The sequence below is a fragment of the Stegostoma tigrinum genome, chromosome 13 (assembly GCF_030684315.1).
Source record: "Stegostoma tigrinum isolate sSteTig4 chromosome 13, sSteTig4.hap1, whole genome shotgun sequence".
NCBI lineage: Eukaryota > Metazoa > Chordata > Chondrichthyes > Orectolobiformes > Stegostomatidae > Stegostoma > Stegostoma tigrinum.
In genome coordinates, this window is record NC_081366.1 from 23,134,603 (window position 1) to 23,259,124 (window position 124,522).

At 40.8% G+C, this 124,522-nt stretch overlaps 2 protein-coding genes across 5 annotated transcripts; one reads left to right on the plus strand and one right to left on the minus strand.

Annotated features, from left to right (window-relative positions):
• Window positions 1-2,653: 2,653 nt before the first annotated feature.
• aff4 (AF4/FMR2 family, member 4) lies at window positions 2,654-102,765 on the plus strand. Of its 4 annotated transcripts, none has more exons than XM_048543178.2 (23): window positions 2,654-3,035; window positions 25,373-25,493; window positions 48,529-48,658; window positions 49,757-50,578; window positions 56,198-56,242; window positions 58,063-58,149; window positions 59,167-59,203; window positions 62,388-62,439; window positions 64,287-64,313; window positions 67,631-67,685; window positions 68,610-68,647; window positions 69,350-69,509; window positions 74,502-75,431; window positions 77,562-77,650; window positions 78,415-78,670; window positions 81,203-81,306; window positions 89,499-89,562; window positions 94,010-94,146; window positions 94,265-94,336; window positions 95,510-95,603; window positions 95,709-95,752; window positions 97,162-97,385; window positions 98,594-102,765. In XM_048543178.2, the coding sequence occupies exons 2-23, from the start codon at window positions 25,477-25,479 to the stop codon at window positions 98,719-98,721; spliced, it is 3,612 nt and encodes a 1,203-aa protein (XP_048399135.1). In that variant the 5' UTR covers window positions 2,654-3,035; window positions 25,373-25,476; the 3' UTR covers window positions 98,722-102,765. The 4 variants fall into 4 exon arrangements, with proteins under 4 accessions (XP_048399135.1, XP_048399137.1, XP_048399136.1 ...); XM_048543179.2 differs by having other exon boundaries at window positions 2,655-3,035; window positions 69,353-69,509; XM_048543180.2 differs by lacking the exons at window positions 59,167-59,203; window positions 62,388-62,439; window positions 64,287-64,313; window positions 67,631-67,685.
• Window positions 102,766-115,468: 12,703 nt separating this feature from the next.
• Window positions 115,469-117,251, minus strand: LOC125458539 (liver-expressed antimicrobial peptide 2-like). The gene is made up of 3 exons (XM_048543907.1): window positions 117,124-117,251; window positions 116,331-116,470; window positions 115,469-115,784 (listed from the first exon to the last, which is right to left on the minus strand). The coding sequence occupies exons 1-3, from the start codon at window positions 117,187-117,189 to the stop codon at window positions 115,748-115,750; spliced, it is 243 nt and encodes an 80-aa protein (XP_048399864.1). The 5' UTR covers window positions 117,190-117,251; the 3' UTR covers window positions 115,469-115,747.
• Window positions 117,252-124,522: the final 7,271 nt, after the last annotated feature.

Here is a 124,522-nt window from a genome sequence, read left to right on the forward strand (position 1 = left end):
AGTGATTAATTTTGCTTCAGAAAGAAAATCTAACAAAAAAAATCTGATTAAAGAACTGACTTCTCACAAACATGCACAATCACTGTTTATTAGATGATTGTTGATACAGCTGCAGTTACTATGGAATCATTAATTTTCCAAATGTCACTGACTAGCTCTTCCTACACAACTAATGCTCAAAGGCAAGAATACAAAACCATGAGTATGAATTTTTCATATCATTCTTTTAACATGACATATGCAGTTTGCATTTATTGTACTGTCGGTTTGAAAATGGTATCTTCAAGGATCAGTCAAAAAGTATTATCTGTGAAGGAATTGCAAACATCTTCAGAAATTCCTCCCATCCATTGTTGTCAACAACAACATTTCACCCTTGTGTGATTACAAACCTTAATATCCTTGTTTTGATAAAGGCAGAACCAACAACTTTGGTTGAATGAAAGGAAGATCCTTCAGCATTACCAATCCTGAGGACTTGTTCTCTCCCTGAACCTGGTGCCAATTCCTACCTTATTAACTTTCATTTCTTTGGAACACAGGCTGAGAGGAGATATGTTTGAGGTGTATGAAATTGTAAAGGGCTTGGACAGAGTAGATGGGAAGGAGAATGGAAGGGATTGGTAGAAGAATTAGAGGGGAGATGAGTTTTTTTTGAGAGTGGCAGGAGTCTGGAAATCACTGCCTAAAAGTATGGTAAAAGCATAAAGTCCTAACTGATTTAATAATTGTCGAATAATGCACATAAATTTCTATAACCACCAAGGAAACAGACAACGTTGGAAAACGTGATCAATTGCTATTTTTTTGGTCAGCACAGACAGGATGGACAGAGTGGCCTATCCTGTTCTCATCCTTTTTCTAGATGCTTTAAATATCTGAAGAAGTCAGACTACAGTTGGAATAGTGGGACCATCTATCTAGAGAAATATGTACTGGCTCTTAGAAGCAATCCAAAGAAAGTGAATGCAGGGTATGGAGAAACTATCATACAAGGAGAGGTTGGCTCTGTACTCAATAAAATTCAGAAAAATAAAGCGGGATTCTTAGGGGACTTAGCAGGGTAATTGTGGAAAAGTAGAAAGATGGGATAGTGAAGAAGGCATTTGGTATGTTTGCCTTTATTGGTCAGTGCATTCAGTATAGGAGTTGGGAGATCATGTTGCAGCTGTACAGGACATTAGTTCTGCCACTTTTGGAGTACTGTGTGCAATTCTGGTCTCCCTCCTGTAGGAAGCATGTTGTGAAACTAGAGAGGGTTCTGAAAAGATTTATGAGGATGTTGCCAGGGTTGGAGGGTTTGAGTGATAGGGAGAGATTGAATAGACTGGGATTATTTTCAGAGGCTGAGGAGCGACTTGTATTGAGGTTTATAAAATCATGAGGTCTTTTCCCTGGGACAGGGGAGTCCAAAACTAGAGGGCATTGTTTTAAGGGGACAGGGGGAAGATATAAAGGGACCTGAAGGGCAACTTTTTCATGCAGAGTGTCATGCATTTATGGAATGAGCTGCCAAAGGAAGTAATGGAGGCTGGTAAAATTAGAACATTTAAAAGGCATCTGGATGGGTATATGAATAGGAAGGATTTGGAGGGATATGAGGCAAATAGGACGAGGTTTATATAGGATATCTGGTTGACATGGACGTATTGGCACAAAGGTGTAGAGCTGGGTGAACACAGCAGGCCAAGCAGCATCAGAGGAGCAGGAAAGCTCTTCAGAAAATTTTATGAAGGGTCTCGGCCCGAAATGTCAGCTTTCCTGCTCCTCTGATACTGCTTGGCCTAGTGGGTTCATCCAGCTCTACATCTTGTTGTCTCAGATTCTCCAGCATCGGCAGTTCCGACTATCTCTTTGTCACAAAGGGTCAGTTTCCAAACTGTATATCGCTATGACTATGACTGGGTCAAATACCTTCAATCTTGTGGTAATGATTCAATGATTCTACCAATGATCATCCAACAAAAACCCTAATTCATCACCTTTGCAAAACAGGTAAGAAGAATGCTTACATGGATGGGGAAGGGTCAGAAGATTAGTGTAAAAATAGAATGAGTTAAAGGCAGGCATTGCTGGGAAACAGCTGATGGGACAGTGTGCATTTGCGAGGAGAGAAGCAGAACCTAATCATGGTAATAAAGTGTGAAGCTGGATGAACACAGCAGGCCAAGCAGCATCTCAGGAGCACAAAAGCTGACGTTTCAGGCCCAGACCCTTCATCAGAGGCATTGCTTCATTGGTAACAAACTTAAGGGGGAAAAAAGTCTGCACAAGTGATCAATGAGACATACCAGGCCGACTCATCTTGTAAAGTTCAAAATGTAGGAGCAGCATGTTCATTTCTGAGAGTTACTAGGTTTGTACTGTTATTTTCCCCCTTAAGTTCTGTCCTGAGGATATCCAAAAGCCATTTAGGTTTATACTTTAAAATGTAACAGGTCAATGAGCGGTGTTAAAGTGTATCCAGGACGTAAACGCTTGATTCTTGCTGGACCACCCTGAAACAGGGCAGGGGACTTGACGCTTAAGATCTCTTTGGAAACGGCTTCTCAGGTTTGGAATGAGTTTACACCTGGGGGCAAGTGGGCGGTGCCAGATTGTTTCCGGTCACGTGCAGTCAGTATTCCCGCGATGCTCTGGGGTAACAGGTAAGCCCCGCCCGGGGCTGCGAAGGTCACGTGATGCTCTTCCCCGGTTACCAGCTGTTCTTGCTCAGGGCCGGTACCTAAAATGGCGGCTTCGTGATTTCATATTTTTAAAATCTTTTATTTATTTTATATGTATATATGTCTATTTCTCGGAGCAGCGACGACAGCATTGCGATGAACAGGAAGGGATTCTACAGGCGGCTGTCGGTCGGGAAGGGAGGTGTTGTCTGCTTCAAGAGTGCGATCGGGAGGCGATAGGGGCGGCCCGGCCGGTTCCCGTTGGTACCTCTCCCTATCCCACCGGGGTCAATCCTGATCTCCCCCTCCTTCTTCTCCCCGCGTGTATCGTTGTGCGAGAATGGCTCAGGACCCCGGACAGGACTGAAGGTAACAAAGCCGGCGCTGCGGTGTTTTTTCAGTGGGCCCGAGGAGTCTGTAAAAACTCCAAATTCCTTCCCTCCCTCCCCTCCTCCCGCCCTGTCTAGCTGCTGGGGAAGGAGGTGGTCATCCAACTGATTATAATCAGTTTAACAAATATCCTCTTCTCCTTCACCAACACTACACCCCCCAAAAAAAAATTAGTAGTAGTACGGCAGGGGTGTTCAATTTTTCAGATTTTTTTTCGAAACCTGTTTTCATTAATTTTCTACACCATTGTCTCGTTCTCCTTACCCCCCCAAAAAAAACTGCCGTCCTCCGGGATGTTGGGGAATTGAGGTGTGCAAGATTGAATTTTGCCTCCTCCTTCTCCAAAAACAGTTTTAGTCAGTGCGACGTCACTACGGCCGAACCCTTTTGTTCAAACGGGGTCTGCAGGAGGTGAGGCTGCGTAGCGGCAACACTGCATCCCGGGAGTAGTTGTCCTTCCTGACCAATAAGCTCCCTTCCAAGGTAATTGCTGCGCTCAATAAGAACTACAAACCCCAGGATTGTTGGCAGCAATAGGATTAAACATGCAGTTTCTCGGAAAAGAAACGGAAGAACGTACGAAAGAGACTCCTGCTTCTGCTCCCCCCCCCCCCCCATACTCTCTGCGGTCGTTAATCTTTTGCCAGTATTTTTTAATACTGAACGTACTTACGTTCTGCTGAGAAAGTACAAACTTAAGAATGTTTTGTCTCGACCAGCTCCTGGGGGCTGTTAGCCTGAATTGCGTCAGTGATGGCTATCGCAAATATCTATTCAGTTGCCTTGGACCAGCAAGTTTTGTGATGTGCCCCACTTACAAAATTTAATTATTCTTGATTTTATCTTAGATTTGTAATGAATATTTGACTTTATCATTTGAAAACGTGACTTGTATTTGACAAAAGAATATTATGTTGATGGTTTATCTGTTTTGCCCATCTTCAAATTGACTGTACCAAATTTAATGGATGGTTTGATTTCTGAATAAATTTGTTACTGATATGCAATGTTGGTAGTGAAGATATTTTTGTGATATCACAATGGTGGTGAGCCGGTCTGCAGCTTAAACACACAATTGAAAAGCAGGTTAAGGGACACAGCAAAAGGAGCCTTGTGGACAAGGTTTCTAAACAGTGGAATTGTTCCAAATAATTCTGCAATATTTACATAGGATTACCTCATTTCCTTGCATTTGACTGTTGAATTTGTTCTTAAACTGTCCTGACATGTTGAACATTAATTCATTTCGAATGGTCTGTTCAATGTATGGGCCAGATGTGCATCATGCTGTTTGTTCTCTTGTTAGACTTGAGCTTGGCAGTTCATGCAGTTAGTAGAATCACAGCATTACAACATTGTTAGTCAACTTTTCCTTTTGTGTTCGTTACTTATTGATTTTTTTTTGTTTTTAAATCCTGTTCACTGAAAGTCATTAAATAGTAAAACAAAATAATGTCTGCAGTCTGGTTTGGCAGTGAAAGTCTGGGATGAATTCTGAGAACCAACACGTTACACTTTCAAATTTATTTATTACCTAAATTTTTTGAATTAATTTTTGGCATTTTGTCTTCACCAAACACACTTTTTATTTACATCTGTAAAATGAACTTGGATTTATGCAAATCCACTCATAATTGTTGACAATCCATAACAATTTACAATCAGTGAAGCACTTTTTGGTAGCTTGAACTGTGGAGAGTGTATCAACCAATGTGAGTATGCAAGCCAGGTAAATGAGAATGGCAGAGTCTATTTTGGTGCTGTTGGTTGAAGCACAGATACAGGGCTGGATCATGCGGCCATCTATATTTCTCTTCATAATAGTGCCAAGGAGTTTTCTTACGTCACTTGAGAGGATAAATTAAGTCTCGATAATACTTCAGAAAGGGCACTGACAGAATAGGAGTCCCTCTGCTGTTTGACCATTCACACCTGCAATCTTTTCAACACTTGATTAAATCGTGTCTGATCTTGACTTCATCTATAAGGTCCATGGCATTTTCACCTAAAACAAATCTATCCATCTCAGTCTTGTGGTGACAGTTCCAGATTATTTTCTTTACTTCACACAATGAAATGAGCAATTAGAAAATAGTGTTAGAATCAGGTACAGTCAGCATGAATTTCCAAGAGTAAAATTATGTTTGAAAACCTTGACTTTCAGAAGGCTTTTGACAGTACCACATATGAGTTAATGTGTAAAATTCACATATTGGTTTGTAGATTGGAAACAGTAGAAATTAACTTTTTTTCTAAATAGCAGGCAGTAACTGGTGGGGTACTGCTGGGATTGGTACTGGGACTCAATATGTTCATGTTTCAGGTGAGGGAACTAAATTTTATATCTCAGAATTTGCAGACGATACAAAGTTGTTTGAGGTGTGAGGAGAATGTAATGATTTTGCTGTGTGATTTGGACAAGCTGAATGGAAAAATTCATGACAGATTTCATTCAGTGTGGAAAGATGTGAAGCTAGTCACTTTGCTAGCAAAAATAGGAAGGGAGATGATCATTTAGATGTAAATTGAGGGAATGTTCAACTACGCATGGGTGTCCTTGGGCAAAGTTTCTGAAAGTAAATGTGTGGGTGCAGCAGACAGTTATGAAGGTGCATTATGTGTCACCCGTCATAGCAAGAGGATTCAAGTACAGGAACAAGGAGGTCTTTCTTTGAATATTTAGGGTATTGGCGTGGTTGTAACTGCAATAGTGTGTGCAGTCTTGGTCTCCTTACCTGAGGAATGATATTCTTGTTATAAAGGGAGTGCAGTGAAGATTAACCAAATTGATTCTATTCTAATGAAGAATTATTCGTCTCAACATTAACTCTGTAGGAAGAAAGTAGATGCTGCCAGACCACCTGAGTTTCACTAGCGATTTCTGTTTTCGTTTACCAAGTTGATTTCCTGGAATGGACGACTGATGTACGAGGAAAGATTGAATTGGTTAGGATTGTAATGCCTGGGGTTATTCGAAATACATGGGGTATCTCATTGAAACCTATAAAATTTGAACAGAACTAGACAGGTTAGCTGCAGGAAGATATCCCCAATAATGGAGGAGTTGAGAAACGAAGGTCATAGTTTAAGAAATAAGGGGTAAACCTTTTAGGACTGAGACGGGAAATTTCTTCACCAAGAGTGGTGAGACTGTAGAATTCACTCAAAGTAGTTGAGGCTAAGACATTACATGTTTTCCACGAGAAGATTTTGTGGCTAAAGGGATCAAGGGAAAAGTGGGTGGGCAGGTGGTGGAGGGGGAAGATAGGATAAGGTTATGAATGGCAGAGCAGCTTGAGGGGTTGACTGGCCTGTTCATGCTCTTACCTTTGATGTTTCTCTACTCAGCAGATGTCCCTTATGGTGCTGTTGATGATAGAACGTTACAGCACAGTACAGGCCCTTCAGCCCTTGATGTTGTGCCGACCTGTGAAACCAATCTGAAGCCCATCTAGCCCTCGCTATTCCATTATCATCCATATGTTTATCCATTGACCATTTTAATGCCCTTGAATTTGGCGAATCTACTACTGTTGCAGGCAGGGCATTCCACACCCTTACTACTCAGAGTAAAGAACCTACCTCTGACTCCTGTCCTGTATCTATCACCCCTTAGTTTAAAGCTACGTCCCCTCGTGCTAGCCATCACCATCCAAGGAAAAAGGCTCTCACTGCCCACCCTATCTAATCATCCTGTATGTCTCTCTTAAGTCACCTCTTAACCTTCTCTCTAACGAAAACAGCCCCAAGTCCCTCAGCCTTTCCTCATAAGACCTTCTTGTTTTGCACTACTTTGCTGATGAAAGGTAGACATATTGGGCTTTAATTGACCAGGTTAGATGTATCCTGCTTTTTGCATATAGAACGCAACTAAGCAATTTTTCACATGCATAAGTATCAATGCTTTAGCTGTATCGGAACAACTTCTGGGAATGCAGCTAGTTCTGGACTATATTTCAGTACTATTCTTCTGGACTAGCTTCAGTACTATTGTCAGAGTATTATAGGAGACCATGGCCTTCTAAGCCCTTCCGCCATTTCTTGATATTACTTGGACTGGACTGGACTGAATTGAATTGGCTGAATAACTGGTGTCTGTAATGCAGGGCGTCTCTGGAGAAGGCTCAGGTAGATCATCCACTTAGCAGCATTCACTGCCGATTGTTGCACATGTTAGTATTATCTTTTACATTAATATACTGGCCTCACGTTTCATGAAGTTGTGATAATTGTTGAGATGACTGTTTTTCAAAGAGTTGTTTCATTGTCCACCATCATTCATGACTAGACGTGACAGGATTACAGAGCTAAGGATCTGATCTCTTGATTGTAGAATTGCTTAGGTTTGTCAATAGCTTGGTACTTATACTGTTGGCACACAAGTAATCTTGCATTTATTGCTTCATAGTATCAAGACCTAATTTTTAATTCTGTCTTGAGCTGCTCGTGGCACGCCTTCCTGAACTTCACTGAAAGAGAGTTGTTTCCTTAGCTTGATTGTACTGGTCGAGATGAGTATATGGCAGGCCCACGAGGTTCCAGATTGTGGTAGAGTAAAAGTAATAGTGCCACTGTCCTACCAGACCAAAAGCTGCACTCTCTCATTTGACAACTGGTGATAGTTTAACCTGAGGCTCACCCATGCCTCAAACGAGAGGAGAGGATGAGAAGGGGGGGTCCTTCACAGTAACTCAGATGGTTGAGTATTAAAATACATTTTTGCTAATGGCGGTTCACCGCATTTAAAGTATGCCTGCTAGATCCACTTACAGCTTGTCACATTTAGCATGGTAGCAGTGCCATTAAACATGATTGAGGTTTCCCCTATTGGGAAGACTGAACCTATTCCTCAAGGGCTGTATGGTGGTCACTGTCTTACTGATTTACTATCATGGAAAGAGGAGCATGAGGCCAATTATGTTTTTCCTCCTGATTAATTCTTTCACCACTCTTACAGGCCCAGTCTAGCAGCTGTGACCTTTAGGACTTCACTAGTTTGTTCAGTAATGATGATGAACCAAGAAGGTCTCCAGCAGAATGCATTCTGTGCCTTGCCACCCTCTGCTTCCTCCAACATGGTGAAGTTTTGTTCTCTGCGAGAAGAGGCTGTGTAGATGGTACCTGATAATCAACATCAAGTTTCCTTGTCCATGTTTGACCTGAGAGTGTTTTCACACAACAAACCTATTGATCTTAGAAGACAGGAGGAGATGTGGGCCATTCAGTCCATCAAGTCAATGAGATCATGAAAAAGTGTCATGCTGAAATGTTAACTGTTTCTGTTCACGTAGATGCTTCCAGACCTGCTGAGTTTCTCTAGTACTTAGTGTTCTTGTTTGCTTTCCACAATCTGCATTATTTTGTTTTAAACAAATCTATTAATCTTCAGTTTTAAAATTTTAAGTTTTCTCATGAGGTTAGATAGAAAACAGAAATTTCCCTATTTGTACTTATTTCCTTTTCACCCACTCTTTCCCTCCCTTCACAAGGAAGACTCACCGCAAGGATTAGGATAGATAAGTGGGTAAGAACCTTCAACTTCTTTTTAATTTTAAAATACCTCATTATAACTCACCCGTTAATCTTTAGTCCGGTGAACATAAACTCAATATGTACGAGCTTCCTGGAGAAGGTGACGTATAAATCAGTTTGAGTAGAGATGGAAAAATAAAGGTTAAAAAAGTGAGCGCCACTGTGAACTGGGAAATTAGATTAAGAGATAGATCAATAAAGATGTAGTGGAAGATATTTGAGGGGATATTTTGGAATAATCAGAAAAGATAGGTTGCAGTGAGAAAAAACTTAAAGGAAAGGACACCATCTGCGGTTGGCAAAAGAAGTTAAAAATTAATCAAATTGGGGTGAAAAAAGAACTAGAAATAAACTTGAAGAGTTTCTATGGGTTGAAAAGGAATAAAATAAACTGATCTAGGCCTGAAACATCAGCTTTCCTGCTTCTAAGATGCTGCTTGGCCTGCTGTGTTCATCCACCTCTACACCTTGTGATCTCTGAGTGCTAGTTGGCCCTCGTTCATGGGATCAATGTGGTACTGGCTTGGCCAGAATTTATTGCCCAATTGCAAATTGCCATAGAATCATAGACCCCTGTAGTGTGGAAAGAGCAGAGTCTGCAGCAACCCCCATTCCCATAAGCCAGCATTTATTAGGACTGGTCCACCTAGCATGCACATCAGGAACAAAAACAGAAGTTGCTGGAAAAGCTCAGCAGGTCTGCCAGCATCTGCGAAGAATAATCAGAGTTAATGTTTCAGGTCTGGTGTCCTTTCCTCAGAACTGATAGTAGCTGGGAAAATGTCAGCCTAAATGAAGAAGATAGTGTGAGGAGAGGGGGTAAAGAGTAAATGATGGGTGGGGATAGAGCCCAAAGAGAGAGAACAGTTGGACAGACAAAGGAGTTGATAATGATCTGGTTAAGAGTATGAATAGCTAATAGTAGGTAGCATGTAACCGCAGGCTATGCGATATCAAGGTTTTGTGTGTGAGGGTAGGGGGCTAGGACATTAGAAGAGTTCAGGCTGTAAAGTGATTGAACTCTGAACTCTGATTTCCAGTGGGCTGCAGAATCCCCATGCGATGAGGGCATCTTTGACAAGAGAGCCTCTGAAATGTCCACCTTCGTCAACCGAGGATTCCCCAACACTTGTCGAGATTGCCCTCGCCTGGGTCCAACCCATCTCCTGCACTATCCTAAGAACTAGGAGCAGTAATAGGCCATCTGGCCCCTCGAGCCTGTCCCCCCATTCAATAAGATTGTGCTGCCCTTTTTGAGATTTCTGCCCTCACCTCCTCTCTTCCCTCCTTCAACAGCAATAGGGCTCCCATTGTCCTTACCTACCCATCATCCCATGATCTACATTGGAATATTGTCACTGCCGTTTCCACCACCTCCAGTGAGATGCACCAGACACATTCCCCTTGCTTGTTTGCCTTCTTCAGGGATGCCCTAGTCCACTCTTCCCTCAATGCCCCCCAAAGTGACCTTCCCTGCGTCTGCTGAAGATGTAACGTCTGCCCGTGACCTCTTTTCTCCTCCCCCCTCCCCCCCCCACCCCGCCTCAGTATCCGAGGGCCCAAATATCCCTTCTGGGTGAAGCAGTACTTTACCTGCACTTTCCACAATCTAGTCCTCTGCGTTTGCTGCTCACGATGTGATCTCCTCTACATTGGGGAAATGAAACATAGACTGGGTGACCAGTCTGCAGAACATCTTTGTTCAGCCCACACAAAAAAGCCCTGAGCTTCCAAATGCCTGCCACTTTAACATACCATCCTGTTCCCTGGCCAACATCTGTCTCAGTTTTGCTGTGGCGTTCCATTGAAGCTCAGCACAAGCTGCAAGGGGAACACCTCATTTTCTGCTTTGGGACCTTGCAGCCCTCTAGTCTCAATATTGCATTCAATAATTTTAGGGCCTGATTGCTCCCATGTCCTAGCCCCTACCCCACATACCAGGTCTTGTTATCACATAGCCTGTCATTACCCACTACCTCTTGTTAGCCACTAACAGTTTCCATTAACAGCTATTCAACTTCCTAGCCAGGTCATTATCAACTACTTTGTACAAGTCCTGCCCTGGTTTGCCTTTCCAAAATGCAGTACCTCACATCTATCTGAATTAAATCCCATCTGCCACTTGTTGGCCCACTGGCCCATCTGATCAAGATTCTGTTCTACTCTGAGGTAACCTCCTTTGCTGTCCACTACATACCCAATTTTAGTGTTATCTGTGAACTTACAAACCGTACCTTACTAACCATATTCACATCTAAATCATTATATAATAATAAAAAGCAGTGGACCCAGCACCAATCCTTGCGACACACAGCTTGTTACAAGCCTGCAGCCTGAAAAGCAACCCTCCACCACCACCACCACCGCTTGTTTTCTACCTTCAAGTCAATTTTGTATCCAAATAGCTAGTGCTCCCTCTATTCCGTCTGGTTTAACCTTACTAACCAGTCGACCATGAGCAGCCTCACTGAAGTCCATGTAGATTATGCCCATTACGCTGCCTTCATCATCCTCTTGGTTACTACTTCAAAAACTCAATCGTTAGTGAGGCACGATTTCCCACACGCAAAGTCATGTTGACTATCCTTAATCAGTCTTTGCCTTTCCAAATAAATATTAAACTAGTCCCTCAGGATTCCCCCCAACAATTTGCTCACCACCGGTGTCAGGCTCACTGATCTGTAGTTCCCTGGCTTTTCCATACTTTCTTCAATAGTAGAACATAGAACATCACAGCACAGTACAGGCCCTTCGGCCCTCGATGTTGTGCCGACCTGTCATACTGATCTCAAGCCCGTCTAACCTACACTATTCCATGTACGTCCATATGCTTGTCCAATGACGACTTAAATGTACCTAAAGTTGGCGAATCTACTACCGTTGCAGGCAAAGCGTTCCATTCCCTTACTGCTCTCTGAGTAAAGAAACCACCTCTGACATCTGTCCTATATCTTTCGCCCCTCAATTTAAAGCTATGCCCCCTCATGCTCGCCGTCACCATCCTAGGAAAAAGGCTCTCCCTATCCACCCTATCTAACCCTCTGATTATTTTATATGTTTCAATTAAATCACCTCTCAACCTTCTTCTCTCTAATGAAAACAGCCTCAAGTCCCTCAGCCTTTCCTCGAAAGACCTTCCCTCCATACCAGGCAATAGCCTAGTAAATCTCCTCTGCACCCTTTCCAAAGCTTCCACATCCTTCTTATAAAGCGGTGACCAGAACTGTACACAATACTCCAAGCGCGGCCGCACCAGAGTTTTGTACAGCTTCGCCATACCCCTTGGTTCCGGAACTCGATCCCTCTATTAATAAAAGCTAAAACACTGTATGCCTTCTTAACAGCCCTGTCAACCTGGGTGGCAACTTTCAAGGATCTGTGTGCACGGACACCGAGATCTCTTTGCTCATCTACACTGCTAAGAATCTTACCATTAGCCTTGTACTTTGCCTTCCGGTTACTCCTACCAAAGTGCATCACCTCACACTTGTCTGCATTAAACTCTGTTTGCCACCTCTCGGCCCAGCTCTGCAGCTTATCTATGTCTCTCTGCAACCTACAGCATCCTTCATCACTATCCACAACTCCACCGACCTTAGTGTTGTCTGCAAATTTACTAACCCATCCTTCTACGCCCTCATCTGGGTCATTTATAAAAATGACAAACAGCAGTGGACCCAACACTGACCCTTGCGGTACACCACTAGTAACTGGTCTCCAGGATGAACATTTCCCATCAACTACCACCCTCTGTCTTCTTTCAGCAAGCCAATTTCTGATCCAAACTGCTATATCTCCCACAATTCCATTCCTCCGCATTTTGTACAATAGCCTATTGTGGGGAACCTTATCGAACGCCTTGCTGAAATCCATATACACCACATCAATCGGTTTACTCTCATCTACCTGTTTGGTCACCTTCTCAAAGAACTCAATAAGGTTTGTGAGGCACGACCTTCCCTTCACAAAACAGTGCTGACTATCCCTAATCAGTTTATTCTTTTCTAGATGATTATAAATCCTATCCCTTATTACCTTTTCCAACACTTTACCAACAACTGAGGTAAGGCTCACTGGTCTATAATTACCATGGTTGGCTCTACTCCCCTTCTTGAACAGGGGAACCACATTTGCTATCCTCCAATCATCTGGCACTATTGCTGTAGACAATGACGAGTTAAAGATCAATGCCAAAGGCTCGACAATCTCCTCCCTGGCTTCCCAGAGGATCAGAGGATAAATCCCATCCGGCCCAGGGGGCTTAACTATCTTCACCCTCTGAAGGATTTCTAATATCTCTTCCTTGTGAACCTCAATCCCACCTAGTCTAGTAGCCTGTATCTCAGTGTTCTCCTCGACAACATTGTCGATTTCTAGAGTGAATACTGTTGAAAAATATTCATTTAGCGCTTCCCCTATCTCATCTGACTGCACACGCAATTTACCACTACTAACCTTAATTGGGCCTAATCTTACTTTCGTCATGCTTTTATTCCTTAAATACCTATAGAAAGCCTTAGGGTTTACCCTGATCCTATCTGCCAACAACTTCTCATGTCTCCTCCTGGCTCTTCTGAGCTCTCTCTTTAGGTCTTTCCTGGCTACCTTGTAGCCCTCCAGTGCCCTAACTGAGACTTCATATCTCATCCTAACATAAGCCGCCTTCTTCCTCTTGACCAGAGATTCCACCTCCTTTGTAAACCACGGCTCCTGCACTCTACAGCTTACTCCCTGCCTGACAGGTACATATTTATCTAGGACACGCAGGAGCTTTTCCTTGAATACGCTCCACATTTCTAATGTGCCCATCCCCTGTAGTTTCCTTCCCCATCCTATGCTCCCTAAATCTTGCCTAATCTGATCGTAATTGCCTTTCCTCCAGCTATAACTCTTGCTCAGTGGTATACATAACAGAATTGTGATCGCTATCACCAAAGTGCTCACCTACTTCCAAATCTAACACCTGGCCGGGCTCATTACCCAGTACCAAATCTAATGTGGCTTCGCCCCTTGTTGGCCTATCTACATACTGTGTCAGGAAACCCTTCTGCACACACTGGACAAAAACTGACCCATCTATAGTGCTCAAACTATAGTGTTCCCAGTCAATATTTGGAAAGTTGAAGACCCCCATGACAACTACCCTGTCTCTCTCACTCCTATCGACAATCATCTTTGCTATCCTTTCCTCTACATCTCTGGAACTATTCAGAGGCCTATAGAAAACTCCCAACGGGGTGACCTCCTTTCCTGTTTCTCACCTCAGCCCATACTACCTCAGTTGACGAGTCCCCAAACATCCTTTCTGCAACTGTAATACTGTCCTTGACCAACAATGCCACACCTCCCCCTCTTTTACCATGTTCTCTGTTCTTACTGAAACATCTGAATCCTGGAACCTGCAACAACCATTCCTCTCCCTGCTCTATCCATGTCTCCGAAATGGCCACAACATCGAAGTCCCAGGTACTAACCCATGCTGCAAGTTCACCCACCTTATTCCGGACGCTCCTGGCATTGAAGTAGACACACTTCAATCCAACTTCTTGCTTGCCGTTGCCATCTTGCTTCCCTGAAACTTTATTTCAGACCACCGTACTCTCAACCTTTTCCCAACCTTTTCTATAGTCGAATAGTAGCACCAAGTTAGCCACGCCCCAGTCTCCGGCACCTCACCTGTGGCTATCGATGATACAAATATTTCAAGGAGCTCAGCAATCTCTTCTCTTCAGCTTCCCGCAAAGTTCTTGGGTGCACCTGGATCAGATCCTGAGGACTTATCCACCTTTTCTTATTTAAAGATGTCCAGAAACACCACCTCTTTAATATGGACATTTTCAAGATGTCGGTATTTATTTCCCCATGTTTTCTAGCTTCATATCTTTTTCCACAGTAAACAATAATGCAAAACACTCGTTAAGCATTGCCTGCGGTTCCATGCCTGGGTGGCCTTGCTGTTCTTTTAAGAAGGTGTATACTTACCCTTTTGCCCTGAATGTACTTGTAGAATCCTTTTGGATTCTCCTTAACCCTATTTGCCAAGACTTGACCTGTTTCTGTCCTTGAGGTACGAGGGTGTAGTGACCTGTGCAGTGCTATTAGACAGGTATTTCTAAGATATTGACCCTGTAACGTTAGAGAAATGGTGATACAGTTCCATCAGGGTGGTATGTGACTTGAAGGACGACTTGCAGACAGTGGTTACCCAAATTCTGCTCCCCTTGTTCTAGGTAGTGGAGATCACTTATTTGGAAGGTACTCCCATAGGAGCCGTGCTGACTCTCTGCATTTTGTAGATGGTATATAATGCTGCCGTAGTGTGATGGTGTAGAGAATGTTGAAGGTTGCTGGCATTCCAGTCAAGTGAACTGTTTTATTGTAAATGCCATCAAGCTGCTTTTGCGCGGTTGGAGTGGCACCCATTCATGTATGCTGTGAAATTTGCTGTTTCTGAACATGTTGTGAATATTCAGAAGAGCTTTGAATACTGAGGTCAGAATGTGAGGGTACTTATGGTGGCCAGCAGCAGAGACTTGGAGATCATACCTTGTGGTAAGTTTTGGGAGGTCTTCAGTACTTGTATCACCATTTCATATATCTAGTGCGGAGGAGAGCACATATGAGTAGTTGGTGTGATAGAATTGCATGAACTGGTTTAAAATTGTTTTAATTGGGATTTTCATTCTTTTGAATTCACTTAATTGTACAAAGGGAGCACCAGAATGGAGAGTGCAGCATACTACCGGTCTGGTGTTCTGCTAAATGGTAGCAAACAGGTATTGGTAGAAACTTTGTCAGGGTATGGATGCCTGCCATAATGTGGGAATGAATAACACTGCCAAAACTCTACTATTCCTGATGATGTCATCCAGAGCAGAACTTCGTGATTTTTTTTGAATCTACAAAAAATATCTGCTCTGAGACTGGCTCAATTCAGTTCTCATTTAATTGGGTCAATGAGAAACCATTGAGAGAACAAAGCAGTTTGGAATGGGGTCTTGAGGCACAAGAGGAGTGTCTATTTTTCAGGATTAGGAGATTCAGTCTCTTTATCCCATCTGTCCTGAAGGTACCTCGTAACAGGTATGAAAAAAGAATGATGAAGAATATTATTTTTAAAAGCTTAAGGAATGCTTTAGAAAAGTCATTACTTTAGAAAAGTCATTACTTCAGCACTAATAGTTCATCGTGAAATTTGATCTTGTATTTTAATTTGGAAGTTTACTTAACTAGTAAAGTAACAAGGGCCACTTGCGCATTATTTGGAATGTTGCACTAATTGTGTACCAAAATAGACAGAAAGTCAGCCCTGCTTTATTAGCCTTCAATTTTTCAAAAAGCAGGATATATAAATGAAAGGCAAATTCATGCTTTTGTATGATTTTGATAAAAGTATTCGATGAGATCATAAAATACTTACGATATCAGAATGGAATTAGAAGTCTGACTACAAAGTTAAAGTAGTATCTGGAAGTAGAGTTTGAGAATTAAAAGGAAATTGTGTAGACTGGGCAGATGTGATGGGTGGTGTTTCATAGAGGTATGTATTGATTGAAGGAGGCAACAAAGTTGAAATTTTTGGCATCAAATTGGGCTGTTCAGTTAATTATGATGAGGGTTTTGAAAAGACAGGGCACAGGAACTTTCAGACTGGATAATGGCTAGTGTGATTTTTAGGTATTAAAAACAAGCATTGTAATAAATTTGGTAAAGGAGTACAATTTAATTGGTTTGATGTCAAAGAAAGCAAAGATACAGACTCAAAGTGAGAAGCCTGTAGACAAGGCCATAAGCTGATGTATCATCAGTTTTGAATGATAGATTACAAAGATGAGGGAATATGTTGAACTTCGAGACTGCTTTATCGAAGCAATGAAATAATTATTGACTATGATTTCTTATGACCAAAGTAGTAAATAGCAATAGATTGTTTCACTGATTAGTGAGATGGTAATGATGAAATTATAGTGAATTGAAGTGGGTTGTTAAAGCCATTTCTTTGAACAAGGAATTTTTGGAATAAAAGATCTGTACCACTTTGTTCAAGAAATGTTTATGATTTTAAAATGGATTTTGACAGTTGTTTCTCAAATAACAGCGTTTCAAGGTTCAGTGAATGGCCAAAGCAGTAAGTTCGTAGCTCGGGGAGTATTACACTCACTGTTCATTGTTTTAAAAAATTATTCATAATACGTGGATGACACTAGCTAGGCCAGCATTTATTGTTGAACCCAAATTGCCAGAGAAGCTGATGGTGAGCTGATTTTTTTTTAAACTGCCATAGTCTGTGGTGTGGGGACACCTATAATGCTGTTGGGAAGGAATTCCTGGAATTCGATTCAGCAATGATGAAGGAATGGCAGTGTGGTTCCAAGTCAGGATGTTGTCAGCAATGATGAAGGAATGGCAGTGTGGTTCCAAGTCAGGATATTGTGTAACTTGGAGGGAAACGTCCAAGTGGTAGCGTTTCAAAGTATTCATTTCAGCTGTTCTAGGTGATGGCCATCATGGGTTTGGAAGGTGTTGTGGAAGGAATCTTGGCAAGTTGTTGTATTGCATCTTTGTAAATGGTACATAGTCAGTCACCATTTATACATCAGTGGCTAAGGGAATGAATGTTGAAAGTGGTGGATTGATTGCCAGTCAGGCAGGATTCCATGTCCTGGTAGATGTCTCGCTTTAGTCTTGTTGGAGCTGCACTCATCTTTGCAATAGGACAATATTCTATCAGTTCTGAGACTTGTACCTTGTACATAGTGGACAGACTTTGGAGAGACAGGAGGTGAGTTACTTGGCATAAAATGCCCAGACCTGCTGTTATAGCAACAATATTTGTATGACTGGTTCATTACAGTTTTCGACCAGTAGTAACCACAGGAAATTGCTCATAGGGAATTCAGTTGCAGTACTGATGTTGGATGTCAAAGGGTGATGGTTAAATGCACTCTCAGTGGAGATTTTTATTGCTTAGCACTTGGGTGACATGAATGTTACACAGCTCTTATCAACCCACTTCAGGTGTCAGCGAGCAGGCTTTTGCTGAGCAATTGCTGCATGATAACATTGTCAATAACCAGTTTTGGCTTTTTAGTAAGAGGTTGACTGAGAGCAATAATTGATCAGGTAGGTCTTGGCCTGATTTGTAAGGACGTGGAAGCTGGGCAGTTTTCTGCATTCAGTTGAGCAGCAGTGTTACAGGAATGTTGGAACAGCTTGGTTAGGGGCATGGCTAGTTTTGGAGCGCAAGTCAACATTACTATTGCTGGAATGTTGTCAGGATGATAGCCTTTCCAGTATAGAGTGCCTTCAGCCTTTTCCTGACCTCAATTGACGGGAGGCTGGCAGTTATGATGCAGACCTGGGGAGGAGGCTAAGATGGATTATCCACTTGACTGTTCTGGCAAGTGCTTCAAGCCTTGTCTGTTGCTTGATTTGTTGGATTTCACATTGAGGATGATAGTTTTTACAGAGTCTCCTCTTTTTAGTTATTTAATTGAACCACAACTTGATTCTAATTGTGGCAGGACTGCAGAGATTACGTTTTCTGATTGCTTCGTCCTGTTTGTATATGCTGCTTCTACAGTTTGGCATGCAAGCAGTTTTTTGTAACAAACCAGGTTGACACTAGGGTTGTAAATATTATTTTTAAAAGTACCTGGTTAAACAACTGAAATTATATTGGTTAACCTGATACATGTTAACAAGTGTATTCAGTGAAAACGAAATTTTGATTCATTTCTTTAAGCTTTTTAGTCTACATTTTCTTCACCAAAGAAGAAAAGGAACAATGGGTGAAACAAGAACGACAGTAAACAATATCCTGCGTGATATCCTGTAACCGTATGAAGGTTTTTCCAGGAAAAACTTGCTTGCAGCATTCTTTCTGATCTGGTTTTAAATGTTAACTGCAATACATTTAATGACCATTCCAAAACTTATTAGTTGTTTAACCATTTACTATTTTACATCCCTAGTTGATACCTCTCATTTTTGGGTATGCCATCCTACATTCTTCATTGTGGAGTGTGGCATGTTTTCTGTTCCTGGAGTATATCCATCTGTTTTATTCCAGACTTTTCCCTTTCTATAAATGTAATTTATAGATGTCCAATTCATTTTTGTAGTATTTTAAGAGATATAGATAAATGGGTGTTGGGAAGGGAGTTTACAAGGTGATATACATATTTGAAATTTTGATAACATTGTATTGAAGCAATTCCTAACTCCTGCAGTGGCAACAATTGCAGTAATAATGAGCTGCTGTGATCGCACCACTTGTAACGAAGGGTGGCGATATTGATAAAACAGATACTGTTCACAATGCACAAGTATAATTTCACAAAAGATCCACATGCCTATATTGACTGTACCTGATGCATACTTGCGTGAACCTTTTTATTGAATTTTTATTATTTAAATTCTTATAGCAACATCACTTGTGTAGTTGAGCTTAATCACCTTTAATTTGGTATCTTACCATTTGTGGTACTTCTGCGAGTATTTTGTAGGTTAGACAAGTATGTCATAGGTTCTGAATACTAAGAGAGGTGATCACTTCCTTTGTGAACTTGACTGAGGATTTTGTTGGAACAAAACAAAGGTGGGATGGGGCTTGGATAAAAGTATCCCAAAAGTCAGGTTGGTACCTTTTTTGATAACTGCTTAAATGTGTTAAACTGTACATAGTAGAAACAGTTCAGGCTTCATAACTGACTTTTGTGAAACAATCTCAGTCGAGACTTAGAGCATTAATACTTGAATACCTGTTTCTTGCTGGGAAGATTGGCTGCTAAAGTCTAGACAATACAGCCCCTGTGACAACTCTCATTGCAAATTAGTGAATAGGATTTGAATTCTTTTTTTTCTAATACTCACCCATATCCTGTGAATATCACCAGCTGGCCAGTATTGATTGCCCATCCCTTGTTGTCATTGAGAAAACGGTGGCCAGCTACCTTCTCAAACCACTTAAGTCCTTTTAGTGTATGTAGCCCCATAATGCTAAGTATCATGACTTAAACAGAGCAACACTGAAGGAAAGGCAATATATTTCCAAATCAGGGTGGTGAGTGGCCTGTAGAGGAATTTGCATATTGTCCACTTTATGTGCTGCCTTTATGCTTTCTAGTTGATAACAGGGTTTGGAAGGTGCTGCTGAAGGAGCCTTGGTAAATTTCTTCAGTGCATCATTGTAGATGTGTGCTGGTGGTGGCACAGGCTCACAATTCAGTGAAGAAATTCTTCCTCATCTCCATCCTGAATGGCTTACCTCTTATTCTTGGACTGTGACCCTCTAGTTCCGGACATCCCCAACAGTGGGAACATTCTTCCTGAATCTAGCCTATACAGTTCCAGATGGACATGTTATCTCAGATTCTCCAGCATCAGCAGTTCCTACTGTCTCTCTACAGTGCCATCAGGATTTTGTTTCTATGAGATTCCACCCTCCTCTTTCTGCACTCTCCCCACCTTCCTCCTCCCCCCCCCCCCCCCCCCCCCCCCCACACACACTTCTATATTCCAGTGAGTACAAGCCCAGTCAATCTAGTCTGTCTTCATATGCCAGTCGTGGCATCCCAAGAATCAGCCTGGTGAACCTTCACTGGGCTCCCTCAATTGCAAGAATGTCCTCCTTCAAACTAAGAGACGAAAATTGTACACAATGCTCAAGGTGTGCCCTCACCAAGGCCCTGCATAATTGCAGCAATACATCCCAACTCCTATTTGCCAGTTATCTTGCTGTGAAGGCCAGCATGCCATTAGCTTTCCTCACTGCCTGCTGTGCCTGAGTGCTAACCTTCAGCAACTGTCCCACTGTGACACCCAGGTCTTGCTGTACCTTACCTTTTCCTAAACTGCAACCATTCGGATAATCTGCCTTTCTGTTTTTGCCACCAAAGTAGATAACTTCAATTTATCCACATTCTATTACATCTGCCAAGTACTTGCCCAGTCAGTCAGCCTGTGTATGTTAGCCTGCAGCCTCTTAGCATCCTTTTCACAGCACACACTGCCACCCAGGTCAGTGTCTTCAGCAAATTTGGAGATATTGCATTCGGTTCCTTTATCTGAATTGTTAATGTGTATTGCATTCAGCTGACACCCCAGCTCTGAATCTTGCGATACTCCACTCATCACTGCCTGCCACTCTGAAAAGGACCCGTTTATTCCAACTCTCTGCGTCCAGTCTGCCAACCAGTTCTCTATCCATGTCGTATATTGTGCTCATAGTATTGAAGGGAATGTATAATGTATGACTCATGCCATTCAGTTTTTAGTCAATGGTAACAGCCAAGATGTTGATCGTGGAGGATTCAGCAGTGATAATCTTATTGAATGTCAAGTGTTGATGGTTAGATTCTCACCTGTTGGAGATGACCATTGCCTGGCACTTAAGAGGCACAATGTTGCTTCCTCCTTCACTCAGACCTGGATATTTTGCAGTCTTCCTGCTTTTGGATATTAGAGTGCTTTGGTATCTGCAGCTGGAACGGATTCTGAGCATTGTGCAACCATAATCATGTGCATCCCCACTTTTGATTTTTAATGATCTTGATCATGGCCAGGTAACTGAAGCAGCTGAAGATGGATGGGCATAGGCATTGCCCCGCAAAACTCCTAAAGAAGTTGTAAAGCTGAGGTGACTGACTTTCAAGAATCAAAACCATCGTTTGTGCTCGGTATAACTAAACTTGCGGAGAGATTTGCCCCTGAGTTTCATCGATTTTTGTTTTGAGAAGACTCCTTGATACCACACATGGTGAAATGCAGCTATGAAGTCAGGAAGTCGCACTCAGCTCACTTGTGGAAGTCAGCACTTTTTTTTAGTATTTTTGAACTGAGGCTATAATTAGGTCAGCAACTAACATGGCCTTGACATAACCCAACTGAGTGTCATTAAGAAGCTTATTGCTGAGCAAGCGCTGTCACAGTTGATCATCCCTAAGAAAACAGTTTGTTAAGCAAGCACATTTCTGGGGCTTTTTCCACATGGTTGAGTAAACGCCCACATCTGCAGTACTTTTGCTGGAATGTTGTCAAGGACTGTAGTCTTTGCAGTACTTAGTTCTTCCAACTATTTCTTGATATCATATGAATTTAATTGGCTGATAACTAACATCTGTGATGCTGGGGACCTTTACATCCTCCAGAGATGAATTATTCATTAGACGCATCTTGCTGAACATTTTTGCAAAGGCTTCAGCCTTATCTTTTGCTCTTGTGTGCTGTGCTCTTCCACTAAGAATGAGGATATCTCTGGAGCTGCCACCATCTCTAGGAAGTTATTTAATTATCTACAGTTGTTCATAAGTGGTCGTGGTGGGACTGCAGAAACTAGATCAGATCCATTTGGTGTGGAACTGCTGAGACCTGTCTGTCATTTGTTTATTGTGCTGTTGGCACACAAGTAATACTGACACCTTTTCTGTATATACACAATCGTTCTTCTGTATCTGCGTGTTCTGTTTGATTATGAAATTTAAAAATAGGCACATACATGATTTTTGCCCATGGATGTTGAGTTTTGTTACTTTATTTTGGCACAAATAGATGAATTTGTGATTTTTGTGTCTTCAAAGGCTTTACTGTACTTGATGCTACTCCTGGCACACCCACCTGCATTCTTCATTGAAGTAGCTAGCCCTGGCTTCATGCTAAGGATAGAGTAAAGAATACCCCAGGCCATGAAGTCATAGGTTGAATATAATTCTGCTGCAGAAGGCCATAGTGCCTCATGGATGCCAAATCTTGAGTTGCTAAATCTGTTGGGAGTGTATACAATTTTAGTACAATGATCATGCCACACAACAGGAGCATCCTTAATGTAAGGACAGGACTTCATCTCCACAACGAATGTGCAATGGTAACTCCTACCAGTACTACCATGGATAGGTACATCTGTGAAGGCAGATTGGTGAGGATGAATTGAGTTTGTTTTTCTCGCTTGCTAGTTTCTTTACTATATGCCACAAACCCTAGTCTGCCAATCCAGACTTGGTGATAGACATTGTTTCTCCCCCTCCCCAATCCGGTGTACATTCTGTGTGTCTGCTACCCTCAGTGCTTCCTTCAAGTGGTGCTTGATGTAGAGGAGTACTGATTTATCAATCGAGGAAGGCAGTTCATGGTAATCAGCAAGAGCTTTTCTTGCATGTGTTTGATCTAATGCCTTGAGACATTACGTATTTAGGAGTGATAATGGGAACTGCAGATGCTGGAGAATCCAAGATAATAAAATGTGAGGCTGGATGAACACAGCAGGCCCAGCAGCACCTCAGGAGCACCTCATCAAGGGTCTAGGCCCGAAACGTCAGCTTTTGTGCTCCTGAGATGCTGCTGGGCCTGCTGTGCTCATCCAGCCTCCCGTTTTATTATCCAGGTATTCGGGGGTCAGTGCTGAGGTCAGCAACCTCCTGGTATGCCACTGTGCTGCCACCTCTCTAGGGGTGTTGACACTAATGTTTCCACATAGGCTGTACTCTTGGAATTACAAATTACAAACAATGTTAGACTGTGGCTGAACTAGTCTAAGACCTTTTTCCCAATCTGATACTTCCCCCAAATGATGGTGAAAAGGACTTTGCTGGGTCAACATAGCTAAATTTGCTTTTGATAGTTGATGCCAGGTGGTCCATTCAGTTTAATTTTTGTATACTTTTTTAGCAGCTGATGCAGCTTTGTGCTCAGAGGACAGTTAAAAGCCAACAACATTGCTGTGGATCTAGAGTAAAATGGCAATTTTCTTTCCCCACTGTCCCTTAGTGAATCAGATAGATTTTACAATGATCAACAATGGTTTCACTGGTGTCATTTAGACTTCTGATTCGCCATGGTGGGATTTAAAGCTAGGCTTGCAGAACATTACTCAGGTCTTTAGATCATTAGTCCACTGACAGTGCTGGTATATTATCACTTGCCCTAAACTTAAAAGTTATGACTGTTCGTAAGTTGTCTAAGAGACCTTTTTTTTCCCCCCTCTTTTAGACTTCTTTTTGTTAAATGGGGAGTGTTAGCAACCTTATCCGTATTCCTTATTATCTATAGAACTTTTTGTGCTGTTTTGATTCAGCCATCGACCTGCAAATTGTGTGAAACAATGCTGTTTAAATTCATGTTTCTCCCTGATCAGGTGAGCAGGATTGCTTAATGTCAAAAGCCTTGACTAAAATGAAGATAAGATGGATCTCGTTCAGAATGCTGTTTTGTTGGAATTAATCCAAATGAGAAGATTGTTGTAGCTAATTAACTTTAAATGAAATAGTTGTTTAAAATGCTAATCACTGAAGTAATTATTGTAGCCCAAGTTAATTTATTAGCAAACACATTTGACTTTGATTTTCACATCTGACTTGTGGGTGAGACTGTACTGTATTAGCAGGCAGTTTAAGGATAAGGCTATCTATTTCAGAGAGATGAGAAGAATTTTACTTTTTATATGTAGTTAGCATTGTATTTGACATTCTCTTGTCCCTGGCAGCAGGAAGGCAACATTCTTTCCTGGTGTTTGCAACTGAAGGATCTGTTCCCCCTGTGATAGCATACCTTATTACTATTGCTTTCCTATTGTGGATTGGATGAAAGGCATGTAGAATTAACTCGCGCAAGAAGCAACAACCAACAGAATCAGGATTGATAAATATAAAGGATGCTGCTTTCAACCAAAGAAACTGGAAGGAAGTATTGTAGTTTTAAAACCAATTACTGCAACTCCTAAGTTGTAGTTGCACTGTTTTCTTGTTCAAGCAGTGAGGGAAGATTGCTGGACTCATCGGTACCGTGAATGTGCACTTCACAACAAATTGGAAGGTACTTGGTTATTCTCACTTACCATTTGCCTGTAAGCTGTTGTCTCTAACCAGTGACTGAGAAACTGAGCAGTTAGTGTGCCAACCACCCCATTCCCTAGGGAACAACTATGGGACTTGGCTCAAAAGTTGTCAGAAATCAGAAGGGATTCCGAATAAGCAGCAGGACAACTCATTGAATCATATGGTTCTATTCCCTTAATTTTTTTTACATCATGACATTTTTTTCATATACACATGGAGTCACACAAAGAATGTAGGGGTTTAATAAGGGATAGAGTTTAAGTGAGTTATAAGTTGATTTTTTTGCATCCAGTTAGAGTTGAATCATTTGTATTTTTATCGAGATTTGATTAAATCTTTAGCTTTGTAACATCCTGGGGTGTAGTGGGGCTTGCGTAGAGCCCGTTCTAAAAGTGGATCATCACAGTTGGCCTCGGAAGGGCCGAAGGGAGGAGAGTCAAGGTTTCACAGACAAGATAAGTATACTAAGGGAGATTTCTGCCATGAAATTAGGTGGAAAAATGAGACATAAAGTTGAAAATTTAAGAAGCAACAGCACATATTTGCATTTAGAAAGAGTTTTTTTTTAAAATTGATTGTTTTGAAGGTAGTTCTGAGGACAGAGTTTGTCATGGAGGGGAGGGGTTTCAGCTCTGCAGATTTTCTTGCAATAGAGTTCCTTGTAAGGAGAGGAAATGATGGCAGATAATCAGCATGCACAATCTGATGTGCCTGTGTGTGGCTGCTGTACTGGAGATAGATTTGGTTAATATGTGACATGGCTCTGAATTTGAGGGTGCCACAAGCAGCACAAGAAGTAGAGGAGCAGGGTGAATGCTTCATGTGGAGCCTTGCTTGCTTTAAATTTATTCTTTGTCAAGTAGTTCTATTTCCAGATATACAAAGTATAACAAACTCAGGTATGAGTCTTTCTCCATGTAACTGGGTTTCTTTTGTTTTTTTTCGAAACTGCAGAAATATTTATTTCCTAAGTGGTGAAAACAGATACAAGAAGAAATGTGAGCCGAGCGTGTGTCTCAGTTCACTGAAGCTTTTTACGTTGCTTCACGCACTTCTCTATGGCCTCACAGACTGGGTAAGTATCTTAAGCTTTTGTTATTGTGTACAAAAATATGTACACATTTTAGTAACTTCAGTGTTAAGTGTTCGAATGTGAATGATCTAGATATTAAATACATTTTTTATTGATAATTGGAGATGTTGAATAATTTTTGTTGCCCTTCATTCATGTCAACACCATTTAAAATTTTTAGAATCTATTTCAGGGTGTGTTTACACTGCAGTTACTTTGAGTGTTTGATACTTTTAAGATTTACCATGCAAAAGAACCCTGTTTACTTTACTTGGGCCCCTTCCTGGTTGGAATTTGTAGCTCCTTGTATACCTGAATAGGTACATGGTCAGAGTTGGCACACTGCTTTACAAAGTTGGCGAGAGGCTGTTTTCTGGTTTACCAGGCTTCTTAAGGTCACATTTTACAAATCAGATTTGATTGCATTACAAGATATAAAATTAATATGGTGGCATAGTAAAGCATTGTAAAACCCACTTCTCTGGTAAGTTTCATTCTGAATTTACTCAAAGTTAATGCAAGTGTGAGGAAATAATGTCATCTTCCAACCAGGACTAAATTTAGAGAGGTAAGCGCACATATGGAAATAGCTAAATTGTACTGTTTATTTGGTTTTTAAGCAAGATTTAAAAGAAAATTGTTAGGCCCCTCACTATGGTCAGGATGAAGTTGGTCATAGTTTTGAAGGCATTGGAGAGTGCAGAGAGAGCCATAGGCAATGTCTGCAAACTTTGGGTACTACAATGAACTTGTGACCTTTGAGCCACTCTATAATGATGTCAATTACGCTTTAAAGCTTTTTAATGAACCCACTATGGTTTCAGTTTTCCTGCATAATTTTTATAAACCTTGTTGACTGAAGAGTAAAATTCTTGACCTAGTCTTAGTGTCTCCAAAATGCCTCTGCTCAGTGACCCCCAATTTGGGTTCTGCCACGGCCAATCATCTCGTGACCACATTACAGCCTTAGGTCAAACATAGACAAAACAGTTGAATTCCAGACGCTGGTGTAACAGCCCTTGACATTGAGGCCTCATTCAACTGTGTGTGGCATCAAGGACCCCTAGCAAAAATGGGGGTCAGTGCATCAGGGACAAACTCTGCGAGTTGGAGTCATACCTGACGTATAGGAGACAGTTGTGATTGCTGGAGTTTGGTCATCTCTGCTCTAGTGTATCTCACTAAAGTGAGTTCCTTAGGGTGGTGTTCTGGCACAGTCATCTTCAGTTGCTTTATCAGTGACCTTCCCTTCATAAGCTGTTGGATGTTCACCAATGATTGCAGCATGTTCAGCTCCATTTGCAACTCTTCAGAAGCTGAGGCAGTCCATGTTCACATGCAACAAGATTGGAGAATGTCCAGGCTTGTGCTAACGAGTGGTGAGTAAAATTTATATCATTCAAATGCCAGTGAATGACCATTTACTGTAAGGAACAGTGTAATCACCACCCTTGACATTCATTGGTGTTATGATCACTCACTCCCCCACTATCAACACCCTTGGGGTTACCAGTGATCAGAAACTCAGCTGGACTCGCCACATAAACATAATGTCTGCAAGAGCAGCTCAGAGGCTAGGAATGCTGCAGCGAGTAACTTTCCTGTTGACTCCCTGAAGACTGTCTACCACCTACAAGGCACAGATCAGAAGTGTGATGGCATACTTCCCACTTGCCTGGGTGGATGCAGCTCCAACAACAGTCATGGAGCTTGACACCAACCAGTGCACAGCAACCTACTTGGTTGGCACCACATCTGCAAATATTCACTCCCTTCAGTAACAGTGTGCCTGATCTACAAGGTGTACTGCAGAGGTTCACTAAAGATCCTTAGACAGCACTTTTCAACTTGATGACCACTTCCATCTAGAAGTACAAGGGCTGCAGATACATGGAAAGACCACCACTTGCAAGTTGTCCTCCAAGTCACTTGCCATCCTGAATTGGAAATATACTACCATTCCTACATTGTCACTGGGTCAAAATCCTGGAATCCCTCCCTGAAAACATCAGCTACAGCTAGTGGATTGCAGTGGTTGAAGATGGCAGCTCACCACTATGACCTGAAGGACAGCTAGAGATCAATAATAAATATTCTCCAGCCAGCAACTTCTGTGATTGAGATTTTTTTAAAAATTCATCCTCACCTTTGATATGGGGCACACAAGTGCATTCCTTTTTCTTTGTCCTAGTTGGGAAATTGGCCCTAGGTTCTCAACTGTTGTCTAATGAAAGCTGCCATTCGTTGGTCAGCATATATCCTGCGATTCCTCCAGTTCCATGTGCTATAATGTTGGCCTTATTGGTAATCTTGTACGTAAATCTGAGTCATTTGTTCAATGTGTAAGCTCAATGTTGAAAGAGAGTACATCAGTAACATCCTGTGAGATAATTGCTACACTGATCAGATTTTTCATTGTATATTGCGCAAGCTCATGAAGAGGCCCAAGGCTGTCACTTTTGGTCCTGAAAAGTGTTTAGTCTACCGAAGAATGTCCTAAAAGGATAAGCTGTCTTGGGAATTGGAGCAATAGATAAATATAAATATAAAGCATAACCCGGACAGCATTCAGGCTTGCGTTGATAAGTGGCAAGTAATAACACAACAATTATCAGTTAATCAACATCTCCAACAAGAGAAAATTGAAGTGTCTCTCCATGATATACAGCGGCATTTTATGATTGTTGAATCCCAGCCATCAGGATTTCAATATGTAGCTGGACTGGGAAAATCATGTTGGTAGTGGATTGCAAGAAAAGAAGTTTGTGGAATGTCTGCGAGATGGTTTTTGGAGCAGCTTGTGCTGGTGCCCATAAGGGAACAGGCAATATTGGATTTGGTGTTGTGCAATGAGACAGACTTGATAAGGGAGCTTAAGGTAAAGGAACCCTAGGAAGGCAGTGATCATAGAATTTACTCTGTAATTTGAGAAGGAGAAGGTAGAAAGTGAGCTAACATTCTTACAGCTGAATAAAGGTGACTGCAGAGGTATAAGGGAGGACCTGGGCAGAATTGACTAGAAGAAGAGCCTAGCAGGAAAGACAGTGGAACAGCAATGGCAGGAGTTTCTGGAAGTAATTTGGGAGATGCAGCAAAAATTCATCCCGAGGAAAAAGAAGCATGCTACAGGGAGGATGAGACAATCATGGTTGACTAAGGAAGTCAGGGATAGCATAAAAGCAAAAGAGAGAGCATATAATGTGACAAAGGGTAGTGGGAAACCAGGGGACTAGGAAGCTTACAAAGACCAGCAGAGGGCAAAAAAAAATCGGGTGGGAGAAGATTAAGTTTGAGGGTAAGCTGACTAGTAATATATATGAAGACTGAAAGAAATTCTTTAGATATATAAAGGGCAAAAGAGAGGCAAAAATGGCCATTGAACCACCGGAAAATGATGGTGGAGAGATGGTAGTAGGGCAAAAGGAAATCACTGAGGAACTGAATAATTATTTTTGCATCAGTCTTCATGGTGGAGGACATGAGTAATATCCCAAAAATTCAAGAGTCGGGGGCAGAGCTGAGTATGGTGGCTGTCACCAAGGAAAAGGTACTAATAAAACTGATTGGCCTGAATGTGGACAAATCGCCTGGACCAAATGGACTGCATCCCAGAGATCTAGAGGAGATAGCTGAAGAGATAGTGGATGCGTTAGTGGTGATCTTTCAGGAATCACTAGAATCAGGGAGGGTCCCAGAGGACTGGAAAATCGCTAACGTGACACCCCTGTTTAAAAAGAGGGTAAGGCAAAAGACAGAAAAATACAGTCTGATTAGCCTAACCTCAGTGGTGGGTAAGATTTTAGAGTCCATTGTAAAGGATGAGATTGCTGAATATTTGGAAGTATATAGTAAAATAGAGCAAAGTCAGCATGGTTTCATCAAGGGGAGGTCATGCCTGATAAATCTGCTAGAATTCTTTGAGGAAGTAACGAGCAGGGTAGACCAAAGAGAGCCAATGGACATTATCTACCTGGACTTGAAAAAGGCCTTTAATAAGGTGCAACATAGGAGGCTGCTGCGTAAGACAAGGGCCCATGATTTTAGAATCAAGGGACTAGCATGGATAGAAGATTGGCTGTCTGGCAGACAGTAGGGATAAAGGGTTCTTTCTTGGGATGGCAGCGGTGACAAGTGGTGTTCCACCAGCGTCAGTGCTGGGACCACAACTTTTCACCTACACGAATGATCTAAATGAAGGAACTGTGGGCGTTCTGGCTAAGTTTGCAGATGATAGAAAGATAGGTGGCAGGACAGGTAGTATTGAGGAGGTAGGGAGGCTGCAGAAGGACTTGGACAGGTTAGGAGAGTAGGCAAGGAAGTGGCAGATGGAGCACAACATGGGAAAGTGTGAGATCATGCACTTTGTTAAGAAGAATAAAAGCATGAACTATTTTATAAATGGGGAGAAAATTGTGAAGTCTGAAGTGCAAAGAGACTTGGGAGTTGTAGTCCAGAATTCTCAAGGTAAACTTGCAGGTTGTGTCAGTCGGGAAGGTAAATGCAATGTTGGCATTTATTTTGACAGGACTTGAATAAAAGAGCAGGGGTGTACTCCTGAGCCTTTATAAGGATCTAGTCAGGCCCCATTTGGAGTATTGCATGCAGTTTTGGGCCCCATATCTCGGGAAGGATGTACTGTCACTGGAGCAGGTTCAGAGGAGTTTCACGAGAATGGCCCCAGGAATGGAAAGCTTAACATACAAGGAACACTTGAGGGCTCTGGGACTATACTCTGGATGAGGGAGGATCTAATTGAAGCTTTCAGAATTCTGAATGGCCTGGACAAAGTGGATGTTGGGAAGATGCTTCCAATGGTAGGTGAGTCTAGTACCTGCGAGCACAGCCTTAAGAGTAAAGGGAAGACCTGTCAGAACGGAGATAAGGAGAAACTTCTTCAGACAGAGAATGGTGAATGTCTGGAATTCACTGCCACAGAAGGCTGTGGAGGCCAGTCATTGAATACATTTAAGACAGAGATAGACAGGTTTTTGATTATCAAGGGGATCAAGGGTTATGGGGAGAAAGCAGGAGAGTGGGGTTGAGGAACTTATCAGCCCTGATTGAATGGTGGAGCAGACTCAGTGGGTGGAATGGCCTAATTTCTGCTGCTCTGTCTTATGGTCTTATCATTTTGGGGTTACCATGGAAACTGAACTGGAAAAGTTCTGTCACAACTGTGGCTATAAGATCTATCACAGACTGGGAATTTTGTGGTGAGTAAATAGCCTCCTCGTTTTATAAAGCCTGTCTATGATAGTGAAGGCAGAAGTTAGTAACACTCTTCACTTGTTTGATGCGCCTACAACAGCACTAAAGAAACTTGACCGTACCTGGAACAATGCAGCCTGCTCATTCATCACCTTCAACAGCCACTTTGCAAGGAGTGTCCTGCAGTCAGCATTGCAATGAAGCATCTGGGAACAATGTTTTGCAATTGGCATCATGGTAAAGCAGTTGGGTAGCATGCCTTGCAGGTAATTCTTGTTGAGAAAAGAAAACAAGTAGTGATATCACAAAGTCCACAAATTTATTGGCAGGAAAATGCTGCAGGTCACAGTTGACAGAGTGATGAAGAAGGCATTTAGCATGCTGGCCTTCATTGGTTGAGACGTTGAATATAGGAATTGGAATGTTGTGTTAAAGTTGTATGAATTGATGGTGAGGCCGCATTTGGAGTATTGTGTACAGTTTTTGTCACCCTCTTTTCTGAACGACAAAGTTAAACTGCAAAAGATTGCAAAGAAGATTTATGAGGATGTTGTTAGGACTAGTAAGGTTGAGTTACAGGGAGACGTTGACCAGGATAGGACTTTATTCCTTGAAACATAGGAGAATGAGTGTATAAAATCATAAGGGGCATAGATGGGATGAATGCATATAAGCTTTTTCCCAGGGATGGGGAACTAAAAACCAGAGGTCATCGGTTTGGGGTGAGAGGAGATAGATTTAAGAAGGACCTGAGGGGCAACGTCTTCATGCAGAGAGTGGTGCAGATGTGGAATGAGCTTCAGGAGGATGTGATTGAGGCAGGTACAGTAGCAACATTTAAACAACATTTTGAATAGGTCCATGGATGGGAAGGGCTTCGATGGATATGGACCAAATGTGGGCAGTTGGAATTAGCTAAGTGGGCAGCATCGACCAGTTTGGGCTGGAGGGCCTGTTTCTGTGCTGTATTACTCTATGACTACCTGTAAATCACTAAATTACAGAAGTGTATAAATAAGCATTAGAAATGTGAAAGTCGAGCAGTATAATTAAAGTAATATAAACAACCCAAAATTAAAAACAAAATTGTAGATGCTGGACACCTGGGACAAAAACAAAGTGCTGGACAATCTTCGACCTAGCAGCATCTTTTAATGGACCATGTCAGACTCTCAAAATATTTTGAAGTAGCCTGGATCCTAACTTTTTCTTCGAATAAAAGTAGGTGTGACGTGGGTGTCACATGTATAAGCAAAACACAAGTTATTTAAACGCTAAACCTTGCTTTTAAAGGTTCACCTGTCGCTGGGAGTAACACCTAATATTTTATCTCTGTCAACAAAGTTGCAAATTTTTTGATTTCTTGTCTGTTTCCTGTTTCATCCTATGCTGTGCTACTTTTAAATGCTGCGTTGCCAACTCTACACCCTAATTAATCCTTCCCTAAAACTTGACACACACTCCAATAGAAGACATAACAAGGTGTGGAGCTGGATGAACGCAGCAGGCCAAGCGGCATCTTAGGAGCAGGAAAGCTGACTTTTCGAATCTAGACCATTCTTCAGAAATGGGGGAGGGGAAGAGGGTTCTGAAATAAATAGGGAGAGGGGGGGAGGTGGATCGAAGATGGACAGAGGAGAAGGTAGGTGGAGAGGGGATAGACAGATCAAAGAGGCAGGGATGGAGCCAGCAAAGGTGAGTGTAGGTAGGGAGTTAGGGAAGGGATAGGTCAGTCATGGAGGACAGACAGGTCAAGGGGGTGAGATGAGGTTAGTAGGTAGGAAATGGGGGTGTGGCCTGAGGCGGGAGGAGGGGATAGGTGAGAGGAGGAACAGGTTAGGGAGGCGGGGATGAGCTGGGCTGGTTTTGAGATGCAGTATGGGGAGGGGAGATTTTGAAGCTTGTATAATCCACATTGATACCATTGGGCGGCAGGGTTCCCAAGCGGCATATGAATTGCTGTTCCTGCAACCTTCAGGTGGCATTGTTGTGGCACTGCAGGAGGCCCAGGATGAACATATGGTCTGAGGAATGGGAGGGGGAGTTGAAATGGTTCACGACTGGGAGGTGCAGTTGTTTATTGCGAACGAGCATAGGCGTTCTGCAAAGCAGTCCCCAAGCCTCTGCCTGGTTTTCCCAATGCTATCCCCTATTCCCAATTCCTTCACCTCTGCCACATCTGCTCCCAGGATGAGGCATTCTACTCCTGTACATCTGGACGACCCATTGTCTCAGCCTGTTCCTGCCCCACCGAACTCATCTCCACCTATCTGGACTCCATTTTCTCCCCTTTGGTCCAGGAACTCCCCACCTACACCCGAGACACCACCCACGCCCTCCACCTCCTCCAGGACTTCCGATTCCCTGGCCCCCAACACCTCATTTTCACCATGAACGTCCAGTCCCTGTACACCTGTATTCCGCATGCAGATGGCCTCCAGGCCCACCGCTTCTTCTTGTCCCGCAGGCCTGACCAGTCCCCCCTCCACTGACACCCTCATCAGCCTAGCCGAACTCGTCCTCACCCTCAACAACTTCTCTTTCGATTCCTCCCACTTCCTACAGACAAAGGGGGTGGCCGTTGGCACCCACATGGGCCCCAGCTATGCCTGTCTCTTTGTAGGTTATGTGGAACAGTCCCTCTTCCGCACCTACACAGGCCCCAAACCCCACCTCTTCCTCCGTTACATTGACGACTGATGACTCTATCGGCGCCGCCTCTTGCTCCCCAGAGGAGCTCGAACAGTTCATCCACTTCTCCAACACCTTCCACCCCAACCTTCAGTTCACCTGGGCCATCTCCAGCATATCCCTCACTTTACTGGACCTCTCAGTCTCCATCTCAGACAACCAGCTTGCAACTGATGTCCATTTCAAGCCCACCAACTCCCACAGCTACCTAGAATACACCTCCTCCCACCCACCCACCTGCAAAAATTCCATCCCCTATTCCCAATTCCTCCGCCTCCGCCGCATCTGCTCCCACGATGAGGCATTCCGCTCCCGCACATCCCAGATGTCCAGGTTCTTCAAGGGCCGCAACTTACCCCCCACAGTGGTCGAGAACGCCCTTGATGGCATCTCCCGCATTTCCCCCAACACATCCCTCACACCCCGCCCACGCCACAAACGCCCAAAGAGGATCCCCCTCGTTCTCACACACCACCCCACCAACCTCCGGATACAACGCATCATCCTCCGACACTCCCGCCATCTACAATCCGACCCCACCACCCAAGACATTTTTCCATCCCCACCCCTGTCTGCTTTCCGGAGAGACCACTCTCTCCGTGACTCCCTTGTTCGCTCCACACTGCCCTCCAACCCCACCACACCCGGCACCTTCCCCTGCAACCGCAGGAAATGCTACACTTGCCCCCACACCCCGATCCCAGGCCCCAAGATGACATTCCACATTAAGCAGAGGTTCACCTGCACATCTGCCAATGTGGTATACTGCATCCACTGTACCCGGTGTGGCTTCGTCTACATTGGGGAAACCAAGCGGAGGCTTGGGGACCGCTTTGCAGAACATCTCCGCTCAGTCCGCAACAAACAACTGCACCTCCCAGTCGCAAACCATTTCCACTCCCCCTCCCATTCTTTAGATGACATGTCCGTCATGGGCCTCCTGCAGTGCCACACTGATGCCACCCGAAGGTTGCAGGAACAGCAACTCATATTCCGCCTGGGAACCCTGCAGCCATATGGTATCAATGTGGACTTCACCAGTTTCAAAATCTCCCCTTCCCCCACCACATCCCTAAACCAGCCCAGTTCGTCCCCTTCCCCCACTGCACCACACAACCAGCCCAGTTCTTCCCCTCCACCCACTGCATCCCAAAACCAGCCCAACCTGTCTCTGCCTCCCTAACCTGTTCTTCCTCTCACCCGTCCCTTCCTCCCACCCCAAGCCGCACCCCCAGCTACCTACTAACCTCATCCCACCTCCTTGACCTGTCCGTCTTCCCTGGACTGACCTATCCCCTCCCTACCTCCCCACCTATATTCTCTCTACCTATCTTCTTTTCTCTCCATCTTCGGTCTGCCTCCCCCTCTCTCCCTATTTATTCCAGAACCCTCACCCCATCCCCCTCTCTGATGAAGGGTCTAGGCCCGAAATGTCAGCTTTTGCGCTCCTGAGATGCTGCTTGGCCTGCTGTGTTCATCCAGCCTCACATTTTATTATCTTGGATTCTCCAGCATCTGCAGTTCCCATTATCTCTCATGCACTTGAGATGGCTTTCTTTACCTCCGTGTACTCCCAAGACAGCACCTCTGATAGCAATGCAAAAACCTCACTAGCTCTACCTACCAATTTTGTTTGGATCAACAAAATGCGCATGGTCACAGGCCACTTCATTTGTTTAGCCACTTTCTCAAATTAAGTGATAAAGGCTTCTGCATCCTTCTTGTCAAATGTAGGCAATGCTTGGACCTATTTAAATAATGGGTTTGTTCGTCCTCACTAATCCTACATTCTGTCTTCACCTCTGTCCTTTTAAGATGGGGCACCAAAGTGGCAACCTCTGTGGAGCCAAAAGTCTTAGCTGAGATTTTAAATAAGGTTTTCTATTAACAAGAAAAGTGGGGTAAAAATCAGCAAGCAAGACTGAAATACTTGATCACGTTAGCATTGTGTGGGAGGAGATACAAAAGTGGGTCACATTCTGGACTGTGTGGAGGACTGTTCAAGGTTACAAAGGGACATTGATAGAATGCAGAGCTGGGCTGAGAAGTGGCAGGTGAAGTTTAACCCTGAAAAGTGTGAGGTGATCCATTTTGAAAGGACAAACTTGAAAGCAGAATACAGGGTGAACGGAAAGACTCTTGGCAGTGTGGAGGAGCAGAGGGATCTTGGAGTTCATGTTCACAGTTTCCTGAGAGCTGCCACCCAAGTGGATAGAGTTGTTAAGAAGGCGTATGGTATGTTAGCTCTCAATAATAGAGGGATTGAGTTCAAAATCCATGAAGTTATGCTCCAGCTGTACAAAACCCTGGTTTGGCCACATCTGGAGTACTGTGTCCAGTTCTGGTCGCCACATTACAGGAAAGATGTGGAAGTGTTAGAAAAGGTGTAGAGGAGATATACCAGGATGTTGCGAAAGGTCTTACGAGGAAAGGTCGAGAGAGCTCGGGCTTTTCTCTTTAGAACGGCGAAGCGGGAGCAGTGACTTGATAGAGGTGTACAAAATGATCAGAGGAATGGATAGAGTGACAGCCAGAGACTTTTTCCTGGGGTGGAGGTACCTTTGACGAGAGAACATAGCTTTAAAGTGAAAGGAAGTAGATATGGGGGAGACGTCAGAGATAGGTTCTTTACTCAGAATGGTCAGGGCATGGAATGCATTGCCGGAGAGGGTGGTGGAGTCTACCTCATTAGGGGCATTTAAGAATCTATTAGATAGGCATGAGGATGATAGTCTCAGATTGTGGTGATGGTGAGATAGATCTTAGGTTTAGTGTAAAAGTCCAGCACAACATCGTGGGCCTAAGGGCCTGTAATGTTCTATGGTTTTAGCACACTTGAAATTGGAGACACCCAGGTGAGATATATCCAAAACTATTAAAGGAGGCAAAAGAGGTGATTGCAGGGACTCTGATACTAATTTTCAAATCCCCTCTGGCCACAGGAGGGATGCCAGTGGGCTGGAGGTGAGTTAATGTCATTCAGTAAGTGTAGGAATAAACCTGGGAGCTACGGGCCAGTGAGTCTAACCTCTGTGGCAGAGAAATGTTTCGGGGAAAACGTTGAGGGGCAGAATTGATCTCCATGTGAAGAGACAAGAATAAGCTTATTAAGGGAGAGATCAAATCTAATAAATAGATTTGAATTTTGAGAAGATGTGACTTGATAGGTAAATGAGGATAGTGTAGTTGCTATAATCTATTTAGGATGCACTAAGGCATATGACAAGGTCTTTCTTGGCAGGCAAAGAACCCATTGGAGCCAGAGCAGTTTGGATCCAACATTGGCTTACAGGCCAGAAGCAAGAGGGTGATGGTTAAAAGGTGCTTGTGTGATTGAAATCCCATATCCAGTGGTGCATCACACGACCCACTCCTAGGTGTGGTAAAAAGCCGTAAACTACAACACAATACAGACGGATTGGTTAAGTGGCTCGAACAGTAGCTGTTGGAATTTTAGTTGTGAAAAGTGAGAGCTGATGCATTTTGGGAGGACTAACAAAGCAAGATGGTACACTTTGGTAGGACCCTAGGAAATACATAGGATTAGAGGGCCATGGTGTGCATGTTCATAGATCCTCAAGTGCCAGGACAGACAGAAGATGAAAGGACATGGGATACTTCTATTTGTCAAGGCATTGAGTACATGAGTAAGGAGGTTTTGATGGAGCTGTGTGTAATGTTAGATGACAGTGAGTGAGACTACTGGTCATCACATTACAGGAAGATAATTAGATTAGATAGCCTACAGCATGGGAACAGGCCCTTCGGCCAACATGTCCACACCCTTGAAGCATGCATCCCACCCAGACGCAAACCCCTATAACCCACTTACCCCTGAACACTACGGGCAATTTAGCATGGCTGATCCACCTAGCTTGCACATCTTTGGACTGTGGGAGGAAACCAGAGCACTCGGAGGAAACCCCCGCAAACACTGGGAGAGTGTGCAAACTCCACACACGCGGACGCCCGAGGCTGGAATCAAACCTGGGTCCGTGGCACTGCGAGGCTGCAGTGCTAACCACTGAGCCACCGTGCCGCTGGATGTGATTGCACTAGACAGGATGTGGAACAGATTCCTTGTGTTCTTGCTTGGCTTGAGTGATTGAGCAATGAAGAAAAGCTAGATTAGCTGGGATAATTTTCATTTTGAGCAGGGACGGCTGAGGTCAGGGGAAATCCGAGGTGGCCAGAGTCCCAAAGAGTGGCTAGGAAGAAGTTTCCCCTCTTTAGTAGAGGGGTCATTAACAAGGTGGCACAGTTTTAAGGTAAGAAGGCGATTCAGAAGGGGTTTGAGAACTCCTCCATCAGTGTCCCCACACAATGCAAACTGTACTGATTCAAAACCGCTTGTTTTCACCTCTCATCCATTTGTGGATGGATGATAAATATTGACCTGGCCAGCAATGCTCACATCCCATGAAAGAATTTTTCTAAAAATAAAGATGTGATTTTCAAGCTTTAAAATTTTTAAGGAAGTGTTCTTTCTTCTTTAATTTTCAACCAGAAACTGAAGCAGTGGTGGCACATTTGCAAGTCCGAGTAATATAAAAGGTCTTTCTAAAAATGTAACTGATCTTTAAGGCCATATTTATTCTACTTTATACTTCTGTATTAATTAAAATTAATTGAACAACTTTGAAGCGAAGTGTCTATTAACTTCCTCGAGAGAAGTGAAAGGTGTTTTGATTTAATTAACAGACCAAACTTTAGAAAAGGTAGATTTAGAGGAAATTTTGCCAAGGCACAATAAATTTCACATCAAAAGGGGTAAAGATGTACAACCTGGGGAAAAAGAACAATAGGGTCAGAAGATGTGGAGTCTGTGTGGGTGGAATTGAGGAACCACAAAGGCAAAAAAACTATAATGGGAGTTATGTACAGACCTCCTAACAGTGATCAGGACCAGGAGTGCAAGATGCACCGAGAAATACATAGGGCATGTCAGAAAGGCAAGGTCACGGTGATTGTGGGGGACTTCAATATGCAGGTGGATCCAAAGAAAGAGAATTCGTGGAATGTTTGCAGGATGGCTTTTTGGAACAGCTTATGATGGAGCCCACAAGGGAGCAGGCTATTCTGGACTTAGTGCTATGTAATGAGCCAGACTTTATAAAAGACCTTAAAGTAAGGGAACACTTAGGAGGCAGCGATCATAATATGGTAGAGTTCAGTCTGTAGTTTGAAAGAGAGAACGCAAAGTCGGATGTAATGATGTTACAGTTAAATAAAGGTAATTACAGGGGCTTGAGAGAGGAATTGACGAAAATTGACTGGAAGCAGAGCCTAGCGGGGAAGGCAGTAGGCCAACAATGCCAGGAGTTTCTGGGTGTAATTGAGGACACAGTACAGAGGTTCATCCCAAAAAAAAGAGATTATCCGCAGTGGGATTATACAGCCGTGGCTGACAAAGGAAGTCAGGAAGTAAAACAAAGAAAAAGTACCTATAAAGTGGCCAAGAGTATTTGGAAATCAGAAGATTGGGAACGCTACAAAAACAGACAGAGGATAACAAAGAGAGCAATAAGGATGGAGAAGATCAAATATGAAGGTAGGCTAGCTAGTAATGTTAGAAATGATAGTAAAAGCTTCTTTCGATACCTAAGAAACAAACAAGAGGCAAAAGTAGATATTGGGCCGCTCCAAATTGATGCTGGAAGGCTAGTGATGGGAGATAAGGAAATATCTGAAGAACTTAATAAGTACTTTGCGTCAGTCTTCACAGTGGAAGACATGAGTAGTATGCCAACAATCAGGGAGAGCCAGGGGGCAGAGTGGAGTACGGTAGGCATTACAAAAGAGAAAGTGTTAGAAAAGCTAAAGGGTCTAAAAATTGATAAATCTCCTAGCCCCGATGGCTACATCCTAGAGTTCTGAGGGAGGTGGCTGAGGAAATAGCGGAGGCTTTGGTCGTGATCTTTCAAAAGTCACTGGAGTCAGGCAAAGTCCCAGATGATTGGAAAATTGCTGTTGTAACTCCCTTGTTTAAGAAAGGATCAAGGCAAAAGATGGAAAATTATAGGCTGATTAGCCTAACCTCGGTAGTTGGTAAAATTCTAGAATCCGTTGTTAAGGGTGAGATTTCTAAATTCCTGGAAGTGCAGGATCAGATTAAAACAAGTCAGCATGGTTTTAGTAGGGGGAGGTCATGCCTGACAAACCTGTTAGAATTCTTTGAAGAGGTAACAAGTATGTTAGACCAGGGAAACCTAGTAGATGTTATCTATCTAGACTTCCAAAAGGCCTTTGATACAGTGCCTCACGGGAGGCTGCTGAGCAAAGTGAGGGCCCATGGTGTTCGAGGTGAGCTACTGGCTTGGATTGAGGATTGGCCGTCTGACAGAAGGCAGAGAGTTGGGATAAAAGGCTCTTTTTCGGAATGGCAACCAGTGATGAGTAGTGTCCCGCAGGGTTCAGTGTTGGGGCCACAGCTATTCACCTTATATATTAATGATCTGGATGAAGGGACTGGGGGCATTCTGGCGAAGTTTGCTGATGATACAAAGATAGGTGGACAGGCAGGTAGTACTGAGGAGGTGGGAAGCTGTAGAAAGATTTAGACAGTTTAGGAGAGTGGTCCAGGAAATGGCTGATGAAATTCACTGTGAGGTTTTGCACTTTGGAAAAAAGAATACAGGCATGGACTATCTTCTAAACGGTGAGAAAATTTGCAAAGCAGAAGTGCAAAGGGATCTGGGAGCGTTGGTCCAGGATTCTCTAAAGCTTAACTTGCAGGTAGAGTCCGTAATTAAGAAAGCGAATGTCATGTCGTTTATCTCAAGGGAGTTGGAATATAAAAGCAGCGATGTGCTTCTGAGGCTTTATAAGGCTCTAGTTAGGCCCCATTTAGAATACTGTGTCCAATGTTGGGCCCCACACCTCAGGAAGGACATACTGGTGCGGGAGGGTGTCCAGCGGAGATTCACACGCATGATCCCTGGACTGGTGGGTTTAAAGTATGATGAACGGCTAGGGATCCTGGGATTGTACTCATTAGGGTTTAGAAGGTTGAGGGGAGATCTTATAGAAAATTACAAGATAATGTATGGTTTAGTAGGGGTGGACGCTAGGAAGTTGTTTCCGTTGGGCAGGGAGACTAGGACCCGTGGGCACAGCCTTAAAATTAGAGGGGTTAAATTTAAAACTGAAATGAGACGACATTTCTTCAGCCAGAGAGTGGTGGGCTTGTGGAATTCATTGCCGCAGAGTGCAGTGGAGGCCGGGACATTGGATGCCTTCAAGGCAGAGATTGACAAATTCTTGATCTCAAAAGGAATCAAGGGCTGCGGGGAAGTGGTGTTGAAATGCCCATCAGCCATGATTTAAATGGCGGAGTGGACTTGATGGGCCGAATGGCCTTACTCCCACTCCTGTGTCTTATGGTCTTATAAAGCGTTACATATTCAGCATGTTTCCAATAAATGTTTAAAATGGGAAGATTTGCAAATTCAAGACAATTTTGAAGATATATTCAATACAAGAAATGGGAATCTGGGCAGTTGTGTGGGAAGCCGAATAGTTAGACCAGAAGGAACTGTGCCCTGGCTCAAAGTTGTATTTGGAAGAGCGATATTGTTCATAAGAATTTTCCACATAGACTGATAACCGTGGTTTTTATTCTGCTATATGATATGAACATCAGCAAGGTCTGCATTTGCTGTCTATCCTGAATTGCCTTCTAGAAGATTGTGGTGAGCTATCCTGAAGTGCTGTAGTCCTACTGATGCATGTATATCTATGGTGCAGTTAGGAAGTGAGTTTTGCCATTTCACCCTGACAATGAAGTGTAGAATGTTGCAAGGCAGAATGATATATAGCTTGAAGGGTAATGTGCAAGTAGGGGTGATCTTGTGCATTCACCTACATAAGAGAGTACCTACATTTCAAAAATAATACAATGGCTGCACGTTGTTTGAGATGCTCTGGGTATATGAAAAACAATACATATATACAATGAAGGGTCTAGGCCTGAAACGTCAGCTTTTGTGCTCCTGAGATGCTGCTGGGCCTGCTGTGTTCATCCAGCCTCATGTTTTATTATCTTGGATCCTCCAGCATCTGCAGTTCCCATTATCACTCTCATATATACAAATTTGTTTTTTGTTCCTGATTCAATTCTGGATTTAGCTAAATTTATTCTTTTGCTTCCCCCATCTCTGGTCAATCAAAGGAATGAATTTATTGCAACCTGCTTTTCACTCTTCATGGTTTAAGTCCACACAGTTCCATCAGATGGTAAGGATAAGGTTACACACAATTTTCTCATCTAATTTGACACAAAAGTTACTTTATTGCTCAATTTTTGTCATTTGCACATTTTTTTCTGCACCCTTCGTTCATTCCCTTCATCCATATCCCTAGATCTCATTATGTATAAGCTGAACCCAGCTCAGCCAATCCATTTTCAACTATTTACATTTCTTGTTCGTAGATATTAGGCTGTGTTCTGCTGAGAGAGATGTGCCTCACTCCCTAAAACTTGGCCAAAATCTATAAAGCACAAGAGACGAGTGTGATGGCGTACTCCCCACTTGCCAGGAGAATTACAACTCTTAACATCATTGGAAACTTGACTACCATCCGGTTTATATGTAATGCCATTCATTTTGGTTACACCATGAAGTAATGACCATGCAATATATGTGACTGCAGTTGTGCAGAACTTCTGCTGTGTGGAAACTGATGAGTATGTCACATTCTCCAGATATGACTCAAAACCGCTATGTTTTTGAACAAAACTAGTGTTTCAAAAGTTGCAAAAATGTTTGGTGGTTTGGCACTGTAAAGGGAAATGTTTCCATTCTCTGGTTTGCAGAGAATGGGGGTAATCCTGAGGTTTGTTGAACATCTTGTTTCTCATGATATTGTCAGATGTTCCTGGGTTAATGAAAGCTACTGTATTTGAGCAGATGGTGATCACTGATATGATCGTTCTCTGAATGAAAGCATGAAAGTATATTCGGGGTCGTCTGCCTCTACATTTTGGTTACGTGTTTTTACCCTTTTTACATGCACATGGCACCCTTCAGGACGTATTGGCCTGAGAAACTAATTTTGTCAATGAATAACAAGCTCAAGCTAAATGACTCTTTTCTCTGAGTTTATACTGTTTATCAGGAGCAATGCATTGCCACACAGCGAAGATTTTTTTTTGGTTTTGGACAAGTTTTACCACTGTTTGTGAGACAACTAAAGTTGCTGTGCCAGCAATTTGCTGGCATGTGAACAGTGAGCAGACTTTACAGGAATTGAACTTGGAAGTATAACAGTTACTGATGGCAATCTCAACTTCAGTAAGGTTGGACTCAAAAGTCCTAACAATGTTCAGTATCACAGAAGTCATACATGTTTGCTGGTTGTCTTGATCAAATCTAATATTGGTCAATTATTTTGTTTGTTTCTGAGTAAGTTCACCTAAAGATAATTGATTCGTACTTTTTGATTGATCATTGGATTCATTGAAGCATTTTGTGGAGTTGTAGGTTAAACATGCACAAGATGGAAATACATCTCAAATATTTTCTATTCCTCACTTCTGAAGGAGCTGTCTTCCTTTTTTGTCGTGACTTTTCATGAGCTTGCCATCAGCTATCATATCTTTTAAAATATCACAACCACTTTTTTGCCAATGCAAGAATGCAAATAATGGCTTGAAATTCACGTCATCACGTGCCAGGTGGGACACTGCATGTTAACCAAGATGGTCTGGTCAGTGTTCATGCATGGTCTAGGATCAAGATTGTATGACCTCCCTGTAATGATTCCAGTTTTTAATTTGACTGTGGTTTACTTTTGCAAGGTCAGTGCCTGTGATTGTCCTACTGCTGATCTCAAGCTGAAGAGCCTTTTTGTGTGCCAACAACATGCTAAACCCTTCATGTTGTCTAAATCTTCAGCTTAAAATGGTGTAGGAATTAAGCTATGACTTTCCAGAAGTTTGATACCTGAAAGCAATGTTTCCTATTTCTGGCCGTCTTTTTTGCTTTTATAAAGTTCTTAGTGGAGAAAGAAACACTCAGTTTTAGTAAGAAGCTCTCAGAATCCAATCTTCAGGTGTTAAAACGTGAATTCCTTTACTCTCCTTTCAGATTGCTTCTGCTGATATGGATGTGTAGTAACTTTGAGCGGACAAAATGCACAATGCAGTTTCAAGGAGGCAGTGGTATTATTGCTAGACTGTTACCCCAGAAACTTAGATAATGTTCTGGGGACCCGAGTTCAAATCCTGTCATGGCAAATGTTTGAATTTGAATTCGGTTTAAAAAATCTGGAATTAAGAATCTACTGGTGACCATGAAATCATTGTCAATTGTCCGAAAAACCTATTTAGCTCATTAATGACCTTACTGGCCTGGCCTACGTATGAGTCTAGACCTACGGTAATGTGGTTGATGCTCAGGTGTCCTCTGAAATTGCCTAGCAAGCCACTCGGATCAAGGCTTGCTAGGATGGGCAATAAATGCTGGCTAGCCAATGACGCCCACATCCCATGAGTGAAAACCGCCTTCAATTTCTGCTTCAAATCAGACCTGCCTTGGATGTGTTATCCTTGTTCCATCAGTGTTGGCTGGATCAGAGACCCTGGTTGTCCTTTCCTAACAATACTGTGCACGTGTGCTTAAATAAGATGGACTGAAGCAATTCAAGAAATAGGCTTACTGTTAGCTCCTCACACCAATCAGGGAAATACAACAAATGCTGATCTTTCTCTTGGCACCCACATTGCATGAAAGGAAAAAATTGGTGTTGCACAACATCCATCTTCCAGACAGACCACTCCACCACTCTTGTTGACTTCCCCAGTATTCTTGTGAAGTCTGAACATACTGAACTCTGTCCTGGGTTTGTACCCGAGTGCCTTGCTTCACAGTGTCCAGCACGCTTCACACCTTAAAAGTAGCACTGAGCAATTCAGAGACGGTTTAATGCCAAGAATGTGTAATTTGTTTTTTTACTTTCTCTTGCCTGCCTGCCTTCCTTTCCCTGAGATGTTATTGCATTATAACTGATTCATTTATATCTTTGTAAATTTCTTGACAAATTGAACAATTATCGTTTGCACACCTTTTTTGGCCTACACATTGGAATACATCTGCACCATTGTAAAATTACAAAATGTGATTTTTCTTAGAGATTATAGTCAAGATCTCATCATTGATAAAGTGAATATGTTTACCTATATCAGTAGTTCGATGTCTGTAGGAGCAGGAACCATAGGCAGTGATCAAAATTAGTAAAGCTCTATTATGCATAAGGTAAACAAGGTGTAGAGCTAGGTGAACACAACAGGCCAGCGAGTATCAGAGGAACAGGAAAGATGACATTTCGAGTCGGGACCCTCCTTCAGAAATCGGCGAGGGAAAGGTGGCCCTGAAATAAATAGAGAGCAAGGAGGCAATGATGGAAGGTGGATATAGGAGCACATAAGTGGAGAGAAGACGGACAGGTCAAGGAGGCGGGAATGAAGTGTAGGTAGCGAGTTGGGATGGGGGTTGGTCAGTGAAGAGGGAGAGGCAGTTAGGTGGGAGCGAAGACAGAGTTCAAGGAGCTGGGATGAAGCTAGTAGGTAAGAAGTAGGGGTGGGGGTTTGTCTGTGAAGAGTGGGTAGATGGGAGAAAAAACGGACAGGTCGAAAAGATGCGGATAAGATGGCCGGGTCTTGGGATGAGGTCGGGGTGGGGAGATTTTGAAGCTTATGAAGTCCACATTGAGACCATTAGGCTGCAGGGTTCCCAAGCAGAATATGAGGTGCTGTTCCTCCAGCCTTTGGGTGGCATTATTGTGGCACTGGAGGTGGCCCAGGATAGACATGTCGCCCAAGGAGTGGGAGCGGGAGGGGGAGTTGAAATGGTTTGCGACCTGGGGGGGGGGGTGGTAGTGGTGGTTGTCATGAGCCGAATATAGGCGCTCCACAAAGTGGTCTCCAAGCCCCTGCTTGGTTTCTCCGATATAGAGGAGGCCACATCGGGATCAGCGGATACAATAGACCACATTTGCGGATATGCAGGTGTACAATATGCCACATTAGCAGATGTGCAGGTGAGCATAAAGTTGATGATTGATTTTTATTAAACTGGTTCCGGTAACCTCTAATCTGTATCAGATGATTTGCCAGTGACATTATTCAATGTCTTTACAACAAGTTAGGTAAACTAGTATGCATACTGCTTTACACATCTAAAAATCTGGTTCAATCTGTATAAGCAAGAATTTACCGTGATAGACTATCGTATAATTTCAATGAAAACCTTCTTGACCATTTTATGCTTTACTCTCTTGGTATAATAATTTCATCATGCTTGCTTTCACAAATCAAACCTATCTGTTCTGTCAGGATACGACTTCTGTAATGGACCAAAATATTTTACTTTTCAATCCTGGCTAAAATGTTCTTTCTTCAAACTCGGTCTACCAGGTGAATTTTTCTAGATTAGGACTACCCAAAATGATGGCATGTGATTTTGGGCTTGCAGTTTTCTCCAGTTGGTCACCCCCATGATTGAAATCCCCAAAATGCCTAGTAAAATTCAAAGATGAATTAATGAATTAATCCCTGTGTATTTTGAGCACTGGTTGAATAGATCTGGCAGTGAATGACTAAATTGGTTGTCTGCTCTATTTGTTCAATTCTGTATTCTAATAACTTAAGGGAGATGAGGGCAGGAATGAGCGAAACTGCCAAGGTGAGTAACGTAGATGGACAATCTCTGATCTGAAGAAAAGTCATATTAGACTTGAAACATTGACTGAGCTTCTGTCACCACAAATGCTGCCAGACATGCTTAGGTTCTCCAACGGGGATATTGCTGTTGAATTAGCTTTCAGCATAAAATTCTTCCTTAAAAGATGGTTGATCAAAGTCCTTTGGTGGAAAGTCACTATTGAGCCTCTCTTAAAATGAGGCAATGGACCTAAAGTGGATATGGTCTAGTAGAACTGTCACTGGACTAACAATCCAGAACCCAAGACTTTGGGGTCGTGTGTTTGAATCATGGATGGTGATTTGATAATGAAATTTGAGCTCGACAAAAATCTGAAACTGAGCTAGCCAAATGGCTCTATTGTCAGTTGTTAAAAATGGGGGGAAAAAAGGCCTGATTCATTGACGTCCTTTAAACAGGCTTGTTCTCTTTCTCTGGTCTGTTCTACGTATGACGCCAGTCACAGCGATGTGGTTGATACTTAACTTCCTTCTAAATTGGCCCTCTCAAGCCATGAAATAAATACTGGTCCAACCAGTGATGTCCATATCTCATAAATTAATAATTTTTAAAATCCAGTATGTTGTCAGCCCACCATCTCTGCATCTAATGTAGTGGAGACTTACATGCCAAAATGTGTCATACTAGTTGACATTTAGGAGGTTCCAGACATGACCACCAGTTAATCATAGGTATATCAGAATACTCAGATGACACCATTTACCACCATTTACACCATCTACTGTCAACACAATATTGCATGTATGAGACAAGTGGCATGAATAATTAATATTGAAGTCAATGGCACAGATGTCATTTAAACCACATGAATGACATTTACTCTTTTAGCAATATGGGGTGGAAGCTTAATTCCTTTAGGTGATTAGTTTTTCTAACATTAGTCTGAATATGTCTGTGTCTGAAAAGAATCTCACTGAATCAGAGAAGGTGCCATATGGAATTTCACTTTTTGTTTCACTAATATTTTAGTGCCCAGTCACCTTAACATCAATATGCCCTCAAGTCGTGGAGACTGTACAATAAAATCAAGTGAAAATAGCAGGTCCAAGTGTTTAATTTGTGAAGTTTATTGTAGATGTCTGTGTCCCTTTGTCGTGACCTCCATCAGCCATCATTTTACTTCAAGTTTACATCTCTATTGCTTCAGTTCAAATGGAAGTGCTGATTACCTTTATTGTAGCGCATCCCAAATGTGTTTTTTACTGTAATTCAATTTGGAAACTTAAAATTTTTTGTGACTCCTAAGTGGAAGCAAAGTGGAGAGGAAGAGGGTCCTGTGAAAATGGAAGCCAGTCTATTAGGTTAAGAATTCAAGTATTACATCTATTAGGCCATTTGCAGGCTTAAGGATTACAGCCTAAATCAATTTACTATGTCATTATTAGTATTCAAACTTAGAACAGAACAGTACAGCACATACAAGCCCTTTGGCCCAGGATGTTGTGCCGAACGTTTACCCTAAACCTAAGTTCTATCTTACCTCCACCCCTACCTTATACTACCATCCATATGCCTATCTAATAGCCACTTAAATGCCCTTAATGAAGCCAACTCCACTACCCTCTCTGACAATGCATTCCACGCCCCTACCACTCTGAGTAAAGAACCTACCTCTGACGTCTCCCCATATCTACCTCCACGCACTTTAAAACTATGCCCCCTTATAATAGCTACCTCCACACTAGGAAAAGGTCTCTTGCTACCCACTCTATCTATACCTCTGATCATCTCGTACATCTCTATCAAGTCGAGTGCTAGTTTGGTTGAAAGAAAATCAAAAACATTAGTGATAAAACTAATATTAAACCATATTAAAAATGGCTGATCCATGTGTGCTTATTTCGTTTGCACATGTAAGTAACTTCCAAACAGTAATTGTTTGTTTTTCTGGTTATATCTAGCACACCTTTGAGTTATCAAAAAGGAAGTTGGATTTAATAGCATTTGTTACATAGAACATAGAACAGTACAGCACAGAACAGGCCCTTCAGCCCACAATGTTGTGCCGACCATTGATCCTCATGTATGCACCCTCAAATTTCTGTGACCATATACATGTCCAGCAGTCTCTTAAATGACCCCAATGACCTTGCTTCCACAACTGCTGCTGGCAACGCATTCCATGCTCTCACAACTCTCTGCGTAAAGAACCTGCCTCTGACATCCCCTCTATACTTTCCACCAACCAGCTTAAAACTATGACCCCTCGTGCTAGCCATTTCTGCCCTGGGAAATAGTCTCTGGCTATCAACTCTATCTATGCCTCTCATTATCTTGTATATCTGCATTGATGGTGCAACTTCCTCATTTTAACACACTTCCTGATGTAACACTTGAAATGCATGCAGACCTTGTCAAAAAATACAGGTGGTTTAAAAATATGTATGCATTTGATAACTCGGTGTTTTTTTTTCCAGAAACATGAACCGTGAAGATAGAAATGTGCTACGAATGAAAGAACGTGAACGAAGAAATCAAGGAATTCAACAAAATGAGGACACATTCACTGGAAGTTCCCCTCTATTTGCTGAGCCGTATAAAGTACAGGTACAGTAAATATGGGTGAGCAAAGTTAATAATTGTCCTCTACATGTAACGTACTTAGGGCAGAGAGTTATCAGTCCTTCCCTTTTCCCAAGTGATTCTAAAATGGGGCCGTTATGAGGATGACAAAAGCAGACTTGAAATGGAATTAAATCCTCCTTCGGTCAGAAATTCCGAAATATTGATGGGGCCTTGGCTTTTGAGGGATTCTCATTAGTTTGTCTGAAAAATAAGTCTTTTGAATACGTAAACTGCTTCCACCCCTAAAGATGCTTTGTATGTGGTGATTAATTTAGAAATGTGTTATCTTGTCAAATATGACAATAAATTTTGTGGATTTCACAAACAGTAAATAGAGAGTCTTGGTTTCACGTGTGTTTTGTGAAATTACTTTATTGGTTTAAGAAATCTTTATTTTTCTTTGCATAAATGTGTTTCAGGATAAAAAGTTAGATTTCTTCTAATTTGGGTAATTCACAGATACGATGTACCTTGCAATCAAGAGCCACACATCACCAAAAGACACAAGTTTTCTTTCACAACAAGTGTCACGTATACTTAGTTATCTGCATTGTGCTTGTAGCATTCATACTATTGTTTGTTCCCAATTTCTTGATAATTTTTAAGGATTGCAGACTTGAGTCTTTGAGTCTCTTCTTCATTGTTACAAATTGATGTAGCCTACCAAATATGTAATAATCATAGAGAAAAGCATGCAATTGGTATTAAAAATGCCATGTATTTTGTGTACACCAGTGCTCAACACAAGTTTTGGGCTATTTCTGACTGTGTCCTGGTTGTGTCTATGCTTGATACTTCAGTTTTGTTGGAGCTGCAGTTGAATATGTAATTCTGCATTCTTGTACATTTAGGGACCATGTTATGTGATGAAACAAATTCTATTGGCTGTCTTCCAAAAATATGACTGCATTATTTGAAATTGGTGTACTTGTTTGTACTTGGCCCTCCTGTTAGGATTGTCGTTTTGGGTTCCACTTTGTGCATTATAGGTGTCAGTTGTTGCTTTCATTATCAGTTGAACAATTTGATTTTCAAATTGAAGAATTTTCTATTTCTAATATGTATTTTTTTTTAAAAAAGGGACGGACGGAAGATAAACTTTCTAGCAGAATTCAGAGTATGTTGGGAAATTATGATGAAATGAACGACTTCATTGGAGATAAATCTCTTCAAAGGCTCATAGGCATACCCAAGGGGACAGTTCCATCAACTACAGATGAGAAACCTGACCAAGCTTTCTTTGGTGACCAACGACACAGCACATCTCACCAAAGTAGTAAGTGGACTCCAGTGGGTCCAGCAACTTCTGCTCCTAGTACTTCTTCACAGTCACAAAAGAGGTCAAGTTCAGGGTTGCAAAGCAGCCATGGCAGTAGCCAAAGACTTAGTGGTGGCAACAGCAATACTAGCAGTAGCAGTAGCCAGAGACATGATCGTGATTCATACAGCAGCCGTAAGAGAAGTGGCCAGCATGGCTCTGAACATTCAAAGCCCCATTCAGTCAGTCCAGCTAAACCACCTGCAGTTTCTTCATTAAGTTCTAGTCATTCTAGATCTCAAGGAAGTGACCACCACGGTAAGGAGCGGCATCGGTCAAAGTCTCCTCGAGACCTAGATGCTACCTGGGACTCTCCATCTCGTGTTCATACATTTCCCACCAGTGGACAGCATTCTTCACAGTCATTCACTCCTGCATTGATGTCCAAACCCAATTCAATGTTACAGAAACCTACTGCATATGTAAGGCCTATGGATGGACAGGATCAAGCCCCTAATGAGTCATTGGAACCGAAAATTCCTCCAGAGCATTATGGGAACCAGTCTCATAGCAGTCTGGCAGAAATGAAGTCCGGCAACAAAGTACATCTTTCAAAGCTAAAAATTCCATCTCAACAAGTGGAGGTAAGGGAATCTCGCAGCTTTTTTTTTCTCCTGCTAATTTGAAAACTGAATTGTAAAGCACTTTAGTGACATATCAATAAGTTACATAATCCTGTCAGAAATAAAGCTTACATTTTATTGATGCTGCATGTTCCAAGTTTTAAAACTTGGCAACCAATACAGAATTGCGTGTCATTCAAAACACTTCTCCAGAGGTGAAGTCATTAGCTGAGCTCAGCCCCACTCCGAACATACAAATTTACAAATTAGGAGTAGGGCCCCTCTAACCTCTCCACCATTTAATACAATTATGACTAATCTGATTGTAGCCTCAAATTCACATTTCTGCCTACCTCGAGAACCTTTGGCACCCATGTTAGACCATAAGACATAGGAGTGGAAGTAAGGCCATTTGGCCCATCAAGTCCACTCCGCCATTTAAATCATGGCTGATGAGCATTTCAAGTCCATTTCCCTGCACTCTCCCCGTAGCCCTTGATTCCTTCTGAGATCAAGAATTTGTCGATCTCTGCCTTGAAGGCATCCAACGTGCCAGCCTCCACTGCACTCTGTGGCAATGAATTCCACAAGTCCACCACTCTCTGGCTGAAGAAATGTCGTCTCATTTCAGTTTTAGACTTACCCCCTCTAATTTTAAGACTGTGCCCACGGGTCCTAGTCTCCCCGCCTAACGGAAACAATTTCCTAGCATCCACCCCTTCTAAACCATACATTATCTTGTAAGTTTCTATTAGATCTCCCCTCAACCTTCTCAACTCTAATGAGTACAATCCCAGGATACTTAGCCGTTCATCATACGTTAAACCTACCATTCCAGGGACCATCCGTGTGAATCTCCGCTGGACACACTCCAGGGCTAGTATGCCCTTCCTGAAGTGTGGGGTCCAAGAATCTATACCTATTTATGCCTTAAAAGTATTCCTTTATCCTGCTTCCATTGCTCTCTGAGGAAGAGTTACCAACAGTCCAAAACTAGAGGGCATAAGGTTAAGGTGAGAGGGGAAAGATTTAAAAGGGACCCAAAGAGCAACTTTTATTTCATGCATAGAGTGGTGCATGTATGGAATAAGCTGCCAGAGGAAATGGTGGAGGCTGGTACAATTGCAACATTTTAAAGTCATCTCGATGGGTGTATGAAATAACAAAGTGTTGTGCTGGATGAACACAGCAGGCCAAGCAGCATCTTAGGAGCACAAAAGCTGACGCTTTAGGCCTAGACCCTTCATTGGAAAAGAGGGATGGGGAGAGGGTTCTGAAATAAATAGGGAGAGAGGGGGAGGCTGATCAGTGGTGGATAGAGAAGATAGGTGGAGAGGAGACAGGCAAGTTAAAGGAGCGGGGATGGAGCCTAGAGGTGAGTACAGGTGGGGAGGTAGAGAGGGGGTAGGCGAGTCCGGGGTGGGGGGACGGACAGGTCAAGGGGGCGGTATGAGGTTAGGAGGTAGGAAATGGAGGTGCGGCTTGAGGTGGCAGGAGGGTATAGGTGAGAGAACAGGTTAGGGAGGCGGGGACGAGCTGGTCTGGTTTTGGGATGCAGTGGGGGGAGGGGAGATTTTGAAGCTTGTGAAATCCACGTTAATACCATTGGGCTGCAGGGTTCCCAAGCGGAATATGAGTTGTTGTTCCTGCAACCTGCAGGTGGCATCATTATGGCACTGCAGGAGGCCCAGGATGGACAGGGGTTGTTGAAATGGTTCGTGACTGGGGGTTGCAGTTGTTTGTTGCAAACCGAGCGTAGGTGTTCTGCAACGCAGTCCCCAAGCCTCCACTTGGTTTCTCCAATGTAGAGGAAGCCACAATGGGTACAGTGGATGCAGTATACCACAGTGGCAGATGTGCAGGTGAGCATCTGCTTGATGTGGAAAGTCATCTTGGGGCCTGGGATGTGGGTGAGGGAGGTGGTGTGGGGGCAAGTGTAGCAGTTCCTGTGGTTGCAGGGGAAAGTGCCGGGTGTGGTGGGGTTGGAGGGGAGTGTGGAGCGGACAGGAGAGTCCTGGAGAGAGTGGTCTCTCTGGAAGGCAGACAAGGGTGGGGATGGAAAATGTCTTTTGTGGGGTCGGATTGTAGATGGCAGAAGTGTCGGAGGACGATGCATTGTATCCGAAGGTTGGTAGCGTGGTATGTGAGGATGACGGGGATTCTCTTTTGGTGGTTATTGCAGGGACGGGTGTATGAACAGGAGAGTTTCAAGGGATATGGGCCCAAAGCTGGCAGATGGGCCTCGATTGCTTTAGGATCTCTTGTCAGCATGGGCACTTTGGACTAAAGGGCCTGTTTCGTGCTGTACAGCTCTGCGACTGTCTCGTGATCCTCTTTGAGGGGGAAAAGTAGCTTCATTTCGATCTTAAAGGGAAGACCCCTTTTTACATTGTATCCTCATTCTAGTTTCTCCCACAATGGGAATTATTCCTGCACTGTCCACCCTGTCAAGTCTTTACAGGACCTTATGTATTTCAAGATCACCTGAGACCCATCCAAACTCCAAAGGGCCCAGCCTGTCCAATCTTTCCTTGTAATATAACCTTCCTATCCCATGTATCTGTTGACTGAACATTCTCTGAACCACTTCTAATGCACTTGCATCCTTTTACAAATCAGGAGACCAAAACTGTGCACACTACTGCAGATGTGATCATCAATATTTTATGCAGTTGTTGTCTGTACTTTTAAATTTGACTTTCCTTGCAATAACTGGTGGCAATCTGTTTACCTTCATTATTGCTTGCGACACCTTCATAGTAACTTGTGATTTGTCTTCCCCCTACCTTGTGTTTTGCAATTTTTCAGACTTTAAATAATGTTGGTTTTATTCTTTCTGCCAAAGTAGGCAAGTTCACACTTATGCTCTGTCTGCCAAATAATTGTGTGCTCAACCTATCTCTCTCACTTCACAAGTTCCTTTTCCTCTTCACAACTTAACTTCCTAACTATCTTTGCAACAACAGAAAATTTAGCAATCATACATTGATCCTTCATTTAAGGCTTTTTTTTAATATAGTTTGTAATATTGCCCCAACATTGATCCTTGCAGCACACCACTCATTATGTCATATGAGCCTGATAGCTACCATTTTTGTTTTGTTTGCTCATCATGCCCACTTTCCTATTAGTAAACCAATCCTCTCATCGTGTATATTATCCGGGACACCATCAGCTCTTATTTCGCAAAGTAGCTTTTGGTATGGCACCTTATCAAATGTGTTTTAGAAGTCTAAATGTAGTACTTTCACTGGTTTCCCCTTATTTTACACTTTGTTTGTTTGTTACTTAGAGTCATAGTCACAGAGCACAGAAACAGACCCTTGAGTCCAACACACTCACGCCAGCCAGCCATGCTAATGCCAATCTGACCCAGAGCCATTTGTCAGAATTTGGCCCATATCTCTTTAAACCCTTCATATGCTCATCCAGATAATTTTTAAATGGTGTAATTGTACCTGCTTCTTCCACTTCCTGTGGCAGCTCGTTCCGTTAATACATGACCCTTTGCATGAAAAAGTTAACCAGTCAGATCCTTTTCTAATTCTTTCCCCTCCCACTTTAAACCTTTATAGCTAAGTTTTGGAATTCCCCCGCGCTAAGAAAAGGACCTTGCCTGTTCACCCCATCTGTGCCTCTCCTGATTTTATAAACCTTTATAAAGTTACCACTTGGCCTCCGACACTCCAGCGAAAAAAGCCCCAGCCTGATAAGCCTGTCCTTGTAACCCAAACCCTGCAGTCCCATCATTACCCCATAAGTCTTCTCTGAGCCCTCATGTTTATCAACATGCTTCCATGTGGAAGTATGACCAGAGTTGTATGCAGTATTCCAAAAGTGGCCTTGCCTGTATAACCACAATATGACGTCTCAACTCCTATACTTAATGTTTTGATCAATGAAAGCAAGCGTACAGATGCTAACTTCACCACCCTGTCTACCTGCAACCCCACTTTCAAGGAACTATGGACCTGCACCACTAGGTCACTTTGTTTGGCACCACTCCCCTGGGCCCTACCCTTAACTCTGAGTCCTGCTCTGATTTGCCTTTCCAAAATACAACACCTCTCATTCATTTATCTAAATTAAACTCCATCTGCCACTCCTCAGCACATCAGCGCATCTGATCAAAGTCCTGTTGTATTCTGAGATAATCTTCTTCACTGTCCACTATACCACCAATTTAGGTGTCATCTACAAAATTACTAACCATGCCTCCTATATTCACATCCAAATCATTTAATTAAATGTCAAGAAGTAGTGGGCCAAGCACTGATCCTTCCTCAAATAACTCCTAATACATTGGTCAAACATGGTTTCCCTTTTAAAAAAACACACAGACTCCGATTGCATTTAAGATTTTCTGAGCATTCTCCTTAATATTAATGGCAGGATTTTTCCTGTGACAGATGCTTGACTAACAGGCCCATACTTACCTATCTTCTGTGTCCTTTTAGAGTCAGTCATAAAGTTTCTTGAATATATTTGGAAAAGAATGGCCTTGTTAGGGATATTCTGCATTGTTTTTTTCCCTAGGGTGAAATGTCAAATTCTAGGTGGCATAGGTTTAAGGTGAGAGGGGGAACGTTTAAAGAGAAATGCAAGAGAAGTTTTGTTTATAGAGAAGATGGTAGATGCCTGAATCATCCTACTAGGGAACGTGGTAGAAGCAGATATGATAGCAACGTTTAAGAGTCATTTAGATAGATACCTGAACAGGCAGGGGATAAAGTAATGTGCATTGTGTGCAGTCAGATTAGTTTAGAATGACATTATGGTTGTTACATAGATGGCACAGACATGTTGGGTACATCTTTGGATTTACACTGTCCCTTCCTATCATGTTTTGATCATAGTTTTCCATATTGCTACCTTGCTGGCCTGCCTTACCATCTCTACCTAATTTTACAGAATTTTCCTAAGCTTGATCCCTTTCCTCCACACTCCCCAACACCATTTAGTTTAAAGACCTCTGCTGCCAAGTTTGACAGCTCCTCAGTGCAGTGATTCCAGCACAGTTCAGGGGAAGTCTAGCCCAACAGCACAGTTCCCAGTCTCCCCATTGGTGATAACAGTGGTCAGATCTTCCATTTGTCTCTCTAATTTTATTTATCCTGTGTTAAATAGCTTGGGAACAGAGGATATAGGATCAATTAGCTCAGTTGACTGGACAGTTCATTTGCAATGCAAAGTAACCCAAACAGTGTGCTTTTCAGTTCCTGCATCAGCTGAAGTTACAATGAAAGACTGTCCATCTCAAGCTCACCCCTCTCTCCACCCACCCCACCCAAAACATGCGTGAGAGATCGTGACCGTCATTAAGGAGGTGACTGCCGCGAGTCACTGTTTCCCTATGTGTGCGTGCGCTTCTCACGCTCTGTGTGTGCATGCCTCAGCTTCTCCCTCCATCCCTCTGTTTGTCTGCCTGCATGCCGTTGTGTCCCAGAGTTCTAGAACTGAGGGGGATCGTGCAAGCATTGGTGATCTTTGAGGAATTGATGGAATCAAGCAAAGTCCCAAGGGACTGAAAAATGGCTTACATATCATGTAATGTATAATATACAACAGACATGAAACCAGCAAATAAAATATCCTGTTTGTCAGGAGAAACTTACATTTATTTCATTTTGAAATTTACAGTCTTCTGTGTCTGGTGATGCCAGTTGCGTGGATGAGATTCTGAAGGTACTTCTGTTATGTTCATAAGTATTAGTACTTTGTCCATCTTTATTCTGGTTTTTTTCTTCTCTCCTCATTTGCCCTCATCTTCTTTAGATGCTGATAGACATTTTGCTGCCAGGATATAATATAGCCACTGGGAGCCATGTGGTTTTGTGGTCATTTTGTTTATTGAGCTTATTGAGTCAGTGTTGCCTGACAAATTTTGTTTTGTTTTTAAGTGGTAACCGAGTTTAATCTTGTGTTTATACAGTTACTTCAATGCAAGTGCTGGCTAGTGATAAGGAGCCATATTCCTAGCTGATATTTTCCCAGTCCTCAGCAGAAGGAGCAATTACAGTTTTCCCATGCTGCCTTATTTGGAACACGGCAGGGTTCATGTAGCTTAAAGTATAGCTACATTATAGCTGGCAATAGCTTAAAATGCAGACAGTCCATTTATCCACCTTAGTTGAATTCATGGGTGTCTGTATGATTTGATTTTACAAAATGGAGGTAAGATTATCCCCAAGGGCATAGCTGGTAACATTAGCTGCTTCCCTTTGCAAGTAGTTTGCATGTGTTTCACAGTGGCAATAAAGAATGGTAGGGATTTTTTCTGCCCCCATGTCACACAGCTGAACTTTCTGAATTAATTGAGGAATAGCAGTGACCAGTGGCAAAACAATGCAAAAAGCTAAACCAGGGACACCTTGAAAGTAAGCATTTATTATCTGTAGTATTATTATGCTTCTGTTATAAATGTAAGCTACCACAGAATTCATTAAATATAAATTGGAATTTATCGAAATGTGGACCTAAATATCCTTTAAAAGCTATTTGTTCATCCTCTGTAGGATGATGTATAGCTACCTTAAGGCACTGCTGCCTCACAGTGCCAGGGACCTGTGTTCGATTCCACCCTCAGGTGACTGTGTGTATTAAGTTTGCACTTACTCCTGGGTTTGCCTTGGTTTCCTCAAGGTGCTCCAGTGTCCTCCCACAGTCCAGAGATATACAGGTTAGGTGAATTGGCCAGAATAAATTGCCCACAGTGTTCAGGGATGTGCAGCTTAGGTAGGTTATGAGGATGGGTCTGGGTGGTATGCTCTGAGGGTCAGTGGGGCTGAAGGGCCTGTTTCCATACTGTAGGGATTCGATGATGTAAGTTAAAGACTAAACACAATGTGTTTCAGCCCCCACCTAAAAGTGAAAATAAGTGTGTAACTTTGCTTATCCATTGTAAGTTCTGCCTGCATTGAAATCCAAGTTAATGATGTATACTTGTAAAACTACATTTAGAACATGACATCAGGTTGTGGAAGATGGCACAGTGGTAATGTGAGCCAGGCCTCCAGTCACGTGTTCTGTTCACCATTGAAGATGGTGACATTTGAATGTAATAAAGAAAAATCTGGGATAAAAAGCAGGCGTAATAGTGAGAATGTAACCACCGTGCCATAAAATTCCATCTGATTCAGTAATGTCTGAACTAAGGAAATCTGCCATCCTTACCTGGTCTCACTGACATGTAACTCCAGACCAGCAGCAATGTGGTTTACTCTAACTGCTGTCTGGATAATAAATGCTGATAATGTAATGATTCCTGCATCCCATGAACAAATGAATTTTTTTTAAAGTCTCCATTAAAGTCTAAATGTAAAAACTTACAAAAAAATGCTTCAAAATGTCTATGTAAATGTATTTTTTTAACAGATAAAGTTTATATTGGGGAGTTTGAGTTGTTTAGGTTCCATTTGGGTAAAACGGGCATGAATCACCTGTTGTTTAGCATTGAGCCATCTGTCACAGAATACAGTTCTGACCTATTATACACTGTGCTTTAGGAAATGACTCACTCCTGGCCACCACCTCTGACGGCAATTCATACACCGTGCAAGGCTGAGCCATCAAAATTTCCATTTCCGGCGAAGGTAGGTATCTTTGTTAGGACCATAGAATTTTTAAAACTGGAGCCAAGAGAAGAGTAAATGGACAATGGAATTGGTGTGTTCGAGTAATTTAAATAATTTTAGCTGTGAATCAATGTGGCCAAAAAATAAGAGCTGTTCAGTATCAGAAAAAAGAAATATCGAAGGGCAGGCGCCCTGCACGTGTGTGAAGAAAGCAATGTAGAGGAATTTAAGGAAAGGATCTGGAGTACCATGTCTCCTTTTAGTGGAAAAATTGTACCACTTTAAACCTAACTAGAAATTGACACTGTTACCAGTTGATGCATTTTAATGCTGATAATTTTGACTGTGTCTGTGAACAAATGTAGATTGATCCATGCTTGAAATGAGAGATCCAAATACATCAGAAAACTGAATATTTCATTAACAAACCGCTAAGAGGATCTTGTGATGTACAGGTGTTAGTTTATATTAAAATGATATTCATTTTACAGAAAATGTAGAGGTACTCTTACTACTGGGTAACTTGAGGAAGATCTACTACTTTGCTGCATCTTTTGAAAATTGAAAATTGCTAAAGCTTGTGATTAACCTTGGTGTATTTCTTTCTCTTTTTCTTCTTTGCTTTCATGCTGCATCTGATTCTGTCATTCTGTAGCTGTTCTCTACCCCACTGATTAGGTTCTTGTCCACATCAAAGGTGTATTTTAATTCTTTTTAGAATTTTTTTTCTTCTTGTTGAATTAATCAATTTTGGTGAGTGGAAAGTTCATTGCAATGATTCCGATTGTGAATAAATTAAAGAAGCTACTTCCAGCACACTCTTACGGCACATTGTGACTAAAATCCTACAGAATATGTACGTGATCTTGCAGGTTAAAAAGTGCAAAGTTCCTGAATGCCAATGGATTTTAGAGGCCTGTATTAAAATTTGGATAGTCAGCGGATCATCTCTGGGTAAAGGAGCATTTCCAATCCTAAAGTGACCATTTCAGCTGCAGGACATTTCACATCTTTGTTATCTTCTATTTTTTTTAGGAATCTCAGCATGTTAACTACAGTGTACCAGGGCAGAGTAAGTATTTAAAGCTATTTAAAATAGGATGTTCTTAATGTGTCAAAATTATGTTAGTCAGACTCTATGACTTGATCTTTACAATGTGATGCTTCTTTTCAGAGGAACTGACATTGTCCAGTTTTCTGAGCGACACAGCAAGGAAGATCCTCTTTACCATAATCTAAAAAAAAATTGCATACTTCAGACACAGCACTCTCATTGCAAATTTCTGCCTCATCTTTGAGAAAAAGAATGGGGAGCATACACGCTTACTTGGAATATACAGACAAGCTACTGTAACAGAAAAGCCAGTAAAATACAGTCATAACTGACTTCTGTGTAAACATAACCAGTGTTTACTCATCAACTTGATGTTTTTAGCCTTTGAAATAACTGTATAAAATGCATTTGTTCAAGGTTTATGATTGTTTTAGAAAATGACTTGATGCAATGATTTGTAGCACTGAAATTCTAACATAGGTTTCTGATTATTTTGGGGGATAACTTCATTCAGAAAATGCCACCATTTCCATAATTAAAGCACTGCCTCCCAGCAGATATAAAATTTCTACCCACATCCTTCGGTCTGTACGACGCATACGTCCAGAGAGACCCACACGTATTTAGAACATATGTTTCCCATCTATCTAGAGGAGTTTAAATTTAAATTATTGTAATGGCTCACAGTTGTCCACATAGGTTTGCAACTTTCAGACTATTGTTAAGATTATAACAATTTGTCTTCAAAATCTGATAAACCTTTAATTCCAAGTCAGGTTGGCAGTTTAACTTCTGGTCAGGTACACATTTGGTTCTGGCACAATTGGGTGGTGAGAGGCAAGGGAAGCTCAGCATTCCTTCACAACTCCTAGGAAAGATTTACGGATGTATAATTATGGCACTGTTCTTAACATACCACCTAACCGATAACTGATTAAACAACATCACTTAGCACAGAACGGGGCCCTGGTTATAGTCAAGGTAACCCAAAGTGAATGAAACAAGCAAAAATGAATGTGAAACAAAGAAAGTTGCTTGGTAATATTTTTCATTGCTAGTTGTTAACATCTTACTGATTTTTCGAGTAAACCATGGTTACAAGGTGGTCTGCCCAATAATGTTTCTATTGAGTGCCAGGCGTTATTGAAATATCCAGTAACAACAGGATAATTAGGTTTAAATAACAAGCACTTAGTAATATAATGCTTTAGTCACCTGAAAATCAGACTGCTTAATATAGCTGAAATGCACTGTCATTATTTTAATCAACCTGCTAGGATATATTACAAAACGCATCTAGGGTAGTTGGGACTTTAACCTGTAAATTTCCTGTTGTATGGTGCCTTTAATTTTCTCAATGTAGTTAATATGCAAGCAATTAAATACATTCACTCATCATGGTTATAATGTAAATAAACATAGGCAATTTACATGCATGGTGCCAAAATATCAAAGATAAATGACTAGAAAACTAATTTACTGGTGTTGATTGCAGGAAAAACTTGGATCGTGACACTTGGATGTACTTCAGCTCTCTTGCGCATATTTTCTAGTCAACCTGTTTAGAAATGCTGTTCCGTGCTTCTAGACCAGGTGTGACCGGAGTCTGAGCTTCCTGGTTCAGTGAGGGACGCCATCACTGCACCACAAGGGACACTCCAACTGTCCTTAGCAGATATTTTCTAATTTGTTTATCTTCTAATCAATCATCCAGCAATATTACACGCTTTGGAGCAGTTGTGACTTGAGCCTGGGTCTCCTGCTTCAGAGGTAACCACAGTACTGCTGTGCCACAAGAGCCCCTAGAAATGTTATTAAAAGCTCTGGAGCAGACCAGATTTGAACCCAGGCCTCTCTAACTGGCATAACAGCTGAATGACTTACTCCTATTTTACAATGGTCTCTGAGATTAGGGTTGGAATCCTTAACCTAATTCAGAAAGTATGGTACCAATGATCTTGTATCTATAACAGTATCCTTTGTTCCCCCCTAAATATTTTCTCTTTTATCAACTATTAGATATCCTTTGCTTGTTTCTGCTGTTTTCAGTATAATACGCCAGTTCCTCCAAAAAGCTTTGGTAATGCAAATTGTAGTCTTTTTGCATCCCTGTCCCACATACTTCATTTCTAACTATTGGTCCTAGAAGAGGGTGGAGTTGATGCCTCAGACTAAATCAAACTGCACAACTCTGATATTACATTTCAGTTTAGAATGAAAAATATGTCCTCTGCCACGTATATGCTTTCACCTCCAGCTCTGTAACATCGCCCATCTCTATCTCATCCTTGATAATAAAATGTGAACAAAATGTGAGGTTGGATGAACACAGCAGGCCCAGCACATCCAGCCTCACATTTTATTATCTTGGATTCTCTAGCATCTGCAGTTCCCATTATCACTCTATCTCAGCCTTATTTGCCTCTGAACCTTCATCCAGAATTCTTACATTCTGATCTGACTATTCCAATGGCCCTCTGGCCAGCCTCCTCCTCTTTTCCCCTACGCAAACCTAAGCTTGTGCAAAATAGAAATACACATGTATGTTCTCTCCTCCCATTAACCTCTGTTCCCATTTTCTCATCCTTGTCAAATTCTTTCTTGGTGTTAGGTGACCTGCCACCCCTCACCTTTGCAGATTATCCCAGTCTACATTACTCAGCACTGTAGTCCAGCTCTAGCTTCCTGCACATCCTCCACTTCACCATTTGATTGCCGTGTCTTTAGTTGTCTTGGCCAAATGCTCAAGAATTTTTTCTCTCCACCCCATTTTCCTCAGATGTTACACCAAACCATGTACATCTCTCCTGTCTCTTGAATTGAATGACATCTTGCTGACTGGGTTTGCATGACAGATTGCTCAACGTGAGCACTAATGTCCAATTTGATTCCGTTTGCATCTAGTGGTTATGCCACAAGGGCTAGTGATAAACATTGAGAATGCCTCATGATTTTCATCTTCCACCTAGGTTATAACTGTAGTGCCTCCAGTATTACTTCAGTTCAGATTGGGGATAACAGAACACAGATCACTCATTGAACCCAAGAGCTCATCTACTCACTAGATATGTTTACTTGACGATTAAGGGAGCCTTTGTCCAGTATCTGTCAAGTCAGGTGCAATTTTATTGCACATAATAATAGAACACCTTAAACAATTCTTGCGAAGAGTTTTTTTTTAATAATGAGATTTTAATTGCAGAGAGATACAATGCAGCATCAAAATCGACCTCCAGCCATCACCAAGCAAAATGGTAAGTAACTTTCATTCCGTTTCATTTTAGAGCAGGGTTTTCTGTCCACGTTCTCTGCAACAGCTGTAAAATCCATTTTATTAAAATTGGGTGTATAATTCAGTACATCTAGAGCATAGCGAAACACTTCCCTTTACTTCTGGCAAATGTGTGAATGAGGAAGTGTGCAAACTGCAAATTTCATTTTTTGGTTATATGGTCGCCTAATGCCAAACTAGCTGATGTTTCAGCAGTATCAAAGGAAAAATATGTAAACAGTCTGTAGCAGTGGGGGAGTACAGTTGTCCTGGAGAGCTGCACATATAACGATTCCACAGCTGATCATATATGGCTGTTCCTACACTACGAACAGTGCAAGTTTTGAAACAATGAATGCTTATTTTAGATGTACGGAAATAATATGAAAGGTAATTTAACAAACATTAAATTTTGTAGATTTACAGATTTTTAATGAAAATTAATATTATATCCAGTATATTTACTTTGCATGCTTTTCACTTGTCTATAAGACAGACTTGTCAGTTTTCAAATTCATTTGTCATTTCTGATCAATGCCTTTATTTTCATTGCGCACTCCTGGATTATCAAATTTATTGCAAAACAGAACAATTTACATTGGAATAAACACATACTAATTAAAAACTGCTCCACTTAAAGAAATCCTCACCTTTTGCTTTTAAACTGTGAATTCCTCCTCCTCTTTCTTCGTTGTTAAGATGTAAGTTCCAAACAAAAATCACCTGTCATCATAAGTCTTGGTTTCGACTGCTCTTGTATGTCCCACATTACTCCATCTATGTTAATTATGGGCTTTGGACCATTAAAAATTGAAGTTATTCTTACTTGATATACTCATCAATGAAGAAAATGATCTTTAAGGCAGAACAACTGCTAACAGCTGGGGAAATGGAAACAGCATAATTTTGCCTATCAGTGATTTATTCTGCAAATGACTAAAGACAAAATAACTAAATCCAATGTATCGATGAGAGATCTGGAGAAACTTTTTAATGGCTGTTTGATGTGCAGTAGGATATTGAACTGTACAAAGGTGAGCCTCGATCTGAAGATGGCAGTGGAGATCGTGATGCCCTTCCTGACATTCAGGGCCAAATCAGTGATTCATTTATTGACCTCTGTTGTAGAATAAAATGGATAGGATTGCTGTACAGTGAGGCAGCATGGACTTGATAGGTCAAATGATATCCTCTGCCATAAAGACTGACTCAATTGAGCTACAGTTTTGAAGATGTTACAGAGTATCTTCAAGATAAGATGTCACTGTGATTGAATTGCTTTATCCTGGAGAGCTGCCAGTTGAATGTATTTATCTTCTAAAATACTGGTATACGTTAAACCCAATCGTTTATTTAAGTGCCATTCTCCTTCTCTTGAAACCATCAATTCCAGATGTTTCATCTGTACAGCCTATTGGATCTTATTGGATTAGGAAGACGCAGCTCTCACCTGTAACTCGAGTAGAAGTCATAATCATTTTATTTTCCCTATGTTTATAGTCCTAAAGTCCATTTTTGTTAAGTATTGATTACATTAATAGTAAAATAAATAACAAAGCCAAGGAATTTCAATACCATAATTGACACAATTTGATTTTCTTTAAGTACTGTAGTTCGGTGAGGTTGCCTGTGTTTGCAGGCTATGCAGAGGTCTCCCTTTGGAACTGAAGAGAACAGAATTGGAGAAAGGTGTTGTGTAGTGTTTTACTCTTCTTATAAAACAAATCTAGATGCCATGATATCAAAAAACAAATCATGAAATAGTGCTCAGAAGACAGTTGTAATAGTTTATAAACAGTGTGATTTAACACCTTCTTTCTTTTTAAATAGCTCTGAAACTGACCAGCTTGCTTCAAGGTAAGTCTACTTGCATTGGGTTTTAATTCTAACATAGAAAACGGTGGTGTGATAAGCAATGTGTTTATTGCAAGATTTTGTTTTGGTGCTTGAACTTGAGGTGCGAATCATGATGCGTATAGCAGATTCCATACTGCTTGCTGTTCACTCCATTGCTGAAAATCTTCTATTACTTGCCCAACTTCTGGAGTGAATCTTCCGTAACCTCCTGCAATCTTTGCCCACAGTAGGTTAGTGTAGATCATTTGATAATGGCAGAAATTTAAAGCTAATTGTTACAACTGTTTAGTCCGTCTCCTTTGAGAAGATAGCTTATTCTAGTTGGTGTATTTGCCGGATGAATGTTCCTCTGAGTGCCATTATGCCATAGTACTGCATTGGGCATCAAGCTGAGCAAATCATACTGCATTCTTGAACTGATGCAATGCGACAGTGTAGAACAGCCAACATGTTTCTCTCTTTGTCTCCGTCACCCCCCACCTACCTCCTCCCGCCCCCCCCCCCCCCCCCCCCCCAAGCCCCCTTGCCCCTGCTGCTGTATGGTAGGCAGTGTTATTGAAAATTACATGTTTGTACAGCCTGTTAAATAAAAGCATTATCTGTACAAGTTATAAGAAATTGGAAGTTTTTCTTCAAAAACGTACATCAGGTTCTCCTTGCTGTCATTCATTCTTTCAGAATACCATTTAAATAGATAAATATTATTTTGACTGTTTGGGAAAATTGTATTGCATGCACATCCTGAATTTGTAACGAAACAGCAGTGCAATGCCCAAAAGCAATTCTTGGCTATTAATGCTTTGAGACTTTGAGAATATGACAGATATGATATTATTTTTTCCCCCACTTCTGACCAGGCTAAAATGTGATTTTTGAAATAGAGTTTTTATCTGTTGTATCATTAACTTTATTGCTTAATTCACCTTAAGTTGTTAGTGAGTTGCCCTTCTGAACCATTGTAATGCACGTGGTTACAGATGCAATCAGAGTACTGTTAGGGAGGGATTTCTATATTTTGATCCAGTATCTCTTGAAAGATTTTCTGATTAACTTGAGGAAACCACTCCGTTGTAGTTGACAGAGCTTTAGGTCTCAGCGCTTTTCTTTAACGTGCAGAGAAGGAAAGAGTTAAAGATTCTGAGCTTTGGACTTCACCTTTTCAGCTTTTTACAGTGATATTTTGTTGTTCCTGTCTTCAACAAATATTTTTGTTCCTGTACTATTCCCTCCTAGCACATCTGTTTGTTTTCCATTTTTCCTCCTGTCCTCCCACCTGAATGCCTTTGCCTATCATTTAGGTCCAATCTAATAAGCAGAGCAAACATATTCCTTAAATCCCACTCAAGCCAAGCTTGAAAGAATAGTAAGAGAGGATACAGGCGGATTATTTTCCAAGAATGGAACAGAATACAACATACATTTAAGTCGGTTACAACTCCATGCTATATGACAAGCAGTCAGAAGTATGATGCTTGCCATGGAATCTTACTTCAAAAGTAGAAATGAGTGTTTTCAACATATATGTAGAAAGCAACCTTACATCTGTGGCCAATGAGAAATAAGAAGTGAATTCTCGGTGAAGCCGATGACATTTTTCGAATGTACTGTGACAAGTTGTATGGCAGTATGTCAGTATTACTAATTTGGTAGTCCAGATGTCTGTTTGTTAATCCAGAAAATATGTTCAAGTGCAATCTTGACGGTTGATAACTTGAACGTAAAAAGCAATCTGGAAATAAGATGGGATACATTTATTTTTAAAAAACAAACTGTGAGCATATGGCTGTCAAGACTTTTGTGAATTTTTTAATATCATCTGTAACCTCTGTCAGGGAAGGAAGCTAGCTCTCCTTACCTGGTCTGACTAATAAAATTCCAGCACCACACCAATACCATTAACTTTTTCTTGAACTTTGAAGTAGTTTAGCAACCCACAATTGAATCAAACCACTACAAAGAGAACAGGATGTGGCACTTCAAGGAGGTGGCTCATCATTCAGGTAGCAGAGGGATACAGATCCTTGGAAAATAGGCTCCGAGATAGTAGGAACTGCAGATGCTGGAGAACGAGATAGCAAGGTGTAGAGCTGGATGAACACAGCAGGCCAAGCAGCATCAGAGATGCAGGAAAGCTGACGTTTCGGGCCTGGACCAGGGGTGTTGCAGATGTTATCAGATTGCTGCTGACACTGTAGGCGAAGTCAAAATTCGACTGAAAGACTCAACAAAGAATGATGGGAAAGGTGAGCGCCGACCTTGATATGTTCAGTGATCTTCAAAGAAGCCAGATCTCAAATCCAAATGACAGAATTGACTCAGTCAAGGCAGTCTAAACTTGCTGAAGCTGATTACAAAAGTAAATTTTAGAAAAATTATCTGGATTTTGCTTTAGGAGAAACTTGAAATATTGCACAGTAAATCCAGGATGTTGTAAGAATGACTTCATTTGCAAAATAGATGCTTGTCGTGGGCAGGAGTGTGGGGCACAAAAGATTGAATACTCTGCCCATTAATTTTTGTATTTCACAAATTATTAGCCGATTAAGGCTAAAAGCCTAAAACAGTCTTTTCTGCAACTTTGCACAAAATTCTCTCAATTTACTAACAGGTGGAAATACAGATAGAATTCAGTTTGAACATTTGAAGGGTTGGATTTTGACTGCTTGAACCTGCAGATTGGGCACCTTTGTAATAGATAATTGCACGTGACCCTTTTTGCAGTGATGTATTTAATCCTGTCAACATTAAACACTAATACTAGTCCCATTAAACTGAAATGTCTTAAAACAGTATCACTTTACAGTAAGAGCTTGCTGTACATGCAGCATATTAATCATCCACTGGCCGTTGGTAATTTTAAAAAAAAATTAACTTCAAGGTTCAGGTGACTTAAATAGCAAGAGAGTAATTGATTCAATTGTTTGATATCCACCTACCAACAATCACTTGGAGCTTAGCAAATGTTTAATCATCTGATCCTTGGGCCTTGACACTCTAAGTTCATACTTGTTCATTTATAAAGTTTGATGGAGATGGATTTTTAAATAGAATAATTTTCAATGTAATGCAGCCCTAAGCCCAGCTTTAATTAAGGATTTTGAATGCTTGACTTACAAATTTTACCCCATTATTAAAATGTTACCATTACATCAATTTTGACTTCTCCTGTGCTTACTGTTAGATGTTTGGAAAGGGTTCCAGCATAAATGAAACTTGACTCAGTACAGCTGAACATTTCATTGTCTGTTGATGCAGATCTAATTCTAACAAAACCTGCTTCTCTCCGTGGTGATGTTGATTTTTTTCATTTTGCATAGAATGTTGGAAGATGACCTCAAACTTAGCAGCAGTGAAGACAGCGATGCTGACCAGGTTTGCCTTCACTCCAGCATTTGTTCTGTGTGTATGAAAAATGAATATATGTAATTAATGAAAGTAACTTGCATTTTGCATAAGACCATTAATGTGCTGGAGGAATATGCATAAGCTATTCAATTCTTCAGGAATAAAACAAGTTTGTTTCTTTTGTTAAACATCCCTACGTGATCTTTTCACTCACCAAAATCAGAGATATTTGATTGGCAACAAAGGTTTACATTTATCAATGGTGAATCAAGTTAATGGAACTAAGAACAAAGCCATCTGTAATGGATCACATGCAGCAGGTAGCAAAAGTGAAACAAAGAATGGAAATGGAAAAAGAAATGCTTTAGTACTATGGGATCCATAAGTTCACAGGTTGACTGACTTTGCAGCTTGCTAAAGCAAGAAAGAAACTGGTGTGTGTATATAAGTGGAATTTTTCATTCAGCATCCTCCTGTAAAATCAAATCAGATATCTGGGAACAATAATGGAGGGGGATAAAAAAGGTCCAAGGCTGCACTAATTCTAAACTTTTGCATTTTGATGTAAGCCTACAGAACTAGAAATGGATTTTTACTGCCATCAATCAAAATATTGCTTTCTCATTTAGGTTTTGCAATTTTGTCTATTTCAATACAGCAGCTACAATCAGCGTACTCATGGTTTGTTGCATTTAGTACTGCATTTAATATTTCACTGGTTGTATCATGCACACTGAAGATGCATGTTGTTTAGATGGAGAAGTTTAACTTTTGTTGGATTTGCATTCTAAACGTGCCAATTTTCTGACTACATGTAAAATGTACTTTTGTGAAGAGTTGGCATATTGCATCTTCCAAATTAACTTCCTGGAATATTTTGGAAAGAAATGGTATATCCTACTTTTAATTATTAACATGCCTTAATTTTATAAGTATCTTTTTTTTCTTTAGGATTTGGGGAAACCATCATCAAGGGGTAATCTTGATGGGTAGGTACCAGTTGTCACTAATTTGGAAATATCGTCAAAACATTTGTGTCCCTTCTTTTGTATCTTTATTTATGCCCCCATTATTGTTTTTTGATTGGTAAATATGTTGGTCATGTAATCATTGACTTAACACTTCGAGTGCAACAGGAACTTGAACATTGGCCAGCACCTAGTAAATTGTAGTCCTTGAGGTGTTCACCATAATCTGATTTATGCTGCAGTTAAGTTTGGCAACATATTAATAAATTACGTGACTGGTAGTTGTATAGAATTTCCCATTGAAAAATTTTATTTAATATGTGGCTGTAGAATACCATTAAAAAATGAATTGCTGTTTCATGAATAGTTTATTTTAAAAGCACGTAATTTGTTTGCTGGGACTTCATCTAGAAATATTAATAATAACTGGTCCTTTTAAAAGTTACAAGTTTCTTGAAACTCTTGCTTGTCATTTAGATTATAAAACAAAATCATGCGGTGCTTATATAAGTTGCTTGTGACTGTAACTAGAAATCTGGTGATGTGTTTAATGCGGTGACATTGTGTATTTGGTTAACATGAGATGATATTTGGTGTAAGGAGAAAATTGTTTACTTATAATTAACTATGCAATGCTTGGTAAGTGACTACTTCAACTTCACGTTTTTACATTTAAAAAAAAAATTTGTTCAATGACTTAACAAATAATCTCTCTTTTTCAAGCAGTTCTGAACTTTCCCAGCAAAACAGAGAGGGTGTGGAACCTCCAAGGGCTGATTCCAGTAGCCACAGTGGGTCTGAAAGTAGTTCTGGGTCAGACTCTGAAAGTGAGAGTAGCTCTAGTGACAGTGAGGCGAATGAACCGTCATGTATATCTCCTGAGGTATGTTAGGTGTTTGATCTTCATGAACCTGTCTGCATAATGCATTGGTATAATAGTGACTGATATACTGCTTATTTTGCAACATCTTTAAAGGGTGTAATTTGGATATTAGAATGATTTTCTGTTTCATTAGCAGTGTTGCATATAATGAACACTTCTGGAAGTGAATGATATTCCACCACAATACTGTAAACTCCAGCTTTTCCAGTAGCAAAGTTATATTTTATACCATACTCTGACATTTAATCTGGTGCATCAGAAGTAGGCCATTCAACCAGCTGAATGTGCTTTGTCCTTCAGTGAGATCATGGCTGATCTAATGATCCTCAACTCCACGTTCCTGACTTTACTCCCCATCACCCTTGATTCTGTTAATGATGTTAAGAAATCTGTGTATCTCAGCCTTGAATATATTTAATAACCCAACCACAACAATGCCTCTGTAATAAAGAATTCCAAAGATTCAGTACCCTCAGAAGAAATTCCTCCTCATCTCTGTCTAAATGTACAGTTCTGTATTCTGATATTATGTTTGCTGCCCCTAAGCGCACTCCCACAAGAGGAGATAACCTTTCCATGTCTACCCTGTCAACTCCCCAAAGAATCTTACGTTTTAATAAGATCTCTCATTTTTCTATATTCCAACGAGTATGAGCCCAACCTACTCAACCTATCCTCGTAAGATGGTCCCAATACCTGGGAGTCAGCCTACTGAACCTTCTCTGGACTGCTTCTGTTGTCAGTATGTCTTCCCATTGATGAGGGGCCCAAAACTATTCACTGTTTTGGTTCTGACTTGCACCTTGTATAATTTTAGCAAGACTTCCCTATTTTTATGCTCAATTCCTTTTGAAATAAAGGCAAGCATTCCACTTGCCTTCCATATTCCCACTGAATTTGTATATTAGCTTTTTGAAATTTACGCACAAGGACTTCCATATCTGTCTGAGATAGTAAGAACTGCAGGTGCTAGAGTCCGAGATAATACACTGTGGAGCTTTAGGAACACAACAGGCCAGACAGCATCAGAGGGGCAGGAAAGTTGATGTTTCTGGTTGGGACCCTTCTTCAGAAATGGGGAGAGAGAAGAGAGCTGGGAAATAAATAGAGAGGAGGGAAAGGTAGGTGGGATGGTGATAGGGAGTAGTAGCAATTGTTCAGTGAGGTGGGAGGGGCGGATAGGTCGGAGAGAAGATGGGCAGGTTGTGTCAGTTCAAGGAGGTAGGGGTGAGAGGGAGGATTGATTATGGGATGAGAATGTGGTTGGGAAGATTTTGAAACTGGTGAAATCCACGTTTAAGCCATCGGGCTGTAGGCTCCCAAGGCGGAATATGAGGGACCACTTTCAGTCCCTACGAAAGCAGGTAGGAGTCAGGAGGGAAATATATCATTAGTTGTGGGGTCAGATTGTAAATGGTGGAGTATGATGTGTTGGATGTGGAGGTTGGTGGGATGACGTGTGAGGACAAGAGGGTTTTTGTCTTTATTTTAGTTGGAGGGAGCGATGAGAGTGTAGAGGTGCGGGAAACGAGGGAGATGCACTAGGGGCATTTTTGACTACCAGAGTGGGAGGCATGTTGCAGTCCTTGAAATAGGAGGGCATCTGTGATGTGTGGGAGTGGAACACTCCACCTCAGGAGCAAACGTGGCTGAGGTGGAGGAATTAGGAAGAGGGAATCAATCGCAGGAATGTGGATGAGAAGAGGTATTCCTTTCCACGACGTCTTCGTCTGCTCCACACTCCCCACTAACTCCACCACACCTGGCACCTTTCCCTGCAATGGCATGAAGTGCTACACCTCCCTCCTCACCTCCGTTCAAGGCACAGAACAAAACGTCCATGTGAGACAGGGATTCACCTGCATATCCTTCAGTGTGGTCTACTGCATCCGCTGCTCCCGATGTGGCCTCCTCTGCTTTAATGAGACCAATTGGAGATCGTTTTGTAAGAGCGTCTGTGCTCTGTTTGTGACAGAAGGCTACACCTTCCAGTTGTAAACCATTTCACCTCCCCCTCCCATTCTGGGTGACATGTCCATCCTGGGCCGCATCCGTATCACAATGATGCCACCTGCAAACTGGAGGAGCAGCACCTCCTATTGTGCCTTGGAAACCTACAGTCCAATGGCTTAAGCGTGGGTTTTATCAGTTTCAAAATCTCTCCACCCCAGCCTCATTCCAAGACCAACCCTCCCTCTCATCCCTGCCTCCTTGATCTGACACTAACTGCCCATCTTCTCTCCCACTTAACCCCCCCCCACCTCACTGATTTGATTGATTCCTACCACTTCCTACCTGCACTCACCTATCACCATCCCACCTACCTTTCCCAGCCCCAATACCCCCTCTATTTTTCCCCCCCAGCTCCCTTCCCCCTCCCCATTTCTGAAGTAGGGCCTTGACCCCAAATGTCAACTTTCCTGCACCTCTGATGCTGCCTGGCTTGCTGTGTTCCTCCAGCTCCACACTGTTATCTTGCGTATCTGTATGTAGCTTTCAGCACTGTTTCTCTATTTAAATAATGTTTAGCTCCTCTTCCTGCTGAAGTGCATAACCACACATTTTCCCACATTATATTCTGTCTGTCAAGTTTTTATCCACTTTTTACATGTCTATATCCCTGTATCAACTGTTTTCCTCACGCTTTGCCTTCCCACCTATTTTTGTCTTTTGCAAACTTGGATATAATGCATTAGCTTTCCTTATTCAAGTCTTTATTATAGTATTGTAAATTGTGACCACAGTACTGATCTCTGTGGCACTCCACCAGTTATGAGTTGCCATTCTGAAAAAGCCCCTCTTATCACAACCTACTGTCTTCTATTAGTCAGCCACTCCCCTATCTACGCTAATGCACTATCTCCATAACCATGAGCTCTTGTCTTAATAAGTAGCCTAACATGTGATACCATATCAAATACTTTCTGAAAATCCAAATATATTACATCCACTTCCCTTTTCTCTATCCTGCTTGTTGTTTCCTCAAGTGGGGCAGCCAAGAAGGTTAGCTCAGAATACACCAGATTGACTGGTTGGCTAAGAAGTGGCAGGTTGGGTTTAATTCCTATCGATGTGAGGTGCTACATTTTGGAAAGGCAAATCAGGACTGGACTTGTACACTTAACGGTAAGGGTCAGGGGAGTGTTGCTGAACAAAGAGACCTTGGAGTGCAGGTTCATAGCTCCTTGTAAGTAGAGTTGCAGGTAGACAGGATAGTGAAGAAGCTATTTGATATGCTTGTCTTTGTTGGTCAGTGCTTTGAGTATTGGACTTGGAAGGTCATGTTGTGAATGTACTAGCCATTGGTTTTTGGATACTGTGTTCAGTTCTGGTCTCCTTGCTACAAGAAAGATATTGTGAAACTTGAAAGGGTTTGGAAAAGATTCACAAGGGTGTTGCCAGGCTTGGAGGGCTTGAACTATAGGGAGAAGCTGAATAGGCCAGGGCTACAGTGTTGCAGGCTCAGGGGTAACCTTGTACGAATTTATAAAATCATAAGGTGCTTTGGGTGAATAGCCAAGGCCTTTTCCTCAGGGTTGCAGAATCCACAACTAGAAGGCATAGGCTTAAGGTGAGAGGAGAAAGCTTTAAAAGGAGCCTAGGGTGCATTTTTTTTTTGCCCCCATGCAGAGGGTAGTGCTTGTATGAGCTGCCAGTGGAAGTTGTGGAGGCTGGTACAATTACAACTATTAAAAGGCATTTGGATGGATATGCGAATAGGAAGGATTTAGAGTGATATGGCCAAATGCTGGCAAGTGGGATTAGATCAATTTAGGATACCTGGTTGGCCTAGGCGAAGGGTGTGTTTCCATGCTGTACAGCTGTACGACTATGATTCTCAAGAATTCTAATGAATTTCAAAAATTATTTCCCTTTCATGTAGCTGATCGTGTTGTGCATTTCTAAATGCTTTGCGACTACACACTTTATAATAGATTCTATAATAGCATTTCCCAATTTGACATCAGACTAACTGTCCTATAGTTAACTGTTTTTGGTTCCTTCCCTTTTTGAACGACAGGTATTATATTGGCAGTTTCCCAATCTCAGGGACTTTCCTAGAATCTAAGGATTCATGGAAGATTGTTTATTACCAGTGCTTCTGCCATCTCTGTACCTGCTACTTCTAATATCCTTGGATACATTTCATCAGGTGCTGGGGATATCTACCTTTAAGGTTCATTAGTTCCCTGAGCACTTTTTCTCAAATGATAGTTATGGCCTTTATTTCCCCACCTCCTTTTGCTGTTAATTATTTAGTAATTGTGGAGTAGTATTAGTGTCTTCTACAGTGAAGAATGATGCGATTTCCCAATCCTTGATCTCAAACAGGGTTTTGTTCACCTTGGCTTCTCTCTCTTTACATATCTAAAGAAGTGCTTGATGTTCCTTGCAAGTTTACTATCAAAGTTTATTTTCTCCATCTTTGGTTGTCTTTTGTTGATTTTTTTTTTCAGAATACTTTTCCAGTCGTGGCTTGCCACTAATCTTTGCCACACTGTATTTTTTTTCATTCAATTCAATACTAACCTTAACTTTCCTAAATAAAACCATTGCTGATAAAAGTTTTTATTATCAATCACTTACTCTCATCTCGTCTTTTTTGTTGCATTTTGTCAAAGACAGGATTTAATCCTGGTCCTTGTTCTTGAGCAGTTTTTATTGTAAAAATATTTCTGATATTATAAATTGTCTTTACGTTATAGCCAATTAGTCAGTATAGTTTTTTTTACCCCTGTGAATTGAACAACTTTCTCCTTTATAAACATTTCTCTGAAAATGGTCAGCTTGGTCGAAAAAGAATAGGTGATTTTTTTTCTAATGTTCTTTGGATGGAAAAGTTGTTTAGGATATAGCAAGCAAAAAGTGACATTAGTCACCCAAGTTGATTGTAATTTTTTGGTTCAAAAAAATTCTTTTGAAGCCGTTTTCCACGTGAATGAATTTTTAATCTCTAATCATCAGTTCAAAAAAATTTTTTCTTTCTTCCAGCCAGAACCACCACCTTCAAGTAAGTGGCAATTAGACAACTGGCTGAATAAAGTAAATTCTCACAAAGTTTCACCAGCTTCGTCTGTAGACAGTCACATTCAATCATCACAGAATCACAGTTATAAGAAAGAAAACCGAGACCAGAGTATTGCGTACGAGGATCCAGGTGGATCCAAGGATGGAAACACAACCACTCCTGGAAGAGACTCGAGGAATGCACAGAAAGGGTCTGAAAGTAGAAGTCGCCAAAAGTCACCAGCACAAAGTGATGGCAGTGCACAGAGGAAGACAGTTGGTAAAAAACAGCCCAAGAAAGCAGAGCGGCCAGCTGTAACTGAGGAACAAAGAGGAGGACTAAAAGTTGAAAGTGAGCCTACTTCTGACAGAGCAACTCCTATTCCTGCAAATCGTCATAAAGCTGCTACAAAGGGTTCTAGAAAACCTAGCACAAAGAGAGAATCTAAGTCTTCAACTAGGGTAACTATTGAAAAACGAAAACACAAGAGTGCCAGTAAAACACCTCAGAAATCAAGGGAGTATGTTGAAACAGACTCGTCTTCCTCAGATTCTGAACAAAGCGAAACTCTCCCTCCTGCTTCTCAGACTCCAAAGTATCCTGAGAATAGTAGGACTCCGGTCCATAAATCCTCCATTGATGGGGAAGATAGCTTTTTTCGGCAAAGGCTTTTCTCTCCTATGGAAGAGAAGGAGCTCCTTTCACCGCTGAGTGATGTTGATGACAAATGCCGCAATATTACTTCACTCATAGTTAGAATTGACCTAAGTCTGTTATCTAGGAAACCTGAATCACCTCGTAAGGAAACAGAGCAAACTAAAGTGGATAAGGAGATCTCTTTGGATAGGCACTTGCGAGACACTCCAAAGCCATCTACTGAAAAAAAATCAAATAAAGGCAAACGAAAGCACAAGGTGAGAGGCAAGATAGCTTTACTGATTCATTGTATTTTCCATTTCTTCACAATAATTGGTTAAGGTTACATATAGTTACTTACTTAATTGAGACTCTTTCAGCTGTATTATTAACTCTCAATTTGTGACAAGAATGTATTTAGCATGTTTTTTATGCAGCACCTGATGCTTAGCTGGTAGCACTCAGCTGAAAGTCCAAATGTTGAGTATTCTAGTGGCAGTCCAAAAACTGAAGTACGAATCAAGACTAACTCTAGTGGAATGCTGAACTGTCAAGGTACAGATGAGATGTTAAACTGTGATCGTGTCTGCCTGTTCAGCTGGATGACAGATTCCCAGCACTGTATTGAAGAACAAAGAAGTCGTCCCCAGTATTCTATCCAATCCCACAACTTTTTTTTTTAAATGTCATTTATTTGCCATTTGATGTTTCTGGAAGTTTGCTGTGCTGTAGATTAATTTTTACATGCACTTTTTTGTACTTACTTGTACTGTTAATTGTTACAACTTTAGCTTCTAGCTAATTTTCTCCAGTGCAGCATAAATTATCTTGTTAAGAAGTGAAAATATTGTTAACCTTGCACTTGCTGAGCTTTGTAAGGAAACAAAACTTAGACTTCTCGATAGAGGAAAAGCCAGGTTATTTATGGCTGATTCCAAGCAGCAGTTAGTCTAAACTTAGAGTAAATTTAATGCTGAAATCAAACTTGTCTAGAAGAGAAAATACCTTTTTGGATTGGAGACTCATTATTTTAAAAAATAGCATGTTATCCTATTTGACATTGCTTCCATGGTCGTATTTGAAACTCCTCTTTGGTCTCTGTTTTATTTATCTAATTACACGCTATTACAAGTTTTGTAATAGTTCGCAGAGATGAAGACTATTTTAATTTTGGATTATAAGTTAAAATACTAAAAGAAATATGATGAAATTTTACCTTTCTTCCCATATTGTCATAATCCCGTTAGTGTAATTAAATCAAGTTTTGAAGTTTGGAAAGAGGTTGAGAGATTCGTTTTGCCTATGCCAGCTGGCAAGTAGCCATCAGCTCTTGATTCATGACCTTATTGCCAACAGTACTTCAGGCGTATATCTGATAACTTATAAATGCCGTGAGGGCTTCTGCTTCTGCCATTTTTTGAGAAAGAGTTTCAGGTCCTTGCTGCCTGTGTTGAGATTATCCTTTTAATTTACCTTCTCACCACCACCCACCTCTCTTTCTCCCCAGTTCTCCCACCTCTCCTGCGCATGCTTGCTTGCTCACTTTTTGCTGTCTCCTACACTCAATAACACTGTTAATTGTTACAACTTTAGCTTCTAGCTAATTTTCTCCAGTGCAGCATAAATCCTTGTAAATTTTCTCTGTACCCTTTTAATGCAAACATAGCTTCCTTAGAGAATGTTGACTTGTACACGCACTAAGCAGTGCCCTAACCAGCATTTATGGATTTCCAACATGACCTACCAGTTCTTTTTATACTGTGATTTAGCTAATAAAGGCAAATGTCCTATTTGACTGCCTTTTCTACCTGTCCATACAGCTTAACTGACCTGTGAATGTAGATTGCAGATTACTCTTGTTGCTGTGCCTTTCTCAGTATCCTACTAATTTATTCTATATCCCTTAAATTCTTCACCTTTCCCAAATGCTTTCCCCTTTGTTTTTCTGGATTGAAGTCTATTTACCAACGTTCCACATATTTGACTAGTCCATTAATATCTGCCTGTGTGCAGGTAATTCAAGCTTTCTTCTTTGTCAGACTCCTAGCCAGTATTGTATCATCAATAGATGACTTGGTCATACCCATTGCATTAGATTTCAAATTGTTGATGTTTCTCACAAAATTCAAAGCACCTTGTACTGAGGCCCACTAAAAATAACGTTTCAATTTTTAAAAAAAAAAGCACCCATTAACCATGACTCTTTGCTTTCTGCTTTTGTTAGAATTTGGATCCAATATAACACTTTATCTTGGATCCTGTGAATGCGAGTTCATGTTTGATATGCTAAATTACTCAAGGTTGGAAAGTATTGTTGGTGAAGTTACTCATAGCTATAATCAAAGGAAAGGTGCAGTCTTTGGAAATTTTGGAGGTGTTAATATCAACTCTTCTGCGTGTTTGTTCAGAATGATGGGGAAAATGAAAGTTGTGAAAACAAAAGGCCTAAAGCTGAAGAAAGAAGTAGTTCCAATCACAAGCCTTCCAACAGTAAAGAGTGAGTATGTTTAAATAGATTAATTGGGTTTATTTTAGATAGTCATAAATTTATTCTTCTTCACATTTGCCATTTTTGAAGCTTTTTACCAATTTTCACTAATTTAATATCCACTGAACACAGCAGCTAATCGTGTGATATCGTTCCATATCCATTGTTCTTTACTACCTCATCCAGTAGGCTAAACTTTGGCAAAAGTTAGATGTCACATTTGATTATGGAGATAATTGTACAGATCATGGTCCTGTTTTCATTCTGTCCTCTTGCGGCATACAATGAAGCACAGAGATGCCATTCAACAGTGGGAGCTTTTTTATCTGTTCGTCAATGCTGGTCTGACCAAGAAGAAAATGATCATTTTGTACAATTTTTCAGTTGACTCACAGTATGTTTATTACTGAACTAATTTAAAATATAACAAGTATGAGTATTGACCCTCAGATTAGATACTAGTTGTGCTAACATTGACTTCGTAGTTAAGCAGGTAGATAGTCAGTGCATAACACAAGTTTAATTAAAAATCTGGAAGCTATCAAAGGTAGGAGCTGATGAAGAAAGCCGATGGAAGCTGAGTCATCAGGTAGATAGTTGACCATAGAGGAGATAAGAATTTCCAGAGTGTTCACACTCCACGATCGTTGGGATTGTAACCCTGCAATTTAAGATCGATCCTAAAGGAGTAAAACGAGTTTAATATAATTTTATGAACTGCAAGGCAAGGGACATGCGTGGGAGAAACTGAGATACTATTCCTCATTCCACAGTTCTTTAAAACCAATTGCTGAAAGAGAAAAGGTGCCTGTGCCATCTCCATCTGCAAGTGCTGCACAAAAGACACCCAAGACCGAGCATAAGCATCAGAGTCGCAGGAGAGCTGTAAATCAAAGCTCCACCTCGAAGAGTAACACTGGTAACACAAAGCAGAACAGTAGCAGCAATAATAGCAGCAAAAGTAGTTCTTCTTCTTCCAAACACAAAAAGGCAGATGAGAAAACATCAATACGCCCTAAGGAAAATAAAGTAAGTCGTTGTATTTTATGAATGTTCAATTACATTGCAGTCGCTGCTCCTAGATGCTCTGTCACTAATGATGCAGTTCACAATGTCAGATATTTTCCTCATGCTTCTTATTTCAAGGGAGCTGAAATGTTCATCCTAAAGTAAATGAAAAGTATTGGTATTCACAAACTACACACTTATACCTGCCTTGAGCTAATGTTATTTGGTAGCATTAGCAACAAAATGTGCACAATGTGATGTAAGGATTGCTGATTCTTAATTTTTATTTAACCACTCACTTCCTTACAACAACTGAACTTAATTTCTTCTGCACTAGATTATCATGAGCATGACCTCATACCTTAAGATTCCTTGGAAAGAGGGAAATAAAATTAAGCCTTCTGAAAGCTTTACAAACAAAAATATACTTTCTGCCTTCATTATTAGATACATCACTAAAGTTTGGTTAGTAGGTTACTCTATTTCCAACACTGGCCATTTTCCTATTAAGTATTTTGTGTGGGGTGTGGCAGATATTCAGCTGTGTTTTTACCTATTGTAAATATGTATGTTCAAATATTCCTGAATCACAGAATCCCATTCAGGTGCAGCAGTATGACAGCCTTAAACTTCTGATACTTTTACCACTTAGTTGTCAGATGATGACCACCCGTTAGATGCCCAACCATCTTTTCCTGACACTTTAAACTGTAGCCATTCTGAATCTGCAATTCTGAACGCCCAGAGGGCCACAAAAGACCATAGATGAAACACTCCAGCCTGGGCGACATCCCAGTGAATCTCCTCGGCACCCTTTCTAGTGAAAGCACATCTTTCCTCCAGTGCGGCAACCAGACTGCACATGCTACTGCAACTGTGACCTAATTCTTACACAGCTCCATCGTGGCCTCCCTGTTCCCATATTCAGTGTCTTGACTAATAAAAATAAGCAGCTATTTGCCACCTTAACCAGCCTATGCACCTGTCCTGTGTTTTCAAGGATCAATGAATATGCACACCAAGATCTCTCCAATCCTCCGTATGGTCTTACCATTCGTCATGTACTTCTCTTATCTTGTTAATTGTTGTGCTGTGCATTACCTCCCTCTTTTCTGAAAGTAAAACCAAAATCGTCATTCGTTTCTGAAATTTTTTTTCAAAAAGACACTTCTTGTCTTTCACTCTCTGCTATATGAAAGCACCGTCAGATTTTGGAAATATGTAAGCTGGGATTCTAGACAGTAAATTGATCTACGCTGTATATTATCATATCTAATATCTTGTGGCATTACTTTTTGCTTGCAGTTTGAGTTCGGGCTCAGACAATAGGGTTGACAAGGTTTGGGATGTCCTCACTGGACAGAAAAATATTACACTGCAGAATATTGTGGAAAATTGTTACTGGTTTTAGCCTCCTGCTGATTCCGCCTTCTGTACGTATAGAAATTACTGCATTGAGAATACGTGCCCAGCTGTGAAAGTATTATATTTGTTTAACTTATTTTGCTCCCTGGTTCAAAGGCTCATTTACTGAAGAATGCCCAAAAACATCAATTCTTAATCATACCCATGTCTGTTGCTGACAAACAGTGCATTAAAAACATCCCAGAGTTTTAGTGTAAATATGATGCAGAGTATCAATGTGCTGACTAACTAATAGGCAAATATAAATCCCGTACATTGCAGAATTTGAGTGAGACACGTTTCAGTTGAAGTGAGTGACACACTCCAGATATCAGTAGGGACATAAACTGGAAGAAAAACAAAGTTGCTGAAAAAGCTCAGCAGGTCTGGCAGAATCAGTGGAGGAGAAAAAAAGGAGTTAATGTTTCAGGTCCGGTGACCCTTCCTCATAAACTGAGGCGGGAGTTGTCCCTTCAGTCTCTCAAACCCACTTCACCATTCAGTGAAATCACAGCTTTTCTTTAGCGGTATTTAAAGTACTGATTCTAAACCCACAACCATTTCTGTATCTGTCCTGTTGCTCTCTTAAAATTTTGTACACTTGAATCAAATTTTCTTCTGAATTCCTGATGCAACTGCTGTGTTCTGCATTCCTTAAGCCCAAAATCGGAAGGTGAAAAGTGTGAAAGACCCTAATGCTGGGGTTGCTCAGGGTCATACGATTTTCCCAAGGGTTCGGCCTTAAAGTGGGCATTTCAGTTTTGCTGCAGAGCATTAGTGCAGTAGAGACTGCCATGCCAGAGTGGAGTTTCTTAGTGCATCTGTTGATGCTTAAAATGAAGTTGACTGCCAAGGTACAAAGCCATCATCTCGCGAAACTGTAGGCTTCAAGAGAAAATTAGTCATAGTTAAGTGACTTCATATAAAAGGACAATAGGTGTATGAATGAGTTCAAAACTGTGATTTAGTGCCTATGTCGATCCTGCTATAAGAAAATCATTTGTGCTGAAATTTTGTATGCCCAGCTAGTTGACAGAATTACTGTTAGATGTGGTTTAAGGTGTGCACATGCTGTCGGTCAGAGTGCCTGACTCTTGATAAGATGTTCAGTGAAGTTCCTACAGTTCGTTTGTTTTTGTTTCTTTATAGATACAAGAGAAAACCCCAGTTAGCTCCTTGAACCCATTACAGTCATCAACACCATCAGGAGATGGATTAAAGTTAAGAAGGCCCAAACTCAGCTTTGATGATCGGTAAGTTTAATATATTCTCCCTGATAATCTTATGACCTGTTATTGCTTAAATAAAAATACAACGCAGTAGGGAAATGATGTCATATAAATACAGAATTTTAATTCGAATTGAAGGTAATTTAGTCAGTAAGAATTTAGCTTTGGATGTGCAATTAAGTTACAAATTATGCATGAAGTTGTTTATATTTCGATTTAACTAGAGCTAAACATCTACATGTCAGAGATAATGGGAACTGCAGATGCTGGAGATTCCAAGATAATAAAATGTGAGGCTGGATGAACACAGCAGGCCAAGCAGCATCTCAGGAGCACAAAAGCTGACGTTTCGGGCCTAGACCCTTCATCAGAGAGGGGGATGGGGGGAGGGAACTGGAATAAATAGGGAGAGAGGGGGAGGCGGACCGAAGATGGAGAGTAAAGAAGATAGGTGGAGAGGGTGTAGGTGGGGAGGTAGGGAGGGGATAGGTCAGTCCAGGGAAGACGGACAGGTCAAGGAGGTGGGATGAGGTTAGTAGGTAGCTGGGGGTGCGGCTTGGGGTGGGAGGAAGGGATGGGTGAGAGGAAGAACCGGTTAGGGAGGCAGAGACAGGTTGGACTGGTTTTGGGATGCAGTGGGTGGGGGGGAACTTCCCCCCCACGGTGATTGAGAACGCCCTTGACCGCGTCTCCCGCATTTCCCGCGACACATCCCTCACACCCCGCCCCCGCCACAACCGCCCCAAGAGGATCCCCCTCGTTCTCACACACCACCCTACCAACCTCCGGATACAACGCATTATCCTCCGACACTTCCGCCATTTACAATCCGACCCCACCACCCAAGACATTTTTCCATCCCCACCCCTGTCTGCTTTCCGGAGAGACCACTCTCTCCGTGACTCCCTTGTTCGCTCCACACTGCCCTCCAACCCCACCACACCCGGCACCTTCCCCTGCAACCGCAGGAAATGCTACACTTGTCCCCACACCTCCTCCCTCACCCCCATCCCAGGCCCCAAGATGACATTCCACATTAAGCAGAGGTTCACCTGCACATCTGCCAATGTGGTATACTGCATCCACTGTACCCGGTGCGGCTTTCTCTACATTGGGGAAACCAAGCGGAGGCTTGGGGACCGCTTTGCAGAACACCTCCGCTCAGTTCGCAACAAACAACTGCACCTCCCAGTCGCAAACCATTTCCACTCCCCCTCCCATTCTCTTGATGACATGTCCATCATGGGCCTCCTGCACTGCCACAATGATGCCACCCGAAGGTTGCAGGAACAGCAACTCATATTCCGCCTGGGAACCCTGCAGCCATATGGTATCAATGTGGACTTCACCAGTTTCAAAATCTCCCCTTCCCCCACTGCATCCCTAAACCAGCCCAGTTCATCCCCTCCCCCCACTGCACCACACAACCAGCCCAGCTCTTCCCCCCCACCCACTGCATCCCAAAACCAGTCCAACCTGTCTCTGCCTCCCTAACCGGTTCTTCCTCTCACCCATCCCTTCCTCCCACCCCAAGCCGCACCCCCAGCTACCTACTAACCTCATCCCACCTCCTTGACCTGTCCGTCTTCCCTGGACTGACCTATCCCCTCCCTACCTCCCCACCTACACCCTCTCCACCTATCTTCTTTACTCTCCATCTACATGTCAACCCATTTAAATTCTTCACACAATCTCATTCTTTCCCAGGGTCCTAATCTATGGAAGATACTATCATCTTCAACAGTTTTAACCTCACTCTATAGTCTTTCAACATTTAATATCCAAAATTAGGCATCACTTTATTATTTCCTGATTTCTGCTTCACCTCCCAATGCTTGTTCCTTTGGCATTGCTCTGTCATATGGGCTTTTCGTGTTGGCTTCCTAGTTCAAACTAATTCAAACTGATGAAGGCAAGAGGAAGCTGACAGATCACGTCTCTAAATAAAACAGCTAGGTTTTATTGAGTCTTTATTCTGCTTTCCATAATTGACAGCATTTGTGCTCAATGCATTTAATTAAAGGGTGGCTGTTCAGTTATGCATTGACGGATCATTCAACCAATTTTTGCTTATTTTTGACTTGCAGCAGTGAGCGTAGTAATTACCATGACACTTACAATTTTCATAACTTTGTGAAATCTAATTTTAAATGATCAGACTGCTACAATCTTTTGTTCTTGTTGACATGAAACCCATCGCCACCACATCTTCAAGTCCCTTGAACCTGCTGTGTCATTCAGTATGATCATGGCTGGTCTCGGGCTTCATTTCTACTTTTCTGCCACTTACTGTAATGTTGATCTGTCCATCTCAACTTGAAATATATTCAATAGTGGTGCATCTGTAACCCCATAAGTCTAGAGAATTCTGGAGATTTAATCTGAATCTGTGCCTGAGGTTGTTGACTTGCTGGCCAAGTGGCTTGTTTTTGTTCAGACGTTTTGTAACCATGCTGGGTGACTTCATCTGTGGATCCTCTGATGAAGCTATGTTATTCTACTCCACTTTGAATTTATATTGTCTGGTCCATTATGGTGAGTACCGTCATTCCCGGTTTTGATTTGTTAGGGTTTGTACATGGGGTCCAATTCGATATTTGTTGACTGTCATATGGGTGGAGAACCATGCCTCGAGGAATTTCCCGTACATGTCTGTGTTTGCCTTGGACTACCATGGTTACTTGTTCCAGTTAAACTGATGGCCTTCATTGTCTGAATTTTCTAAGACCACTAGGAATCATGGTGGCCCACAAGATCACAGCCACTCTATGACAAACACTTTAAAGGATTAAAAGACCCCCATTCCCACAGCATAGAGAACCAACATGGTTTACAAGCTACAGATCTTTGCTAAAACCTGAAACTTGTCTGTTTTCCCAGTCAGGAAAAATAGCATCTTCTGTATCCCCTCAAATTCCTTAAACTTGAATGTTTAAAAAAGACCACTTCTTATTCATCTTATCTCCAGAAAAAACAGTCAGTTTACTTAAATTCTTATCATTGGAAGATCCGGGAACCAACTTTATGAACCTTTTTCTGTACAGCCTCTAGTGCAAATTGTTCCTTTAATCTACAGACTAAAATTGGACAGTGTTCCATGTGTGGCCTTACTAAAGCTCTGTATGGTTGTAACAAGACCTCTTTATTCTTGCACTCCAGTGTGCTTGCAATAAAGTCCAACATGCCATTTTCTTTTCCAATTGTGGGCTGTACTGGAATATTAACTTCGTGTTCTTTGTACAAGGTCTGTCTCTGTAAACATTTAGAACTCTAGTGTTAATTTTTTTAAAAAACAGTAGTTGCTCTTCTGTTCTTATAGAATTGTTAATTAAATCACATCCCACTTTGCAAAATTGTACTGCATCTACTTCGTATTTGCCCACTTATTAAACCTTTGCAGCCCTCTTCGTGCCCCTTGCCCCCCCTACACACAGCTTGCATTCCCACCTATTATCAACAACAATAGATATATTACTCATTTTATCTAAACAATGAATATGGATTAAGTAGCTGATGCTCCAGCAGTAACCATTGTGGCACACTACGAGTCATAGGCTTATATCTTAAAAATCCCCCATTTTATCCCTGTTCTCTTTTCAGTTTGTTAAACCAATCTTCTTTTCATGGTAATATAATCCTCCCAACTCAGTGAACCAATTTGTTAGTCATAGAGTCATTAGTCATCAGGAAAGGAAATAGACACTTCATTCCAACTCGTCCATGCCAATCAAGTTTCTAAAACTAAGCTAGTCCCATTTGCGTGCATTCAGCCCATATCCCTCAAAACCTTCCCTACTTCATTGGTCAGAGCATCAAGTATAGGAGTTGGAACATCATGTAGCGACAGGACGTTGAGGTTGGTTGGCTGACTGAGCTGGTTTGTTGTTCCACAGATGTTTTGTTACTGTGCTTGTAAACATCCTCAGTGCAGCCTCTGATGAAGCGTCAGTGTGTCTTCCTGCCTGGTTTTTAAACTCTGGGGCCTGTTGCAATGGATTGCCTCACTTCTGGGTTTCCTCCATAGTGGAATGTATATGGGGTCGAGCTCAATGTGTTATTAATAGCATGCTTCGTGAAGTGCCATGCTTCCAGGAATTCTCGTGCTTGTCTCTGCCTAGCCTATTCCAGTCGAAGTCGTAGTTCTCCTTGTCCATGTGGATTGAGATGAGTCACTATTGGTCGTGTCTTTTTGTAGCAAGTTGGTGTTCATGTACTCTTGTTAGTTTCCTGACTGTTTGTCCGAAGTAGTGTTTCTCACAGCTTCTGCGGGGGATCTTTGTAGATGACGTTGGTCCTGTTCATGGCGGGGAGTGGGTTTTTAGTTCGGGTGAGTACTTGTCATGGTGTAGATATGGTCTTGTGTGCCATTCTGATGCCCAGTGGTCGTAGGAGTCTTGTGAGTTCTGACCTGTTCCTGATGTAGAGTAGTGTGATGAGTGTGTCAGGGCATGTAGGATCATTCTGATGCTGTCCCTGTAGGCATCTGCTGACCCAGTTCTTTGGATATCCATTATCCTTGAACGCTTGGAAGAGGTCATGGACAGGACCAATGTCATCCACAAAATCCCCTGCAGAGATAGCAAGAAACACTACATCAGACAAACAGGAAGAAAACTAACAACAAAAGTACATGAATGCCAATTGACTACAAAAAGACATGACCAATTCTCACTCACCTCAATCCCCATTGGCAAGGAGAATCACGACTTCAACTGGGATGACACCAAGATCCTGGAACAGGCTAGGCAGAGAAAGCACAAGAATTCCTGGAAGCATGGCACTTCACGAAGCATGCTATTAATAAACGCATTGGACTCGACCCCATATACATTCCACAATGAAGGAAACCCGGAAGTGAGGCAATCCATCGCTCTGCACCCCAGAGTTAAAAAGTCAGGCAGGAAAACACACCAACGCTTCATCAGAGGCTGCACTGAGGATGTTACCAAGCACGGTAATGAAATGTCTGCGGAGCAACAAACCAGCTCGGCAAGCCAACCACCCACAACCCAAGCTACAGATCTACTCCAAAACCTTAGAAACTGTACATGACATTTGAGGCCACTTTTAGAATAGTGCATACAATTCTGGTCATCCTTCGATAGGAAAGATGTTGCTAAACTTGAGAGGGTGCAGAAAAGATTTACACGGATGTTGCTAGGACTGGACGGTTTGAGTTATGGGGAGAGGCTGTACAGTCTGGGGCTTATCTCTCTGGAGCATGGTGGCTCAGTGGTTAGCACTGCAGCCTCACAGCGCTAGGGACCCGGGTTCAATTCCAGCCTCGGGCGATTGTCTGTCTGTGTGGAGTTTGCACGTTCTCCCCAGGCGCTCTGGTTTCCTCCGACAGTCCAAAGATGTGCAGGGTAGGTGGATCGGCCATGCTATAAATTGCCCATAGTGTTCCGGGGGGAATGGGTCTGGGTGGGATTCTTCCAGGGGCGGTGTGGACTTGTTGGGCCGAAGGGCCTGTTTCCACGCTGTAGGGAATCTAATCTAATCATCCAAGGCTGAGGGGTGACCTTCTAGAGGTTTATAAAATCATGAGAATGAATAGCCATGATCTTTTTTGTAGGGTGGGATAGATCAAAACTAAAAGGCGTAGCTTTAAGGCAAGTAAAGAAAGATTTAGAAAAGACCTGAGAGTTAATTTTTTTTTCATGCAGAGGATGATGTGTATGTGGAACAAACTACCAGAGGGAACTGGTATGTGGACGTGGCTATAATTGAAAGAATTTCAGGGATTTACATATCAATCAGTTAAAGCCGTCTAACTAATTAAAGACTTAGCAGTATTTTAGGTTTGTTTAGTATATCCTCATTAGTGGTGTGATCTTTTGCTTATAAATTCTGTGTCTGATATTCCCTCTTTCAGTAACACCTGAAGGAGGAGTACGGCTCAGAAAACTTGTTTTCAAATAAATCTGTTGGACTACAACCTGATTTCATGTGATTTCTGACCTCAAGCATTTAAAAGGCATCTGGATGGGTATATGAATAAGAACGTTCGAGGGATTTGGAACAAATGCTGGCAAATGGAACTAAGTCAAATTGGCATGTCTGGTTGGCGTGGACAAGTTGGTCCAAGTTCCTTGCTGTATGACTATAACACTGTATTCTCGTATCTGTCCAAATGCCTTTCAAAATGTTGTAGCAGTTGTTGGGTCTTTGTTCCTAATCTTCATACATGAATCTTTCTCTCTCTGTAACTGTACTTGAAAACCTCTTTGATTCTTGAATTTCTGTTCTCGATCTGACCTAGTCATTAATCATGCTAGTTGCTTTCTCAAAAAACTCTTTAAATTTGTCCAGTGCAGTTGACTTTTTGTAACAACATATTGATCTGCCCTACTCCTATTATGCATGTCTGACTGTATTGCAGAGATTTCCCTCAAAAAGGTCTAGCACTTTCCCACTGACTGACAAGCTAGCTGTCCTGTATTTCACCACCTTTCTTGAATGAAGGTGTTATATCTGCTAACTTCTAATTGGCTGGGCTAGTCCAAAATCTACGAAATTTTGGCCAATCATAGCCAGAGAATGTGATACTTTGGAAATTACCTCTTTTAGAACTCTGATTATTTACAGCTCTATAAAAATAAAATGTCAATGTAAATACTGCATCCACTGTACCCGGTGCGGCTTCCTCTACATTGGGGAAACCAAGCGGAGGCTTGGGGACTGCTTTGCAGAACACCTCTGCTCAGTTCGCAACAAACAACTGCACCTCCCAGTCGCAAACCATTTCCACTCCCCCTCCCATTCTCTTGATGACATGTCCATCATGGGCCTCCTGCACTGCCACAATGATGCCACCCGAAGGTTGCAGGAACAGCAACTCATATTCCGCCTGGGAACCCTGCAGCCATATGGTATCAATGTGGACTTCACCAGTTTCAAAATCTCCCCTTCCCCTACTGCATCCCTCAACCAGCCCAGTTCGTCCCCTCCCCCCACTGCACCACACAACCAGCCCAGCTCTTCTCCCCCCCCCACCCACTGCATCCCAAAACCAGTCCAACTTGTCTCTGCCTCCCTAACCTGTTCTTCCTCTCACCCATCCCTTCCTCCCACCCCAAGCCGCACCCCCAGCTACCTACTAACCTCATCCCACCTCCTTGACCTGTCCGTCTTCCCTGGACTGACCTATCCCCTCCCTACCTCCCCATCTACACTCTCTCCACCTATATTCTTTACTCTCCATCTTCGGTCCGCCTCCCCCTCTCTCCCTATTTATTCCAGTTCCCTCCCCCCATCCCCCTCTCTGATGAAGGGTCTAGGCCCGAAACGTCAGCTTTTGTGCTCCTGAGATGCTGCTTGGCCTGCTGTGTTCATCCAGCCTCACATTTTATTATCTTGGAATCTCCAGCATCTGCAGTTCCCATTATCTCTGTCAATGTAAATGTTTATTTTTCACTCTTTTTAATCCACCTTTCATAGACCTTTTTGCTGGTTTCTGAAGTATGCCTAATCCTGCTATTCTTTCAACATTTATTAGCATATTTTAATCCAATACTATCCTTAACCACCATAGTAAGCTAGAGATGGGTCTTTTTCACTCAAACTTATATTTTTTGGATATTTTGAATTGCTTCTTTAAATAATTTGCACTGTTTATTTGCTGCTTTTTTTGTCTATTTACTGGGATTTTAAACAGAATCTGAACAGTATAATCACTGCAAAACAGCTCATTGGACCTGAAAAGTTGCATTTTAAAGAATAGCAGGTCATAAAAAAACTTTTCAATTTTTGCAAAACTTTTTGTCATTTTCCACCTTAATCTCCAGTGCAATTATTTTTTTGCTGTCTAAAGTTTTAAGCAAGTGGAAGATTCAGCACATTCAGTTCAGTCGGTTGTTTACCCTGCTTGGTAGTATCCCTATTACTGGACACCCGGAAATCTCCTTCACTCTGACCTCAGGGCGTGGGCGGTCCATGCCACAGAGATGACTAAATCATTATAGACGTCAGTCTTTGAAGTTGGGGTTGCATGCTGTCACTTCACAGTCGATCACAAAATCGAGGTCAATCATAATTCAAAATTTAAAGTTTAAATGAAGTTTATCAATGCTCAGCAGCAGCAGTAAAAAAGAACTTGCAAGGTTTGATCCAGGATGGCTGTGAAGTGTGGTTACTGAAGTAAAGTTGCTGTTGTAATGTTGAACTGTAGACAACACTGAATATCAAAAGTTTGTTTTACATTCTTTCAATCTTAGGTTGCATTCAGCAGATCATTACCTACAGGAAGCAAAAAAGCTTAAGCATAACGCAGATGCTCTGGTAAGTACTTAGCAATGACATTTGCCCCCTTCACTTTGGTAGCAAGAAAATATGAGTAAGTTTTTTGTGTCCTTAATCTAAAGATGGATCAACTATTATGTTACTTGTTACAAATGCAGCATTTATGTGAGTGATTACATTACTAGACTTCTAAACGGTGTAACTTTAACGGTCCAAAGATGAGCCACTGGGGTGTTTAAATTCTGTTAAATAAGTTACTTGGAATGAAGAGCTAATATCAGTAAGATGTAGGGAAGTGAAATTACAAGACAGTTAGAACAGAAAATCGACTTGTGATAATGTAGAACTTGATAGTATATAAGTTAGTTTTTGTTTATTCATTCATGGAATGAAGGCACCGCTGGCCAAGTAGTATTTATTGCCTGTCCCTGATTGCCCAGAGGGCAATTAAGAGCCAACCACATTGCTGTGGATCTGGAGTCGCATGTAAGCCAGATGGGTAAGGATGGTAGGACATTAGTGAACTCGATAGGTTTTTTTTTCAAAAGTCAGCAATGGATTCATGGTCATCATTAGACCCTTATTTCCAGATATTTATTAAATTCAAATTCCATCATCTGCCATGGCGGGATTCGAACCTGGGTCCCCAGAAACCTATCTGGGTCTCTGGATTAAAAGTTCAGCAATAATACCCCTAGGCCATCGCCTCCCCATTATTTTAGTTTAAACTAATATAGACTAATGCAATTTGAGGATAAAGAAGTGAGAGAAAAGTTTCAAGTATGTTAAGGAGAATTTTCTTCACATTCTACCCAGTGAAGAAGATATAGCTAGATTTGGTTCTAGGGAATGAAGTGGTCAAGTCGATCCTGTGTTAGTCTGGGGAGCAATGAGTATATTGTTTAGATTAGTATGGAAAAGAAACTTGGAGGAAGGCCAGTTTCAGTGGGTCCATAACAGATCTCTTCCATAAATTGGAAGCACAGGTTATCAGACAAACCTGTAAATGAATAATAGGCTTTCTCTGAAGAGAAAGTTCAGTTCTGTATCCATGAGGGGATATCTAGGATAATTAAAACCAGCGCTCACTGGATGCCAAATGAGAAATGTAAAAGAGAAAGAATTGAACAAAAATACAACTTGGTTCTGAATTGGGTGCAAAGATACACTAAGCAGTAACAGTTGGTTTAACCTTTGGGGTTGGGAAAGCTATTAGAAATGACGGGTAATTGCAGTTATATTGATTAGTGTGGATCAATCATCAGGGTGGAAAATGCAGTATGGTGTTCCATAGATAAGGACTTGACTTGAAGACCTGTTTGTGTTTTTTTTAATCTATGTTAATGACTTAACTAAATGAACAAGATAATTTCAAAATTTTCTGATGATAATTTAGAAGTATGAAAAGGGAAATTAATATTTTTTAGATGTTAAGCATGTTGAGGAATGTGGGAATAGTGTAGGGAAAGAAGCATTAAGGTAGGAAAAACGTCCATATTCTAATTGGATGGCAGAATAAGCTTGATTTGAATTGCCTACTCTTCCTCTTGTGTTTCTGTGATAAAGATACAGTGATGGACTTCAAGAAAACTCAGATTGGTGGGATTGTTGAAAATTGTAAATAAAATTTTTTGCACGAACGTGGGTTTATAGTTTTAGACGAAAGAGCAGAGAAAGACAGTATAAAGTTAATCTCCCAAGTTTATGACCTAGTGGTATTATCACTGGACTGTTAATCCAGAGACCCAGATAATGTTCTTGTGACACAGGTTCGAATCCTGCCACGGCAGATGGTGGAATTTGAATTCGATTCTAAAAATTCTGGAATTAAGAATTTAATGATGACCATGTATCCATTGCCAATTATCACGAAAAACGCATCTAGTTCACTAATGTCCTTTAGGGAAGGAAACTGCAATCCTGACCTGGTCTGGCCTACACATGACTCTAGATCCACAGCAATGTGGCCCTCTGGGAAATTAGGATGGGCAATAAATGCTGCCTAGCCATTTGCACCCTTGTCCCCTGAATGAATAAAGGAAAAGCATGCAGGAGCAAACAGCTGGAGCTATTTTGTACACCGTGTTGGAGGTGACAGGTCAGGTTTTAAAAAGTGGCTCAAAATGCAAAAAAGTCTCTTGGACTTTAAAATGAGACCCATAGAACTCAAACTGAGAAAGTTGTGTTGAACCTTCATAAAACACTGATTCGGCCATGCCTGGAATATTGTGTTCAATCCTGGGCACTATGCGTTTAGAGGGCTTTGAGGTGATGCAGAAATGATTTACAAAATTGTTTGCTAGGATGAGGGGTTTCATTTGGGTGGGTAGATTGTAAAAGCTGGAATTGGTTTCCTTGGTGAAGAGAAATTGAGGGGAGATTTGATAGAACGATTCCAAATTGTGAAAGGCCTTTACAGAGGATAAAGGGGAACTGTGTTTCATTGGTTGAATACCAGTGGTAGTCGATTTAAATCAATTGGCAAAAGAAATAAAGGTGACATGAGGTACTTTTTGTGCTCCTGAAATGCTGCTTGGCCTGCTGTGTTCATCCAGCTTCACACTTTGTTATCTTGGATTCTCCAGCATCTGCAGTTCCCATTATCACTGACTTGAGGTAGAACGTGCTTATGCAAGGAAATGTTACCACTTCAGTTGTAGTTTTCAAAAGAGAGTGAAAGAGAAAAGAAAAATGCAGGACTGCACAAAAGGTTAGATGGGCTAAATTGCTCTTGCAGGCAACTAATTTAAGCTCCATGAGCTTGACAGCCTCCTTTTATGCTGCAACCATTCTAATGTTCATTCTGCTTGAGCGGTCAGTTTGCTGACCTTATCAATTCACCTCATCCAAGTGACTGACTCGTTTAGTGTACCCTAACAGATGTAAAAACAATTTCAGATGTAATTGATAGACTTGTTCTTCCATTTTCAGCATTTTTCTTCACTAATCAGAAGCATCTCTTGGTCAGTATTTGATTGTAAAGTTGAGATTCTGATAACAGGTTTAGTGAAGCAGTTACTATTGAATGGTGGCTAGCAACTTGCTTGTCTGGAATATTGAGTTTGAAATTAAATCTATAATGTCATGATCAGTAAATGTGGCTATTTAGCCACAAGGTCCTTGAATTGTGTAAAATCTGTTGTAAAGAAACATTTTATACAAGGTAGCATTTTATGAAATATTGTGGTAGATGTTTTCAATCAACCTTTTCAGACATGTTATGACACCTCCTGGGACAGATAGGGCTTGAATCCTGGCCTTCTGACACAGGTAGGATCACTACCACTGTGTCAGAAGAGTATTCTTGTGTATGGTGGAGAAGAGCTCAATTATTTATTGTGGAGCCTGTTTAAAAACAAGTTATTTGAGAATACCTTGTCCAGCCTCCAGTGCTAAAATGACCACATTTAATATGAACAATCACTTTTATATTAGCCAAAAACAAATAAACATTACCCAATTGATTTACCATCACAAAGTTGCCAGTTACAACACCTCGAGAGCTTTACCTATTTGAGGCAGAAGTCTGTGTTTTACTTTTCCTTTCCCTTCTTAAGTACTAGTTAGAAATGTCTAACTTGTTTCCTTTTAAATGTGTATTAATTTCTGTAGGTCTTACAAAATTGTAGAAACTAGCATGATAGAAGAAGACTTCTGAGCTATCCATACAATCCCATTCCTCTGGCGCTTCTTCCCTGTACTTTTTAAAATTTTTCACTGACCTTTTTAAACCTGTTATAGATTTGGTTCCATTGCTATTTCTAATAGGACTTTCCCTTGAGTCATGTGTGTGAAATTTATGCTCTTTATTTACTCTTCCGGATGTGAGTTTGCTCGCTGAGCTGGAAGGTTAGTTTTCAGACGTTTCGTCACCATACTAGGTAACATCATCAGTGAGCCTCCGACGAAGCGCTGGCGTTATGTCCCGCTTTCTATTTATCTGATAAATAGAAAGCGGGACCTAACACCAGCGCTTCGTCGGAGGCTCACTAATGATGTTACCTAGTATGGTGACGAAACGTCTGAAAACGAACCTTCCAGCTCAGCGAGCAAAGTCACATCCAGAACCTCAACCTGAGCTACAAATCTTCTCAAAACTCGCTATTTACTCTGCCTTTGGAGAGTAGATCTGGTCTTTCAACTTATAGAAATCCTTCATAATTTGGAATATTTATTTTAAAATTGCATATGACCTCTAAGGCTCTAATGGAAAGAATCTAGGTTTTCCTAGTTTTTCATAACTAAAGCTGCTCATCCTTGATGTGTCTTGGTGAAACTTCTCTCCAACACCTATATGGTTTTACCTTCCTTCCAAAAGTTGAACTTTGAAATTAGGTGAATTTTGCTGATCTAACCAATGTTTTAAATAGGTTTAGCATTAACTGTTTGCTTTGTGTTCTATGCTATGACTTATGAAATCTTGATTTTTTTTAAAATTATGGTTATTTTTGCTTAATGGACCCCTTTCTGTTTTGTCACAATGTAGTCAGATAGGTTTGAAAAGGCAGTATATTACCTTGATGCAGTTGTGTCCTTCATCGAGTGTGGTAATGCATTGGAACGAAGTTCTCAAGAAGCTAAATCGCCTTTCCCCATGTATGCCGAGACTGTAGAACTGATCAAGTACGTACAACCACTGGGTGTCGGAATGCCATTTTGTTTTACTTCATAATTGTATATGATTGGTTGTTCTATAATAAAAGTTTGCTTCTTGTTTCAAGATTTGTCTTTTTCTTTCTAGATACACTATGAAGTTAAAGAATCATATGGCACCTGATGCTACTGCAGCTGATAAAAAGCTAGCTGTCTTGTGGTATGTTTAGCCTTGTATAATCTCAGTCTTATCACAAACTTTTTTGTCAGTGTTGTAATCTTAGTGAATCTCTCAAACATTTAATTAACATGATGCTGAAATCAGTGATACCTTTTTTCAAATGTAGGTGGTTAGTATTAACTAAACTTATTTTAAAAATAATGCAAAACATGCTGGAAAAACACAGCCGCTCCGGAGACATCTATGGAGAGAGAAGCAGGGTTTTCGTTTCAAATCCGATATGACTCCTCTTCAAAGTTCTGAAGAGTTCTTTATTCTTTCTCTCTCCACAGATGCTGCCAGACCTGCTGAATTACTCCAGAGTTTTTGGTTTTCATTTCATATTTCTACCATTGTTGGAATTTTGCTTTTATTCTTTTAAAAAATATCTGTCTAACCATTTTGGTTTTATAATTATTTTCAATCATGTGAAGTTAATTTTTGTTTGGTTTTATACCTTGAAATATAACCTCTGGTTTTCACTGAAGATGAACAACATCAAAATATTATCGATAACAAGGTTTGTGAGATCATATTGTACTTCCATCCCCATGCACAGCTGCAGGGTGCAGGTGATGCCTGCAATTTCTTAGAGTTGTAACTGGTAAAAGAAGCAATCAGTTCTGGTCAGAACTGAGAGCATTCATTTATTGAAGTTAGCTTTATAGTCACACATACTCGATGAGTACAGTGAAAAGTTTATACATTGCCACTTACAGCGCCATCACTGGTTGGATGACATTAGGCTGTGTCTTTTAGAAGAAAAACGACTTGAGGAGCCTTGATAAAGGACGTTCTGTTGTGAGATAGTTCAATAGGGTAGACATAGAGATGGCGTTTTTGGTGTGGACAAATCCAAAGGGAGAGGCTGAAACATAGGATTGTCAGCATTAAGGTTAGAAAATTGAAGTGAAACTTCCTTGCTCAAGAGGCAGTGCCACAGGAAGAATTGAGGCAAAATAGCTTGTGTAAATAAGAATAGATGAGTGTGTGAGTACTTAACTGTAAGGTATGAATTGATATCTCAGAATATTTTTTTAAAAATATTTCAAATTGGTTGAGTCAATACTTATATATTCAGTTTTCACCCTTTACTGAACAGAATAGAGGAAGCATGTGCAATAGTAATTTTCTGAGGTTGGTAAATTAGAATTAATGTCTTTTTTTTTACAGCCTTCGATGTCAGTCACTTTTGTATATGAGATTATTTAAACTGAAGAAAGACAGTGCACTAAAATACTCCAAAACATTGACTGAACATCTCAAGGTAAATTATTATTATTAAACTTTTAAAACAAGTTTAATCTACTTGGCTGTTAAACACTAGACACTTCGTTGCTCTGTACTGATGTTAAACAATTTTATTTTGTAGAATTCATACAGCAGTGCTCAAGCTCAATCACCTGGCGTAGGAAGGTAATTTTTTCTGTATGTAAAACATGAAAAAAAAGGATTGATTTGGAAGAGCCAGCAAGGATTTAGGGGAGAATTGTGTCTATCTAACTTGATAGAGTTTTTTTAAGTGACAGAGGAGCTGGTTGAGAGGCAAAGCCCTTGATGTGCGTGCTTCAGCTTCCAAAAGGTGTTTGATACAGCACATAGTGTCTTGCATAAAGTTATAATATGGAATAAATGTGTGGAGGATTGTACAGAACTTGAAAAGTATTTAACACAGTGGAGAGGGCAGATATCTGACAAAGTTCAATTTGGAAAAATGTGAAGTGACACACTTTGATGCTAAAGGGTACTAAAAGGTGTGCAGGAGCACAGAGACCTGCATTAGTCATTAAAGGTGGCAGAGGAGGTAATGAGAACTAGTAATAGAGCACAGAGTACCCTGTGGTTTATAAATAGGGGCATAAAGTACAAGAGCAGGAGGTTTTGCCGAATTTTTGAAGGGCATTGGTTAGACCTCAGCTGACTGTTTAGTGCGGGTCTGGCTACCAGAATGTGGGAAAGAAGGGAATATGGTAGAGAGAGTGTAGAAGAGATTTTATCTAGGGATACGCACTTCAATTGTGAAGATGAATTGGAGAATTTGAGATAGGTTTCCTAGGAGAAGAGGGAGCTAAGAGGAGATTTGATTAAAGTTTTCAAATTCATGAGTGGTCTGGACTGAGTGGATAGGGAAAAACTCTTTCTGCAAGTGGGCCAAATGAGGGGGCACAGTTTTGAAGTGTTTTGCCAAAGAAACAAATATGTGGTGAGAAAAGCTTATTTGCACAGTGAGGAGTTACTGCTGTAAGTATGGTTGGGGGCAGGTTCAGTTGTGATGATCACTTAAGCAAACTATTTTTTTTAAAGTTGTTCAAACAAAATTTCTAAAGGCTGTGTGCAGAGGTGAATTGGCTTTGTGGTTCCAAATCCATACGATGTGATGCAGTCTCCCTGGCAAGTGATTCTCCCAGCAGACTCTGGGAATAGGCCAGAATCTGGCTGTTGAAAAGTGCTGCCACATTTTCATTTTTGAATAACAAAAAACTGCTGAATCATAAAACAATTGGATGTATGGATCTTTAAAAGACTTGTGTAATCATCCTACGCATCAATGTCTTCTGTGTGCATCTACTGAAGTTATTTTTATATTTGTCAAATGCATTGCTTGCACTTAATTTCTGAATACCTCATGTCACTTGAATGAGGAGTCAGAGCTGTTGATATCAGTAGAGCCATTCCTCAAAATAAACTTCCATGCTCAAGAATCAGAAATTAAACCTGTGTATGCAAAATGCCTTAAGGCAGATGAATCTGAAAGTGTGTTGTTGTATTTTGCCATTTTGGAAACACCTGAAGTTTTTTAAAGTCCTTTTTCTCTCTTCACTTAGCAAAGCTGCTGGTACGCCATCACCAGTTTCTCCTAAGCTCTCCCCAGGTAATACTGGAAGCTATTCCTCTGCAAGTAGTACATCCTCCAGTAGTTCCTCAGCCTCAGTCACAATTCCACAGAGAATCCACCAGATGGCAGCTAGTTATGTTCAAGTCACATCCAATTTCCTGTATGCCACTGAAGTGTGGGATCAAGCTGACCAGCTGGGTAAAGAAAACAAAGGTAGGTTATAAAATGGATCTTTATTTTAATGACATACCCAGTATGCTAATATTGTTTGATCCTCAGAATTTCCTAGGTTCTAGAATTGTTTCCTGTGTATTAGCAGGTAAGAGCTTTAACCCCACTATTCAAGGAAGGATTAGGAGAGAAGCTGGGGAAATATAAGCCAGTTTATCTGAGAAATATTGGGACGCATTATTAAAGCAATTAGGAATTTGAGATGTTTAGGCAGAGTCCCTAAGGATTTGAGAAAATGGCAGTTGTAATGTGTTGAATTTTCAAAAGACATTTTATTCCAAGTTCTTGCCTATTCAATAACAGCCCTTTCGAATTTACTTTGGCCTTCACTAAAGTGCTCTACAAGATGTTTTGCACAAAATGATGGTTTATTTGATCGGGTAATATATCAGCAAGGTTGAAGATTGGTCAGTCAACAAAACTGCAGGGATGAATAAATTGTTCAGCTTTAGATTGGCAGACGGTAACTAATTGGGTACCACAAGAATCTTTGCTTTAGCCTCCAGTATTTACATATGATGTTGATGAGTTAGTGAGGGAACCAAGTTATACATTCAAGTCTGTTGCTGTTGCAAACTTTTATTGGAGAATCCAAACCAACTTCAAAAGGATTTAGATTGTTATCGAATGGGCAAGAGCATGGGAGTATAATGTGAAGAAATACAAGTTCATTCACTTTCCTAACAACAAGGATTGGAAAAGCAGAATTTATTTAAATAGTGAAAGCCTGAGAAATTTTGGTATTCAGAGACATCTGGATGACTGTGAATCATAGCAATATGAAATTCCAGAGAGCTGTCATTGAGTATATTCAAGTCAGAGGGTGATCAATTTTTGCACACTTAAGTGATAAGGAGATGGTGTGGGAAGGTATAACTGAGGTGGGAGAATCAACCATAATATTATTGAATGGCAGGGTATGCTCAAAGGTCTGAATGACTTCCTTCTCTGCTTATTTATTTATTTTGTTTGGTTACCTTGTGATCATTAATACAACATGGATAAATTGGAAAGCAAGTTAGAATGATGCATTTGAATAGATGAACTGATAAATATACTTCGATTTGTTTTATAAATTGCCTTTTTTATTTATAACATATATACATCTGTACTGATCTATGTTCTATCTCAATAATTGCTGGTAAAATAATATTAATGAGGTCCCTGAAAAATTGTTTTCTTGCTTATAGATTTTTTTGTGGAGTTGGATAAAGTGATGCATCCTTTGGTGTTCAGCAGCAGCAGTATGACTGATCTTGTACGCTACACTCGTCAGGGTTTACATTGGCTCCGACTGGATGCTAACCTGTTACCATGAGCTTGGAAAAGTTGGACAGAAGACCTGAAAATCGTTTACTTACTTTCTCAACTCTTTCACGTCACTGTTTTGACTTTTCTAATTGTAAATAGGCTCCTGACCTTTTACAGAACAAAAATTATGACGAGTTACATGCTGATTAAACTATTTTTAAACCCAATACACACAACTATTTTTAACTCAAATGTTACATTTTTTCACAGACCTTTTAGAAAGAGCTTTAGAAGCTTTTTCCCAACTACAAAGGATCGTTTTGCTTTGTTGCATCAGTCTCCTAATCATGTAAACACTGTGACTAGCATTTTTTACATTACACTAATCAAGCAATCTGAGCTAAAATATGAAAACAAGTCGCCTTGCATGAATTTCTGTGCATTTTTGTTTTATTTTATGTTCTATTTAATAGTTCTATAGAAGTTCGTAAATATTCTAAGAATAACTAAATTTTTGTCTACCTTTTCAATACTGTTCAGTTTCTGGACTGAATCAGAAATTATCACAGGGTATAATTTAAAAGTCCTACTAATTGTGAGAGGCAGTAGCATGTTCAGGCCAGGTTTTGTTTCCAAGTTGAATGCTGTGACCTACTTGACACCTAAATTTACCTAAACTTTGAAAGTAGAAAATTGTGCTATAACTGTGGTATGCAGTTCTTTGTGAACAGCATTGACTTTCTAGCCCAACTGATTTAATTGTGAACATTTATTATCAGTTAACCATTTTAAGATATTGTTTATGTGGTACTTTACATCCATTTTTGAATGTTGTGTACTAAGGAGCTGAATTATCTGAAATGGTTTAGTGTAACATTTGTACAGAATGCATGTACCCTTGCACAGGAGATATACAACATTCATATGGTTATAGAAATCTATCAACCCTGCTGGAAAATGAATATCAGCCCTTGCATCCTTACACACCTTGATGTGCTTCCACCAATCTGGTCTGCTTCACTGGGTAAGCATCATGTACAACCTACAGTGTACATTGACTGGAGTTAGCATTGAGAGATGCACAGCTAGACACATGAACTGACATCTTTTACAGTAAAGGCTGTATTCGTCTGAAATGTTTTAAATTAAACTTTTAAGTGAGAGTGGGACGTGCCACAGCTTAGAAAGTTCATTAAAATAAATAATTGAGTTTCTACATAGTCTGTCTCAGATCTAGAAACTCAGCTTACCAATGCAATGATAATGATTCATCACAGTTACACTGCTGCTTGAAATGTCATTGATTAACATAAATGCATTCCTTTAAAACAGGCAGTATGACAAAGTTATTGGTTTTCATTTCCGTTTGTTTTTGTTCCATACTCTGAGAGTTTGAATCTGCCACGTCAAACATACTTGGATGTGCCTTATGCATCTGTTGTATTTCTCTCCTGGTTTGTTTTGTATTTACAGTAGTTTACAAGGTGCTAGATAAAACAGGCTGTACAATGATGTAATTTTGCAGAAAGCTAATTTGAGTTGTCTTCTCCATCTTGAGTTATGTCATTTTGAATGTTGGTCTGGTTTATGACTACATCTGTCAGATATTTATGCCAATCTGACATTTTGTAAATGATTACACTACTGTTGGAAATGGAGTTTGGGCAAATAAATTTTGGGGTAGGGGAAATATGGGTGTAAATTTTTTTGAAATTGCAGCCAGATAGACTGAAGAACTATGGTACCTTAAAGTAGTGCCTATTTTACTTGTAACTTTGTTTTAAAATCTAACTAACCTCAGTCTAGAAATATTTACCATGTTGAAAGTTGTTACTTTAAAACAACTCTTTCCTGCCAACTAAAAAGGAAATTGTATACTTGACGTATTTTAGATGATTAGACTGCAGTCAGCAAATATATAAGTAGTTTAAAAGAAAAATGCAATTTATTTGGAGGGGGTTATCTAAATCAGGCCAATTTATTTATGTATTTATTTTTTTATTTTTGGGGCATATTCTAAAGATGTTTTCTTTTTGCTGCTGTAAAATATTGTGAAATGGATTTTCAGCAGGAAATCCACCAATGTGCTTTGAAGTGAGAAGTGGCATCAGTATTGATAGTAAGCACATGCATGTGATAGAATGTGAATGAATCGCATACATAGGGGAGTTCAACTTTTTCAGAGATTTTAAATTATTGAACATTTCCAATATGCATGATGTGGAAAGACCAGCCTGAGAGTTAAGAACAGGGATTTTTGTAACCCAGGGAGTAGACAGAAATATATATTTAAAAAGGAATTAAATGGCAACAGTTCATACTCTAAGAGTTCCATAATAGAGCTGCATGGGACAGCTCAACAACTGTGCTTTTCCTTGCATCTGTTACTGCCGAAACGCCTTTGTGTTGGTGGCAAACTTTTGAAGAAGTCAAGCAAATAATCTTAATCAAAAAATGAGAGTGCCACTTGTTATAGCCTAACACTTACAAATTAATCTGTAATGTATTATCCAGTATCTATTCTGTAGAAACTGCTAATGTTTTGAAACACAAGGAATGCCCATTGAACCACTAGCTAGCAATCTTCCTGTACAGTGGTATCTGGAAAAATCCTCAAATATTGTCAGTCAGCTGAATTCCAAAATGGTTTCGATCTTTACTGTTGTTGTCTTGCGCTATGTGTATGTGGTGTTAATACTGAAGGTGTGTAATAGGTTTGTGTTTGATACAATGTCTGCCCATAAAGTATCAAAAGTTTTTAAATGTAATGTGCATTTCTAATTATAAATGTTTATTTGATAGAAATAACTGACCTTATAATATTTTATAGTATTTATTGCTGTAGGTTCCTAGGTCATCTAGACCTTTTAACATGCTGTTTGCATTTAATGCCTCCCTTTGATTTATACTTTCATTTTAAGAATCCAAAGATGAACAAAATTTACTGGAAACTATCTCATTTAGTTCCTACAGAGTATTTTTGTTTAATTCCAGTCTAGCACTGCAGATGAACTTGTAAAAACAAAACGCATTGAGCATTCAGGTGTAATAAAATATGACAGACCATTTACAATAAATGGAAAGGGAAGTGATAACTACGAACATTTGAGTATATAGATGACTTTTGTATGTTCCTGTAATAATGTTATTAAAGCATGTTGTAATCAGTGTTTATACCTCACCAAATCATTGTTCTCAATTTGCCTGTGGCTTTTAGTTGTTAATTTGGGGGGATTTCCTGAAAACAAATGTTTTGGTTATTTACACTTGTGCAAAGTTCAGTTGATTGCTAGATTGGTTTTTAATGTTGCTTCTCTTCCCCAGCCCCAGCCTAACAATAAACAGATTCTTTGTACCAGTAATGGAAGAGAAATAAAGTAACTTAAATACAAGTATTTTACATGGTTTTGGAGGTCTTCAAAATAACTGCCTGTATTTTATTTCTGCTATGAGTTTATGAAGTGTTATCCCCATCAAATAAATGTGTTGCTAATTGCAATTAATTAATATAATTTAGTATATGTAACTTGCAAAATGTAACTTTTTAGAACGAACGGGAAATTGACTACTCTTAATTCTAATTTTCTTTTAAGTATGTTTCAAATAGCTCTGCTTATGATTTATAACACTTAATTACATTGACTTATAAAAATGGAGGTGAATAGTGAACTCAGTGAGCAAAAGCTTTATGGCTATGGGTGAGGTTTCTCTAACATAGTGCCATCTCTTGCAGTATATACAGTACTTTGGCTGTACAAAGTGTACTGCAGAGTCAAGATTGTCTCAGATATAATACATTTGCATTGGGAAGTGTTTGTAAAATAATTTGTTTATGGCAAGTAATGCATTGTATAACCTAAACTTTTGGCTTCTGTAAAGAATATTATATATTTCCATCATAATGGAAAAGGATTTTTAGCAAATCTAGATTGTTGCTGCCCCGCTCCTGTATTTTTCAATTTCAGCCACAAGTTGCATATTTTTAACAAAAATGAGATTCACATATTTACTGTGTATAAAATAAAAAATCTTTGGACTGTTGTTAATTATTCTGTCAAAAAAGTAGGTCTGCTTTGTATAATGCAAAATTGTTAAATTTAGTGAACTTCAAGTGAGCTTTTTCTTTAATAAACTTTTAAAATGCAGACTAGTCTTACCTTTTATTGCATTAGACCATGAATGTGAATATCAAGTTTATTTCTATCAAATCAAACATCTTAATTTTTTTCTTCTACAGCCCACACGTGGAATTGATTGTAAACATTGTCTTCACCATTCTGTTTGGACATTTTAAATTTTATTTTTATCTGAGATTGATCTAAGGTAAATCTTAATGAGGATGACTCTTGATTTCATGCTTCCAGAAGGTAGATGCTATTGTTTTGCTGTTACAACTGAAAATCTAGACCCTCCCCGGGAGGGGGGTCTCGCTTCGGCAATCGGTCAATGAACACTCGCAATCGGTCTGGCTGTTTAACACTTTACTCTTTTATTTCTTCATACGGCCGGGTACAGAGCATCAGGAAACACAGAAGTTGAGCACTTCTGTATTCTTCGGAGGAGCTGCACACCACCGGCTAATACAAAGACATTTTTATACTTAAAGCAGGGTACAAGGCGTGATCGCACAGTATATTCAAACAATTACCAATCAGTATATAATATTGCTTCATTGACAGTTACTAAGTCCAATGATATTAACTGGTAAACAACTTGGGTCACTACACTTAGCTTATTTTTATTTTGCTACAGAGAGCCGCTGCACCTGCCCTTGAAGGTCAGTCAAAGCAGTTGGTACTTCTCTATCTTATCAAGTTACTGCTGTATTCTGAAAGGCGCATTGTCTGCTAATCTTTCTTTGCAACAGTCTGAGGGTTAGTTATTTATGTAGCTCTAGCAGAATTAATTAACAGTTCATAGCCTAGAAGCCATTTTGTTGTGCTAACTTGCATCAAGAAGCCATCTTGTGCTTGTATCCAAGTTTCAGACTCTCTCAACATCTGGCTATACGTGAATCTTGTCATGCCTTAGTTCTCCATTTTGGCATTCTGGTCCATTTATTAGTCACTCTCCATGTTAAAAAAATGCATCTTGACATCTGTCCTAAATTTGTCTTTTTCAACCGTATTTTGTTCTGCAAGGTAATCCGTTCTGTATCTATGCTGCATTTTATTTAGAGGTCAGGATTAATTTCACACCATCTCCCTTTGGCTGCTTTTTAAAAACAAAATCCAAAAACCGCTTGAATATTGAGACATTTTTACTTTTTTTCTCTCAATTATATGCCAGCAGTCATACTTTTCCAAGTGTTTAGTGGTATTCTGTGATGATAGACTTGGCATTCCCACAGCTGATAAATTTCTAACAATTTCTCTAACCATTTAAACAATAATGTAATCTCCCACTCCAAAGGCACAGTTTCAACATTCGGATTGCTGTTAAAATTATGACACAAATACACCATTAATCTTATCATCTAGCTTTCTTTTACTGTCGAGTGGAGATTATCTGGTCCTGAAGATTTTCCGCCTTTAGTCCCTTGCTTGCTTTTTCATAATTTTTAATTTTGGCTGCTAAGAAAACCTGCATCTAATTGTAACTGTTTATGCTGAAATTTCCAGAGTGAGGCATCAATCCCTAAACTTCCCATCGACATAAATTCTCCCAGTGAATCATAGGTAATGCAGCAGGATCATTAAACTTCAAACATTAATGACATTTAGTGCAAAGATACCACGACTTCTGTATTTACCTATAATGGGCATATACAAAGCTCAGTCAATAAAGAGGATAATTTTAAATTATTACAGTTACTTGATTTCCAGAGGAATTCTTGAACACTGCACAGGAGAGCTGATTGTTAAATATTTTCAGTTTATAGCACTTTTCAGAACTACTGTTTGCGTCAAAGCGCTCTTCATAACTAATCGTGGCAAACTACAAACTGTTACTAGCAGCCATATGATGGTGGCTCAAATCAATTTTTGTAATGTTGATTGAATAATAATTATTGTCCAGAGACATCCCTGAAAACACCCCTCTTCTTTGAAGTGATGCCGTGGGATCTTTTACATTCACCATAGGGTGGAAAATGAGGATTTGGTTTAATGTCTCATCCGAAAGATGGCACTTTCAACTGTGCAGCAGTCTTCAGCAGTGGATTGGAGTATCTGTAGCTTCAGGTTGTCAAATTCTGGAGTGGAACTTGAACTCGGAAACTTGTGAAGAGCGACGTACTAGGCCTAGGTCGACACTTGCAATTCTGTATTGCAAGAAAAATTTAAATGAGTGGAACTCTGTTATAAATTGGTGCAAAATAGCACTTGTAATTTCTGAATCCTCCACTTAAAACAACAAACTTTGTTTAGCAACTCTGAACAAATCATAAACTACCTTCAGGCTCTGCCCACAATATTAGAAAATTAGAACCCAGGCCACACCTACAAATATTAGGGCAGATGACTGAACGTTTGGTCAAAAAGGTAGATTTAAGGAGTAAATTCCTGGGTTTAAACCTAGGGAGCTGAAAGCATGGCTCCAATAATGTAGATGGTCAAGAGACCAAACTTGGTTGAGTGCCTACAGAAGATAATTTGGCTATCATCTCCACGCCAGTTCACAGCAAGAACAACTTGGTTACTTTAACACCTGTCTTTTTTCTGCCGCTTTTTTCATCCAGTTCCCCTTTGAAAGCCCTGATTAAACCCACGTACCCATAGACAGATGTAGCAATGCCAGACCCTTAACCATATGCTGCATTAATTTTTTTTTGCCATGTCTTCGCGTTCTTTCACAAATCACCTTAAATTGGCCATCTTGTTTTCTTGATTCTTGCAATTTCTGAAAATTTTGAAACCGGAGGGGAGAGAATTGCTTAAAGCCAGTGAAGAATTCAAAAGTTAAAAATGTTAACATTAAGGCATTGCTTGATCAGGAGTCAGCTAAAGTTCACAAGTGCGAGTGATTGGTGAATGACAATTGGCGCAATTAAGAATACAGGCAGTAGAGTTTTAGATAACTTCAAGTTTACAGAGAGAAGAATGGTGCAAGCTGGCCAAGCGTCCCTTACAACATTTAAGCCTGTACATACCATTGGCATGCAGAAAAGCTTGAGCCAGGATTAGGATTGAGTAGTATGTAGATGGAAAAATAGATTTTGTTAATGAAATACGTGTGTGGTTATATGGTAGACCTACAAAGAAGTGAATGCTCTCGAGTTTGAGCCCTGTAAAGTAACGGTATTGGGATAGATAAGATTGTATTTCCACTCTTTCAAATTGTGTTTTATGTAAATAGCCTGTTTTATTCTGTTTTTTTCTTCTGTGTAGTAGACTTCTGTTTTATTGTTAAAATGAATATGTATCATTGCTTATTTGTGTTAAATAATAGTTATAAGTGATCTCTCAAGCTGGATTTCAGTGTGGGATATGACTTGTTCAATAATCACATCAGCTCAGATCATAATAGCATGGAAGCTAACGCTAATTTTAGATGATATGGCCAAAGGGCATCATGTTCATACAAAATAGAATGGGTTCAAGAATAGATCCTTGGACACCAGAGGTAGCAATATAACAGCAGGAAAAGAAGCCAGTGCTTGTGATGCTGTGGCTACAATATGAAAGGTTAAAAATGAATCCAGGCAAGTCTAGTCTGATTCATTTGGATTACCTTAGAGATATTGGAGGAGGATGGTGTGGATAAACTTCTTATACAAGATTAGTTGGGATTGTTTATCTTCACACTGAGTGTAATTGTGACTTCAGTAGCCATTTTCCAACATCAACTGGTGCAGAAAACTGATTCAAGGGATTCATAGGTGGTGATGTTAGGATTGATGAGAATTTCAAGTCAAGTGACTATTGCAAGTCACTGGACTTAAAATGTAAGCTCTGTTTATTTTTTTTTTGTGTCCAGTGGATGACTGATTGCCAAGGTTTCCCCAGCACTTTGTTTCACAGTATTCAAGAGTTTTGGAGAAGAAATAGTTGTTAATAACACATTAATCTTACAATGACAGTGGTGTCTTTTTTTTGTTGTGTAGGACAATGACAGATTTTAAAGGGGAGAATTGGAGAGATCTGCTACCCCACCCCTCAATCACGTCCAATATTACTCTTTCCTCTTGTATATTGTGGTAGAACTGTCATGTCAGCCATGGCTTATTGGGTAGTGGTCTTGTCTTTGAATCAGATGCTAACTTATTGAGAATATTCAGAGGGGCCTATTAAAATGTACTGACCTTTAAAATGACCTTCAATCTTACGCCAGTGGTGGGCAAATTATTGGAAAGGGCTCTGAGACGCAGGAGTTATGATCACTTGGAAAGGCACAGTTTGATTTGTGATAGCATGGATTTGTGAGGGGTAGATCATGCCTCACAAACCTTATTGAATTCTTTGAAGAGGTGACGAAACCTGTGGATGAAGGTAGAGCAGTGGATGTGGTATACATGGATTTAAGTAAGGTGTTTGATAAGGTTCCCCATGGTAGGCTCATTCAGAAGGTAAGGAGGCATGGGATAGGGGAAAATGTGGTAGATTGGACTCAGACTAGGGGGGAGGTAGCTACTACGAGGGGGCGTAGTTTTAAAGTGAGTGCAGGTAGATATGGGAGAGGTAGGTTCTTCACTGAGAGAATGGTTGGGACGTGGAATGTATTTCCAGAAACTGTAGTGGAATCGGCCTCATTAGGGGCATTCAAGCAGCTATTAGGCATATGGATGAAAGTATAAGGTCGCGTGGAGATTAGATAGACTTTAGGATTAGGGTAAAAGTTTGGCACAACATTGTGGGCTGAAGGGCTTGGCCTCTACTGTGCTGTACTGTTCTACGTTCTATGATGCATTTACAGTGAGACCATGTGTGGTCTGAACTGGATACAAAGGATCCCATAGTACTATTTCAGAGAAGATTGAGGGCATTCTGCCCAGTGACCTAGCCAATATTTATCACTGACCAATGTAATTTAGCACCAAATGTTTGACCATGGCCACATTGTTGTTAGTACAACCTGGCTGCTCTGTTGATAATAGCGACCGGAGTTTACAGCAGTGATGTACTTTTGTTATGAAGTGCTTTGGGATACAGTTATGAAAAGTGCTATAAATGCAATATTTTCTACTTCACTGTTGCAAATGCTTAGATAAAATAAACTTAACCAGTATTGTGGAGTTTTGGGCAAATTCTTAAGTCAACTTGACAGTTCTGATTATCTTAATGAGTCACAAAACATAAAACAATAAATAGCTAGGCTTTGGTAGGAGCTGATTAATTGTGTAAAACTACACATTGTAATTGAACTTTAGACAAGTATTCTTGAGTGGCTGCAATGATAATAGTTGGAATTGTAGAAGTTGAATACACTAGTGTGTAATGTGCTCAATTTTCACATTTCTTTATTTATGCACTCATCACAAGGGCCTCTTGTGGCACAGTGGTGAGACCCTGGTACAAGTCACACCTGCTTCAGAGGTGTGTCAGAACATCCTTGAGCCGGTTAAGTAAATACATGGATCATAATATGCAGTTTAACCGCGGCACGGTTTCATTTTTCACTAGCTCAGTGCATGTGAGAGAGTTGTCTTAACCCCAAAGAACATGAAAACAGCATTGCTGAATTAAAGACATTTCTGTCTCAAGTTTTTTTTCCCAAAAACCAAAGCATACAGCAAAAGAAATTCTTACAGAAGGCTGAACAGGACATTAGTGAGGCCACTTTTAGAATACTGTCTACAAGGATGTTGATGGGCCTGGAAGGTTTGAATTATAAGGAGAGGCTGTCTAGGCTGGAGCTTTCTTCCTGGAGCATGGGAGGCTGAGGGGTAACTTTATAGAAGTTTACAAAGTCAAGAGGGGGATGGACAGAGTGATTAGCCAAAGTCTTTTTCCTAGGATGGGGAGTCCAACTTGAGAGGGCATAGGTTAAAGGCAGCAGGAGAAAGATTTAAAAAGGACCTGAGGGATAACTTTTTCAAGGACAGGGAGGTATGTGAATGGAACGAGCTGCCAGAGGAAGTGGTGGAGGTGGGTACAGTTATGACATTTAAAAGGCATCTGGATAGATAAATGAAAAGGAAGCTTTCAGAAGGATATGGGTCAGATGTTGGAAAATGAGACAAGGACAGGTTGAGATGTCTGGCACAGATGAGTTGGACTAAAGGACCTGTTTGCAAGCTATATGATTCCATAACACTATATTGTAGGCCGTTGAAAAGCTGAGCTGTCAGCATTTGTGGATTAAGTTTACCACCTCTGTCACCTGGCAGGACTCAACTTCTGTACTACCAAGAAAAGGCACATACTTTGAATCTTTTGTCATGCACTCATGACAATTCACAGGAATACCTGTATGAAGAAAAATAACGTGCTTACGCTGCATGCAAAAAAAGCTGAGTGTTAGCATTGTCCCATCATTTGCAGTCCTGAACAAATCGGTTTCCCAAAATGAAACCTTGCATGATAGACCATTAATGTTATTTTCTGTTTTTGTTTACCATGGTAGTCTGTCACTGGACATGTTCACAAGAGCCTATCACTACTTTTTAACAAAAGAGCACAAGTTTATTACACAAAACAACTATGTAAGAACTAGTTGAAATAGTCTTATTACAAATATGAGGATAAAATTTCAACTCCACAACCCCTCAGTGAAGAATCAAAGTCCATTTCCTGCATCCAATCACTGAGTTCACTTGATGCAGTTTTCCCAAGGAAATATCTCTTCCTGAGTCACTTAAACAGTCTAATAGCTTGCTTGCTCCTTAATCATGGTCCTTAAACTTGTCTCCAACAACCCTATGGGATGTTTTCCCCTTTGACACTACAATAGCATTTGTTGTTTGTTTCTCCTCTTTTCTCTATTTTTACTGACCTCTAAGTCATTCAGGACATAAGCCCAGATTGCTTGGAGGTAGTTACTAACAATAGCTTTGCTTTTAGAAGCATTCTGAATTAACTTGTACACTGTCTGCTTTCAGGATTTCTTTGTTGCTGAACCTGAATTGCTGAACCACGGCAGATTCTTCTCTCCTGTTTAATCTAATCCACTGAACTGTTCACGTGAGGGGTTTATAAACCTTGTTTGAATGCATGTAAGCAAAGCAAGTCTCAGGATATCCTACATCTCAGTCAGAACGACTCTAAAAGGAAATTTAAAATTGTTTTCTGTGTAACACAAAATAACAATACAATTTTGATTTAACTGTGTATTGTTCCATCACTTTTAAACCCCAATCCACAAACACAATGTATCGTGAATCACCTTCACAGCTCCCCACTGGGAAAATTAATTGAAAAGGTACCTTTAAAAAGCATTACTTCTAGAAGTTGTACAGATCAAATATTACTAACAATTTGTTTGTACTACATACAATTCTGCTCAGTGCTGTAAGAAGGATGTTATTAATAAACTGGAAATGATGCAAAGACATGTTATGAGGATGTTACTGAGACTGGAAGGTTTGAGTTCTAAAGAGAGGCTGGATAGGCTCAGACTTGGCATAAGAGGCTGAGGGGTGACCTTACAGAGGCTGGTAAAATTATGAGACATAAATAAATTGAATAACCAAGCATTCCCCAGGGTAAAGGAGTCCAAAACTCAAGGGCATAGATTTAAGTTGAGATGGGAAAGATTTGAAAATGAACTGAAGGGCAACTTTTCCGCACAGGATGATGCATTTATGGAACACGCTGCCAGTGGTATAGGCAGGAACAATTTTACAATATTAAAGATATTTAGCCAGATACATGAAAAAGAAAGGTTAAGAGAGATATGGGTCAAATGGAGGCAATGACTCTAGTTCAGAGTGGGGGACCTGGTCAGCATAGATGAGTTGGGCCAAAGGGCCTGTTTTCATGCTGTGTACATCTGTGACTCTATGCTTTTACCTTTTGAGAGTATTGGCATATTTTATCTTGCCATGCAATGCCCAGAATGCACTGCAAAATGTAAATTTTTGAGCTTCCTTTCTTGATAGCTGCATGTCATCCATATAAGTCGACAGCCTTGGGTGCTAAATAAACAGGTCTTAATTGTCAGTTTGCATTATTGCATGCACATTTCATGACTCAGCCCAAAGTAGTAGCTGGTTTCCTTATTGTGTATTGAAAGGTTATAGGTGTTACTGGCCTCCCTAGTAGGCAGGTTATCTCCTTCCATATGTGCAGCAAAGATCAGATCAGTTCAGATTGAGAGCTGACCTTATGTAGGTAATAAACATTTTGATAAATCTGGACAGAGAAGATGGGCATTGATGAAAGGATTCAGACTGAGAACTGAGTTTTAAAGTAACCAGCAAAAGAAACAATAGAGACGTGAGATACATTTCCATGCAGTAAAGTGATTTAAAAGCAAGATCAATCAAAATATTCAGCTGAAAAGCAAGAATATTTGCAGGGTGATAGGGAGAAGGCAGGGAGTAACATTAGATAAATTCCTCTTTCTAGAGTGCCAGCACAGACTGTGGCTGACCATTGTGCTGTAATAATTCTGTGATTCAGGCTGTTCAAATCCAAAATTTAGCGACCTGAAGTGACACAAGTGCACAGTGGATTAAAAACTGAAAGAACTGCAGATGCTGTACATCAGAAACAAAAATAGAAGTTGCTGGAAAAGCTCAGCAGGTCAGGCAGCATCTGTGAAGAGAAATCAGAGTTCACCTTTCAGATCAGGTGAGCCTTCCTTACTCAGTTTAGACTTGTTACGACCCGTATGCTATCTCAAGTCCACATGCCAGCAGCAACTGCAATGGCTTGCCTAAAGAAAATTTTAACCGTTTGGTTGAGGCTTGGCTTTGTTTTGGGGCTGATCTAGAGTCCCTCTGATCAGGATATATCCTGAGTGAGGCTTTGCAATAGCCTTCACTCAAGTGGCATTCTGCAAGCTCAGTCACACTGGCAAGGGGTCCACTTCTGTCGAAATACCCTGCATCTCATATGCTCCACTTGCCACCTTTTCCAATGATAAAGCCATGTGTCGTGCCTCCTTGAAGTTTGATTGGGTTTCAGCTAGTAGGCACTTTTGCATGTTTGCATCATTAATCCCAAATACCAACTGGTCACTCAGCATCTCATTAAGGATTAAACTAAAGTCATGTGCTTCTGCCTGTCATCTTAACCTGGTCAAAAATCCCAATATGGATTCCCCTGGTTATTGAATCACCAAGTAAAACCAATACTGCCTCAGAATTACAGGAGCCCTGTGATCATAATATTCATTAACTAAATCCATCAACTGTCTGGTACAGATGGGAAAATGAGTAAATCAAACAGGCAGGAAAAGCAGGTAGAGAATGAGATAGTACTGATAAACTTAATTTATTTCAATGCAAGAGGCCTAACAGCTAAGGCAGATAAACTCAGGACATGGTTGCAAACATGGGTCTGGGATATCATAGCAATTACAGTGATGTGGCTCAGGGATGGACAAGATTGGCAGTTTATTGTTCCATGGTATAGATGCTGTAGGAAAGAATAAAAAGGTGGTGAGAGAGGAGGCGGTGTGGCGCTTTTGATTAGGGACAACATTACCCCAATAATGAGTAGGATATTCCTGTGAATACATTCAGGGAAGGTATTTGGGCGGAACTGAGAAATAAAAAAGTGTTGATCACCTTATTGGGATTGTACTGTAGACCCCTCCACCTCCAATCATGAGCAGGAGATTGAGAAATAATTTTGTAAGGAGATCTCGGTTAACTGTAGGAATATTACAGTGGTTGTAGGAGGGGATTTTACCTTTCCAAACATAGACTGGGCTACTATAGTATTAAGGGCTTGGACATAGAGTAATTTATGTATGTACAAGAAAAGTTTGTGACTCATTATGTGGATGTATCTAGTAGAAAGAGTGCAAACCTTGACCTCGGGAAAGTAAGGCAGAGAAGCCTCACCTGGTGTCAGTGGGGGAGCACGGTAGGGCCAGTAACCATAATTCTACTAGTTTTAAAAGTAATGATGGAAACGGATAGACTAGATTTAAAAGTTAAAATTCTAAATTAGGGGAGGGCAAATTTTGACAGTATTAGGCAAGAACTTTCAAAAGTTGACTGGGGCGGATGTTTGCATTTAAAGGCGGCTGGAAAATGGGAAGCCTTCAGAATGAGATAACTAGAGTCCAGGCACAGTATGTGAAGGGCAAGGCTGGTAGGTGTAGGGGATGCTGGATGACTAGGGACATTGAGGTTTTCGTCAAGAATAAGAAGGAAGCATGTGGCAGGTATAGACAGCAGAAATTGAGTGATTCCCCAGAATAGTATTAGAGCAGTAAGAGTATTAAGAGGGAAGTCAGAAGGGCAAAAAGGAGACATAAAATAACTTTGGATTCTCCTTAACCCTATTTGCCAAAGGGATTCTTCAAGCACATTAAGGACAAAAGGATAACTGGAGAGAGAATAGGGCCCCCAAAGATCAACATAGCGACTTCTGTGTGGGTAACCACAGGAGATGAGGGAGACACTAAATGAATATTTTGCATCCGAGTTTCCTGTGGAAAAGGATATTGGAAGATAGAGAACATGGGAACATAAATAGCGACATCTTGAAAAATGTCCATATTACAGAGGAGCTGGTGCTGGATGTCTTAAAATGCATAAAGGTGGACAAATCCCTGGGACCTGATCAGGTGTACCCTAGAACTCTGTAGGAAGCCAGGGAAGAGATTGCTGAGATACTTGTATCATTGATAGCCAAAGTGCGTGAGGTGCCAAAAGACTGGAGATCGGCTAATGGGGAGTCACTATTCAGGAAAGGTGGTAAGGAAGAACCAGGGAAATATAGACTGGCGAGCCTGACATCAGTGATAGGTGAGTTTTTGGAGGGAATCCTGAGGGAAGAGATTTACATGTATTTGGGAAGACAAGAGTTTTTTGAAGAAGTTAGAAAGAGGATTGATGTGAGCAGAGCGGTGGACATGTTCTTCTCTGTGGACTTCAGTAAGGTGTTCAACAAGATTCTTTTATGGTAGACTGGTTAGCAAGGTTAGATCACATGGAATAGATGGAGAACCAGTTATTTGGATACAGAGCTGACTTGAAAGTAGAAATCAGAGGATGATGGTGGAGGGTTACTTTGCAGACTGAAGACCTGTGGCTAGTGGTGTGCCACAACGATCGGTGCTGGGTCCACTGCTTTTCATCAGTTAAAAATGATTTGGATGTGAATGTAGGAGGTATGGCTAGTAACTTTGCAGATGACACCAAAATAGAAAGTGTAGTGAATGTTACCTCAGAGTGCAATGGAATCTTGATCAAATGGGCTGAGGAGTGGCAGGTGGAGTTTAATTTAGATGAGTGTGAGGTGCTGCATTTTGGAAAGGCAAGACTTGTACACCTTAACATTAAGGCCCTGGGGAATGTTGCTGAACAAAGAGACCTTGGAGTACAGGTTCATAGCCCTTTGAAAGTGAAGTCACAAGTAGATAAGAAGGCATTTGGTATGCTTGCCGTTATTAATCGGTGCATTAAAAATAGGAGTTGGGAGGTCATGCTGCAGCCCTCCACAACATTGGTTAGGCCACTATTGGAATACTGCACGCATGTCTAATCTCCCTACTATACAAAGGATGTTGTGAACCTTGAAAGGGTTCAGAAAAGATTTACAAGGATGTTGTCAGGGTTTGAACCATAAGGAGAGGCTAAATAGACTGGGGCTGTTTTCCTTTGGAGTATCGGAGGCTGAGGGGTAACCATACAGAGGTTTATCAAATCACGAGGGGCATGGATAGGGTAAATAGTCAAAGTCTTTCCTTGAGGGTGGGGAATTCCAAAACTAGGGGCCATGGATTTAAAGTGAGAGGGGAAAGTTTTAAAAGGGACCGAAGGGGCAACTTTTTCACGTAGAGGGTGGTGCGTGTGTGGAATGAGCTGCCGGAGGAAGTGGTGGAGGCTGGTACAATTACAACATTTAAAAGGCATCTCGATGGAAATATGAATAGGAAGGGTTTAGAGCATCATGGACCAAATGCTGGCAAATGTGGCTAGTGTTATTTACAATATCTGGTTGGCATGGGCGAGTTAGACTGAAGGGTCTGTTCATGCTGTACAGGTCTGCGACCTACATTGTGTGCAAATTTGGCCTCCTTTTCTGAAAGGAGAAAGATTTAAAAAGGACACGAGGCAATTTTTTTTTACACGGACGTGGTTCGTGTGTGGAATGAACATCCTGGGGAAGTGGTGGGTATGGATACAATAACAACTTTTAAAAGTTGTTTGGATGGATACATAAAGAGGCAAAGTTTAGCAGGATATGGGCCAGGAGCAGGCAGGTGGCGCTAGTTTATTTTGGGATTATGTTCGGCATGAACTGGTTGGACAGAAGGATCTGTCCATTCCATGCTGTATGATTCTATGACTGTGATTCTATAACCCCCTAATATAAATAAACATAGATACAGCCTGCTATAATTTAAGTTTACACTGTGCAAAGCATGATTGAATTTCAGTAATGTTGGTTGAATAAACATTACTCCACCACTCTTCAGAGGGCTCCATACTGATTTTCTCTCAGTATCTCTTATGGGAACTCTTCATTTTAACTGAACCATTCATGTTTAACCAGGCACTCTGCGCGAGTGAGAAGTAATATCCATCGACTAATCTCACATTTGTCTCACTTTGAGGACACAATGTCAATAGAATATACACATATATATGACTGATCTTGCGATTGGTTTTGAAAGAAAGTATCTGGTTCTCACTGTGTTTGTTCTAGTTGAGTCAGAAAGGAACAAATGGAACAAATCAAAGTGACAGATGCCTTGGTTACAGTATTGCACATCAATTACAGTGAATGAATGCATGATGGTGTTGCCAGTACTGGTTTTTAAAGTCGCAAATGAAAATACTTTTATTCTACTACCTTTCTTATTCATATGCTTCAGGCACGTTTTAATTGGTCACAAATACATATAGATATATTAATATGTACTCCAATCAACGCTGTACACAATTCATTTAGTAGAGTACGTTGGTTAGAAAATCATTTACACTGGAACTTTGTGCATAAATTATTTACATAAGTACATTGGTCAAAGTTCATTTACATAACTATTTCTGATAGCTTGTGACTATTCTGTACAAAAGCTTTGTCTGAATGTCAGTCTTCATGGACTGCCAAGGCACAGCGCTTCTTTCTGTAAAAACAACATAATTGTTGGATTAGCATATAGGCTAATATTAATTATTTGCATAATAGAGCAATGTAACATTTCTTAGTTACCTAAAAGACTTCAAGGGAACATATACTTGTTATAATATATATCATAATAAAGGGAAAGCACATAACAATTCGTGTGCTTTTTGATTTTTAATTTTTTAAAAGTTTAATCATTTTTTTGCACTTACAGTGAATGGAATTCAACAGTGATGTAATTCTGCTGTTTCCTGCACTTGGTGTCTATAACCAGTTAAATTCATAATTTTGGGGAAGACTTTAATTTCCTGTTTCAATGCCTCTGATTTAAACAGATTGTTTACAATAAGCTGACTCCAAAGATAGGTTGTCTTTGATAGAACAATAGCATCCAGAAGTTTAAACTATTTTAAAGAGCATATTGTGCAAGATGTTAATTAGTGACAATTTATTTATGATTAACTTCATGAGCCCTTTCTAATTAGACCATAACTGAAAAACTGGCCATGGCTTTCTGCATTATTTTGTCACAATTTTCCCTATTTACCTGCAATATTTTGAGCTACACTCCTCATTGCTCCTGCAAGAGGAGCCAAGGGGCCTGGAAGTGATCCACCTCCAGAGAGGAGTCATTCTTCGGACTCTCTGAAGTACAGTCTCCGTTGTCCCAATAGCAGCACAGTCAGCCTATGAGAAGAGGCAGAATTACATTATTAATAATGTCACTGCAATTATCCACTTAGTTTAATAGACAATGATATAATACATCTAGTTTTTAAACTCTAACAGTGGATGTAAAAGGTATCATAAACCTTATCTATTCATGCATGAAGGAACGCAGTCAGATCTGTGTGGTCCAGTCAAGAAAAATATAAAATGTCATTAATGCAAGTGCTTAGAATACAGAATGAGATTTGTAGTCTACAATCTCCATATTAGCAATTTGGAGCTAGTCTGTTTTACAAATAAAACCTACTGTTGACAGTAAAAACTTGTTTTGCTGAAATACACCTTGTATTACTGGGGGCAGCCAGTGAAGGCACTAACATTTGAAATCTGCATGCAACTTGTCTCCAAGTTACAAGAAGAGTCAGCTCCAGAATGACCAACCCTCCGTTTCTCCAGCATTCCCATTGGACGGATTTGTATTAGGTTTGGTGCTTCTTCCGACGTTAGTGATGATCAAGTTTTTACCATAACAAAGCTCAGATACAAACATGTTTTGTCACTGTTGCAAAGCTTTGTAACGAACTGATACAATATTGTAAAAGAAAATAATATATTACATTTCATAAATTCATTACATTGTGGCATGCAAGAAATGATCTAAGTGTAAATACCTGACTGCTGAAAAGAGTTGAAGCCACGCAAATTATAACAAAGATGTTCAATATTTGCGCATTCATTTTTGCAGAGGATTCTGTAATGGCCGCCCTCTTAGAAATATTGAACAGCTAATAGATATCCTGCAAAGCCTTGCCTTTTATAGGGCAGTCACTTGGCATAGGCACACGTTATTTATGTTATCACAGGTGATATTGCTGGCTCATGAAGCAAAGATCAACTCTATAAGATTCATAATCTAACAAAGGCAGAAGCAGCAAAGACGATAACAAGGACTCAATTACGGTATGGTTGGGGGAAAGGAAAGAAATACTCAAGCTCTGTGCGTTTCCACATCTGTTCAGTAAGGTATAAAGGTTAAATGTTGTTACAGTGTGCTACTGGTCTGCTGTGGAAATGTGCAATCTCATGTTACCATCAATGCACGTACAAACCTCCCCAGTTACCAGCCAATATTTTGAAAATATGGGCTAAAGTATTAAATAAAAAATAAACATGTACTGAACTTGTTCTTTCAAACAGACCTTGTATTATTGCACTCCTATCAACTTGAAGTGACCAAATTATTGGCAACAGATCCAAGGCATTTTATACCCACAGCTTTTAAAGATTAAGTTCAGGAGTGATGTCAGGAAAAAAAGCTATTCCAGAAAGTGAATAGTTAGGCCATAGAAGGCAGTCCGTTGAAATGTCGTGAAGGCAGGTTCAACTGAGTCATTAAAGAGGTATGGAATAGTTGTGGATGTGAGTTTGCTCACTGAGCTGGAAGGTTCGTTTTCAGACGTTTCGTCACCATTCTAGGTAACATCATCAGTGAGCCTCCGACGAAGCACTGGTGTTATGTCCCGCTTTCTATTTATCTGGTTAGGTTTCCTTGGTTTGGTGATGTCACTTCCTGTTCTTTTTCTCAGGGGATGGTAGATTGATTTGGAGCCAATGTGTTTGTTGATGGAGTTCCAGTTGGAATGCCATGCTTCTAGGAATTCTCATGCATGTCTCTGGCTTGTCCTAGGATGGATGTGTTGTCCCAATCAAAGTGGTGTCCTTCCTTATCTGTATGTAAGGATACGAGTGATAGTGGGTCATGTCGTTTTGTGGCTAGTTGATGTTCATGTATCCTGGTGGCTAGCTTTCTGCCAGTTTGTCCAATGTAGTGTTTGTCACAGTTCTTGCAAGGTATTTTGTAGATGACGTTTGTTTTATTTGTTGTCTGTATAGGGTCTTTTAAGTTCATTAGCTGCTGTTTTACAGTGTTGGTGGGTTTGTGGGCTACCCTGATGCCAAGAGGTCCGAGTAGTCTGGCAGTCATTTTGGAAATGTCTTTGATGTAGGGGAGAGTGGTTATGGTTTCTGAGCCTGTTTTGTCTGTTCGTTTGGGTTTGTTGCTGAGATACATGAACATCAACTAGCCACAAAACGACATGACCCACTATCACTCGTATCCTTACATACAGATAAGGAAGGACACCACTTTGATTGGGACAACACATCCATCCTAGGACAAGCCAAACAGAGACATGCACGAGAATTCCTAGAAGCATGGCATTCCAACTGGAACTCCATCAACAAACACATTGATTTGGAGCCAATCTACCATCCCCTGAGAAGAAGAACAGGAAATGACATCACCATCCCAAGGAAACCTAACCAGATAAATAGAAAGCGGGACATAACACCAGCGCTTCGTCGGAGGCTCACTGATGATGTTACCTAGAATGGTGACGAAACGTCTGAAAACGAACCTTCCAGCTCAGCGAGCAAACTCACATCCAGAACCTCAACCTGAGCTACACATCTTCTCAAAACTTGGGATAGTTATTTGAATAGGAATGGTATGCAGGGAAATGAGGAAATTGCAGAAGATTGGCACTAGGTAATGGAACTCATGCAGGCACATTGACCCAAATATAGCTCTGCTGTGGCAAAGCAATTCTGTGATCCATGTTGTACTAGAAAATTTATCAAGTAGTATTAGTGTCAAATCAGCAAAATAAAAATTCTTACTGTGCTTAAGTAGAAGTTGAGCCAAATTTAAAACTTTGACTTCTCTATTACATCAGTGTCTCATTGCTTTTTTATATTCTGACAATTTTCATTAATTTCATACTGTTTAAAGAGAAGTTGTATGCACACAACTACTTTGTTAGCCTCAGGTCATCTCAGGTCACTTTTCAGACGTACAATAATTTGGAGCATTAATCATTGTCACAATGTACAAAAAGAATGCCAGTATTTCTGTGGCTCACTGACTCAATATCGGTGTTAAATCCTCGTTCCTGAAATTATGCTAATTTATCGGATGAACTTCAATGAGCAGATGCTTGGAATCCTCTGATGAAGGGTCTTGGCCTGAAACGTCAGCTTTTGTGCTCCTAAGATGCTGCTTGGCCTGCTGTGTTCATCCAGCTCCACACTTTGTTATCTCGGATTCTCCAGCATCTGCAGTTCCCATTATCTCAGATGCTTGGAATGCTTCATTTTGTAGGTAGAAAATGGTGAGACAATGTGAAATGAAGGATTTAGCTCTAAATAGAGTGCAGGAACTTAGAGACCTGGGTGGAAACATCTTTGACGGTGGCAGTGTAGTCTGAGAGAGTGTTTAACAAAGCATGTTCCTATACTTTATTAACAGGGATTGACAGTGTTACTACAGGATTAACAGTAGAAGCAGTTCAGGGATGCACACCTTCAATTATGTGTGTGCATTCGGATTGAAGAAAAGTTGAGAGCAAACTTAGTAAGGGTTGCACATTGTAAGAGATCAGAATGGTTAGGGAGTTTTTGTTCCTGCTGGTAGGAATGTTAAGAATGAAGGCACAGATTTCACACAACTGACCAAAGAAGTAATGGAGACAGGGGGAGAAATTTTCACACACCGCTATATTATGTCTTGTCAATCAAGTCACTCTAGGTAGTTTGGATTATTATCTGATCAGGAAGAATGCAAGGTGAAGGGGAGAAGGTGGGGCAAGTGCCATTAAAGTGAATCTCTCAAATCTAAACAGCCAGCACACACAGTCAGAATGGCCACCTCCACTCCTGTACCAACTCTCATACCGATTATCTGAATATAGAATTTAGCAGCTTGATTTGACCCAAGGTCACAATGAATTAACTGATATGAAACTTAGGTAACAAAATGTGGAGCTGGATGAACACAGAGATAATGGGAACTGCAGATGCTGGAGAATCTGAGATAACAAAGTGTGGAGCTGAATGAACCCAGCAGGCCAAGCAGCATCTTAGGAGCACAAAAGCTGATGCTTCAGGCCTAGACCCTTCATCAGAAAAGGGGGCTGGGGAGAGGATTCTGAAATAAATAAGGAGAGAGGGGGAAGTGGACCGAAGATGGAAAGAGGAGAAGATAGGTGGAGAGGAGAGTATAGGTGAACAAGTAGGGAGGGGATAGATCAGTCCGGGGAGGGCGGACAGGCCAAGGGGGCGAGATGAGGCTAGTAGGTAGAAAATGGAGGTGTGGCTTGAGGTGGAAGGAAGGGATAGATGAGAGGAAGAACAGGTTAGGCAGGCGGGGATGAGCTGAGCTGGTTTTGGGATGCAAGGGGGGAAGGGGAGATTAGCTGGATGAACACATCTGGCCAAGCAGCATCTTAGGAGCACAAAAGCTGACTTTTGTGCTCCTAAATGCAGATTGGTTTGCTGTGTTCATACAGCTCCACACTTTGTTATCTCGGATTCTCCAGCATCTGCAGTTCCCATTATCTATGAAACCTAGGTAGTTGACAACATTGGCATATTTTAAAGGATTAACAAGCCCCTTTATGAATATGTTGGACGACAGGTAAAATTGAGAGAATTAAAATAATGGATTTCATCAAAACATATAAAGCCTCTGAATATATTTAAGAAAAATATATACTTATAGACACTAAATTTGTCAAGAGGATGGTGATAGAGTGAAAGTCTGGCATTGAAATAGGCAATCAGCCATGGTCATATGAAATTGAATAGCAGACTTGATGGGTTGAATGGCCTACTCCTGCTCATATCTTATGTTTCTTTATAACTCCTGACTGTTTTAATTGACTGGAATATTTATCAATTTCATTCTTCAATCCTGATAAAGTTGGAATTCACATTTCCTTCGTTAAGCACAAGGCTCAGTACATAGTTGCACATTTTCCTTCCTTCAGTTCCTGCTCGATGAAAATAACCTTACAATGCAGCTTTCTTCACATGTGATAGTGCTAAAAGTGATAAGCCCTGTAATCACAACTGGATTATGCTGGCTCCATGAATTGACAAAAATGGGCATACAGTGAAACCATGTAGTTATCATGCTGTCTTTCAGTTTCTCTTTGGAATGTAAGTTCTATCCATAAAATGCTGCAATTAGGTTCCTGCTGCAAATAAAGCCAAACCCTAAAATTAACCCTGAAGCCATGCTGAAATCAATCTATAAACTTGAATCCAACTGCAAAGTAAATTTCAGTCTGAAATTATGCTCATGGGCTGAATTTTCTGCTGAGCCTGGAATAAATGCCCTTCCAGTATAAAAGTCAGTCTCGATCATCCCTCCACTCAATGGTTCACACCACAGCTTTCTATTGGCTCTGAGGCCATTGGTATGCCATTTCTGTCACTGAGAAAAATCTGATGAATCAAAGGGGATAGTATGTTGGCTAAGTGGTTAGCACTGCTGCCTCACAGTGACAGGGACCTAGGTTCAATTCCAGCCTCAAGTGACTTTTTGCACATTCTTCCCTTGTTTGCATGGGTTTCCTCCAGGTGATCTGTTTTCCTCCTACAGTCCAAAGATGTACAGATTAGGTGGATTGACCGTTTTAAATTGTCCTGCAGTGTTTGGGGATGTGCAGGTAAATACGTATTAGCCATGGTAAGTACAAAGTTATGGGGATATGGTGGTGGGGTTGGGTATGGATGGGATGTTGGTTGGAGGATTGGTGCAGACTAAATAGGCTAAGTGATCTCTTTCCATATTGTAGGGATTTCATGATTCTAAATGACAGTAGGTCTCTTGTGCTGGCAGTACTTTGGGAGTGGACTGATCAGCAATGGAATCCAGATTGTGAGATGAAAATGTGTGCTGCATAAGGCTGAAGATAACAGGAACTGATAAGAGGTTTTATAATGGCTTTTACGTGTGTGGAATTACACTGAATCATTCAGGTCTGCTAATAGCTAAGATTACAGAAATGTTTGTGTTAGTTACAGAATCCAGGGTGGTGAAACATAATATTTAGAATTAAAAGTGTGTGTTATTTGTTTAAGTACTTAAGAAACGAGTTGAGTTTTATTGAGCTCTAAGTATCTCTGCTGTATCTTTGTCTATGTACATACTGTTGTCTCTCAGAGACTGGCAACAGGGCTTTTGCCTCTGGATCGGGGTGATGCATAAAGGAGTGGGGCAGAGTTTGACAAACCCTCTGGGATGGGGAGTTCAAGTGGAGGGGTTCACACCCTGAGATAGGATGGCAGAAGGTCTCTGACAGACACATAAGGTTGTAATTGAGGCAGACACTTCTGCCAGCCAAAACTATCACATCTAATGTTGCAGGCTGATTGCCTGTCCGATCTCTGGTTAAATATGACTGCCAGTGCAGAATGCCCTTAGTCATTAGTTGACTACTTATGCCATACAATTAGCTTGTAGACGAATGCTCTGCTCAGTAACTCCCCTGTCACTGGTAAAGTGTTGTGTAGAAATAAAGGGTATTTGGCCATTGTATTGCTTCTGTGGTACTGAGCTGCTATCCTGCCCTGAGAAGTCGATACATTTGCAAGCCAAAATTCCAGTAAGATTTGAAACAGAAACTGTGCTTTCTAAAATAATGTGGCAAAAGTCTACTTCAAAATCACTCATTCCCCTCAGACTTGTAGCAATTTAGGGAGGAATTGCCTATGCCCACTCCGACCTCTCCAGATCAGAGATACACAAACAATATTTTTGACCCCTTTCTACATCTCCTGAGGTTCATTCTCCTCCAATACCCAGTTCCCAGGGGCATTCTTTGCTGGCCAATTCCTCCCCCCAACTTCAAACTGTCTTCTCCATTTCCTGAGTACACTAACTGCTGCCTTGAATAGTCTCAGTTTTACAAGTTCCAGTTTGAACCACTGCATTGTAGCAAGAAATGTCTTTCTCATAGGTTAGACTAGAAGACATAGGAACAGAATAAGGCCATTCAGTCCATTGAGTTTTCTCTGCCATTCAATCAATCATTTCTCAGTTACCGTACAGAATTTAACTCTGAGGGTATCTCTAAGCTTGGAAACTCTATAGCCTTTTGGACTTAATATTGAGTTCAACAATTTTAGGGCATGAGGCACCATTATCCATATCCTTGTTCCAACCATCCCACACCAGGCATTGTTATCACAATGTCTGTTGTAGTACACAGCCCATTGTTAGCCACTAATTGTCCCCATTAGTAGCTATTTATTCTCCTAGGCTGACCATTATCCACTCCTTTGTCTGTCCAACTGTTCTTCTTTCTCTTGGGCTCTATCTCCACCTATAATTTACTCCTTAACCGCTCCCCCCACCTTTCCTCAACATAAAATCAACTTTTTCCTAGCTACCATCAGTTCTAAGGAAGAGTCACTGGTTCTGAAACGTTAACTCTGATTTCTCTCCACAGATATTGCCAGACTTGCTGAATTTTTCCAGCAATTTCTATTCTGTTTTTGATTTCCAGCACCCATCGTTCTTTCAGCTTTTATTTAGTATTTAACTCATTGCCTCATCTCGCCTAGGCATACCCATCCTGAAGTTCTGATTTTCTCTCCAACAGGATTTCCATTCCTTTATTTTTGCTTAAAATGAATTGAAATCTCTAACATTCCTCTTACTTGAGGTATCTGATGGGAGGTAATTTATTCCCAATTTTGGATTTTTAATGGTAGCTGCAGACTGTATACAAAGGCACTCACAGCAGAGGGAAAGGTTACCGGACTATAGTAAGCCAGCTAATAAAGTAGGGGTCCAATTGCATTTCATCAAACATCCCCCTTATCATAAAGCAATGAAATAAATTCACACACTATCATATTCATTTACAAGTTGTGCAAGTTAGTCAATATCCATGATCACAAAGACAATTATTTTCTCGATCAGACTATGTATTAAGTCTAAGTAACTCCACTACTGTCAGTTTCTGCACATGCACTGCATACATAGCCTTTAAATCGTGCAAGAATCCTAATATGTATGCATTTCCATTTGTCATTTCTTTGGTATCTGCTTGTTCCTACATTGAGGTTCCTTCTCCACAGAGTGTTGTTCTATTCTCTGTGCCTGTGGTGAGATAACATCTTCCTCATCAGTTGTCTGCATTGAAAGCACAGACATGCTCAAACATGGCACCTAGGGTTGTGATGATATATCCTGTCATTCACTGTGTACGATTGAGGTGA

What these genes read in the sequence shown, in the direction of transcription:
- aff4 (XM_048543178.2), top strand. An exon ending in CTACAGTGTACCAGGGCAGA is followed by an intron (nt 59,204 to 62,387) that starts GTAAGTATTTAA and finishes TTTTAATTGCAG; the next exon opens with AGAGATACAATGCAGCATCA. An exon ending in CAATCACCTGGCGTAGGAAG is followed by an intron (nt 95,753 to 97,161) that starts GTAATTTTTTCT and finishes CTCTTCACTTAG; the next exon opens with CAAAGCTGCTGGTACGCCAT.
- LOC125458539 (XM_048543907.1), bottom strand. Translation starts at nt 117,189, where the DNA reads ATGAATGCGCAAATATTGAACATCTTTGTTATAATTTGCGTGGCTTCA. An exon ending in CAACTCTTTTCAGCAGTCAG is followed by an intron (nt 116,471 to 117,123) that starts GTATTTACACTT and finishes CTCTTCTCATAG; the next exon opens with GCTGACTGTGCTGCTATTGG. An exon ending in TGTAGCTCAAAATATTGCAG is followed by an intron (nt 115,785 to 116,330) that starts GTAAATAGGGAA and finishes TTGTTTTTACAG; the next exon opens with AAAGAAGCGCTGTGCCTTGG.